The sequence below is a fragment of the Molothrus ater genome, chromosome 13, assembly GCF_012460135.2.
Source record: "Molothrus ater isolate BHLD 08-10-18 breed brown headed cowbird chromosome 13, BPBGC_Mater_1.1, whole genome shotgun sequence".
NCBI lineage: Eukaryota > Metazoa > Chordata > Aves > Passeriformes > Icteridae > Molothrus > Molothrus ater.
This window is the reverse complement of record NC_050490.2, coordinates 7915831-8060009: the sequence shown is the minus strand read 5'-3', so window position 1 is coordinate 8060009 and position 144179 is coordinate 7915831. Positions and strand designations below refer to the sequence as shown.

Here is a 144179-nt window from a genome sequence, read left to right as displayed (position 1 = left end):
TCCTACAATAGTTTTAGGAACAAGCCTGAGCCATGACATAGTCAAACTCATTCACAATTTCTCTTTAAGCTTCCTTTCCACTCTTAAAATCAGTTTTTATGGAAGAATTTTTGTTTGAAAGTTTCTCACCACTCATTGTACGTCTCCCCCTAAAGCTTTCGAAAGCTTGGCCCAGCAGCTGAACTCCCCCTTCAATCTCAAAGGCTAAAAAAATAATTTATAGACTTTAAGACAGCGTGGTGCAAGTTAGCAGTTCACTGCCATGAGGTAACACTCTCTTTGCCACAGGAACAACCTCAGATTCACTGTCGGAGATCATCTCCATGTTCTGAGAACTGCCAGGATCTCTGTACCATAATTCTGAATAGTAGGCAGAGATATTCTGTACCAACCTTATGCTAAAATGTGAACCCTGATACCTTCTGGGATACCTCATCCACCTCCTCCTGCTCAGCCTGGAAGCCACCCTCTGCCCTGTTCTAGCCCACAGAACAGGAGGGATCACAAGAGGTGCTCCTTGCAGATGGGGAAGCTTCTCATATTTATACAGCTAAACCAGCACCCAGGGAGCACAATTCTGTTTCCCCAGTCCTCTCTCACTCTGCATATTTGGCAAATTATTACTTATTTGGGAAGAAAAGCCCTTAACAGTCAAAAATTTGAATATCAAAGTTATCGAAGTGTGAAAGGCAATACTGAGAGCCTGTGCTCAATCATTGGATACACATATGGTCTGCAAATACACATGTGGTATAGGGTGATAACACTTCACTGCTATGTAGTTTTCTGGTAAACTACATTTTCTGATAAAATGGTAATTTTAAAACATTCCATCAGATCTAGTAACTTAAGTGTAATATAGTAAGACAGGGTGTCACCTGTACCTAGAAAAAAAAAATGCAGAGTACTAGCTCTTGGATCAGATCTAAAAAGAGAGTCCAGCTCATTGTCTCAACAAAGAATTCAGTCACCATTTCAGCAAAAACTTCTCCTGAAGTTATATCTCTGCAAATAAACAAAACCATCCAGAGTAGTTTTTCAGAGTATGCAGCATAAGACTCTGTAAGAACCTCAGTTACAGTAATTATGCTTCCCAGTTAATGCATCACAAAGACTTGAGAAGAGGAAGTATCTGGAGAGGCTGGATTAATAGAACCTAAAATACAATTTCAGTAGAAAGAGGAAATATTTACCAAAAATACAGTTTCAGAAAAGCATTGATTCACTTCTGACACATATGTGACCAACTTCAAAAGTGAAGCAACCATTCCAATGGTGTCTCAGGAGAAAAACCCCTCTAATCAGAACTGTGAGCCAGGATTCCCTGGGAAGACTTTGCTGTGGCCCTCTCAAGTTGGGTTATACCAGAAGGAAAAGAGCCATATATTTCTCCAGCTCTGTTAAAAATATGTCGATAACAGCAGTACTTAGCATTGCCTCAAAAAGTTTTGAGAATTCAGTGATAACAATCACTTCGGATTTCACCTTTTATTTGTTGTAATCAAAGGTTGCATAAGGTTGCTCAACATATTTTTACAGTATTCTATAGCCCTGTAGTAGTATTTTGAGTACAAAAAGAGTAAGCAGAAGTTTCCACATGAAAGCTACAAGAGGACAACACCTTTGAGGGCTCACACAAATTTGATTCACTTTGCATTTTCACAGATACAAAAAGACTCTTCAGGGATGTTGAGAGCACTAAACAAAAACAAAGAAGTCAGAATAAACACACTTATGACTAAGAAAAGAACAGAAAGGAGCCAGTGTAATCCCTGGCCCCTTACCAAGTAAGGCAGACTATCCAGACTTGAAATGAAGTAGAGAAAGAAATCATCATGAAAACCAGGTTTGCCATTTTACTCCATTTTCCCTCTCATAAGGATGGGGGAGGGTGGCAAAAACCTCTCATCTTCCCTCAGCATTTCACCTTGCCTTGGTGGTCATTCTTTCACCAAAATAGCATTCAATAACCCAGAATTTACTGCATTCCCAGCCCTGCCATGGGGCTTCCCCCTTTCCCTCTTAGGAAGATTTCCCAACCAGTGCCAGCCAGCACTACCCTGGCACCAAATCCTTCCCACTTCCTTCACCATACTTGCCAGCTCCCTACTTGCAGCTGCCTCTCTTACCTTGACAGTCTTTTAACTCCAGGCTTGGTGAGGAGTAGATGAAATTCCTCTTGCCACATACCTTCTGTTTCTCTCCTCTCCTTTATTTCAGCTTTTTTATGTCCAAGCACAAGAAGGGCTTACCCTTCTTCCTCCCCCAAAACTTCCAAAAACCTTTTTCTTTCAGCCCTTATATGTTTTGTTGGGTTTCAAACACAGTCCTCTTAGCATCCCCCCCACCCTCGAGGCCATCTGTATGGGTCAGCCTTCTCCTTTTGTTTTTCTCACAGAAAAAGACAAGGTGGCTTTTACCAAATATTAATTCTAACACTTCTCAGGTACTATGATGCTTTTAGCTCAAGAGGTAAAATTATGAGTATCAAACATAGAAATCTTTGTATTACTGCTAATTCTGTAAAACTTCTGCCATAGTTTTATATTTTACACTGACAGTAACCATTTCCTCAAAACCCCGTATGTCCACAACAAAGATCCTTTTTCTTGCAGCTGAAGTAATAACAGATTGCCTGGAAAAGGACTATTTGTTATAAAATGCTAAACCAAATGACCCAGGTTTGCCTTACAAGTCCGACTTGTGCAGTCTTAGTCAAACAGGTAACAACCTGCAGGCCACACAGTGCTTCTCAATACCATGCAGCCAGTGCTAGACATGTACCAAACAAATTCAGAGCTAATAGGTCACAGAAAAAAGGGTAAATTGGAGATCTCTAAAGAGCTGGGAGCTTGTCAAAGTTAACTTTATCCTTGCAATGATGTTCAGAGCACAAAACCAACCCAAGCCTTGCTCTACCTGTTTCCAGAGGCAGAGTTTCACTGTTTCCAAGGTCTTCCTCACCCCTTCAAACCACATTTATGCATATACTTTTTGTATCCCTTCTCATTTGTCAAAAACATTAATAGGATTTAGAGCCTGTAAGCTTTTCTTAATCATTACTCGTGTTAATCTGCACACTTCCTAATTCTTCATCTGTTAGCCTTAAACATCTGATGCAGTCTAAGTAAATCTCCACCATCTTCATTTGTAAAACCAGATGAAAAACAGTTAATAACTCTGCTGTTTAATATCTTATCCCTTAATCTGTGCTATAGCATCAACCCCTAAGAAGATCAGGTTTTTTAATATTTGTCTCCTGACTTACAGCAAACAAGAAATCTAGCAACAGGTGAAATGCCTTGCTTTAATTACACTCCATCGCTTCCGAATTCCTGAGCCTTTACTTTTCATAAGAAACATCCAAGAACACAAAATGAAGAAACCAAAGCAGGAAAAGGGTACTGCAGCCAGGGATGTGGCAACACAGTCCTGTTCCCTATATTTCCCCGACATTCTCTGTAGTCTTAAATATTTTCTGTCATCAATTGCCTCACTCTTTTTCATCATGGAGCTGCACACTCCTTCAGTCCAGGAGGATTCAATTATATGAACCAAATCAGGGGTGAGCACCCACAGCACCCAACAGATCTCTTACCTGTGTCTCAGCCACTCTCCTCAGACAGCCCAGCAGGCACTGCACATCACTCTGCCTTTCAAGTATCCTTATGCAGTCTGCCATGGAAAGCCATATGATGCCTTTTATCCATCCTCCTTTGTCAGTACAGCTCCTTGAAGTATTTCTTTTTCTGTCCCAGAGTCATTATGGCCACTAAGCTCATAAGCTACACAGAGAGAGCTCTGCCTGGGGAATGGAGGAGACAAGAGGCTGCTGCTCACTTCAGTCATGATGGCCTTGGAGTCAAATGAAGAGCCTCAGCCATGGTGCAGCCCCATGGCCTAGCACAAACAGCCAGGAAAAGCTGGGCTTGTGCAGCTCTCCTCAGCAAAACCTTTGTCTTCTTCATGCCAGGGTACAGCAGCCACCCCTCACTCTGGGACCCACCGAGGCCAGCCCCACACAGCTGCAGCAGCCCTGTCACGTGAGGTTCTGTGTGCTGCACACACAAACCATTCCTCCAGAGCACAAGTGTGGCAGCAGCTCTCTGACCACAGAGAGCAACACAGAGCTTTCCCAGGCATTGTCCTGGGGAAAGCTGTGAGAAGACCAGAGAAAAGAATGATAAGCAATTCTTATCTTCACTTGCTGCATCTGTTGTGAACAGGTGGAATGTGTTATGGAGATTTGTTTACCAAAGGGTGGTTCTTGATTGGCCAGTGGTGATGGTGTTTAGATTGAAGGACTAATTGGGTCCACCTGAATCCAATTGGGTCCACCTGAATCCAATTGGTCCTTCAATTTAAACACCATCACCAGTGGCCAATTAAAAAAACCATCCTTTGGTGAACAAATCTTCATAACACATTCCACCTGTTCACAACAACAGATGCAGCAAGTGAAGATAAGAATTATTTATCAATTCTTATTGACTGTCTCTAAGGGTGATGGGTTTCTTAATAAGTATAGTATAATAAAGTGATTGATCAGCCTTCTGAGAATCATGGAGTCAATGCTAATTCATACCTGGCTGGGGGCCTGCAGTGACACACAAGCTCTAAGCAAGTAGAAAAGAATATTAGCATTGTCTGAAATTGTCAAAAAACATGAAGATTCTTGACATGAGAAGTAGTCTAATAGAGATATACATATATATCCTCACAGAAAAATGTCATCAATTCCTGACAGAGGAAAGGAAATATTAATACCATTAGTAAAAAAATAGCTTCTCAGAGTTTTTATAGATGTAGAAGTGACCTAGTAACTTTTTTTCCCTATTGAAAAGTGTTTTCATCTGATCTCATATTTTGGACACAAGATGCTTGCACTGGGGAAAAAACCTAGCAATAATGTCCCATGGCACTGATGTATCTGCATAAAACCTCATTTTATGGAGAAGTAGAGCATTCAATTCATCAAATCACAAACAGTTGACCAGTCTAAACAGTGGCAATCATACAGCCAAACAGCCAGAAATTAAACACCCCCAAGCAAGTCAACATGAGTAAGATGTATTACTTATATCAGTGCTTTCTCTCAGTGTGAACTATTTTCTTTCATTAGCTTTAGCCATGATTTCCTGTATTTCACAACTGTGGAAGATTTTATAGAGTATTTAATGAAACCAGAAGCAGTGGAACTGCTGTCCCATGCCCACACTTATTCTGGGTGGGGAGGGAGGTTTTGATGAACCTGGAATGATGGGAGGAGGCTGTGACCACTCCTTCACAGCAGTCCTTCCCGACTTTAGATTCTGGTCACAAGCAGCCCCTCAAGGGTGCCAGCAAGGGATGTTTTGCTTGCACTTACTGAACCTCCATTATTTTCTTGTGACCACAGTGATAAAGCTGTGATCACTGTCATCATGGTATAATTACAAATGACATGATACTTGCTATGGCATGCCTAGTATTTGCAGAAGTAAAAAAAGGGGGTTTTTGAGATGACCAGATAGGCTAAAACCAGTCAGGTATTTTTTTTTTCTTTCCTTGCAACTTCAATAAAAACAGAGCCAATGGGATTCAAAAACTAAATTTTGTAATGTGTCCCAACTGAACGAGTAAAGGTCATTTTCAGTAACAAAGGTCAATGTGATTGAGTTGCTGGCCTATGGCCACCTGGGCAGGAAAGGAGCTGTGGTCAAGGACCATGACCACAGTGCAAATGTGAGTGTAAACCTTGAGATTTGGGAAAATGGCCAGGCAGTTTCAAGACTGTGCCCATCCATGGTCAGAAAATGCCATAACCTGCTAAATTCAGCCAGCCTACAGAGGAGTGGTACTTGCTGAGATATGAGGATAATCTTTTACACATATCTGACTTCTAGGCAAAGCCTCACACTACATGTTTCACCTAACAAATTCCCAGTCACAGTTTCCCAATTAGGGATTTAGATAGAAAATTTAGTAAGTCAGTGGAGGGAGAAGCCATTCTCTCGCAGGTTTTGGTAGCAGGATGGGAGGTGACTGGATGTATGAATGTCAGGACTCAGAAAGCAATTTCTTTTCATATGCACTAAACCAGATAGGAAAACCCTCTAGGGGACTAAGCAAGCAGAATTGTACTCCTCACATTGAGTGATGAGGAGTCTACAACACCTTGGAAAGCAAAACAGGTATGCCACCTCCTGATCATCACTCAGTCTCATAAACAAACTGCCTCAGACAGGCAAGAGACAAGCCACAGCACAACGGTCACTAACAGAGAAAGGGAAAGAGGAGCTTATCACAGCGAGGGCACAGCAAAGATCTTCACAGGCTGTGGCTGAAACCAGGGTGTATATAACCCCACCCAGCTTCCACTCAGCTATTTGTCAAACAGATACTTTGTTAGCTTAAACAGTGATTTCTCAGAAAGTTTTTGATAGGGCAAACTCTCCAAAAGAAGTAAACAGAAAAGTGAAGATATGAAGAAGCAAGGATTCATGCCAAGCTCTATTAAATGAGCTGAATAAAAGCTGGATAAAATTCTGTCACCTAAAAGAATAATTCCTACCCTTCATTACTCCTGTATTATCTAAGCATTTCTACATTGTAACTTGAAGTAGGAAAAAGGAACTCCCTGTGCTCTATAGGTTTATTAATTCCCAGTCCTCAGGAGTAAGTTGTGACAGAGCCAGCATTCACATCAAGGTTTGCTTAGCTCCCAGGAAATGGCTTCTTCTCAAGCTTGTGTTTCTAGTGCCAGTGAAGGAAGCAAACCTGATACTTATCTTCTGGTCTCCCTCTGCTTTGCAACCTTCTTTGAGAGTTTGCATTTCTCATGTAATCATATCAGTTGCACAGTAGCTTGCATTTTGTACAGCAGGGAGTGATTCAAACTTTCCACAGTGCTGGCCATCTGCTAGTGAAGCTGCCTCTCTGAGTCAGAACCCCTGACCATGGGATGTTTGCTGCTGCTGAGATGCTCTTCTCCTCACAACTAGATCCATGAGGAAGGTGAGAGAGATCCTTGGATTGTATAGTCAGTAATGTGAAAGAAGCCTTAGATGCAGGAGTTCATGGATTAGTTTTTATGTAGAGCTCATACATCTGGAATACCAAGGTGTTTAATAACACATTATTATGTTTCTCCTGAGTAAATAACACAGGAAAGAGATGAGGTATACCTTCCCCTCCATGAGGTGTATCTTCCACCTACACTCCATTTAACATTTTCCAAACACATTCAAAGGGGCCTGGTACTCCTGTTTATACATGGTTCCCCACTTTAATATTTGTCACTTGACTATTCACAGTGGGGATTTTGATACAAATAGCGATGCTAAACAACACATGTGTTTTAAATAGAGACGTGCTCCCAACAGAGTTGCAGCTAGGAAACTGCAGAGAACATGTCAACTGAATTTTTATAAGCACATAGCTCAACAAAAACATAAGGTCAGTCATCTACTGTTTCTGAATGTCCTCAGTCTTCAAGTTAGCCACTTACTGTTCAGATCACAAATGCAGTGGCAGCATCTGTATGCACCAGAGCTCTCTCTCTCCTCGTGGATCAGACTTCAGCACACTGTTTCTCAGCCAACTACATTTTTTCACATGAAAGCAGACTAAACATTCTAATAAAAATATTCTTCCTGCCAAATATATGAGAAGCATTTAAAGAATTTATAATAATTATAGCAAATGAATTGGAAATAAAATAATTTTTGTAAAAATGAAAATGCTAAAACCCCTTAAAGCCAATTGCTTCAGTTTAGACCAAAAGAGCAATCTTCTTCATGCAGAAAAGTGTCAAAACCCTCTAAATCTCTTGAATATAATCTGCTTCCTCATTTTGACCAAAAAATGCCATGTCCAAACCAGGATAACTTTTTCATCCCAATCATTGTTTGGTGTCTCCAATCTGCAGTGATATAATGCTTCAGTGTACAGCTCAGGCCTGGGCCTCGCCTAATAGGAACTGCCAAATATGCCAAATAGTGGCAATTACCTGATGGCTTTGTGATGTGGACCATTGCCCATTAGGGACTCCTCTTTGACAACCAAACTGATTTAATTTAGAATCTGAGGATGGATTATACAAAGCTTCCAAACACAAAGGTCTCTGCTGTTAACACAGTTTGATTTCTGACACAAACATAAATGCAGGCTTAAAATTATATTTTCTTATGGTTGATATGCAGGATGCAAAATATCTTGAATATGATGTCTATTGGCTTAAACTTGCAAAAACCCCCAAATGATATTTAATGTTAACATTTTTTTATATTTACTATCTAATGGAAAAAAATATAAATTGGGTAAGATATTTACTACTTGCTCTCTTTATTCAATGTGTTATTTAGCTAAAGACATATTATCTCCTCACTTGCAGAACCCCTGAACATCCCAGCACTCAGCCATGGACTTCTAAGGATGATGTTCCTCACAGAATGCACCCTGGGTTTTCTAGTTGTCGCATATGTTTAATTTAATTACAATTAATGAGTTACAATTTACCCTAAGGGAAAACTAGCTTTTGTTGACAAAGAGGTGTTTAGTAAATGGCATTCAAATTCTTGACCTAGACCTCAAATTAACAGGCTGTCCATTAAGAATGCATGAGTAGCTTTAAAGACTGCATTTATCTGTCATAGTCCTTTAAGTCCTCTGTGATGTCTTAAAAAAAGACAATTGTGCAGCACTACTAAAAAAGATTCAAACTTTACTTTTGATGGTACTTTTTTCACTGCAAAGCATTATTGAGTTCTACTAGATTACAGTCCATAAAGACACCACAATGAATTAAGTTCTGACTTTTAAATCCTGTTCTGTTTCTATTGCTGCACATCTAAATACTGATGCCACTTTCCTTCATGCAAGAAAGAAAATACAAGGACTCCAGTGAAGCAAATTATCAGCCACACTCTTGCCTATTACCTAAGCAGTGGGGAACTGCACTGATGTGTTTTGAAGAGGAAGTGTGGGCTCAAGTGCAATAAAAAGGTGGGTCAAATTTCACAGCTAAGTTAAGCAAACAATTAAAATTACTATCCTCAGAGATTCTCATTCTAACTATGGTAGCACAAAACTATTTCCAAATCTATTTTTTAAGATGTTAACTGAGTATAAAAGTTAAGAATACCAATTCCAAATGAAAGGGAAAAATGTGGTTTTTTCATGGCATTTCAGAAATCTATGTGGTCAAATAACAATGTTTAGGAGTCTTTATGTGATGTAGCTTACATTTAGCTAAACAATGCCTGTTTCATTCATGTATTATTTTCTTATTTCAGGGTGAAACAATAAGTAGGATCACATTCAGTCTAAGGAAGTCACACATAGATGAAGGTACCCTAAAACTGTGTAGATAACTTTGCAAAATCCTTTGGATTAAAGTGTAGTAAACACTAGATTAAGGCACTAAAACATAGATCTATGAGATTTAAGTTACTGCAAAATCAGTGCAAAACAGCTCCCTATGGCCGATTGGTTTTTTTGTCTCCCTAGACTGTCTAGGGCTACCATAAAACATTAAGTTTCTCAGAAGCATGTGTTCCTGATTTTTTAAAAAAATAGTTTATTAGGTCATGCTATTAAGTGGATTCTCAAAGCCATAACTTCTGACACATTTCTCCTTCATTTTGTCTCTTTCTGCTCACTCAAACACACTAAATCATTAATCCAACACAAATATGTATGTAGATTCAAGCTGCTAATGTGCTATGGGAAATTAATATTTCAGTGGTGCTGAATTTGACAAAATTTGCCTGGATTTCCTTGAAATAATATTCCGTATCTTGCTGGTGTGGTTTTCTGTTATTTGATTATTGGGAAACTAGAAATTTAAATATTGTAATGAGTAAGGTTTCCAGGGAACAGCCATGGACCATTATCAACACAATTGGGAAGTGCCCCTTTGTTAGAATGCTACAGAACTGCCATGAGAACAGTTCCTACCTGGACAAATTGAGAAAGGCTTTGCATTTTGTTTCAGCTCTCTCAGAGGATTCAGGTCTATCTGGTGCTGGTACTTGTGTGGGAGCTGGCAAGGACAGGTGTGTGCATAGGTGAGGGCAGGAGGAATTATCAGGAGGTGTGTGCTGACCTCATGTCCCTCAGAGTGGGGTTCTGGACGCACACAACTCATCATCTGGACAGAGATTATCACAGAGGCTTGGCAGTCTGGATCACAGGTGCTTCCACAATTCAGTGGCAGCAGATGTACACACAAAATCAGCTTGATTTTGCCAGATATAAAGTTGATCCTAAATTTTCAGAAAAGAAAAAAATGTTTTGGGAAGAAGATGGATCTTTTCACTAGTAGTGAGATTCCTTTCAACCTGAACAATTTCAAAGGTTTTACAATTTAGAAAGTTATCATGCAACTCAGATATATTCAAGTCAAATCTTCCAAAGAATTAAAGCTGAGATGCTTTTATAGCAAGTGCTCAGCATACGGTATTTTTGCCCCAATATTTATTCACAAGTATCCATATTTTTCCTTTATTTTGAAATTACTGTAAGTTAACAATATTAACTCTAAGTTTGTTTTTGGTGGTAGAAATTGGGCCAATGATGGATGAAAGTAGGAATCCAGACACTTGAAGAAGTTGGCAAAGTATAAATATTTACCAGTAGAGTACAGATCTTCTACCAATATGTAGATCTTCAAGTACTCTGTTAAGGCTGTGTGAATGGAAAGCAATAATAATGCAGGAAAATGAACTGAAAAGAGCCAGACAAAAAAACCAGAGTAATTTGTGATGTACAGCATGCAGGACTGTATGTTCCTCAGACTCCTGTATCCATAAGATATGTCACATCTTTCCCACATTTTTTTGACTGGAAATTACCTAATTTTTCATTGGCTTGTTAAAATACATAATTTAATTTGGATATTGCAGAGTATTTGGTAAGAGAGATCTAGGGAACAAAATTCCATCAGTTCACCCCTATTTCCTACACAGTCTTGCTTAGAGCACTACAGATTAAAAAGGAAGTTCAGGAATTGTTCGGTGTGAATTTACCAATCTGTGAGAGTGCATTGTGTTTTAAGCTTACACACATATAAAGCTGCTGTCTATATTGGGGAACCATTCTGAGAAAGCTCAGGTTAACTGCTCTCTCAAGATATCCACTAAGAATCTCTAAGTGTCTGAATGGGAGCCCTTTGCTATTTAGATAGTGAGAGATAAGATTTCTTCTTTAAATATTAGCTGTCAAACTGTGTTATGTCTTATTATGTTTCATCAGATTGGCATTCAGTATGATGAGGCTTAACAGCACATGCTGATAACGCACAAATAGTGTAATATAACTTAGGAATAAAATTAAAGGGCAGAAGACTATTTTCAGCTCAGACACCTGCTTATCCATGTTTCAAGAGAGAACACAATTCAACCACAATAGAAAATTTAATTCATGTTCACAAAACTGGCAAGTTCTTCTTTCTCACCAGCCAGCTAATTTTGAACAGCACCCATGCAGAGTATACTGGGGTTTGTGAATATTTTCAATCAGCACAGTATTTGCACAGTATTGTCAAGGTGTGTATGTTCTGTAGCTCCCAGAAGAAAATACTGCCACCTGAGATGGATTTTTTAGTCACATGTTTTGGGTGAGTACATAAGGGACGTGTTCTGTGTCCAGTACAAATAACAACAGTTTGAGAAGAAGTCAAGAGAAGTTTCTAAACAGTTCAAACAGCCTACGCAATCTCTCTTTTATTCTCCATTCCCCACAGATCATACAGCTATAAATCCTTCTCATCAAGAAGGAAGGTTAGCAGTCCACAGACATAACCTTTGAAAGTTAAAGAGACAGACTGCTAATTTTAATAGGTTACTCAAGTCTGTAGTCAAATTCTTCTCTTAAACCTTGTTCCAGAGTTGTAAGAACTCAGTTGGGTAAGAAACTGTAAGAACTCAATTTTTACTACACTACTTCCATGCTAAATTTTATTTTCTTCTAGTTTTGACTGCTAATTCATTAATGTCAGATATTTTTTTATCGCCCTCCCTTTCTCCCCTAAACCTCAATTACAGGTTGCATTCCAAAAGATGAATATTTGTGCATGGTTGGGAATTAAAACGCTGACCTTCGGTGTACTTTTTTTCCCTCAGTGTTTTTCCGAGTATCTGCTCTGTACCTGACAAATGAGGCAGTGAGGACCCTCCATATTCTGTTTGGGGTCTATTGGCTGAGGAACTCTTGGTCATCCTACCTGCCTGACGTCTAGGATCATGATGAATTGTCTCCAACTCCAGCCTCAGATTGTTTTTTAACATTTAATTTAGTTTCTTCCTGTGCTTGGATGAACATGGCCATGTTATGGATTTCTGCTCTAATGTACACCAGCAGGTTGGAAGAACAAGCCTCAGCAAGCTGTGGAAATAAGAGAGGCTGGATCAATAGTCAAGGTCACGACCCTGGCTCTGATTCTGTACACTGTCCTGAGATTTTCTCCCCTTAAAAGCCTCTGACTGCTTCTAATGTGGATCCAAGTGCATATTGAAAGAGAAATTCTTAAAAATCAACCCCCCAAAAGGGTAGGTGTAGCAGGATCCTCTTGCCTTCTGTATCTTAGACACAGAGCTGACAAGGAGTGTGTCTCTCTGAATTTGGTCTAAAAATAATGCCTCATTTGAAATATCTTCCCATACAATCATTTTGATAAAGAGATTTGCAAATTTTGTCATCTGATGCTGTAAAAACATTCATTTATTCATTCATTCATGGAGTGATTCTGATCCTACTAGAAACAATTTCAGATAGATATTAATGATAATATGACATTTCAATGCAGATGCATAAATATTATATAAAATAAAAAGCAAGAATAATTATTTAACAAATGTACCTTGACTCCTACCAAGTAGAAAATACTGGCATAAAGTGTTGTGATAAAGGACCAAAGATGCTAAGTCATTTGTTGAGCCTGCCTTTGTGCTGCAGATAGAGCTTTGAGTCTTCAAATATACAACCATAATGCAGCAAGGCACATTTCTGAATGGTAGTAATTTTCCACTGCAGGATATAGTCATGCTGAGATTTAGTGCTTAGAGAAAAAAAGAGAGAGAGAAAGAAAGATAGAAAGAAAAAAAGAGATTGCAAAGGTATTTAATGTATCACAACAGCACCCCACCCCCCCGTCCTTGATACAGATAAATTGTCATATCTGTTAAAACCCAGCCCACAATAATGGGCAGTCAATACAATAAACAATTCAGTCTCTAGTAGAGATGAGCAAGAGAATTTCTCATCTACAGAAGCAACCTTTTTGTTGCTTCTGCAAAAGAGTGAAAAGAATTACATTTCAGTTGGCCCCTGTTGCTGACTTTCAGTTAGAACAGAAAGCTGTATTTCTCCACGGAGGGGGAAGGCTGAAGGTCAGTCAAGAAATTCAGCTTGTTGCATCACACTGCCCTGGTTGAATCTGATCCGCATGCTCAGCAGCAGGGTGACTGCAGAGAACTGCAACCAATATTCCAAAAAAAACCAAAAAAAAACCCAAAAAAACAAAAGAAGAAAGCATTGCTTACAAAGGTTTCCCATAATGACTGGAAATTCTTTACATGTAAACTTTGCATTCTAATCAAGGGAACAGGAATTCATAATGATTTACATAGTAAAAATCAGGAGTTTGCTCAATGTGAGGAAAGAGGAAGATAAGTGATTTATGAATTGGCACAGTAAGGTTGTCCAGAGGTATTTAGGTGTCTCATGGGATTTTCAGTCAATGTAAATTAGATGTGTAATGGTTTTGAAAAATCTCACTCTATGCCTATTGCATGTTGAAGTGCCAAATCACTTCTAATAATAGTCAGTGAGGCCTGTTACCCATTAAAAAGGAAAGGTAGAGGACTCTGCTTGAGCTTTGGAATTGTCTCTTTGGTTCCAACATCCAACTGTGAATCTAGGAATTTCTCTTCTAATGTGTTGAAGAGTAAGTAACCAGACTTGTCTCTTGAATGAGACTTTGAACCTACATGCCTGATGGTGGGACCACCAGTCTGTGCTCCTTAAGCAATAATTTGACATTTTACTTGCCCCAATTGCTCCATCTCTATCTGCAGTCTATAGTATAGGTATGCAGTAATATTTCACCAAATCTCATGTTACAGGATTATGAGATGTATCTGGATGAGGTGACTGAGGAGAAACATGGAGAAATCTATTAAAAATCATGAAAGAAATAAGGCCTTATTCTTATAAAAGGTACCAAATTCTGCACTATTTAAAATAGATAAAGAAGAAAGAGTATAGAGTCTGCAATATTCGAGTAGGATACAAAGACAGCTATAACCTTATTACTGCTATGGAGTTCAAGTGTCTCCTCCACTATGTCCCAATTACACTGCTCCATCAGCAGACAGGGCTTAGTAACCTTAGTAACAGATATGGTAAGAAACCATTTACATGGATTTTACATGGATGAGAAATGCCAGTTCTTCACTGGACCTGTGTCACAGACGGAGCACCCTGCTGCAGCAAAGGACATCCCTGGAAGTGATCTGGAATAAACTTTGTTCCAGTCATTCAAATGTTTTCTGAGGTGTCTCTTGATTCTTACCTTGGCTGTGCCAACCACCTCCCCACCACTGTTCAGGGCAGCTCTTGTCTGCCTCATGATTTGTTTCTCATTTGCCAATGTATCTTGTTTCCCTGATTCACTTGGCTGCTAAGAGAAAGATGTTTTGGTAACATTATCCCATACTGGCAAACTGCCCACTAGGAAATACATCTGGAAGAGCTGAGCATCAAATAGGAACAGTTTTGTTCCTTGATTCTGGCTTGGATGATCTATATTTTAGCCAGACTCAAATTTTCATAAGCAACCCTGTTGGGTGGGTCTTAGTTTTGCATATTCTTTGTTTGATTTCCAGGACTTAATTTTCTACCATTTTTGAAAACCTGAAAATATCTGCAGATGTTAGTAAGGCAGCATCATCCATGTCTCCTCATGGGATTCTCAAATTATCACCATGTAGGTGTGGATTTGATCCTTAAGAAATAGCATTCCTGATGATGGAAAAAGTATCTGAGAGAAAAAAGTAGGATCTAACAAATTCTAAATCTGTAGAGATCCAGGGAAATAGAAAGGAAAGGAAAAGGAAGGACAAATAACCCTAGTCTAATAGAAACAATCAATGATTAGAGAATGCAGATTCCTTAAGGAAAATAACAGGGAAATCCTAAGGATGACAATGGCAAATATTTTTACCTTCCTTTACAGACATGGTATAGAATGTGCACTCAAGTATAGTAAAGCAGCACTTTCACAAGAATTTTTTGCATGACCATGTATCGTTTTCCAGAATGTCAGTTTCTTACCCTTTCAATTCAGACTTTCTTTTCAATGCATTTTGTTCCACTTTGACTATGAATACCAGTTATTTACATCTCAGTTTTATTCAAAGAAACAATGCCTTTTGAAAAACATTTGCTACTTGAAATTTTCCTCCTGTAAGAGCTGTTGGAATTTGGTCAGACAAACCTAGAATCCAGGTGATTTAAGGTGCTAAATTTCACAATTAGGAATATGCAATGGTAGTGTTATTTTTTATTAAGGTACATATTCATCAGGTTTTTTTCTTTACAATCTGCCTGCTGGGTGAAACTGAGTAGTCTCCAGTGCTCCAAGGAACCCTGAAGAGTTGCACTTTAACAACTGCATTTCCTGTCTTTTTGAAAAATCTTGAAGAAATTGTTTCATGTGGAAATGTCCTGTTAAAGAGCCAGACACCAACTGGATCACAAACATGTTTATTGATTTGCATACCCAAGATGGTGCAGGTTCCTTTCTCAGTTACTGGTGGGTGAGCTCTCTGAACAGAATTGCTCAGATGCAGCTCCTGGTAGAACTTGCTCGACTCAGTTCTGAGAACAACTGCACAATGCTACATACTGCCCCAAAATGGTTTTGCATTTACACAGCAATACAAGATGCTGAGGAGCCTCCCTTGAGAAGTTCTGGGAACAGGAGCACAGGGAGTGTGTATGATGCACAACCACCTACCCTAAGATTTCCAAGCACATCTAGCTCCCATGTACTTTATTCCTTGTAATTTCAGCATCCCAGCACACACAGCTCCTCTTTGCTATCCCATTTCCCATCATCCACTCTCAGCTGTAGTGGATGATGGCTCCCAGTGCTACATAAACCCCAATTCCCAATTCCAAACACTTAACAAAGGTTTGAAAAACACAGTGCATGTAAAACATGGTTGGTTGTCAGTCTCCAAGATCAAACCAGGTATTGACTATCCAGAAATTTAAGTGTGTTTGAGTTCCTCCTTCCTCTGAAAGAGGACGGCAAAAGGCACCAATAATGTCACTCCTGGTATCAATGTCTCCTCAGAGCTAAACTTTTTCATTCTTATACTATTTTCTGAATTAATATTAAAGACAAGAGCACAAAAGTGTGACTATTCTAGGAGGAAAAAGAAAAGCCCCATTCTAGCATCTGTTTCTGTCTCTCAAGTTCTTTTTATGCTACAGAGCTGGTTCTATCTGATGAGACATAATGTCATAATAAATCTGTCTACCTCTCACTCACTCCACCAGAAAGTAGATCTTGCTTTTTATTGTGTATGTTCTTTCCACTTTTCTGGCTGACTTTTTTCCTACACTTCTAAGCAAAGTGCAGTAGTCCTTTTGTTCTCAAGATGTACTTCCCTTGACACTAGTTCTGCTTGTGAATATCATGCACAGGGGAACTTCTGTACTGTGCTGCACCTCAATAAAAAAAACCCAAAACTCAGCAGCAACCTCAGAAAACTTTTTCCAATCTATTCTCTCATATACCATGCAGAGAACACAAAATGCAAAGTAACTAAGCCCTTCCAACACCAGCTGTGCAAAAAGCATGGCCTTCTTTTTGCTACAATCTAATCCACGGAGATTAAAAATAAATATTAGAATGGTTTTATAATTATAGTACTAATAAAAAAATACCTTCCAAGTAAAAAGGGAAGAATTACCTTTCTTGGCTTTGGGAAAATTACTGTCTCAGAAAAAGCTCTTGTGATTTTTTTTCAACATTATCCTTGTTTCATGACTTACTGCCTCCTGTTTATGTCCCTGGTGGAACAATCAGAACCCAGGCATCTGAACTGACCTCCATCTCTCTTCTCTCTTGAGTACAGATGAAATAAGCAAAGAGATCACAAGATTAACTCTTCTGTCAAATGCACATCTTCTGTGAACAATATGTTGTGAACAATATATACATAACATGCAAGGCACTTTTAAATCACCACTCTCTTTTGCTGTTAACATCATCTCAGCATCTTAATAAAACTTTGCACTCCCATATTCTTTAAGTGCTGAGTTCCTGCAACATTTTCCTTACTTATAAGCAAAGAAAAGTCAGGAAAAAAGCTACATATGAAGAAATGCAGCCAAGGAAAAACCATCAAGCCATCAAACTGAGTAAACTCTGTCTTACTTCTATGAAACTAAGAGAAAACTTCTTACTTACCTGACACTGTACTTCTGTCAAAATAACAGCTATTCTTTATGTCTGTCTTCAGGTACCAGACTTAGATCAGACTCTTAGGGAAAAAACTCTTCATGCTTTGTCTCTAGCTCCTTGTCTCCTTCACTGTAAATTCTCGAAACACAACTTTGATTGGGCACAATTCCCTGGCCACTCCACAAACCAAACTGAGATGAGGCCAATTATGGGAGTCTTTCATCTTGTAGAAGTGAGATATCAAAGAGTGTAGTTTGATAGAGGCAAAAACTTCTAGTGAGACATTATCACATGTATTACACTCACACATGGGACTATGGACATAAAAGATCAATGCAGAAAAGTACCAAAAGGTCAGTTTTCAAGATTTCCTGAATATTCAAGGATTCAGCATAGATTTCTTTCTGACTATTGAACAAAACCAATTTAAATGAAAAACTTTGCTTGTGGATTGCTTGGTCAACTTCCCAGACCTTCCATACTTGCTATCGTAGAGAGTCAAACAAAACAAACATTTAAAAAATGTCTATTATATATTTAAATAATTTTCAAACAGAAGAATAAGTATTAAGTAGATTTTCTCATTAGCCAATAGTTTCTATATTTTCCCTGAAGTGGTAATTTAATAAACATAGCTACAGGATTGTTTAAGGCTAAAAGAGATCCTCTTTCAAAAAAAAACCAAAAAACACCAAAACAAAAACCAACAAAACAAAAAACCCCCCAAAACAAAAAAAAAAAAACAACCCCAAAACTCCTAAAAAACCCAAAAAACCAAAGAAACAAAAAAACACAAAAGAGATCCTTCTTTAAGGGCAAAAAAAAGCTTATTTACTTTTTTTTTGGGGGGGGGGGTCTACTGTGATTATAGACTCTTAAGAAATGCAACTTTTTGTAATTTTAATTATATAAATAATTCTCAAATTTTTTCCTCTATTTTTCAAGCTCACACAAGAAAATCAGGCAGTCATACATAGAAACAGGTGATTGTGAAGTGTGGTTTTACCTAGAGTAATTTTTGAAAAGGAGAATCCTGACTGAAAGCTAAAGGTAGAGTCCTAAATTTTCACTGAGAAAACAAACAGTTGTGGCCAGGAAGAATTTGTAGATTTGCAGAACTTAAAGCAACTTCAGTCTTTCCAAAAGCTGCTTTTTGCCTCCTTTCTCTCTCTTTTTCTCTCTTTTTCTTCCCCAGAAACACACATACGCACATAGCAGACAGGAGATGTTTGTGAAAACTGCAGTTTCCGCAATCAAAAGTACAACATTTACTATGGCTTTTATCAAAGATTTCAATTCCCTCATCTTAAGGAAAATGACCCTTTTATTTTGTTGTGGACATAAAATTATGGCTCAGGGAAAATTGGAAGCATTTCTGTTGAGGGAAATCAATTTTCTCACTGCCATATATGATCAACATGTCACAGCCATCACCTAGATAATAATAGTAAAGTACAAGTAAAATGGCTGGTAATACTGGCTTCAGGGAAAAAAAAAAAAGAGCCAGATAACACCTTTTTTCCCCCCAACATGTTTTCAATAAAAAAAAATAAGAAAGAACTCAAAGGTTTCTCCTGTGATCATAGCCTTTCAGAATAAGAATGAGGTTTTTTTGTTTATTGATAGTCTGAAGTGTTGATGAAGCTGATGAGAAATTTGGTCTTCCTGGAAAATAGTCAGCGCTTTGTGTAAGCTGTGCTGGGCCCTTTTCAATCACTTGTTAATGGGTGGCTAATGGTGAGGAGAAGTGACCAGCCTGAGATTACCCAGGAGTATGTTTATGTAGAGGCAACACTCAGAGCAGAGAAGCATCTTCTTAATTTGGATACTACAAACAAAGGAAACATCAAATTTGACCTTGCTGGGGAAATGTTAATGGCTTCTGCTCATCCTCCTTCTGCCACTTAGCATCTCTTGTGCCCCACCTTGGGAAGCTTCCCGGCAGAAGTGTGCATTAGCAGAACTCTACCCTTACAAAACACTGGCCCAGGCAAGGAAAAAAACATTACAAGTGATTAAATGGTCTTTTGATGTTCACTTCAACAGATGTAACAGGTCACCACAGTTAAGCACATCTTCAGTGATGCCATAATAGTATATACAAGGTAAATCAGAACTCTGTAAACAAAAGGAAATAGTTTTATGTTTCAGGTCGAATTTTCAATGTTGCCAAGTAAAAATCAAGAAACTACAGCTGCAAAGGTTAAGGACTGCAATGCTGGAAATGAGAATACATACCAACACTAATTTTAATTCATTAAAGAAATGTAAATGTGACAGAATCCTTCAAACCCCAGTGGTAACTGAGAGTAAATAATTTCTAGAACATGAAATAATAATCACCTCTGCACTTCCATCTCTGTTGCACTTTGAACTTCACAAAATTTAAAGAGAGATGATGCCATTTATATCATGCTTCACAAATGGCAGTGGGCTTACAGAACAAGCAGAAAAATTAGTGTGATAAGGTTTGTCTTAAGACAGAAAGGGAACAAAGAAGAAAATTAGGGCTAATCAGTCTCCCATAGTTTTTGTTGATGATTCTGGACTTTGTTACTGTTCCTACTGCTAAATCCTGAAAGAACATTTCTACTACCCAGTCACCTTACCCTCTGCAGCTGGATGAACCTGGTTTTTACTTTGGTATGCATTCCTAGGAACTTATGTGGGATCCAAGAGCAAAATCACTGACATCAGATCATCAAATGAGTTAGGGTCCTTGAAGAAAGGTATCAGCGAACTGGACTCTAGGTGTTTAGCATCAGTTAAGCACTGTTTGGTAGAGTGCACAGATGAATAATTAGAAGTGATTTTCCTTGGTTGTGCTTGACCCATCCCCTCAAATGACTCCTTCCAAATATGTCCCAAGTAGTATGATTTTGTAGGGTGGTGTAAACTGGGATGATTATATAAGGATATGAAAAAGAAATGACAGCACCAGATTGAGGTCACTTTAAAGTATAGCTTTTCCTGACATACCTTTGCCAATAGTGTCTTTTAGAGAAGCCCCTGTTTCCACTCAACTCAAGTGAAACTGGTGCTTTGGCTCATGGCTTTCTCCCATGAGAATTCTTGTAAGAGGTATTCAGAGAAAGGACCTAATTTGTGTTCTTATTAATGACAAAAGTGTGGAAGAGACTTTCTACTTGGCTTTTCAGACAGCAAAAATATCTAATTTAAACATTCTGGTGGTTACATTCTTCACTAAACTGCATAAAACAAAGCATATATTTATATTTTCTGAAGGACTTATTGTGAATTGCATGAAAGTCCACTATGTCCTTGATTTGACAAAATGTTTAAGAATAAAACTAGTGTGACTCCTAAATGCTTAAAATCAAGCATCTGCTTACTTAGGTGAGGAGCTGTGTGTAATAATTGATGAAGGTTAAACATTAAATCTTCCAAGTCTATGATCATTCTAAGAATGTGCAATGTCATGACATGCTTCAAATTTAAATACAGTCTGGAAGTGTGTGTCTAAGGAGTAAAAAGTATAACTGAAATGTGCTAAAAATACGGTGAAGACCTTTCAAATCCTTTTTTAGCCTTTAATCCATTATTTAGCACTTCATTCTTTAAAAGAAACCTGCAGAGCTATATCCTCAGAAGCACAACCTTGAAACAAAGTGTTTTTAGACATGCACAGAAAGCATTAGCAGCTTTCATTGCAAAATGACACCTGTGTGCCCGTATGTCCTGATCCCTGAAGTCATACTTCACAGTATAGACTTTTTCATTCAAAAACACTTCATCTGATTTATATCAAAGTACCTGCTCCTGTCTACACAGACTAAGTAAATGTCCAGCTCAGACAGCAAACATTACTGTCTTGAAATCTTTCATTCTGGTGTATTATCATACATTTATCATTATGGTGTTTCATACCCACGTACCCATAAATATTTGGTTTTGGTTGTAGGCAGACCTGAGTGTCATGGAAAGCTGACCTGCAAGTAAGTAGAGAAAAATCTTATCTGTGGCCTTGGAGAAAGGGAGATAAAAATGAAGGGAAAGTTTGAGCAGTGTGGGCAAAACTTTTTTTAAAGGTAAATTAAGTAAATGTCCCGTAGTCAGTTATTAACTTCACATGGTTAATACTGCTGTTTGGTCTAGGAAGGTTATCTGCTGTAACATTTCTTAACATTTTCATAATGTTATCAAGAATTAAAAAGGTAACATTTATCAAACATTCACAGTGTCTGTGAGTCAGAACAAAGAGCAGCCACACAGTTGTGATAACGTCCGGCTGTCAGTTAGAAGCGAGTCCAAATACCTTGGAGATATTTGCTTTTGGATGATGCATTCTCTGTCATGTAAAAATGTAACTTTTCAAAGTACACGTGTTACTGATTAAGTTAAAGTCAGAAAATCTTATTTCCTTCTAATTACTTCTAAAGCCATATGCAAAAGGCATATGGAGAAGGAGAAGGATAATCAACAGGATGATCCAGATAAAGGAGCCTTAACATGAAGAGAAATCAAAGGGCCCAATCCTCCAAATCCTTCTATGATTAGTCTTTAATCTGCAGTGAGATTGCTCATGTGAAACAGAAGTTGCAGGACCAGATCTTAAGTCTCCCAACTGCATCTTCCTAAGAAAAGAGGTGGATTAAAATCCAGACCTAATGTCTCTTTGCGTCTGGCAGAATCAGAGAAACAATGGTAGCAGCCATTGAGTCTAAAAAGACTTGTACCATTCCAGCAGGCTTTGATTTGGACTGTTAGGACTAATCCTCGATGTTGAGAAGGGAAAATTTTGATTACAGCACTTTGTGTTAAAACCCTTGCCAAGAAGCAATTGAACCCATGCAAGTGATCATGCCAAAGGCAGCCAAAAAGCTGGGACTGACAAACCTTTTCACTACAGCAGAGCATAATCTCTGATTGAAAAGCTTACTATCATTTCAAAAGAAGTGAAAGGAAAAAAAAAAAGTTAGGTACTCTACCTTCTTTTTCTAACATTTCCATCAGTGGCTATCATTGCTGCCAGAGTGCTGGAAGTGTCTTGGGGCTGAGACTATGACACTGTGTGCTGATTTACATTTCATGTTGACAATCATACATGTGGGGGTTATTCCAAGAGACAGCAACGTGCAAATTAGGGAATGGAGAGGCTTGAAAACATGGAACTGAACAGCCTTGACTACAATTCAGATCTGTTTTAGGTTCACCTCCAACCATTCATTCCCCTGTTCAGGTCTGGGCAGATCTGATCCTGGCTCTTCTGTACTAACAGCTCTCATCCAGACCTATTTCTGGTCAATAATGAATAACTTGGGAAGAGTAAATAGGTGAATAGAATTGCTAGTTACAATCTCTAACAAATTAAAAGGCATCAAATCAATATAATGTTTCAGCAGAACTCCACACTTTCCAATTCACTCGATACTTCCTAAAATTATAATTTCACTAGTTAATCAGGGATTATTTAAATTATGTGTTAACAGTGGCTTTTCTGTCAGTGTGCCTCCCAATATGCCCAGTAAATCCTGCAGCAGGAAGTGGGACTAGAAGATGCACCTGCTGGTGCTCCTCAGTGTGTAGGTACACACAAAGGCTGGATTCTTCACATCTCTCTTTGGCTGGCAGCCCCTCTTATGGCAGGAGCCAGCAAACAGGTTGGCTCTGCTTCTACCTTGGTAGGACAGGGGACATGGACAAAGGGAGCAGCATAGGACAGCTCCTACTACTTCCAGGTGTAAAGCTCCCTAGGACCCACAAATGCCTTCACTTCTTGGGAAGGAGAATGTACTTCTGCTCTACATTTTCCTTATTTCCCAGATTTGCTAATATTTTAATGTAAAATACATCAAAATTTTAGATGGCTCAGTGTCTTCTTTCAACATGTTACCAAAGGCTTCCTGATGTCCTGACCCCTCTGTGGAATATAACAAGTCTTAGAATAAACCTATTATTCAGACCTCTAGATATTACCAAGTCTGGTTCCATTCCTGATAGGCATGACACAAAATCCCTGCTCAAAATACATTCTGGGTTTTGTAGCAAAATGCAAAAGTAGTAGAACAATCTTGTGAATTTATTGGGTTTTCTAACTATGGAATTGATAATATTTGTTATTTTATTTAATATTTGGTATTAATTACATCCATCTATATTCTCCTTTGAGAGGTGCTAGTCTAGGATGAACAACCAATTCCAGGCCAAATTCTGATCCAGTTTATAACCAGCAAGTACAGGATGATATTTTGATTTCAGTGACATTGCTCTAGATTTACTCTAATCTAACCAAGATCATTACCAGGCTTTCTTTAAAGACATTGCTCTCTCAGATGCCTTTCCAGATTAATTGGCACAATTACGTCCTTCTTTCTCTCTTCCCCCTCAGGTCGATCCGTATGTCAGAGGGCTACAAGCTCTGTTGATTCAGAGCTGAATGAGTCCTGTAGGGAAACGAGTTACAATGATCCTCCTCATCTCTAAAGGCCCAAAGTCCTTTGGTTTTGATATAGTAGTCACAAAAATACAGTAATCTTTCATTCACTCAGACTTCCTTTTCTTCACTTGAAGTGTAAGAGACACTTCCAGGATGTGATGGGCTGTCTCTTCACATGTGAAGCACTTCATGAAACCCTACATGCTCTTACTACTTCAGCTTCCAGAGTAAAAAGACTATTGGCATTTACAGTCAGAAAGTAATTTTTCAATGGGAGAATTGCTAGGCCAGAGGGGATAGCTTAGTGATCTGAACATCGAGGATCAAATTAAGCCTTGGTGCAAGAGAAAGCAACTCATCTGACTTCAATGGAACTGAGCACATTTACATCAGAGGTGAATTTGTCCCAAGAGTCTGCATGGGAGCAGAGACTCAAATCCCAGCAGCCACAGATAAGAGAGGACTGTATTGTCAACTCAGCAATATGAGAGAAGATTTCTTGTGAATGCTGGCTTAGGAATGGCTTCTGTGAATAGAAGTGGAATCTTTTTGTGAAAGATACAGCACACCCAGCAATGAAGAAGGCTTGGCTTGGAAATGTTTACAAATCCATGGCATATCACACAGGAAAAAATCCCTCCCCCTTTCCTTTCAAAATTTCTCATTACTTTATTTCCTTCAAATATTATTTGAAGATATCAAGATATTTTTCAAAAATTTTTATCAAGACATCTTACCAAAACGTATTAAAACAGGGGTTTCCCTTATTTAAAAAGTTAATTTATCTAGTAAAAAGCCTCAACAAAAAAGCAACATGAAATATAAAGAGACATTTACAGTTTGCCATGTGTTTATCTAAGTCTAAATAACAGCAACCAGAAAGATACTGCTGTTAACTTTTCCTGAAATTTGTGATAATAGTAGTTTTTCCTCTTCTATTTTATCATTCAAACTCATTGGCTAAATAGCTGACAAATTTTCATCAGAAGAGAATCTGCTAGATGCATTTCATTAAATAAGCATTTCTGAATATCTTCCACTGTTCTGCACAATTTTTCTGCTATTGTTTCCATTATGATAAAAAATTAAATAAAATCTTCTTTTATACCACAAGGGAGCAACTAATACTCCTTTTTTTTTCACTGCCCTTTGACTATATTCATTATTTCACCAAGGCTAAGTAATCAATATTTTAATTTAAAAATAAACACAAAAATCTTTTTGTTAAGAACATAAATGCCAGTTTCAGACCTGCTGTATCAGACATTCTTAGGGAAAGCAGGAGAAATCAACGACAGCTCCTATTCTCTCCTCTGCTGTTTAAATTTCCAGGGGAAAAGGCTGTGGGTTAGTAGCATTCAAAGACAATGTTCCAATATTAGAAATCTCCCAACCAGAAAGTTGTATTTTGGGCTCGTGTTTCCCAGACCTCTGCAGCAGCAAAATCCCTCATTGCTCTCGGATGGCAATTACACTTTAAGCAAAAAGATATTGCAGATCATTGATTCCTGCAAATCTCTTCCCCTTTGAAGTAGCAGCACTTGCTTATGAATGAAGATACACACACTTTCACCTTGAAATCACATCAGCCTATTTTCTCCATTTAGTCCTGGAAGCACATGAATTAGATGTGCCAAATTGGATACATCTCATCAGAAGAAAAGAGGTTTGGTCCTGAGAGCCTCCCTTTAAGAAGGTAAGATACTTGCCTGAGGAGTCTTAGCAGTGTGACTGACACTACCTGTGGGAGTAAGAATTACAAACAAGAATCTTGTCTTGGGCCTGAACACTCACAGCCCCACTCAGGTGAGGAAGATCCAAGTCCTGCTGCAGCTTTGTGTCTGAATGTGTGCGTGTGCAAGGATTCCTTGCAGGAGGAAGGCTTGCACAACTCCACTGTGTGAAACTACGCAGCTGATTGACAGAGAAAAAATAGTTGAATTAAGCTCTTCTTTGATTTTACGGAACATTGACTTCTGCAAATGTGACCTTAAATTCAAATTGATTTGATCTTAAATGCAGGAGATTTCATCTACCTTCCAGGCAAATATGCTCCATATGTTAAATACCAGTAAATATAGTTAAGTTCTCCATTGTCTATGAATGGAATACAAAACAGCTTTTCTGTAAAGACCAGATTCTCCCTTAGCAGCAGAAGATTTAAAAGGTCAGAACTCGTAATGATCAGCTGAAAACAAGGGCTTGCCTGAAAGCTGTTAGAGTTTGCATTTCCAGTAGGTCCTAAAACCCAGTGCTTGACAGTCCTTATAGAAAAATTCAGGTGAAATGGCACCTTGTGGTTTTGGGTTTTTTTTGTCCTCATGATGATTCTTTCTTCTTTACTTTTTGATGGTGAACAAGAAAACTTAAATGCTGTTTTTAGGGCATATCATCAAAATTCAGGTATCTCCTCTCAGAAACTGCCACAGGTTCATTATTTAAACTGACTACTACTGTAAGGGGTAAGAAAGTAACTTTTAATTAGTTGTCTCCTAATTGCTTCCTGTAAGGTTTTGTAATTTTTCTTAAGGGTATTGTACGGCTTGACACCTGAAGAAGATTTTTTCAACAATTTTGGCTACTTATTTGATATGCAGCCCTCTGATATTGTTCTGGATAGCCTCTATTTTTAGCTCTTGGATCATACATCCTGGGGAAGGAAAGTGATTCTATTCTCTATCCCAAAGATAGATTGCCCCTGAGTGCCAATGGAAAAAAAACAAAAACAGCAGCAAAGTGCTCATGGCAGAAGGCTTGATGGAAGCTTTAGGGGACTAATTCTGATATGTTTACTTTATTTTCTTTTTAATGGGTTGTCAGCTGAGGAGAACAAACAGCTCTTCCTGCATCCAGAAGCATAAGCATTTATTGGTCCAGATAAAGCACAGAGAAGAAAAATTGTTCAGGGTGTACTATAAGTCATCACCATGTCTCTTCAGGTAAAAAAGCCAAAGTATTTCTGCTGTACAGTTTTCACTGTGCTGCTCTGTGCAGCACAGACTGGAACCAGAAAGTACCATGGCCATGGGAACAATGCAGAGTTGAATATTGAATATAACCTCTGAATCTCACCCTGCAAGAGCCAGTCAGGTGAAAACATTGCTGATATCATTAACAGAAAAAGCAGTTCCCTTGGGAATGGTATTAAAGTATGTACTTTCAGGAGAAGGGTACACACTCCTATGCACATTCAGCGCCCTCCTAGAGCTGGGAGGGGTTTGGGAAGCTTTGAAGAGTCAAGGATTTCAGTGTCCCAACTCTGACAGACCTGTACTGGGAAGTCCTACTTAATGCTGTTAAACCAGTCCTTCCTGTGCAAAAGGAACTTGCTATATTTTCCTCTTCACAATCCATATCACCAGTAAAGCCTTAATTTTTTACACCGGCATCGGATCAAGCAAAGGGTATGCATGGAAATCACTTTCCTAACTTTTCTGGATAAGGACCTTAGTAAAAACATAGGGGATTGTTTTCAAAATGCCTGTGAAAGAAAATCACATTGATACTGTTTAGCTGTGTTTCAGAATGTTGTCAGTAAAAGTGCAAAATTACATTTCCCCATGCCTACACTGGAAGTGTCTGGTAAATGTACTGCTGAGCTGACATTCAGTGTCCTTGTAATGAATCAAGTCCATGTCTTTACAGAACCTGGGGTTTACAGCAGTGCTCCGAGTTTATAGCTGAGGGTAGTCTTAAAGATCCATGTTTCCTTTATGTATTTCAAATTGATTTGAACCACAAGCCTTTCTTTGCAAAAAATTCTCTAGAAAGTAACCCTACTAACCACCTTGTATATTCTGGACTAGGACCTCAGCTCCTTCAATAGGTTACATCACAATTGCACCTGTGTTGCTGTGTGAAACTGCCCAGAGGGAGACCAGAATGGCAAATAAATCTCATTGCCCAAATGACTGTTATTCTGGTCAGCTTTGGTGTGGTTCTCTTGAACTGGCCAGTCTTGAAACATGTGGACACTGGTTCTTTTTATGACCACCAGTATTGTACATGTCCATGAGTCAAACAGTCTGAGCGGCCTTTAGCTGTCTGATGGGCCTTTGTGGTGACTATGACATTACCCTCAAAGGCAACCCAAGGACATTCCCAGACTGAGCAAACAAGTTTTGGTGGTGGCCTAAACACACACTGGTGCCAGGTTCTCAAAAGGAGCAATGGAGATGCATACAGGGAATCCAGGGAATTGCTGGAACCCTGTCAGATGCAGGGAGAATATGGCCACCAGGGATCAGCAAAACCAAGAACTGGCTGGGTAGCTCTTGAATTCCACTGTTTTAGGGATATGAGAAAGGTATGGTTGCCATTTTATCAACAGCATGTCCAATAATTCTGGTCCCAATTTCTGCTCAGGCATAATCATTCATCTATATCTGTTAATGACAATTTAATTGCATATCCTTATCTCACAAATACAGAAATATCTGTGTATAGTAATATGTGCTAAAGAACACATTGAACTTCACTTTGCCATCAATTTCAGTTTGCTATTTATATACAGCATATGGATTTCAAGTTTTCCCTTGACACTGGCATTGTTGAAACAACCACTTGATCTATTAAATTTTTTGAGTAGCTCTTTAAATTATAAATAGTGCCCAGTTGTTTATTTCAAGTGCTTTCAATACTCCAAATGTGGTTTAATTGTATTTGAAAACTGCCAAATATCAATGGAGATCAATCCCGTCCCATTGATCTGTTTATGCAGTTAAACATGTAGAATATCAGATTCAGGCTCTAACATATTTAAATACTCCTCTATTGATCAGCTGCTGCCATGATCCAGCACAGATGATGGCATAGATGATTACAGGAAACTGCCTGCTCTGGTTTGCTCAAGTGATACCTCCATCTTTCAAAAGGCATCATGGAAAAACTGACCCACACCTCAAAACCAGAGGGTGAGTCAGATGGGCACATGACCTTGCCATATAAAACTGTTTAATGTCCATGGAAAGATTTTAGCATCTGATGTGGGGAAAAAAAACCACATACTGAAAAGTAGAATACATAAAAATCCTGACCGTTCTGCCTTAATGGGACAAGAGATTAATTAGGGACATCAAATAATCTTTGTTCCTTCCCAAAAGCAGATAAATACCCTCCAGGGCTGCTTGTCCAGCTACAAGATAAAGGTCTAAACTTATGATGCAGAACTGTCCTCTTTAGAACATATGGCAGAAAAATGCAGTAATGCCAGATCTGGCAATGATGGTACTTCAGTGATTTGGATGAGTATGTGATCCTGATTAAAGAGCTCTACAAGCAAGGGAAAAACCTTTGCTTCAACCCAAAACACTTACGAAAAGATTTTCTAGAGCTAAGTAAAGGTCCCTTTTATTTGTTCGCTATTTTATTATCCATGAAAAGGCTGACCAGGAAACACTGACCTTTGCACTTGTTGTTCAGAACTAACAGTGAATGGGTAAGGACAAAGAATTAGTTCCCAATACTATGTACTGATCAGGGCCAGGTATCAGAGGAAAATCACTCTCTGGCCAGTGGTGAGGCTTCAATGGAGCAGTCAGCTCTGTGTTGGTATCTCTCAGTCAGCAGAGGGGAAAGACCTTTGCATATCTCTCAGACATCCAGAGAGCTAAATGAAAGCTGCAAAAGGCAGAGGAACACAAGGGTTTAGATCTTGGGAAAAGAAGGAGAGTGGGATGGATTAAAGAGCAAAATTGCTTTAAGGGATTTACAGAGCCTTTCTAGGTAAGAAGAAGAAAGGAATCTCATTTATAGTTTCATAAAGTACCCCATGCATGTGACAATATTTGAGAGAGTGGAGTGATGCAAGGAAGTGTCAGGAGAGTGGTCCTCCCATTCCTAAGCACAAGGCCTCAGAAGAAAACCAGCAGTGCTGTGGATGAATGAGCAGAGTTCAGGCAGTTCAATAGCTCTTTCTGAGACCCAAATGCTTTATTTCTTGGGTTTCTTTTGAAATTTCAGCTGGCTGTGTAATACTAAGGTGAGAGCAAAAAACAAATACATATAAATTGCTCTGTGCTGTTTCAGGTGAGTGAAATGCTTGGAATGCAACCACCCATCATTATTATTATTATTATTGTGCTTTGTCTGGGAGTTAAGGTAAGTAAGAAATCGTCCTTGTCAAGTTTTCTTCAAAACTGATCCTTGCTTCAGGCCTTAAGTAAACAGCCTTCTCTGGGAAAACTGCACATGGTACTGTCGCTATCAGATAGGTACTTTTTCCTGAATTATACACAAGACAGTGTTTGAACAAAGTCTAAATGTTTTTCAACTTCTCTTCATAGCACAAAATAAGACTAAATCTAGTTTAAGGTAACTTACATACCCATTATGACATCCTATAAACTTGTCCTGAAGCAAATTCATATGGTCTCAGATAGGAATTAAAATACTTTTTCATTATTAAAGAGAACTATTGTTTTGTTTAAACAAGTTTTCAGGACACTACTGCATCTGCTTTAGACACAGGACTCCACAGCTGATGACTGTCTTTGGCAGGATTTAAATATTTCAGCAACTGCTGAAAATTAATTTTATCACAGATACAACACCAAAAGTATTTTGCACATTAAAATATGAAAAAAGGAAAAGTAAGATTGTGTTGAGCTCAGAAGACTTCCTTCTTATCAGGAGTCAAGAATTGCAGGCAATACACTGCTGGTAGCAACAACTTGAACCAGCACTCATCAATATTTCTAAATTACTAAGAAGAGTCTAGTTAATAATTTGTTTCTTTACACCTTCTGGCAACTTGCAGAGATTGCTATGAGTTAATATAAATCCCATAAAGTTCAAAAATGTCCTCTGACTACTGGAACTTTGTGGGAAACACTAATAACCAACCCAGGGGTTACACTGCAGAACGTTTGTTGAAGGTACCTCGGTATCTGCTGTGACTGACAGGGTGATGAATGATGATTGCTGGGCTGGCTTTGAACAAGCGTTCTTCCTCCAGAAAAGTCAAACAGACCTTGCAGAGGAAGTTACAGAATTTGCTTGCTGTTAAGGCAACTCAGAGATTAAAAATCCATATGCCAAAACTTGCAAACTTGGAACCCAGCTTCAGGAGTGGATGACTCTTCTCGAAAGAATCTCCCTGGAGCTCTCTTGTCACTGCTGTAATAGACCCTGATACCCCTGTGCTCACCAGCAGAGACGTCGCCAGCAGAGCCTAGCACAGCATTCAGAGGAGAGATGCTGCCCTATCCTGTCTGCCAGGCAAATGCAAAATACCTGCTCAGGATTGGTATAAATAATATTTGACTCTGTGTGCTCAGCAGATTTGTTGTTGAGAGCTTCAAAGTGGGCATAGAGAACAGTAATTGTTGCCTTTGTATGTGTGAATTTGAAAGCCTCAGTTAAAATTCACCATTTATGTTTAAAGGCTTAACATTCACATGATCCCTCTTCCTAACACAGCCAATACACATCATAGCATTCATTCATAAATGCAAGCAGACAGTCACACAAACTGAAAAAAATAAGGATAGAAGAGGGTAAAATATGCAGGAAGCTATCCTATCCCCCTATGGCCTGAAATTTGCTCAGGGTATAATACATGTGATTAGCAACTGTCTGTCAACGAAAGGAAAAAACTTGGGAAATTTAAGGAGGATATGGCTTTTACTGAGGATGCAGTAGCAAAATAATAATGAAATATAAAAGGCAGCATTGTAAATTTCAGCCTGAAAGGTGCAGTCTTTGAAGACAGAGAAAACAAGTGGTAAGATTCCTCTATCTTTTGTTTATTGGCATGTTTACTAAGACTAGCCTCATAATAGGTTAACATTTCAAATGTAAAGCCAAGTCTATCATTTGTATTGTTGCAGTCTGATCGTCAGGACCAAAATGAGACACGTTTATCTTTAAAATAGCTCTAAGAGTACCTCTAAAATACCTCTAAACATATGTGTGTATATAAAAGTATAGAAGAGTTTGATGAGGCAATAGTATTGATTATAAATGGACATGGGCTAATACACATAAAGATTGGTGCACAATACATACATGCAGAGGGAAGAGTTAAGCATTGCCACAACCATTCTCTTTGCAGTCCTAGAGCTGACATTTCCTGATATAACTGCAATCTTCACATTCACTATTAAAATAGGTGTAAATATGGAATATACAGTAGTGGATACAAATAAATACCTACAAACATACTTGCTGTACATGTACACAAGGCTTGACTGAAAATACTTTGGAATCAGTACATTTGTTTTAGTGGGGCCACAGCAGATAAATGTGATGTTCTTAATATAAATGTGCAACTTTGAATTTTAATGTATTTTAAAAACCTAGTAAAAATTTTAATTTAGCATCTCTAATAGGAGGTATTTTACACCTTCACATTTAAGTTTCATAAACAAGATATTCATCATAAGCATGTATAATTTTGTCTCTCTAGTCACAGGATTTTCTGGATTTATGGTGGGATAAACTCTTATAGTCTATTCACACCCTGCATTCTTAAGATGCCTCTCAGAATATCTCATAGAGGATTCACAGTTATTGCTGTTTCTTTAGGCTTCACTCCACAGTTTATTTCAAAAGTACAATGAAACTTCTTAGAAGGAAAATTACATTTAATCTCTTAATATAATGACCAGGTATATGAATCTGTTTACCTGCATTTGTTCCATTAAAGAAATATAACAGCTTAATTTGAAAAGGTCAGTGACTTCTGCAACACTCTTGATTCTCTTTCCTGTAGCCAAGAAAGAGCAGAGACCACTCTATTCTCAGCAGTGAAGTGGTTCTGTCTACTTAGCTAATTTCCCCCCACACTTTGTAGTTCACTTGTGACATATGTCCAATGCTTACCCAGGTCTTAAAGAAAAGGAACTCACATTTTGCCAAAGAAAAGCCAAGACCACAGAGGAGATGAAATATAAGATAAAGTAGTAACACTGCAGTGGAGTGAACCCAAATGGGACCTTGATTTTTTTAAAGTGACATATTACAGACATAAACCCGAGTTGGAGAGATCAAATCTATATCAACAGCAAGAGCTAAGCTCTCCAAAATTTAGCAGGGCTCAGATCTACTGGCTGGCTTTCTCCCATCCTTCTGTGAGATGAAAATGTAATAGGAAACTCTAGGAAGAACATGTATTTTCAGCTCCATTATTTGATTAATATTGGTAGAGCACTTTCAAGATTATTCATATTGCATAGCATGCATTTCTCTTGAAGAGGATCCAATCCACTTTTATCACATTCAGAAATGCACAAACACTATGTTTTACATACATTCCATCATCCTGTGCATATCCTTTGTACATCTGTAATGGCAATGTTCTTCAGTTAGTTTTCTGGCAATAAAGCCAACTGCCATTAGAACTGAAAGTAATTTTGAGTGAGAAATTATTTTACCTCCCAGAAAAGCATGGGCATGGTCAAACACTTCCTATCAGGCACGGTCATCAGGAGTTTTTGTAGGTCAAGAGAATGGATACTGTTCCATCATTTTATAAATTTTTGTAATTTTCCATGCCTGAGAACGTTACCTCACTCTAATTTACCAGCACAGATACAGCATCTGTTTCTACAGTCACCTTACAGTGAGTCATACCTGCTCGTATAAATAAATACATAGCTATAGTACTAAAACCATGGAAAACAACATAAATACCTCATAAGGAAGATTAGTACTTAATTTCACAGTGTTGGGCTCAATAGACCAAGGTAGTCAGAGAAGCACAGTTATGGATTAGTTACGCTCATTTTTGTCCTATAAAAGTTTAAGCATTTTATTTTCATTATTACTTACTTTCTAAGGATAACTCCAGACAGCCAGGTTTACTAATGTGATTTCATTAGTAGAATTGCATTTGTTGGTAGCATTTCACCTGAAAGGTCTGAGACCAGAAAGAAAATAGAAGTGCTCTTGCTGGGAAGAAAGTGTCTGAGGGCAGAGGAGGGTCTGCTGTGTTTTTCTCTGGATACCATTGCAAAGTTTTAGCCATGGATTGCCACTGAGGACCTTATGATAGCTTTCACAAGAACAGTTCAATGCATTTCACTTAGTTGTCACTTTTTTCAAAAACACCGTTGTGCAATGGCAGTGGTGTGGAATAGAAGTTGAATTTCACTGTAGAGATAGCTACATTTCAGTAGTGGGTGAAGTGATCCCAGCAGACTTTGTAAAGCACTTTGGGATTCTTACAGATGAAAGGTGCTATATAAATGTCAGGTATTGTTATACACCACTTAGGAAAAATGTTCCCATTTATTCCTCTGGATTTACTGTTGAGCATTTAGAGATAATCGTCATTGCTGATAATAACAGTAAGAACAGTATCTTGAACGCTGCAGACTGTGCAGATCGTTCTGTATTCTGCTTGTCTGTAGCGGGAGGTCGCCTACTGATAAGAAGGAGGAATTTTTGGACAATGTGATTATAGAGAACAAGCTATTTTTTCATATTATATGGTCAAAGTGCAACTGTCAGAGTTATTTACATGGCTGCATCATTTACAGCCCAGGATTATTGAAAAGACTCAGCTGAAAGGTAAGCTGCTTTCATGACGATATTCAAAACAGCATAGTACAACAGCTCCCTGTAGTAGGGCCATTTGTTTTACTGTATTACCTCTCTATACTTGTCTAAGTTCTACTCATTCATTTTATTAATAGAATTTATTTAAATGCATGACAGATGTTTCTAACAATGCTTACCCAAGCACTGATTAGAATGTGTTAGAAGGATTCCAGTGTTTATCCTAACATGAGCACCTTTGGATTTTGGTGTTTTGTTTATGGTTGGTGGGGGGCTCTTCTTTTTAGCATAATAGAGTTTCAAATGGAGTTCAGTATTGATTTTAACAGGAGTGTAAAAGGCAGACGGCTTTTGCCAGGTAGATGAGTAATTTCAGCAGTGCACTAACAGATCAAATGGTCTTTATAGTACTGGAAAACAATCCTGCCCCAGCAATTCTCTCAAGTGAGTAACACCTGAATATAAAGAAACTCACATTTCCCCTTCCTCTTCTGCTTCCCAGTCTCTCCTCTCAGATTTCTGTCTTCCAGTTGGGGTATATCATTAACCTGCAGGCTCTATCCCTGCCTCATTATCTTCTCCTGAACATCTGAGGGAGGCAGAAGTGAGGCTGTATTAACCCACTGATTGCTGCCGACCGAGTGATGCCCCTGAGCCCTTTTGGAAGCAGCTTTGGCTGAATAAAAGCTGCTGGAGGATGTGGTCCAGGAGTGACTACTGGATACGTATAGGAGTAATCTACAGTGGGGATTCCTTTTATTAAAACCTTGGCAAAACCTTTGTGTGGAAGGGATCTGAGTCTATCTCTGAGGAAGGCGTGCAAGCTTCCTTGCTATTCCCAATGTCTTTTACTACAGAAGTTGTAAAAGCATTAAAATGTACAGAACTACCTCCTCTCCTTTCTGCTAGCAGCAAGGGCACTTTCCCAGCTAATCCAGAAAAATTAACCCCTGGAGAAAGACTAAATGCTAAAGAAAATTTATTGTTGCTGTGATTCCTTTTACAGTCCCATACCCCTATCAAAAATGCCACATGAGAGCTCAGTCCCCATCAGCATGGGAACTGAACCCAATACCTGCAGGATTGTAGTTATGGCTCTATGTATCCTATGCAAATTCCCAGAAATTTCCAGTCTTCCTAGAGTATTGACATTTACACCCACCTTCAGAGCACTGCTCAGAATTATCATAAAAGATCAGAGTGCAGCTTGGAGGCCAGTGTAATCATAATTTGACCATGCTGGTATATTTACTCTAGATAATAGAGTTTATTTCCTCTTATTTTTCCTTTTTGCTGCTTTTACGTTGGTCTCTCCCTGTGAAAGTTTAACCACTGACTATCATTAGAGGAAGAAAAAACTCAAAATTCTGGAAAAAGTGTGATAGATTTTTCCCACACACGAAGGAAAACAAGCCAAATGCTAGGAACAGAGATTAGCATCTATAGATTAGGGGGATAACACAGGATGCTACATGTTCCATGGGCTAAGCAAAAATTTAACACCAATTATATGTGCTTAAAAGACTTACATAAGAGAAGGCATTTTTAAATGAAAAATTTAGAAGGAAACCTGTGAAGTACTTATGCTGTTAGTCATATATGAGTCAAGATATGAGGAAAGACATTTCTAAAATCTCATATAAAAAAACCCACACAAAGCTTAAGGTTTAATCCAACAGTATCATCAATTCTCCTCACACACAGGGTTAGTACAGAAGAAACCAAAGAATGGAGTGTCTTTCAAATTTTGACTCTTTTCAAGTGAAGGAATATTCTCAAGTATTTAGCCAAATAAACATGGACACAGACTAGGACACATGCTCATCATATGAGAGGTGGCAGATCCATATAACTCTTCCCAGAAATTTCTTTATGGAAACCACCAAAGAACCTCTGTAATTTAATCACTGGCTGCTGGAACTGGCTGCCTGCCTGTTAATTGCTTGGACAATACCCAAATTGTCAGACCAAAAGACCACCTAGTGATTCATTGGGCTGTCACTTCATATAACCAAAGCAACAAATATAAGAAAGAGTGCCTGAAATGAGTCTTTGCTTGTGATGTTTTCTCTGATACTTTCTCAGTATCCAATCCATTACAATTGTTCATCACCTTCTTTAAAAGCTTGAAATGTTATTGCTGCAAATCTCAAGTTCCTAAGGAGAAGTTATACTTCAAAGTGATTCTGCAAAAACATCTCTAAGGAAAGCCTGTTTGGTAGTTCTAAGAGTTTCAATGTTGTATTACTCAGGTGATTTTGCTGCTTAAGCCTAGTAAGTTTGGGCAGGGATAACAAAAATCTACCAACATTTTTATTATGGAATTTTGCTTTTGTATTAACTTGCAAAACACCATGACCATCTTTTATATATCCTTAAAAAACTGCTCCAATGTGCTACACAGAGATAACACTAATGTGGTGACAGTAATTTCAAGTTCCTAGGAGCTTTTAAAATATATTTTCATTATAGGTCATGAATAATCAGCACTAATAAGAATTCTAAATGTGTGCTTGGTTGCAATGCATAGAACTCTCCCATAACTACACTGAGTATATTACCAGTGAGGTAGATGGAAGGTGAAAAGATATTTTTTATTACTTAAGCAGTGGCATAATTTTGAAAATACAGGGAAAATAGTGGATTTGGGAGACATTGAAGCAGCTTTTTGACAAATATCTGCTCAATGAAATGAAATCTAAGGTTGATTTAATGGATGCTATGAAGTGAGAAGTAAAACCCATCAAATCTTCAAACGATATCCCAAAAGCAGCAAAAATATATTTGCTCTCAGCATGCATTAGTGTGGAAGACATTTAAGAAGAGCAGTGCTTTTCCTGTTACTGATGTCCAAGGCACTGTACTCCTCAACAAGTGTAGGAGAAACAAAAGCTGTCTACCCCAGTGCTTTGATGCAACACGTGTCCAGTTGCTGCTCTTTTCTCATCACTCATCCACTTTTACTGTTGTCACACATTTTATCAGCCAAGAATTTCTGCTTTCCCTTTGTAAATCCTTTGCCTGAAGCAGTAGTTAAGGAGTGCTGTCACTCCAGGATATGTATCACGACACCTGTACCATGTTTTTGGTCACAGACATTAGAGGATTGTTTGGTCAGAGCCCATCCACTGAGTGCAGTGTGAAGCTGTGACAGACCCTCCCATGTGGAATCCTGGCCTCTGCAGACTGCCTGACAAACAGCTGGGTGATCTCCTGTGCCAAGAGTTTCTATTTCACGCCACACAGTGAGGGCATAGAGGGATATCAGTTCCCATTTCTCTCCCAGCTTCTGCCGAGGGTTTGAACAGACCTGCCCAAATCTGCAGCTGTGGCAGTTGGATGAGGATGGCTCAGTGCCACAGTCTGCCCACTTTCCCAGTTACTTTAGCTGATTCCACAGTCAGTGTGGCTTAAACCTCCACCCAATGCATTCTCAGACAGGATCCTGTGGAATGACATATGCTGTCCATTGGATATTTCATCTCCCTCTTCAACTGCTACTGGTTTAGAACTATTGAGGGAGCTAGTGCTGATCCGCTTTGTATGACAGCTCGCTGTAACACTACTGTTTGCCCCCAGCATTTAAACAGTATTTTCTAGTTCAAGGCACTGAGATCATTATGCTTTCTTGTGCTGGTTTTCCCTCTGTGCACAGTTACACATATAACACCTGCTTTTATCTCTGAGGGCCTGGAGATGATCCCACAAAGTCTCCCTGAGGTTTCAGCTGACACTGCAGAGACTAAGACTACTAGACAGCTTTGATTCTGGGTCTCAGTTTTGTTGCTTCTCTTTCAAAATCTCTCTACATAGCCAAAGTAAATATCAGTGCAGACAGTTCTACACTACACAAAGATATTTGGACCTTCAAAATGTTTTTTTTTTTCCCAGATAATTCATGATACTTTCTATAAAACACTGCAATTAGTAGAGTCCACAGCACAAAATCCTACACTGTGTATCCCACTACCTTTATCTGTGGTTCCTCTTTGTATCTTTGACCAGGATGCCCACAGTCATCAGCTTTCCTGCCAGGGCTGCTGCTCATTCTGCAGGGAAATAAAATTTTGAACTTTCAAAAACATCCTGTGTGTCTTGCAACCTAGTGCAAAAGGAAGAATTCTAGAAATTTAATACTCAGGGAAAAAAGTCAAAATGTAGAAAAAAGTAACAGTGGCAATTATTTTAATACAGGCAGATATGACTTACTGTCTTTTAAACACTCATATTATGAAGTTAAAAGCTTCTTTAGAGGCACATGTTACTAAACGAATATCCATCTTTAAAATAATCAGGCTTTCAGTTCAGTCTCAGCAATAATATTCCTAAACATGTTTTTTTCTAACAAACTCAAGAAAAAGCTGGAGTGAATTTGAAGGCTTGAGTGCTGCTGCCATCTACATGGCAGGAAGACTATAAACCAAAACAAACAACAAAATCTGTATGTTACATTTACTGGTCAGAGCTGTAAGTCTGCAGATCAGTGTGATGACAGAAAATACAGTTCTGAAACTGAACAGAATCTTTTACTACCCTGAGTTTCTGTGTGGAAACTTCATGATGATTTAGGGTAGGATTTCCCTACATCCTTATTTTTGAAAAGATCATACATTATTTAGATAAAATTTAAGAATAAATAAGGAAAGTATCACTATTTTACTAGTTTTGGATATTGTTAATATTTTTCTGATGAGTATTATGTTTTCAAATCCCCCCCAAAAAAGAAAGAAAATCTGCCAGTTGATGTAAAACTGGAGGGACTAATGTACTTAATGAAACAACATGTACTTACATATACTGCTTACTCCAGTAAGGCTATTTTTCACAACTGTCTTATTGAGAGTATTGCAGAGTAAGAAAACCAGTTTTTATTGCTGTATTTGCATGGCACAATGCAAATTCAGGCAGCACAACTCTGCATTCTGAAGATAAACATACATGAAAGAAAAAGATAAATGTAATTAAATTTGTACCGCTAAGAAATTTTGTCAAGTGCACAGTCTGCTCTAAAAAAAACTTTGCAGATGTTTACTAAGTCTCATAATCTTTGTCATTGTTTAGCAACTCACACTGCTTCACCTTGGCAGCTCTGTTTGTACTCACCCATCACATCCATCAGAAGACAGGGAAGGTGTTCTTGTGACGTGCCTCCATCCCACAGCACAGCTCTCAGACACACTTTAGACCTTCCAGCAGGTGTCATTCAAAAAACAAACTCCCATGGGCCCCAAGAAGACAATCTCAGGTTACTGTGTGAATTTTATGTTGCAGCTGAGTTCTGAACTACTTCTCCAAAAGTAAAATTGATGAATTTTCAGTTTGGGGATCTATGAATTCAAATGATACCCTAACTCAAATGTTAACAGTAATGCTAAGATCTTTGTCTAGCAGTTCAGACTACATATTCAATGAGGAGGAAAAAAAGCCGAAGATTGGTCCTTGAAATTCCTTTGCATCCTTTCTCATCCAAGAAATATGGCCTGCAAAATCCAGTAGAAATTTCCATTACATGAAGGGATCTTTGTCTTCACAGATGCCCCATCACGGATGTGGGTGCAATGCTGTTCAGCACTGGGGCAATGACTCTGGGATTTGTGCTGGAGCTCACTGTCCTGTCTGCCTTCAGAGAACTTGTTCTTTCAAAAGAAGTAAAATCCTGGGCAAAGGTAATGCTGCTCACTGAACTGTCTCCTTCTTTTCTGAATTTTCAAGACTTCAGCTCAGTCAGATTTGCAAAATCATTTCCCTTGCTAAAATGCTGCTGTTTGGAGCTTGTAGTCCCATTGCATAGTGCTTCTTTTAAAGGATCTCTTTATTTCAAACACTGAATCTCATCAAGTCCCATGCCAATGTGCTTTGAATACATCTTTCATTGGGTTAGGGAAGGGGATTGCACCACAAAATACAGCCCCAAAATGGAAGCAGTTTATTACAAAGATCAAATTCAAAATATATGAACGGCACAAGAGATTTCAAAATAGAATGTTTGGATTTGGAGACATAAATGAACCGTTCAAACTTTAGGGAGGTTTCCACACAGGAATCTAAGTCAGTGACCATTCAGTATGACCAGTCAGACCAAGAATGAATTATTTGGAAAACTCAAAATCCCACAAATAAAAGAGATGCTGAAGAGTTTTGATTTTGTCTTATACTAAAAGCAGTAAGTGTCCTTTAATTTTTTAAAAAGAATATAATGAACTATGCATGCAATGTAAAAAATGCTTATAGGATTTGAAAGCCAAAAGTCTATGTTTAAGTAAGACCCCTGCACATAGCACTCTAAACTTCAATTTCATGCTCATTTTTGTGTGAACTGTACCACATTTCCACTGTGGATTGCTTGTTCCTCCTCTGGTCTTTGCACTGAGGCCAGTGCTTGCCTTGGCACAGCCTGGGCACACAAGCAGTAGTGCAAACATAAGTGAGGAGAACGCAGAAGACTGAGGCTGGGGTGAGGAGAAATCCCTCTGACTGTGAAATCACATCTTGAGCCGTACAGATCATTGTATCCTGTGACTTGTGAATGGAAAAATCCAAGCCAAACCAAAACACCACATTCCTTAAGCAGTTTAGGTATTCATGAATTTTCCATCCCATATTTAAAATTTAAACAACTACTCAAAATATTAGCATACTATTCCTTTTGATAGGATTCCTTCAGAGTAACACAATAGAAAAATATATTCATAATTGCCTTGGGACTTTGTTGTAAACTCCATCTCCAAAAGCGCGAATGCAGTGGTACATCAGACCACACTCATAGAAAATGCTTCTTCAGTTTGACTTACAAGAAACTGTTGCAGGAAGTTCATCTGTATTTGTGTATTCAGCTCTGAAATTGCCACTTTGTTGCAAAAAGATTTTTCTGAGTGAGTTCACTGCAAGCACATATTATAAAGTTGGTTGTTTGAAAGACATCCAGAAGACAAGGGGAATATATTTGCTTTACTGGGAAATAAATGTACCTAATAAAAAAGTTCCTGCCTTACCTTACTGATCCTGTAATGATAATTAGCAGGAAGCACGCACAAGCATGTGCCAAACACCGATCATCACTGCACAAACCCTTCTAGAGGGCTGGCTCTATCGGCAGGCTGCTGATGTGCACTGCTTTGCAGAATTAACGACAAGCAATCAAATATCATGTTGCACAAATGTAATTGCTACAACAGCAGTACTGGGTGTTACGGGCAATGCCAATTCCTTGAGCTATGAGACCTTCTTGAACACATCCACTTTTGAAATATCTAGATGAAAGAGTTTTCAAAAGATTTGTTATCCTGGCCCAAGTGAGCACACGCTGATGTAAAGCAGTGAGTCTTGTTGTGAACAGCCTTTTTCATGTCCATGGAAGAGACTGCTGCAACAACTCAATATGGTTGTTCATATGGAACAGGAGCAAAGGAGGGAGATGGGTCCATCCTTTGTTTGCAATTTGTTCTACTCACTGCAAGGTTCCTGTAGGGCTAACTAAGTTCTGTAGGTGTATTTACAATTTTATTTTTACCTCCTTGATGTTTGCAACTCTCATTCAGCCACAAAAGTTAAGAGGAGGATATATGTTAGCTAAAGACATGTTCTGCTCTCAGTTGTGTTGTGCAAGTATAAATGCATCAATGATATTATTCCACACATCCAGCACAAGTAATGCAAGAATGAAGCCATAGCACTGAATATTCAGTCATCATAATTCAAACACAACCACATCTGAACCAAAGATACATTTTAGAGAGGAAAATGCCTGCCATGAACATGGAAAGTTGTTTCTGAAAAATACCAAATGTGTTAAAACCATTGACTTTTCTGCCCAAAGATGCCATTTTTCTGCAAGGTATTCACAGTCACAAAAAATAACATTAATTATCTTTATCTTCTCTGGATTACAGCCAATTTGATTTATATATTCTTTAGTTAAATAAAAACTGGGATACTCCTTCTCACAATGCCCTTTCACCACCCAGCAGGTCAGAATACCATACACTGCACTGAGGGACATGGACTTACAGGATATAAAAACCGGAGGGAAGAAGCTTTCATGTCTGCTTCATTCAAACCATATTGTGGCAACAGAAACCAGGTTTTATCATGCAGCCATGACAACTCCCCACAAGGAAAAAAGAGATTCATTGCCAGAGAATCTTTCCACACTGAAGAAATCTCCACTCTCCCAGTTAAGGGATCTTATGGCTAATGTGACAATTGGAAGGGATAAATCAGGATTTCCACCATGAGGTACAGATCCATAAGGCACATCCTCAAGATCCTTTGCCTTCAGTAGCACTCCAGCTATAGGCAACAAAAAGAGTGAGCTTACTGCTCTGAGCAGCCATTATTTGTCAAACCAGCTTAAGTCCCACAGAATATCAGGTGATAAATGAGCCTAATAAGCTGTATTTATTCTACAAATATAAGTGTAGTTTTTTAGGAAAAAAAGTAAAAAAGGCATAGCTGTTTTTCCCAATGAGCACAAATTGATATTCAATGAAGTATATAATTTCAGAAGAGGACCCAACGGGCTTCTCCAGTTCCATACCTGTACTACATTTCTACAGATTATGGTAATGGCAGTATTTAGAGAAAATTTACATCCTAGACATGACCAGATTTGTTATCAAGTTTCCATTCTCTCAGAATGGGAAATTGATAACAAATGCACAGAAAAATAACAATTGAAATTGATAACAAGTGCACAGAATACTCTTTGTTTTTTAGTTAGTTCTAAATATTCCATCTTTAATTCAAACTGTGAATTTCTATTTTCAGTAAAAGTAAGTTTTCTAATTATTTGAAATGCATTTGGTTTTGCTCAGTGTTAAAATGCTATTGATAAGAAAAGTTATAAGGAAAGAGAGAAAAATTTATATTTTATGTATGTAAAACAATACTAAAATTGATATAATTATTTAATGGCAATCAAAGTTCTAAAGATCAATATATAAACAAGTGAATGATATCCAGCAATGAAGACTTGATATTTTCTATATCAAAACTACTCAAATTTAGTTGAATATATGTAAATCTATTAGCAATGGAAGTGTGAATTGAAGCCAATAAATCAGCCAAAAGAAGCTGATCTTATGGAAGGTATTTCTTCTGAAAATTAATTGTTAAAGGTACCATAATAAATACAAAAAGCCATTTCATGTCCACTTCACCATATAGGTCCTATTTCTTGGCTGTCCTTCTACATCTTCCAATTCTTTTGTCTCAGTGTTTTTTTCTAACACACTTTACAGGAGCAGACCTTAGATATCCAGGGATGTTGCTTCATGTCATCTGGAAAAGAAATGCAAAATTTCATAATGATTTACAATTTGAGGCTTAATGAATTTACAATATACAGGTAATAGCTGAGACTTTGTTTCTTTGTTACTAAAATATATGTTATTTTACAGTCTTTTTATAGAGTAACAAGCTGTATAATTTTTGTAATGGAATAAAAACTTTCAGCACCCTAATATTAGCATTAAAAGGTACAGAAATCTACCTCCAGAAGACTGTTCACATTATATGTGATATACCACAGAAAGCAATATGGAACCTGAAACAGCTCAAGAGAATGTATGGCATTCCTCAAAACTCTTCTTCTGCACAGACTTCTGCTTCTTCCTTTTGTTTTAAAGGAAAGTGCTCCAGTGGATCAGCAGAAAGACAACTTCTATTTTAAATTAATAGAATTTTATGTTTTCTCTGCAAAAATAATTGTCAAATTATATATATATTTCTCTTAGGAGAAATAATCCTACAATAGCTGTAAACAGAAGTTATGTTATATTATATTTTAAACCTGTCAAGGTAATTCAGAATTCAACAGAAAAGCTTTCAATCACCAATTTTTATCTTCATAATTTCTTTTAATTTGAGGTATGTTGCGACCTGAATTTTAAATATTACTTGCATTAGAAGCACTGCTCAAACAGGTACCACCACACCTCTCATGATTATATGAACACTGAGAAAGCAGCACACATTACTTTATTCCTATCTAATGAATACCTTGTAAATTTATCATATTATCTATGACCTTTCTATCTGTATTATAGACACAGAGACATAGGCCTTTTTCTGATGACTATTATGCAGTTTTCTGAGTCTACAGTTAAATTTGCTATGAAAAAAACAAAACTGAAAGCAAAGAAAAAAATCACAAATCAAACCAAAACATATGAGTCATGATTTTGGTAACCCAGAACACTGATAGGACATGACACTACATCTGCTGCAGTGAAATGATGATGAATTCACCCATGCCTACCCTGGAAATTCCAGAACTTCTTTCTGGAATAACTCCTGGGCACTGACATTTTATACACAGTCCCTGAGCCAGCTGTGCCTGTGACCAGTGGGCTGCCCCTACATTGCATCTTCCTCCTGCTCCAGCATCCTCATCAGCAACTGCCTCCAGCACCCCATTCCTAGGTCAGTCCTCATTTACTGCCTCCTGCTTTTCATGAGCATGCAAACACAGAAAATCATGTCTGTGTGCTTTGTACCTGGAAATTTACTGAATATTTACTTTTACATTCTGCCTGTGTTCTGATCAACGGCCATAGAGGTGACAAAATGCTGATTTTAAAAACACTCTTCAGTGGATGGAACTTGGAGCTGGTATGTGAATATTTGATGCAGTAATTATAACTTGCCAGATAACAAGATAGTCACACTTTTAGTGCTACATTTTTAAGCACAGTGTGGCTAATAATACATTTTTATTTCTATTTGCTGCAGTTCTGCCTCTCACACACTATTTCAAGGACAGTCAGAGACCTTTCCCATTTCTGTGCCAAGGTCTCTAAATAGCACAAGCAATTAAGCAAGACTGTGAAAACTGCTTGGATTTTCCCTATTATCTGTTATGCACTCAGAATTACATTTTGTCCTGAAAAGTGAAAAATTGAAGAGAGAAAATTTAATATGTGGAATGGTTTTGGAATGCAGGGATGGGAGAGATCATGAGCTGCAGAAGGTATCAGGCAGAGACTGTCTGATACTAAAGGCCATAAGCATACATGGGTTTTACTATTTACATGGTTTCTATCCAAAAGATGGAAAACACTATGCTTTCCATCTACAGCTTCCAATTCAATCTTCCATTAGTGAGGCTCATTTTCCCTCTATTACCAAGTGAAGTAATAGTCTATTTCCTACTCTACTGCAATGTGTCTTTTGGGGAAAATAAGAGGGAAGAGGCATCTGTGTCTACATGGTTTCTTGTGACTTCAGCTCAAATCTATTCCTTCTCCCCACAGGAGCTGCACTTGCAGAACTGTCCTTAGTGGGACTGCTCCACACATGAAAGCTAAGACACCTCAAACTGTGTTAAGTCCTGCTACATTCCTCTTAGATTTTGACTAACAAAATTCAGAGCATTTTCAATCCCCTCAGGGACCATTTCAAGCAACTCCCTTTGGACAATATGATCTACATCTGGGGTGTAAATTTTCCACCACTGTTTGTACAAGAAAATTCAGGTGAATAGCTCAGACCTAGAAGTCTGACTGATACATCCACGGACACTCACTTTCAGCTTCTTTTTGAGTTTCCTTAAATATGGAAAATTTATCTCATAAAATGGAAAACTGCTGGGAATATTTATTTAAAGAAAGAAGCACTTTAAGGGGTAGTGAATTCTTTAGGGGAGACTGATATGACTAAAAGTCAAGTTCTACAGAAAACTGTTGCAATTCTTATCTGATTATTACTTTCAAGGCCAGAGCAGAGACAAATTTGAAAAGCCAAGGCTTTGCATGTCAAACAGGAGTAGTCCTCAGCATGTGGGGAAAAATGGCAGTGATAAACCTACTATTAGGCATCTGGGAGAGAAGCCCAGCATCTCCTCTGTGTGGGGTCTAAAATAGACAGGAGCCACTATCACAGATAATGGCAGCCTGTAGCCACATGAAGGGAGAAACTAAAATCCATTTCACTTAGACAAGAAACTGCAGTCTGATATTTACCTGTGTCCATCACTTGTGAAAAGTGTTTACTGTGAATTATCCAAGAGAAAAGTGCAGGTTGAGGGGTTTCATTACCTATCTGAGAGTAGTTCAGATCACACATTAAACACAAGAAATCACAGGTAAATCTCGGATTGGTGTCTTGGGTAGTCAAATGGATTCCTGCTATTCATCTGAGTATCTGCCTCCTACAATTGCTGGAGGCCAATGCGCAGAGCAGTGAAAACATGTGCAGACAAAGAAAATGTGAAAGTAAAACAAACAGAGCAAGTTTCATGTTATTTTTGAAAACAAAGATCACTTTAAAAATAAAGCTCATTCTAATGTCAAGGAAAGAGACTGCACCTCTCACCACCAAAAACCACAATGTACAGATAGATGTGTTAATGGCTGCTCTACAGCCTTCCTGAAGGCTGGTAGAAGTAGTAACAAAGAACCCTTTCTAGCAATAGTTGGAATTCCTTCCAGGTATATTGTCATATTTTCACCTTTTCCTCATCAGAAGAGATAATAAAATAAATATATTTCTTAACATCACTTTTGCATCTATGACAACATCTTGTAAGTGAAGCACAAGAGACTCTTCATAGATTTAGTAATAAAAACTTCTAAGTTTGTAAGTTTGCCCAGACTTTGAATATGTGTGAGAGATTCTTAAGTCACAGGTTTCACCAAATGAAACGCTGACCTCCCAAGCACTCTCAGGTTCCATGATTCAAAGTTAAAGCACCTGAGAAAATCATAGCCAACTGAATGTCATATTATTGTTTCAATGTTTGCTACTAAAAGTAAATGGTAACCTTTAAGTAAATGTATTGTGTTACCAAATCTTTCCTTTCAAACAAGCACTTCTGTCAGATGTGTCTTAATTTCTTATCACAGAATTTCATCCGCACAAGGAGCAATAAATAATTCATGTTCCTAGCTCTTTGTTGTGTGTCCCTGAACTGCACAGAGCTGGAAGGCTGACAGCTGTGTCAGGACAAGCACCAAAGATCTGACATGACAAGTGACTAACAAGTTTCTTTCAGTCTATAGTGAAAGAAGACAATGGCATAAAGTGCAAAAACGAAATCCTGAAACAAAATGAAACTGTTTCTTTCTCTTTACCTAAGTGTTTGCTATGAGCTTATTTCCGACCCATAACCTCTGGTCATTTTATAGTACTGCCCAACCCCCTTTACTCCTCACATTCGCCTGGCCATTTACGCCTGTCCACGGATCAATATGAGCAATTCTTGGAGAAATACGATGTCTCCATGACAACCAAGCCACAAATTCTCAGTGGAAAGCAGTGAGACCAGTAGTGAAATCTCCTGAGGTTTTCAGACCTATAAGACAAGATGTCTTAAAATGCAGGAATGGACAGAAACAAAAGCCAGAGTAATTCATTGTTTATTACTAGTTTAATGATGTCAGATGGACCGATTGGAACTCAGTTTTTAAGTTTGGATGCTTTATCAACATGTATTTTTGCCAGTCAATATTCACCTCCTGAAAGGCTTTTATTCTTTCCATTACTTCATATAGATATGCAGAGTGAGGAACTGGATTTGTAAGTTCCCATCCAAACAGGTACACTTTGCCAGAGAGAATTAATTTAAGGTTAAAATTAGTGTTATCTTTAAGGTACATTAATTCTCCCCTGAACACTGTAGTGCCATCTTGCTTTAATCCTTTCTCACTTCAAAACTGATCAAATCTTGGACAATCCATATTTCGGCCCATAATTGTTGTTGAAATGACTACAGATGGTTTCTTAAGGAGATACTAAACACCACAGATTGTCAAACCTGGCTCCTTTCAGAGTAGATTACCTATTTCTTTCTTAATCTCATGCTGGTTTCTGCTGGACAACGCTGAGTCCAAGTCTATGTGGTTTTAAAATGAATAGAGATTTACAATTCATTGGTTTCAATTATTGTAACATATACTGGTGTTCATTTCTCTGGAAAAGATGAAAAGAGAATGTAGTTCAAATCAGGTATATGACAGTAGTTGAACTCCCAAGGAATCTTGGAAGAGTGGAGTGTGCTGAAATATAATCCCCTAGACATGGGTCCTATCCGGGTTCTGAGATGACTTAGGGGACCTGACATGGATTTCAGACTGCACCCTTTGACTGAAAATTAAATCTCAGCAGTGTTCCTTGGGGAAGGATCAGGGGACTGTTGGCAGCTGCCCCCTGTCAGCACAGGCTGCAAGATTTGGAAATCTCTTAACTAAGCTGACAGGCCGCAGAGACGATGAATCAAAAATATGATACACGGATCAGCACACAAAGATGCAGGAGGGTACAGAGAAACCAGATAAAACAGGAAGGAAAATACCAAGTGAAGAAAGATGTTTAACTCTTTCACTAATGAGGACTGTGTGCAGGTTATGTGTGTGCTGTATATGGGTCAAGCTCACAGTTTGCTTAAAAGATCTTGGTATTTAGTCGCACAGAATGTTTTTAATCAGCTGTGACTCGATACAATTTATATTTAATTGTTTCCTTTTGGGATTCATTAATAAATTTTGTAGATGTTCCATAACGAGAAAGATAATGAAACTACATGAAGATAAATCTTTCGGTTGCCAAAAAGGATGCACTTTATGGATGTTCCTGTATTTAGCTGAATCAATGTTAAGAGTCATTAAAATGAAATGATTGTGAGCTGATTTAAAGGAAAGAATCAAGCTATTTAATGCCACCAATTTGCTTTCCTCCAGAGATGCAGTGTTTGAGTGTCCACTGCTGCATTCAGCTGCAGTATATACAGTACTTCTAATTTTTCATAATCTCACACTACCTTCAAAGGGTCAGACATTGTACATATATTAAGCAAGCAGTGTAGTCCAAAAGTAATTATAATGAACTAGTAGTGTCAGCTTTCTTTTTGGTCATAAAGCCTTTATCCTTTTTCAGACCTGAACTCCTGATGAAAGAGGAAAGGATAACAGCTCCACACTGTGACCCCTGGAGGTGACCATTAATTTGACATTGCAGCTGCTAAAAAGGAAACAGCATTACAATCTGCTTTTTTTACAGACCCAAAAGCTGTGTCAGATTTATCACTTGATACTTGGTGGTTGTCTTTAAATGCCTCTCACCTGGACTCTCAGACTCTTCCAAGACACATCTGTCAGACGTATCCTCCACATCTTGGAAGTTTGCCGACTTGGAGCTCTTGTCATGCTTCAGCACACTGACTGCAGCAATAAGAATAAAACACAGGGAGAAATGTAATGTATGCAGAAATCAGCACTTACTGCTTTTTTGCAGAGCCTTCAATGCTGAAGACATAATTTGTAAACACAAATAATAAATTGAAAAAAAACCCCAGAAACACAAACTACTTATACGCAACCACAAGACAGTTGAAAAATCTAGAGACAAGAATGTGTGCAGGGTGATGTTTGAGGCATCAGGTTAAATGAGGTCCCTTTGAAGTAGTAAACCACTTTTTTCTTACAGAATCTTAAAATAATAAAATAATTAAGAAGTCATAAACAATGCTTGTCTGTTTCACCAAAGAAGCCAGTAAACAACAAAAAAGATCAATCAGATGGTTTTGTAATTAGTGGAGTCATTTAGCAGGGAGAAATGGTGTATGTTTTAAAATGAAAATATGCTGTATACAACAAGCTGGAATGTGTAAGAAAATTACTCAAAATTCCAAAATGCAGTTAAACCCAGACTGAATTGGAGTTTAAGGATTACCAAATTTGGTTATATGTTTTACTTAACTGCTAAAAACATATCCATTTCTGGGCATTCAAATATTTTCAGGGCAATAATTACCAGTCTATATATGACTTTTTAATTCACTTGGCTTTTGAACAGAATACCACATAACTTTTCTTGAGGAGAAGAGAGTTGCTTCCCTTGTCAAAGTCCATTTCCCTCTCTTCTGCTTAATATCACTACATGGAGCCACAACTACAGCTTGAAGATGAAGTACAATTATAAGTAGTATATTATAGAATAATAGAACAGTAAAGACTAGATCTCGATTTTTCTGTCCTCTTAAAACTCCTAGCTGATCCTATTTCCTAAGATAATAGCAGTGGCTAGAAAACACTTCTTTTTTTTTGTAATATCTAGAAAACTAAGCAAAATTCCAAACTTCAGGGGCATGGGGATATGAATGGCTATGCACAATCTCCATGTTCTTCTGTCTTCTTTTCAAAAGAGAAATTCCTTCCCTTATAAATGTTGATGGATTTTTTTTTTTGGACAAATGAATATTTGCTGAAGGATTAAGTAATTCGAACACCTATTTAAATTTTCCAGGATTATGAGTGAATCAACAAGGCCTCAGGGCAGTATGCAGACATGGGAAACTCAAAAGACACATATTCCACTTCAGTGCTCTGTGCTTTCCATGGGTTTGCAGCTATTGATCCCAGGTCACCAAAAGGTTCCATCATTCTTGACTTTTGAAACTACACAGAGTCTGTTTGAGGCAATCAGGGCTTCAATACTATTGTGGAATTAGAACCTTGAAAATGTAATATTAAAACATAATATATAATAAAATCTATGATAGGGACGCCATGCATTTCACCTGAAAAAAACAAAAAACCAGTAAATTTTGCTTAAAAGGTTTGCCTTGGATAGCAACAAATCAGTATGTAAAACTCTGCTCAGGTAAAGCATGAAGGGTTGACATGATAATCTGCATGGAGTGAGTTGACACTGAAGAACAATTACAATAACAAATGACAAATGTTCTTTTTCACACATAAAAAACCCTATCATAAGTAAAGGAAGAAATATCTTTAAAGATAGCTGTCCTTTTCTCTTTTTACAACATTTAAATAATTTTCAAATACACTAAGTGAATATTCACCCTTCAAAAGAAAAATTGGAATATACAAGTATTGATACTATATTTAAAAACAAAATAATTTTATGCCAAATTTTTAGGACACTTTTTTCTAAAACAGTTCTTCATACAGTGGAGTCAGCTGCAGTGTGCTGAGTGACAGATTGAGTCATTACAGCTGCATGAATTTAAAAGTCAGAGCTACTCTGAAGTAGAACAATAGAAAAATTTTCAACAGAGTACCCTGTGATGAGAGAGAAAAAACAAAAAGTACAGCTATACTTTTGGAGGGAAAGCAAAAAATCGCAAGATCTGTCTGTTTTGGTCTAATAGTAGTCACCAAAAATTCAGAATCAGCCTTTCAAAATGAATTGTGTATTTTTACCCAGTCAAGAGCTCTCATAGTGAACCAAAGAGGGAAGACACTTCCACAGCACCAGAATCAATCCCAAGTAGGAGCTGGCAGAGACTTCCCTTACTGGAACTCTGTGCTGCAACTGCCTTGCATGGGACTAAAACAAACCTGCTCAAGCACTCTGCTCCTTCCCAGGCCATGTCAGCACAAGTCAGATCATTTCAACTGACCAGCTGGACTTTACAACACAGTACTGAACAGTGTTCTTAGTGAAGATACCAGATTCAGCTGAGAACTCATAGCATAATAAATAAAACTCAACTAAAAGCAGTTCCATACACAGATGAGGTAGCTCACAAGGAAGCTGAAAAATGCCAAAAAGCATGAAACACTTGCAGAAATAGCTGGTCATTAGGAACAGTTTAAAGGGAATGGAAAGCAGCAGTGGAAAGGGTTTTCATGAGGACAAAGAGACAGAACTCTGGACAACCTGTGCAAAAACAGCTGCCAAAGAAGGCAGTTCAGCAAGTGTGAGTGAAAAGAGGGAAGTGCTTGTTTCAGAAAGCCAGAACACAGGCTGGGATGGGGTCACTGGTGCAAGTAAGGGAAGTCTCCCTCAGCCCTGTCACCTGCTCAGAAGTACACACACCTCCCTAGGCAAAACCAGGCAAATAAACTTCACAAGACCCTGGTTTATAAAGTTACATAATAAGTGCACGTAGTGAGCAAGAAAGGGACCAAGGCAGAGACCTTCAGATCTTTCTTTTCTGAAACATCATGTTATATGCTCAACTGGAAAAAAAGGTTTCTTAAAAATATCGTAGAAGAACAAAGGGAATTGAGAAGTTAAAAATAAGGAAAGTACAGTCTGGCCCAAATAAAGAGTGAAAGTAAAAATGGCATTATATAATAAAGGAAAAATATGAAAAAAAAATCTCAGCACTAACACCTATTTTTCTGCATGTTCTCTTAGGGGAATAGGACTTTATGTACAAATATCAGTCAGAGAAAGAGTGTTCTGAACTGCTTATACTGAAGATGCTAATGGAATTTAAGTTATTTAAACATAAACAGTGTCATCTTTATTCAGAAGACACTCTGTCCTACTTTGGGTTTAAATAGACCTTAAAATTACTTTTGCTTCCCTCTGAAAGGTAATCTCTGTAGTCAAAGTGACATAAATAGAGTATAAATGAGCCCCAAATCTACGAGTCCTAAGCAAGTTAAAGACTATATCTGATAACTCCAATAACATTTTCTTTCTATTCAGTGCAGTTCATTTCCATTGTTACATGGACAGTAGAGATTACCTTTGTTAGCATGGAAATAAGGTAAAAGCACATATTTCATTGAAGCAAATGACCTTGAACTTAGCATATAAAGATGACATAAATCTTCATTGCACAGGATCTATCTTGAGAATTGTAGTATTTTTTTTCTGATGCTTCTTATTGAGCTCTTAAGATTTGTTTACTGAACTTGATACCCATTTTCTTACATTATTGAAATAGAAAAAGTCATTAATATAGGTATGGGATTTAGAATAGTAATGTCATAAGATAGTAGCATTTAATGAAATATATAATGTATCTAGTTTCAAAATATTTAAAACAATTCCACACAATAAAAGCAAATAATTTCCAAAAAGATACTGGTGATCAGTCTTTAAAGAACAGCCTCTGAACAAACTGTTGAAGCTGTTCTTTGTGAACACAGCCTAATCACAAAATACAGCAACAACTCACCATGGTCATTTATTTCTACACGTTTGGTTGAAACTCTGAAAAGCCTTGTTCCACTCCGTAAATATCCTGCACTAAAGTTTAAAAAACATGCTCTGCATAGCAATTTTTAGAGGGCAGACACACTGGAGAAAGAAGTTTGCATAACTCAGGCAAATAAAACATTTAGCATTTTCTGATAAGATGCCTGTGTTATTGATAAGGTGGATTAGTGACTTAAAGACAGTCTGTCTGTAGGGAAAACAAGATATTATTTGTCATTCAAAATGACTGGATAGGGGAACAAAAATGATTTTTCATTTGAAGATGTTAGGCAAGAGAAGATTCAGGTGATAAATATATTTAATGTTCAATATGGAATACAAAGCAACTTGAATCTAAATAAAACTGCATGGAAAAAAAAGCTGTAAAAGGGAAACAAAATGGTGGCATTTTAAATTTTTGTAAATGGATAAAACAATTGTGCTGCAATGTGACTTCTGAGCTGTTTGGCTTGTAAAGGCACTTACTGTATTATACTTAAGAAGCTTGATGGAGCAATAAATGCTTTGAGTACTATTTTAAAAGCACACTTCATAGATATCATAAAAATATAATGAAAAGTTTAAGAACAGCCATATTTGCTGAGACTAAAAACTAGCAGTTTAAGAGTCCAACGACCATAAAAAAATAATTCATCAGAAATTTCTCCTAAAGTCCAATCTGAAACTCAAAGAATTACAAATTTTTCCCCTCCTGTAATACCTCACAATAGATACCTGTTCCACAAATTTCTTCAGTTTTTCCTTAAATGTGCAATTTTTGCATCCTTTACATCCTACATCCTAACTCACTTTGAAATGGCAAACTCCATAGTTTTCTCACACATGAGGGCACCTCATTTTGTCTGTCTGCTTATTCCCTGTTGGCTTAATGTGCAACTTCTTGTTTGAGAAAAGGCACAGGTATGAGCCCAGCACACTTTCTCCATGACCCCTGTGGCTGAAATCTTTAATTTTCTCTCTTTTCAAGACTGACGGTTCCTAATCCACTTTGCTTTCTCCGTGTACTTCCAGCCAAACTAAAAGGGTAAGATTATTTCACAAATATTTCAAGAAAAGCAGAACACATTCATGAGCTGCCAAGAGAACTATCAGCAGAAGCTCTGCAGTCCCAGAGGCACAGGAGAGGCAGACACGGAGGTGACACAGCTCAGACGGAGCTCCCAGCCCACCCAGCAGGCTCCCAGCAGGCAGGAGTCTGCCCGGGTGGGGCTGTGCCCCTGGTGCCACCAGTGCTGAGCACAGCTCAAGGATCACTCACAGGTTTTCCAGGTGACACTCCCCAGTGTGATGCTTGCCTTTGTGCAACACCAGGAATGCTGTTGACTCATGCTCAGCTTGTGATTCAGATTCTTTCCTGAGAAATTGTTATCTTGCTTTTTCTTCCCCATCCTGTCTCTTTGCAGAAGATTAATCCTACCTCAATCTAGATCCCTGTCCTCATCCTTATTGAATTGAACCATATTTTCTTCCTAGGCCATTTCTCAGGCTCTACAAACCAAAAATTCATTTCACTGACAGAAGACATCAGATGCTGGTCATTTCATAAATTTTAGTGTAATTTGAAAAAATCTGCACAGATATATGTAGTTGTCATTTAATTGAGAATGGCTGGTTTTTATCTTCTGATGATTAAATATCACATTGGCCCAATTTCCATTATATTTTAATTTAAAAAAAAAGAATATATTTACCTAGAGAAAGGTATTATTATTCTGAAGTGCATGCTGCAGTACATGGCAGTTGAAATAAGCCAGTATGGTACCAGCCAAACTGGAAGGTCCTGGACTTGAATCCATCACAATGAATGCAGAAGTAGGACCTGATGGCAGAGCTCAGTTTGCAGAACAATCAACCCACATGCCTGGGAAGTCTGAGCTGGCTCTTGCGCTTCAAAGGCACCTGCAAACAAAGCTCGTGCCACTCGCCAAGTGAATTGCAACTAAAGAACATTTTTCCTTCTGTATGTGAGAAAGGTTTTAATATATCAAAAAAACCCTCAAAAGTCCATTTTCCTCTCTCCCTATGTCTGTGAGGGCAGCGTTCCTCCAAACAGAAAAATTGAGATTTTCAGCGATTCTTTTCCCAATATACCTTGAAGTTTTATTCACCCAGAGGGACTTCTCTACTTCTCTCAACTAAAATATAATGGCATGTAACAAATTATGCTCTCAAAGGACATCCCATTTTTGTTTCATTAGTGCAATGAAACATTCACTCAATTTTAAAGCAGTTGTCTTGATCTTAGTTGTGATTTATAGCAGATTCTGTCCATGTATTCTGTGTAGTATATATTATAAAACACCTAACTAGTTAAATTTGTCTCTGTGGGTTCTACTGCAAGAAATAAAATACTTTCCCATAAAATTCCACACAGCATCTACTGCACAGCTCTGAAGCACAAGCTTCTGGAAAACTTGGAGGATTTTAAAAAGGAAAATGCAACCCCAAACTGCCTTTTATTAATTCTTCTATTGTTATATACTGTTTCTTCTTCTCAATGTCCTCTCTGGAAAGAAATCCTAAAATTCTCTTTTCCAATTTCCCTAAGTGTGTCATTTAATCAAACATGATGTAAGACTGAATTATTTGATTAACATTGTTTATCCCTCTCTCATTTTTTTTTCCAACCAGTAATTGGGAGACAATAGGGAAGAAAAATTTGATTACAGAATCAGTAAAGAAAGCCAAAACCTGCTAGTTACTAGATAATCAGTCTCCTTTTTAATTAAGGTATATAGCATTTCCTCACCTATCCAAATTTCTAAAAATATCAGAGAATATGCTGAGATGGAAGGGACCCACAAGGGTCATCAAGTCCAACTCCTGGCCCTGCACAGCACCATGCCCAAGAATCCCACCCTGTGCCTGAGAGCATTATTCAAAATCTTCTTGAGCTGTTTGGTGCACTGCCCACTTCCCTGAGGAATCTGTTCCAGTGCCTGGCCACCAGCCACCAAGGATGAAGAACCTTTTCCTACAGAAATACAGCAAAATTCCCCCTGGTTTCTGTACTTTAGACCAATAGTGCTGCAGAGCACACAGTGCAGATGTGAATCCTAGCACTGTGTCAGTAGCACCTACAAAACCAACAAAGAAATACTTCCTATTTTTAAAATTGCATACTTGACAGCATTGATATTATTCTTTTCATGATAGTAGATTGATTTGGTATTCAAATATAAAATCATAAATCAGGAAGCTTGCAGAGGATTCTGGTTTAGTTCCTTTCTACAGAGAAATTCTTGCTATAGATTGCATCAATTTGCTTTTAAAACCAAAACTAAATGAATGTGTGCAGCACAGTTATGACACTGACACATCCCTGTGCATAATATGAGTGTTACAGCTTTTATAGTTTTTCCATCTCTCGATCAAAGCTGTCCAAATAGCTTAATCCATGGAAAAAAAAATACACAGAGCCTCTTTATTAACCTCTTCTGGCCAGATTATTGTTATTCTTTTGCATTATGGTCTTGGAGATGTATTACTGATAGGGAGGTAAAGCCAACTGCAGCACAGCATGACTCTGCTGAATGGCTGCTGTAGAAAGTGGAAGTACTTATTTCCAAGACATTTCTGTGATGCTCCCTACTGTTAAAATGTTATCTGACTTTAAAAGATTTTCAGTTCAATTGTAAGCAATAAGTAAACTCAAGCAGTACAGAACCGTCTACTGAAGAGTTTCACTAGCTGGTCAAACAGGCATTATTCCGAGACACTAATGTTGTATAGGACTGCTTCCTGGTGGCTGAGACCTCTGATTGGCAAAAGACAGTGGACTTTTCAGTCAGCAAGCTCGTTACCCATGGATGTGGCTCAAGGCTGACACACAGATTGACTGGTTCACACTAATTTACTTCACACAGATTCCATTTATCTCCTAGAAGATCCCCTGGCAGCAGCTTATAATGGCATATCCTAGGATGCCTGCCTGCATGAGTTTTTAAAGCGGCAGAGCTTGATGAATCTAAGTCCAGAAAACAGTTCACAGATTGAGGACTAGGTGCAATCAAAAAACATCAAGTAGCACAGCTGGGACTTGCTAGCTTGCTTGACTGGTTTGAGCAGCTGAGCATTAACTACGCTTGCTTTCCTGCTGGCAGCCCTGTGTCACTAGGACAAATCGGAGCACTACCCGACAGAGGAGCAGAAAAGAGATGGAAAAAAAAGAGAAGGAAAGGAAAGGAAAGGAAAGGAAAGGAAAGGAAAGGAAAGGAAAGGAAAGGAAAGGAAAGGAAAGGAAAGGAAAGGAAAGGAAAGGAAAGGAAAGGAAAGGAAAGGAAAGGAAAGGAAAGGAAAGGAAAGGAAAGGAGAAAGGAGCACAGATTATTGCATTGAATGGCTACTATTTACAGATGCAGAAATAACTCATTAGAAGATTTAATATCTTTCCAACCCTAGGATTATTAATGTAAATAATGTACTGTTACAAAATAATGGATGTTTTGAGGCAGTAAATTTGGAAAATTTTGTTTTGGTAATCGTGACAGTTCCTAGGAAAAAGACCTGAATGAAACTAAAGTTGTTCTCATTTCTTTCTTATTGAAAACAAAACATATTCAATGTAAAAATCATGTACATTGAAAAATAGTTACCAATATAGTTGATTATTCATTACAGCAATGTGAGCTATATGTCAATGCATTGCCTTGCCCTGATAGAGAACAATAGACTTCAATAAATGCAAGTTTGTAAGCAGTATTTTTAAAAGGACTAAAAATAAAAGGACTGAAAATACAGTGTTACACTCTAGCTCTCCAAACTCAGATGGATAGAGACTATTCTAAAAAGTACTTTTTAGAAAGGAAGCAAAAATTAATATTATCAGAGAATAACATTTGATAGTAAATGTATTGTGAGAGATCCAAAGCACATTTAGTACTTAGAAGGTTAAAGACTCAGCTGTAGTGCTAGTTGATGAAAAAGTAGGATTAAGGCTTTAGTATGAGTCTTGACATGATCATGTTGTCTGCCTGCTGTCTTAAGCTTTGAAAAACAGCTGGGATCATCTTCTTATAAGCTCCAACTCAAAGATGTTTAAGCAGTTCCAAATCCAATTAAACAGAGGTAAATATAAGGAAGGGCCCTACTGAGCCAAATAATCTTATTTTTTTAATGAAAACCAGCATAATTGCAGGTTACACAACTCCTTAATCTCACTTTAAACCTAACAGACTGCTGCCTTACAGTGCACATGGCAAGTCCAGTTAACCCAAGCATTCTGTATTGGTGTGCTTAATTTTTGATCATTATCCTTTATTATGTTACTTGTAATCCTAAAAGCCTATGATTGTGTCCAGATATTTGGCAAGGATTGTACCTGGATATACAGGGCTTCCTCTTCTAAGAGTAATGGATTAATTGGATAGCACTGTATAACTAGTAGATGGTTTGCAGTGAAACTGCTGCGCAGTTTTTAATTTGTGAACTCCACTTCCTTCTCCTTCTGTGCCCATCCTTTAAACAAATTGCCTTTTTGAACATTAGCAGTGTTGTGGGAGTAGCCTATCTATTCTCACCCCTAAGGTGACAATGGATTAGCAATAACACTGCCCTTTGGAGTGGGCTGCTTACTAAAACCTCTTCATAAAAATTAATGGAAGATATGGAAATGTTTTTGGAAATTGTATTTTTCACAGGGAATTGCATATTCAATTTAAAAGTAGCTACCTTTTGAACATGACCCAATCAGAGTATGATTACTTAAAGGCTTAGAGCATTAGACCCTTTATTTTCCATTGAGTCAAAAGATTTTTGAAATGATCATACTGTACCAAGGTATGTATTTCTTACATTAATACATTTAATACCCTAAAAGCAAAAAACACACATAGGTAATCCTTCTACTTTGTCCTATAAATATGTACAAGGACATTCTCCAAGGATGAAAAGGCAAAATCTCATCAGGGACTACTTCAAATACAAGCTCCTCATGTCGGTAAGAGCAAGAAGGAAATTTAAATGATCAGGAGCGGACTGTTTGCAGTAGTTGTGTTACATTATGCATGATTCTTGGCTACACAGGATTTAATTAATGATTTCCAGTTACATGGCTAAGATTTGTAGTGAATTAGTGTTTAGGGCAGCAAACTAACATCTCACACCATAATTTAGTGATTTTTCCCAAACAGCAGTTACTAGGGGTTGCTGTCCCCTTTGTTATTTTGTAGCTGAAAATCAGTTTTGTATATATGGGCAATAATTGTGAGCTCTGTTACAGAAGCATGAGTTTAGATTAATTTCAAAGCAGTTATTCTCCTGATGCAACTTATAACAAAATCTGGACTTTGCTATTCTCTGAATTAAGGAGCAATATCTGTTGCTATGTGTAAATATCAGAAAGGTGCTTGTTGAACTGTCAGATGATACACAGTTATATTGGTAATGAATGTGGATCATCTGCTGCAGTTACCACAAAGCAGACAGGTTTGGGAAACAGGCTGTCCACTTTAAGCAGCACTGGATGTATCTCCAGAAAATGAATATGGCAGTCCCTCAAATGAATAGATAGCAAGACTCTGTGAAGTACTTAATGGGTAAAAGATGACTGCTGCCAAATACTGCACCTTCACCTACACTCAGCCCTATTCTTCAGGCCATCAGCAAGACAAGCTGTAAGTGAACAGAGCCTGGAGCCTCCCCTTTGAGACAGGAAATAAAGAGGCAAAACAGACACCACAGGCACTTCCAAGAAGCTGGACATCTAAGGAGGTGACTGACAACTGTCTCTGTGCTCCCGAGGCTATGTGAGACCACATGTACAAAGAACTAAAGAGTATTGGGTCTAAAAAGGGCAGCTGATCTGCCTTGCCACGTAAGACTTTGTACAAGATCACATTCTTATTGGAGTTAAGGACCATAGTGGGATAAAGAGCCAAGGCGTAACACAAGTGCGAGCTTTTCCATGAGCTCTTTGATGCATTCAAGCGTCATGTATATATGAGGCAGAAATCATCTAGATGGAGAAGTGGCAGGATATCTTAAATATTTTAAAATGTCAAACTCACTGCACTTTGCTTAAATAAGGTTGGTCTAATATAACAGGAAGATGCTGCTCAATGCTGCCAAACTAAAAAGTCTGTAATCAGTTTTGGTATTGCTCACTTTCAGCGTAGGACTCGAGCCTCCAGAGGTATTAGGTTAAAAAAAAAAAAAAAAAGACAAGAAGAAGAAAAGTTTTCTTTAGGTTCTGTTTTCACTTGTTTTTTAAGTGTTAGCCTTTCTGGGTGTTGAGCCTTTATTCCTCAGGAAGAAAAATTTCCCTATAGCAATAATTGCATACTATCACTTCGTCATACAAATTGGGACTTTTGGGAAAGAAACACACAAGATACCATAAGATTTACCATAAAATTATGAGGGTTGGTGAAACATTACATTCACTGGCTGCATTATATTACCATAGTAGCCAAATCACTAATTAGAATTTATTTTTTCATTAATGTCTGATCATTAGTTTCTTATTAGTTCTGAAAATAAACATTGCTATTGCTTTTTTTTTAATTACACCTTGTCAAAAGTATCTGGAATATCTTTATTTAGGTGTTCTGGAACTTAAGTCTACTAGGGTGTTGTTTATTTGTGCACATCTATATTCCAATCACACATAGAAAAGGTAGGTATACACTGACTATTGGGAAATTATCCAGTCCTCCCCAAGAAATTCCATATGGAAGTGTCCTACCAATCTGCTGCAGATACTTCAAATTGTATTGCTGGAATTCTTCTCTTTTACTGGTTGATTTGTTTCTGTTTCTATTTCCTTTCAACTACCAACTTGTCTGCACATTCAGAGGTGAATCTAGGGACAGTCATATATATCCTTGTTCATATGGAAGGATAAAAACAAATTTAGTGTTTCAGGACACATAACTGCCAGTTCAGGAGATCACTGAAGGTTGCACTCCAGCTTGTAAGATGAGTGAAGTGGAAATGCCAAAAGGGCTCCTGCACAAAAAAGGTACAAATGTGCAGCAGGACCTTGACTGCAGTTTCAAAAGCACTGTGCAATGGCTGTAGCATAATTAACAGAAAGCAGTCTTGTAAAATAAATCACAGAATGCTCACTCCCTTCTTCACCTCTGTGTTGACTAGGTGCACTTTTATAAAAAGCAATAGAGCTGCTCTTGATTTAGCACAATCTGAGTTTGGCCAAGGTGACCGAGATGAAGCAAGCAGTGTAGAAATTCCAATGGATATGTGAAAAGGACAAAAACAGATACTGTAAGTGTAAGATGACTTTTCCTAAGTACATTCAGAAGAACAGAAGACAAGTTCACTTATAACTGGCTGCTTAAGGAATCTGCCTTATCATTTCCAAAACAACCCAAGTAAATTCTGAGCTTCAAAACAGAGCTTCAGACTTCTTATTCCATTGATTTGAGACTGCACAGCTGTAGCACCACAGTGTAACTGCTTTCAATCGTTAATTAAATCCACAGAACCCACTGAAACTCACAGGCACCCCAGTCTTTGCACATCTTTTATCACAAATGACAAATGCAGGTGAACCTCTAGCCATAAACTGCTCCCACAACCCAAAGCTTTTTCCAAAGGAGAATAGCCTACCTCTGGCAAGAGAGCTCCACATTTTTACATTGCTACAGAATTGCAAGAACTCTTGTGGCAGTCTGTGAAAAAACACCTAAAGTGCATGTGGCCTGTTGGACTTCAAGAGGGTGCAAACAGATCTACAGCTGTGTAAGACATCAGTACCTAGAGTATTAACTTACTTACAGACACTATTTTTCCTAGAAAATATGAAAGGCTAAAAACAGATTTAAATAATTCTTACAATGGGAAATAGTAAATTCAGTATTAAAAAATTGGGATCAGCAGTATTTACCATACTGTATTGTTATAAAAAACATTACCTTTATCTACCTGTCACTTTTATAGTTGCATACACCTGCTGCCACCTCAGGTTCCATTCCCAGGGTATTGCTCATTCAGAGGTAAAGGAAAGTGAAAATGTGGTTTAGAAGAACAAATTACTTGATTTGTTTCAGCTCATGAAGACAGCTACAGAGTGTAAATGAATAGGTAGGGCTCACTTTCCTTCTTGTCTTATTTTTTATTCTAATAATGTCACCTCCTAAAAAGCAGATTTTTTTATTGGTTTATTTTAGACTACACCCTCTTTTGGATACTACACCTTTTAGACTACACCCTCTTTTGGATGTATGTTCTGCATGATATTAAAAGGCTGGAGTAGGATCCAGGGTTAACTCACATTTGGCAGCACATGGCCATGTTTCTAGACAATTCAGAGGGAACGCTGAGAACTCTCCACACAGCTCACCTGTACTAAAACTAGGTTACTTGTTTGGGACCACAGTGTGTAGGTAGAAGCAAACAAATACGATATATAAAATTACAGAATACCTGCAAGATACAGACATTACTCATGAACAAGAGAAACTCTGCACTTCAAACAGTCACAGGGCAAAATCCTGCATTTCATTAATACAAAATGGCCTTAACTTACAGTTTAAAACAACCCAACCACAAAAACCCTAAATGTGCCATCAAAACTGCAATGAGTACAAGACTGTTCTTAAAGCTAAGGAATTTGTTAAAAGGACTCCTGCACTCTGTTACAACTTTCCCTACAACAAGCAGTCTTTCAGCTTACCGTAATTAGAAGAAAACACTTCATTCCAACCAAATGTTATGCACACCTTGACATCTTACTAGTATAAATTTTTTCTCTCCTACAAGAAATATCAAAAGAGGAGGGCTGATAACCTTACTGAATACTAATGAGTGACAGAGCTGTATTTACAAAGGTGATTGACTACAGGTATTTGAAACACCAGAAATGCAGTATTTGCAACAATTCGAGTATCTACACAAATACAGATGTTCAGGGGTTTTTTAATGTAATTTTATCACTACTTTTTCATAGCAATTTTCTTCATTTATATGCATATGATTGGTCATATTTAAGATAGGTACAAATACTATTATTTAAAAATTTATTTTACAGCAACACTTAAGAAACCATAAATCTATGGCAGTATTACTAGAGGAAATCCATTTCTATGAAAGCTGTATATTTGCAATACATTGTTGAAGTATATATTGCATTAATACTTCACTGCGTTAATATAGGTTATTTGTTTATTACTACGTCAAGGTTATTCATCATATGCAGTGTCAGAAAGCACAAGCTGACATCTCATATTGTCTGCTTCAAGGGCAAGACCAATGTGACCTTTGGCTCCTTCTTTTAAAAAGGATGAAATCATTCCAGAGGGATAATGCTGAACTGCACAGCTCCCTTTAAGAATCAATCTGCCATTTATGGTTTCCAATTTTCCATACTGTAGTATGGCTTGTTAAGATCTCATGGCTAATTTTCTCTTCAAAGTTTAGTGTTCTAAAATTCCCCAAATATGTTTCTTACTGCAATGTCACTTATGCTTCCTACTTTAATCATCACAGAATTAAAATTGCAGATCATCAATTCTTTTTAATTTTGCTAAGGTGCTTCTGGATTCTGTCTGGACTAAAATCATGCTGGCCAGTGACTTCCTAGATCTAGATCACACCTTGAATCAAAAACTATTTTAGACTCAATGTTTTTTCTTTCCAGATTCTGTTAAAATCTCCAAGAAAAAGTCTTCATATTTATTGACTTTTCTTGCTTTACCATGCTTCTAAGCTCTCCTGTATTCAACTGACACAGGTGTGCAACTGATGGCAGAAGATACAGTTACCAGTGAAAATACATCAGAAACAGAAATAGTTAATAGGTAACAGTGCAAAAATATGGGAGTGATAAAAATGAGAGGTCATCTGTTAACTATGGAGCTCTGCCTTCAGCTGCCTCTGTACCACGCCAGGGGAAAGCAGATGCACAATCAAATCATGAGCTAGATGTGAAGCTACGTGTGTTATTTCACAAGGATGACAAGGTGCCTCGAGGATCTTGAAACATATTTGTACAGGCAACTCTTCCAACTACATCAACCTCAAAGTGAGTACATTTTTGGAGAGAGAGGGATGAGATTAACACGTATTGGTAATTTTATTATCTGTGCGTGATACTGATTTCACTATAAAATTCAACCAAGGAGAATGCAGCATTCTTTGACCTAGCTGATAAAAGGTCAGAAAGCAATTTTGAATAATAAATGAGACCTGCTGACCTCATGACCCAAGTCTGGCAGGGTCAGCAGCAGCCCTCTCACCAGATGCTGATGGCAGATATACAAACGCAGACAGCTCAACTAATGAGCTTCCCGATAAAGGTTTTAGATCCAGTGACATTTAAGTGCTATGCAGTATATAAAATAAACTTACAAATAATCTGTGCCATAAAAAATTAAAGTGATATTTACAGTGAGGTGCAATATGACATACTTTGTAATCTTCACTACAATGATTATTTTACTGCTTCTCCTAGGTGGCCATTAACCAGAAAATATAATACCTGACTAACATTTCCTCTAAGGTCTTTTCATGCTTATATGGTTCCCATTCAGTGGATGTACTTTGAAAAGACAGACTTTGATAGTACATTTTCTTGGCACCTCATTCAATAAAAGTCAACAAAAATTACTTTTAAGACAAGTTTGAATTTATTTTATTTAAATTCAAACCAACATATTTCCTCCTAGCGAGTGAAAGACAGGCTTAGGGTATTGTAAGACCAAGAACTATTTTCTTCTCATTGCTTCATGAACACTTCCACAGAGAAATGAGTTACACAGTACATGGTTCATGGAGAGGGAAGTGTGCTAAAATTCATTCTCTCCTCTACCTTATATTTCACTCTGCAAATGTCTTATTCCATTCCAGACCTCAGAAACTCTGAGTTTCAACATCACCCTGGATGCTGGGTCTGAGTTCCACAAGCTATCATCTCATTCCTCAGGTATATAACCACTGCTTGTTTGAATTTGTAGGAATATAACTATATATTTATGTTCTGCATGAATTAGCAGTATAAGGCCAGGCCAAATTTCTAAATATCATTTTTGAGAACCGATTTGTAAGGAAAAAGAATTGATTAGGTTCTTTTCATCTGCAAATAATTCACCATGAACACAATTAACTACAGCAACCACAAAAATTAGCTTTTCTGTCTTTTAAAGTCACTATTATTAATTCTATGGAAGATGTCTTTTAGCCACTTACTGAAGTCTAGAGACTACATAAAAAATGTTACAGAAAAATTATTGTGCTCTACTCAATTCTGTGTTCCTTTGTATAACTAATTTTAACTTATAAACCAACTGGTGCTTAAGAACTCAGAAAAATTAAAATACTAGCTGGAGATGGAGGAAAATACTGTCCCATTTCATTGAAGGGGAATCTGAGACATTAGGTTACATGAAGAAATATTTTCTTTTAAACTTTAGAAAGTTTCAGCCTTTCAATTTAATTGCATTCCTGCATGGTCTTGAATTGTGAAAAAGGATAAAAAATGATTAGTTGATTTAATTTTGTTAAACAATATGTATACTTCTACAATATTATTTCCCATTTAACTCCTCTTTCAGCTAACCAGCTTTTAAAATTACATTTATATTGTTAATTTTTCTTGCCTATCTCTAAGGTGTCCTCTATTTAGGCCATAGCTTTTCAGAGTCAGCAAAAAAGATCATGACCTCTCCAAAAGGCCTCCCAATCAATGTACACAATAAATTTGTAATATTTGCAGTGTTATTTACATTCTCTTATATCTTCACAGTACATCAGCTCTTCTGAGTGCCACTGTACAACTTTTGACTGAAATGTTACCCCTGACATTTATAGATGGAATTTACCTACCCAGTGGTGACTGGCATACCACTAGGGAGAGTGCATCTGTATCCTTCTGATCCAGGGACTGCCAGGAGCCATTTAGATCTTTTTAATCAGTGCTGATTAAGGCAAGTCAGATGACTACCCTCAAATTTATCACTGCTTCTAAAGACTTTGTAGCTGCCAGTAGCTTGGGTAGCTCAGGCAAGGGATTGTCTTGGCCACTCGCCTTCCCTCTGCACTTGTGAGGACTTTGCAAGGGGAATTACACACTGTCTCTACATAATCTATCCCAATTTTTCACTGAGTCAAGTGTGTGCCCAGAATACAATTTTGGGACTTCAGCACTGTGTGTAGATACCAATTAAACTCATTGTTAGTGAACCCAGCTTCTAAATCTTAGTGCATTCATTTAGGGAACCAGTAATAGTAACCAGCTCCTGTACTCTCAGCCTGCATGCAATTGAAATAGAATTTGATTATAAACATATTAAATTATAAAAGTTGCTCAAAAATCTGCCTGTAGCTTTGCCTCATGTATTTAAAACAGCAGTAGCTTCCACTACCAAGAAAGATTTTCTTACTGCATCTAGTGCATCAGTGAAATGCACTCAGTCTTGATGCTTTGGTTTCTGTCTTGCCACTAGACAATTATGTGTATTGTAAGCCTGCTAGATTTCCTTAAAATATTACATTCAATCTGCCTTTAAATGGCTTCTCCATTTCATCGCTATGAGAGTACAAGGAATTTTGGAAGTCAAGAGTTGTTCACAGTAGCTTCATACCAATTTTCCCAGAAGAAGACACTACAAAGCTGTGCATCAGCAGAACCTTCCGCCTAGCAGAGTAAATCTTTCATTACATAATTATGTTAATTATTTACTGGTGAAATAGTGCAAAGCAGAACAGTGGAATCTGGAATAAGATTCAGGGTTTGGAGATACATCTCTTAATGAACGCACCTGAAAATGTAATCAAAGAGAGAGAGGAGGACTCATGAGATCCATCCAGTGGGATCACCTATGAGCAGAAATTCCATTTAGCTTTGCTCAGCAAAAGAAAACAAATGCAAATAAGAGAGTTGATCTAACTACAGGCTTGCAAGAATATATGTATGGAAAGGAGAATCAGAAAAATTACTGTACCCAACTGGTACTGTAATAACAGGAAACTGTTCTCTTACAGAAAACCATCCTAGATAGGTAATATACACTAAAATTGTTAAACAAATCTAGCTGTGTTTTGATGTACCCTCTGCCCCTGCACCATTGTAGTGACAGCTAATGCATGATGGGCTGCTCTTTTCCACTGCTTGTCCTGCTTTTCATGCAATACAACACCACCATCCCATTTCATTTTTTATTCTGCACATTTATGCTGTGACTACATCCACCAAAGGATCCATTTTACCTCTGTACTCTAAATGAAGAATGTGTAAATTAGTTCTGTTCACTAAAAATCAACACACTTTTCAGAGTGTACAATATTTATTCTTCTTAACCTGGAATAGCTTATTCCCAAAAGCAATTAACATGCCTTATGCTCTTTCCTCTCCTCCTCCTAAAATCACTACAAAGAAAACTAGAAATTAGATTTTCATCTTGGTATGTTTTATCCAAATACAGGCCAAAAATCAAAGCTCTGATTGCCAGAGTTCTAGCAAAATTATGCTTGAGAGGAGCCACGTTCACATATACCAGAACAGCTTCTGCCGTGGCTTTAATTTTCTTTTACTAATTACATATGTCACTTTTCCTTGAAAAGATTGTTTTCTTCTGATTCTGAATGTGTACTACAGTTTTGCAACTTGAATGAACTAATCAGTTGTGAATTTTCAAAGCAGAACTTGTACATTATCACAGTAATAAGCATACTGTAATAATTTTTCTTTTTTTAATTTCAAAGAAACAGTTTCTCTGCATATAAGTTCCAAGATGTCTAACGACCCAAAATGTAAAGCTTTTACTTGTATTCTTGTTAAGGACATTAATTATTATGACAGATTTTATAAACATTTTGTCATATGTCATCATATTTTCTCAATCTTTAAACTACACTTAATTTTTAGTCTTCTCTTTTGAATTTCACTTAGGACTGACTCACATACATACTGGTCTTCATACATCTAAAAAAGTATTAGAGATTTATACTTCTTGTTCATACAGATTCCCTTTAATTTTATTCTTTATACTAGGCAGCTTATTCACTGAGTAAAACCTAGTTTTCTAGGAGTCCATTGTATGTAGGGAAGCTTTCAAATATTACCATGGCCATAGGATAATTGAAAAAAAAAAAAGATAATCAGAGCCTCTGGAATAATAATGAGTAAAAAAAATGTTTCTGATGAAAACAATTAGTTACAAGCACTACGAGTTGAAATTCAGTTCAGCGTTAAAGAGACAGTTTAGAAGCACATGGTACATTTATCACAGCTCCACAGACAAGTTATTGAGCTGTCTGTGAAAAACAGAGCCAAACAGGAAAGCTTTCAGCAGAAAGCAGTGGTTGAGGTCCTTGATTGATAGAGTTAGATGATGCAAAGCTGTCTGATGGCCTTTCTGCAAAATAAAGTGAAGGAACTCAAGGTCTTTCATGACGATCTCTGACCACAGATGAACAGCTACTTTATTACAGCACAGATTGAGGTTGCACCTTAGTCCATATTCTGCCACTTTTGGATGCACACAGTTAACTTTACCAACAATCCACTGTGTTTAACATAAGTGTCTGCCATCTTTATACCATTTTAAAAGGGCAGCAGATTGCAGTAGTTAGAAGCTTAACCTCTTTTCTTTTTAATTGTGGTGATTGAAAAAATATAATCAGTTTTATCACAGGGTTCTTATTGCAGTGATAGGGCTGATTGTTCAGGGGAAGTGCCTCATCTAAAAGATACAGATAAATCCCTGCTATGTGTAAGAGCCAAAATCTACTGGTGCTTCCTCCCTCAGAAAGGAACTAATTTACTTTTTCCAAAATGTAAATCCTGTCTTCCTAATGACTTGGGGGTGATTCCAATCTTCACTGATGTGATGCTACAGATATCATAAAATACATCTTTGCAAAGCCTGAGAACAATTATAGCACATTTGCTTTCAGCAGAAATTGAATACTTATCTCCATGATTGTGATGTTTAACAAAAAATGTTTAGGAAAAGATACTACACTACCTGACCAATATAAAGTACTTACAGTCACTCAAACAACCCTGACTTGGGGGGCACAGTTCAGACAAGAGCAGTGACTTCTATTCACAGTTCAAATTGAGGATATTTTGTCTGGGGTTCTCACAGCTGCCTGTGATTCACACTGGCTAAGGCTGCACTGCCTCTTTCATTTCGAAGTACAACCTGGAGACAAATACTATGACCCAGTCACTTCTACACTTACCACATTGACTGATACTTTTGATTTTAGAAAAGCAAAAAATTCCACAAAGAATTTTTGAGTACATGAGTTTGACTCTGGGCTATATTTTAGTTAAAGTTTCTATTAGCTTAATTAGCTAATGGGGTCGCTAAAGCAACTGTCCAGAAGTTACTCTCATTCACTCTCTTCAAATGTCCTTTGAAAAAAAATATGTTTTCACATATTTAAAGTCCTTTCTCCTTAATTATAGGTCTCTTTCCCTCATTGACAAGGCCAAAGTAGTGTCCTGGACGAAACAATTGCTGTAGGCTTCTTCCAAATGAACTATTCCAGTCTAGTGCAATTTATATTTGAAATGCTTGAATTAATCCTTGCATTCATTTGTAACTTTGTTCTGGGTTTACTCTCTCAGCTCTAGTGCTCCACTGTGAGCATCCTCAGAGCAGAACAAGTTACAGTAAAGCAGTAAACATCTCTCCCCAGGAAGTGTCTCAGTAAAGAACAAAGTGTCATTGATGGCAAAAACCTCCGTTCTAACAAGGACAGGTTCATATATTCAGACATCAGCTACAAGAATTATTCAGCTTTTTAACATTTTCTGTCCTGCAGTGATGAGTCTTGCTAATACCAACACATCTACTCCCCATGTCTTTGACATCCTTGGTTTTAAAGTCAGTGTTAATCATTACTCCCCAAACTCTTTTCCTCAGAATAGCTTTTTTTCCCATTACCTTAGTTTAATATTTACTTTAGAGGCTGGTGCCTAAATTGTCTGGATATGGAATTCAGTGTGTCATCTATCAAAGGACTGACAAGAGGAAGTCTGCCCTGAAATTCTGACTTTTGAATTCACAGAACTGCCTAGCTCCTTTTTCATGGTTGAAGTGGCATACAGATACTATGACCCATGTACTCAGGTTTCAACTCAGTTATTTACCATTTTTACAATACCATACACCAGTAGTAGTTTTAAATTATAACATTTTAAACACCTCACTTGATGTTATTTGGTTGAATCTATTCTGAGTGCTGAAACAAATGCTGCAAGTCTTACAGGATTTTTATGCAAAGTGAGAGAGTATTATCCAGGCTTTTCCTCCTGTATCATATAAAAGACTCTTGAGCACAGTGCCACCTAAAACTTCTTAAAAAGGAAGATGCTCTCAATTTCCTAGGTTTGGTGCTGGTCCAACAGAGTTGAGGAAAATAAAAACAACACCAAGTGCTGTCAGTAGAGACAGGCACTGGGAAATAAAAAAATATTTCAGTCTGAAAGTTTAAATTGATATGCGTTTCTACCCACAAAACTGTAAACAATTTCTAAAGCATTTAAGATGATCTCAGAGTAGTCTTTCTCTCTGTTTAACGTTAAACACAATGTTTTTACATAACAGAGGCTGAACTATGAAAAGGAATGCTTTATTACACCTTGGTTGCATAAGTTCAATCTTGAAATAAAAAAACCCTTTAAAAACAAAACACCATGTCTGGTTCATATAAATAAAGGTGTTTTAAAAACATGTATTGACTTTTCCATGTTATTAAGCTTTTTAGATGAATCCAGTTGTTAAATGGTTGTTCTAGTAACTGGCCTGTCATCTGGAAATGTTCTTAGATTGTTTTTTTTGACACAATGTCCCTGCAGAAAGTTGGGCAGTGTGACACAGAGAGCACAGGTTTGCCTATCACACTGATTACTTGATGTAATAGTAAGCAAGCTTAAGTGAACTGTGTGTCTTCAATCTTTCCAATCACTTAGGGATGGGCACCAGAGGATACCATCCATCATCCATGGCCTGAAACATATGGTGCATCAGCAATCTTAGGCTGACCTAAATGATAGTAAAAGCTGCTATGCTGTTCACAATAAGGAATTGTTGTCCACTGAATTACAGGATTGTGATTAGATTGCTAACATGGCCAACTTGATGTATAAGTGAAGTGTCCAGGAAAGATATTCCCTAGGATCCTTTGAAGATTAATTTATACCCTTGAAATGTGTACCAATCACAGAATGAAAAAATATGTCAAGGTATTTTTCTTGTGAACAAAAAAAGCACTGCAGTGGTAACAGCTATTAATTTATTTTTGGCAGTTTTAGCCAACAGAATTCAATAAACAAGGTTCTTAAAGGTTTCTGTTTTGTTGCAAGGTTTTTACTGCTTGACTCCTAAAAGCACAGAGTTCTACAACAATATCTTCTATAAGGGGGTCAGTTCCCCTCACATTCTATTCTAAAATCTCATAAAGAATTGTAAGCGTTACACAAAGGCAGCAAGAAAAAGACTGAAAATTCTTCATTTTGTATTATTGTATTACTATGTAATGGGCACGTAAATACAGTGCAATATTATGCACCTATTTTTAAGATAAAAAACATACACACTTGACCACTGATCCCAAAATTATCAATTTTTTTCTCTCCATAAATTAGATTATGCTTGTCATGTTACTCATTCGTCAATTTAGGAAAAAATAACCCACATCACAGAGCTAAGGCTTCAACTGCAATATCAACTTTGGTGTGACTTGGGGCAGGGGGCAACAAGGAAAGGGGGAGTTATTATTCTAGAGTAGCTCTATCCCTTAAATCCTCTTTAGGTAGTAACACAGAGATAGTGAAAAGCACATTTTAGGAAGCACAGGTAAAGAGTGAAAAAGAACAGTATCTTATAACAGCTCTGAACTGTATTAGAACATCACTAAAACCAGCATACATTTGTGCTGACTATCCAAGACCATTCAAAACCAGCTTAGACCAGGCTGAAGTAAATTACTCCCTTATAAGATATGGAACTTTAAAGAAATTGTTTTGCAAATATGTCTACTATATGCAATTATCATGAGAAGACTGGAAAAAATGTTCTTTTCTGTCCTATCTTCCAGTCTATTTTTTTTTTTGGTGATTTGCTTTGCTTTTCCTGGAACGTGTGAGGCAGATGTGCCTGCCGTGCCTGTTAGCTCAGACCCTCTGCTGGTGCTTTTACTTTATTTCTAATGTGCTTGTAAACAGTGTAAGTCCTTAACCATGTACAAGTTCTATTTTAAAACCTTCCTAACCACACAACTAAACCATTAAATTTCATTACATAAAAGCACAGGTTTAAAGTCATGGACTTTTTTTTTTACTATTCCCCAATATAATCTGCTGACAGAAGTGTAATTCATATAATACACTATATATCACACCTTGACACAGATAACAATGGTCACTAGTGAAAGGGGGCCCTATTGAACCTTTCAAGGGGACATACTAATTAAATAATAAATTCCTTCCTGTGCATTGAGAATGGCCTTAATCTGCTAAAAATATCTGAGACACACCTATTAGAACAATTTGCCTAAAATACCAAAATGCTACTTTTTACTGAAAACACAAGCTAGGACCAGTGTCTGCTTAACTTACATTAAAAAAAAATTGTCTTTTCAGTCAAGACAAAGACTTATGCTCATTGTCAGCATTAAACTTGACAGTTTGGTGAGATGCAAAACCCTGACAGCACTTAATGTCCAAATGAAACAGAATAATTTTTAGCATTACCATATTATTAGTACAGTAAATTGAGCTTGCATGCTTTAATTATGTCAGATTGCTTCTCTCTTTTTACACTTCTGAAGAGAAAACAGAAAAAAGAAATCCAAAACCTATTCAGATAAATGAATAGTAGAGAGGAAAGAATACACAGACAAGATACTAATTATACTACAGGAAATACTTCCTGGATTCAGGTTCCTACTTCACCCTCTTCACTAGGCTATCTGAGCATCTCCTAGTAGTGCAGCAGGTGATGTGACTAACATCCATCATAGGAGAACAATACTGGCACCCGGTCTTTAGGGAATTAGTGATATATATCTTCAGTGTGATATGAGTTGGATTTTTCCAAGAGTAGGGAGAAAAAATTCTTCTGCTGAAATACTTGGAATTTGACAAAAATTTCCTCAGATACATCAGAAAGCTTTCTGTATTCTTTAACTCTTACTTCATTTGAATAGTCATCTTTACCAGCAATGGAATTGAAGAACTAAAACATGATGCTGAAGCAAGATAGGATACTTGGTGGACATAACTTTGGTACTTAAAATAAAGCATACAGGGAAACATTAAATATGAACCAGCCATGAGAGAATACTGAACAACTTAAGTTTCAAAATCTGGAAGTCATTATGTGCTGATTGGTTCCGTGCACCATGCAAATATGAAATACTATTTCTCTTAATGATGTTCACTTGCTTTGAAACAACACTGAGTTTACTTTTATATAACAAAGAGAAACAGATTCTATCCACATGAGACTGGAAATAAAAAGAGATGCATTAAGCCTTCTAAAAATGTGTACAGGTGCAGAAGTGCACCCAGAGATGAACACATGGTCCATCCTGAAATTTAACAGCTCTGTTGAGATACATTCTAGTGGTGATGGATATGCGTACCTCCAACTGGTTCAATGTTTTCTTGATAAAGAATACTTTTCTTGGTAGGAAATTATTTTTTATTTTTTTATTTTGAGCTATTTCCATTTTTTGTTTGCTGAGACAGATGCCTTGATCTCATTATTAGAGACAAGCACTGTTCAGTTGTGTCAATCTGCTGTGTGTTAGCTGCAAATCTCTACTTCCATACTAATAATGACTTGTATAAATAAAGTAGTTTTACCTTTCAGCATGTTTTTCACAAAACACATAATGAAAAATTTCCATCTTACTGAAAACTATTAGGAGCAGCTTGAAGTAATTTCTCTTTCTGCAAGGTTTTTTTTAAACAAAAAAAACTCTTAAAACATTTAACTTGTCTTACTGCCAGACAATATTAGTAATTCTGTTGGTTCAATATTTGCATGATTAATTTTATAATTTCATTCCAAATAAGGTCTGTTATTCTGGAATTCCAGGACAGAAACATTTCAAATATATGTAGTTATAGACCAAGTTCAGGAACTCATTCTGTATCTCCTAAAAGTCTAAAAAATATAAGATGCAAAATTCAAAGGCACCTTGCTTCATATATCATTAAAAAGAATCCCTTCAATAAATTGTATTCCAATTACATGACAGAAAACTAACTAAAGCATGACAAAAATTGTTAACTGCACACTGCAGATTGTTCTGCCTTCACTACTGCCCAGTAGAAGCCATAGGTACCTGCAGTCAAAATGTCTCAGAAAGATTTTATTCCCCATGATAAGGAAAATTCAGACAACAGAACCTGAAGAAAACGTTGCCAAACTCTTGCAAACATTTTTTAAGCATGGCAGCCATATAATCACATATTGTTGAGAACTTCTGCCTGAGGGTCATCCCTTTAGTCATGCTGTTCTGAACCACTCCTCTCTCAGAAAGCATCTGGCTCTACAATCTTTCAAGGTTAGAACCTATTCAAGTCTTTCCTGCCCTATGTGGTCCTATAGTATCCTACATGAATATCGAACAGCAAAGAAATTAATAAAAATAGTATCAGGAGATTACAAAACATCAATACAGCACAGAAAAACTCTAGATGGTGTCTTATAAATATGAACAAGGTATTCTAATACTGTGCTACCTATGGCTGTTAGCACAGAGCTCAGTTTCAGTGTTAATTATGGACTATACACAGTACTACTTTTTCTCCCACCTCAGCCTGCCTCTCATATTAGACCCATCTAGAAAATCCCCAGCTTTGCAAGAACGATTTGCACAAAAAATTCTAGGGGAAGTGCTAGAATTTAAGTAATCTATTTTTGCTATTTTATTCACAAGATTTTACAGAGGCTGGGTGAGCAAAAAAGCACAGAGAAATAGGGAAACATCACTAAGGCCATCACTCTGTCCTCTTATTGTCTACACTCCTTAACAGTGTAGACAATAAAGAGAACAGAGTCTGAGCAGTTAGAGATTGATTATTACAAATTAAAATAGGAAAAGGACAAACTTCAAAATATAAACTAACCAAGGTGAAAACCTCCAGGTTTTGTTCTTTCTACCTTTGTGACTAAAATTAACACTGTGTTATACAGACACAAATGGATTAAAAAGGAGAGTATGACACACAAGAAATGAAAACATTACTTGGTAACTTATACACTTATTTCTTATGCTATGTTCAGATGTCTTCCAGTTGTAAGGGTTTATTTGACCCATGGCTCTGTGACAAGAAATCCAAGGCTCCAACAAGGATTTCAGGTTATATACTCTCAGCAAGTCTGAACACTGTGTTCCACTAAGAGCAACAATATAGGCAAGAGACATTCAGACTAAGGAAACAAGACGTGACAAAGAGTGGCTCCTCAAAAAAAAAAAAAAAACCAAACTAAAAAAACCCAAACCCAACAAAAGAAGAAAAACAAACCAAAAACAACCAGTAGAAGACAGTCTTAGAGGAGACTAAGTAACAAGGAGTATTTGCAGCTCCTTCACATGCTATTTTGAAGCCCCAAGTCAGAACTGTGAAATCTAAGATGAGCGTTGCACTTTACCTCACCAAATGAAGTTCTAAATAAACAGAGAGACTAAAAATGAACCAATGATAATTTTATATGTCTGCATTAACAGCTCCTCCCCTCCCAAAGTATTTACCTTTAAAGATTTAAATAGAGCATTAGAGATTCTTTGCATTCAGTAAGCACGGAAAAAGCACATAAAAACCAAAACTGACTAAAGTTTATTACGCATTTGAATTTAGAATATATGTGATCCTTATACCTCCTTGACCAGTGAATCCTATCTATCCTAATGTTTTGTAGGAGTCTGAGATGGCGCCTTTTGAATTTGATTTTGTGTAAAAATACACACCAAATCTGATTTCTGCTACATTAAGGAGTCCTCTGGTAAAATATATGACGCATGGAATGAAATAAGCTGTAGTTCTAGAATGAGTCTTTAAGCTTACTTCCTTTAGTACTTGACCACTAATATTAAAGACTACTGGATCAAACTACAGTTTTAATTGGATATATAGGACATGATACAGTGGTATAGTTAAACTGCAAGTTAGATGCTAAAATATAGCATTGATTTGTATTCTTTTACTGGAAATATTTGTAATATGAAACTAGGATACAATATACTCATTTTTAATGCCTATTCTGTACAGAGGAAAGCTACTGCTGTCACCAGGTTATGCCCAAAGTACATTCTTCAAATAAATGTTAGATTAATTGGTTTGCTGTTTCTCAGTCTAAAATGAGATTACAGATTAATCTAATTCACATTAATAGTGATGAAATGTTGATTACAGAATTCCTACACTGCTTATTGCTAACGCACACACACAAAACTTGCCTGCCACATCATTTTTTAAAATCGCCTGATGTCTAATAATTTAATGAATTGTTGCATATAGGAACTTGCCCAAGAGCACAAAATACCAGCTCCACCTAAAACCTTTGTTTTATTGGACAAAATGTTTGTGCTAATAAGACGACCAGATTGGATAAAGAAATTTCATTTTTGAGATAATTTACTGATTCCTCAGGTTCTGTTGAAGTTTTCCGGACATTTAGTATCTCACCACAACACAAGCAATATAAATTATATAAATGTGTTTATAGTTAAACTGTGTCAATGCATTTATCCCCCAAAAAGTTACTTCCCCAGCAGCCAGGCAACAGAAGTTTTCATTGAAATCTTGTATAACTTTTGTTGGCATCAGTGATCCAAAAGGGCTAATGCTCCAAGTCAGGATTATCTTTCGGGTCTTTGATTGTTCAAATACAGAGTCAGAATGCAAATCTGACTAATATGAAAAGGAAGTAGGTTATAACAAGATGACAATGTGAAAGAATATATCAGAGATAGAGCAACCCTCCTCTTTGGCTGCACTTCCTTGACAAGACCTTCAGACAGCGAGCAGGCAAGGAGTTTCATTTGCTATGTAGAAAGACAGACACAGAATTATTTCCTAAGAGCTGACATAAAAAAAGTCATCTGCGACTGGACAGGTTCCTGAAAGGCTGACAATGGCAGCGTTTAAAGCCCTGTGCCGCAGGTCACTATTCCTCTCTAGTGAGCAGGAGCTGTTATATCCCGCCCTGCATTGATTTACCATTACTGAACAGATTCCTCATTTTAACAAAACATATCGTTAGATTCTAGGTAAGTCTTTGACAATTCTTTACACTGGCCTATGGAATTCAATTGCCACCATTAATTTCACTCTGGTATTTATCAGCAGAAGCTTTTTTCCTGCATGAACCAATTTATTTAATTGAATAGTTTAAAGGGCTCCAAAACCACATACAAAAGATGAGGTTATAGCTAACAGCTTTCAAATATACTTAAAAGCTTGAATCATTAGCAGTTGCTTAAACTAGGAATTTTTAAGTGCAAGCCAGAATTTATTGCAAACTAGTCTCAGTGTTGCGATTTTTTCACATTTCATTTTTTCACAAATACAGCAGGCAGTTAAAATATTATGCTGTATTTAGGAATAAAGCCTATACTTTGCTGTCCTTCCACTTTTCCAGTTTTTTGCATTCCTGGAATATCCCATGCATCATTTCCTCAATTTATTACCTGAGTATTAAGTTCTTAAACACATTTATCCCCACAATTTTTTTTAAATGGTAAATAAATCCAGTTCCTCAAATTTCACAAAAAACTGAGGCACTCAATTCCAGAAGAACTGGAATGCTGTAATGCTGTTCCAGATAAGAAATTTTTGGCTCCCTATGTATTAGAAGAAACAGGTATCAAAGGATGGCACATGGGAAACTGCTTCAGTGCAGTAGCTATTGGGAAATTGCAGTCCTACACACAAAATGCACCTAGAGGTGAGAGAATCTCATTTCTAGCTATTAACTGTGCAAATATTTTGATATTTCCACAAAAAAGGGAAAATAAATCTGTAGATGGCTAATTGCTGAATGCCCTGAAGATAAGCAATGAGTTACCACTGAGAAAGATACAGGTTCAGATATACTCCAGGAGGGAATATCCAATTTCTATGTGTCCAATCAGTGGGCTAGGGAATGACAACAGTGGTTTTATCCCCACACTTCCTCTGATCAAAGAAGTTCTGCACGTGACTTGGTATGGATTAGGTATGTATGTCATAAGATCAAACACTACAAATGAAAAATGAATGCCAGCATAGTTCCCCTTAGCTTTATGCTATGTGGATATAAAAGTGGATAAATAAATTTTCAAGACCTGAAAATCACTGCCTGTGACTCACATGAGAGTAGAAAACAACCATACTGACAACCTGTTAAATGGTACTATTAACCTGAGATTATTGCTGTGTAGAAAAAGGCATGAAGGGATAAAGTCCAATATACTTTTTCAGAATTATGATGAATGTCAAAAAAATTAGGGAAAACCTAAGCTTCTTTGAAGAACTGAAGAAAAACCTCCAGAAATCAATAGTAAGATTGCTATCAATATGTTTGGAACAGGTCCAAAATTATTATCTCTGACATTAACATAAAGAAATTGCAGCTGTTTGCATTTATAATTCCTTTTAGCAACAATGGAAGAATGTACTAGGACAGAATAGAGTTAACCCTTTCTCTGGCATGCTTTGCACGCACAGTTTAGGTTTTTTTAAATTCCTTATCTTGGTTTCTGGAGAAATATGAGTTTTGTGACTTGGGTTTTTTCTTTTGTTGTCGTTTTTGTTTGCTTGGAGTTTTTTATTCAAATAAGCAATTCTGTCTTTATGGAACTACAGAAAAATATGGCATTTTAAATTATTCATCAAGTGAAGCTGTTGTCTACATTTTATCACCCTTAACCATGAAGTAAGGATGCAGGAGCTTCAAAGGAATAAGTACCTTTCTGAAAAAAAAGCCCCAATTATATAATATACTATGAACTTCAAAGATTAAAACAGAATGGCAAATTCTGAAATTTGTATTTTAAAAAAACAAAAAAACTTCTATTCACTTCAGTGGAAATTTTTTGAGTTAAATAAGATTAGACTTCTCTAGATCTAACTTATTAATTCCAAGTAAAGAAAAATGCAATGCAATACAAAACAGTCATGACGGCAGCCAACATTCAGATTCTTTTACTTTGGATCAGAGGGCACAAAGTCAGCCTTAAACTATAACTTAAAAACCCAAAACAATATTTAATCTTTACCTTGATATTGCACAAGACGCCAAATACTGTACAGACCATAAATACAGAGTATTTAATAAATTATGACATACCTATTAGATAAATTACTAAATCCACATATAATTACTTGTCTGAACAATTACACTGGTCGTGGACCTACTCCTGAAATTTCTGCATATCATTTCAAGACACAAATAGTTATACTCTTTCATATATTAGAAATCATAAAATTATTTGTTCAATTCCCTATGAACTCATCAAGTTTTACAATACATATGACAAAACCCGACAAGCCAAAACAAGAATACTTCTGCTATTACATATTGTGATAAATAATGAAACAAACATAAGTGGAAATGAGAACAAAAAGAAATCTAATATAATATTAAATACAGTTCAAAATCTCTTTTCCAATCATTCTGTATATTTTCTGCCTCTTTCAGACTACACTAAATTCTGAGTATGTAAAAACATCCACTCTTCTTTGCAGCATGTATTTATGTAGTTCAGATCATGGAGCATGAAAAATTCATAGCCAGTACAAATGCTTATGCATGGTGTTCTCCTAGCAAAGCAACTTTCTAGATGTTTTTTGAACAACCATCAAATAATTGGGTTAAGAACAAAATGACAGTAGAAACTATTTGTTACTAGACATACAAAAAATCCCCCTTTCAGAGAGTGGAAGTAACTCCTCTGAATTCATAACTTGTTTGAGACTTGATTAGAATTAAACATCAATTGACTACTAGAATCATACCAGCACTCTTTATGTAACAGAAATGCTTTTTTCATCTAGTACAGAAAGTTTTGAAATAAACCCAAAGATCTAAACACATTTGGAGTTTGAAGACACCTGCATTTGCAACTTTCAATGGAGAAATTAGTTCCATTTTAGCTGTAAATCTCTGTCAAAATACTTCATTGAAATATGCCCTGAAAATTCAGGAAATTGGAAATTAGGTCCATACATGAACTTTACAGCTGGGGCTGCTTTAGTTTCAATGCAGGTTGAGCCAAACCATATAAACAAAATTATTTGAAACAATATTAAATGTAAGCAAAGTATAAACTCATATATGACAATCACTGAAAGTGTTTTTCATTTCAAAATTATAGAGACACCTCTTTGTATTGTGGCCTGAAGCAAGTATCACTGATCATTTTTAGTATGCTGGAACAAGGATATTGGTAACAAATTTTCATGACAGACACACACACTCAATGAGATAATAAATTAGTTTCCCAAGTGAAGGCTCACTAATAAGATTGGATCTAAAATTTAGGTCACTTAATTTTAAGACTCAGCTAATGGGCTAAAAAAAAAAAAAAGAGTATAACTTCATAACATAAATTCAGGTTCAATCTTTTTTACCATAAACATTAGCACCATTGTAAAGTTGCAAAGAGTAAGCTTCTTGTAAAATGAAATGATCTAATTGTAAAATGCATTTGATATCTCCTTGCATGGAGGTTATTTCTAAAAGAAAAGTAAAATATTCTGTATTACATTATCAAGTTATAAAATTTAAGCAATTAATTTTTAGTGCTGTGTAAGGTCTGATGTCACTGAAAAGATAAATTTGTAAAACTTCTTTCCAATATGATTTATTGATTCTATTTCAAATACAGTGCTTCTTTTATTTGCAAATACCAGACCTATTATACAATCAAAGAAACGTTACCTTTTCTTATTTAGTATTTAGAGGTGACGAGAGAGTGTGAAAGTCCTTTAACTCCTTGAAAATCATATGAGAAAACTCCTAGCCTGATCAAGTCAGAAATAGGCCATTTGGCTTGTCTCACATAGAAAGTACTGTGAGCTCTACTCCCAGCTTGCTCTGATTTCTAGAGGAAGTTCTTTTAAAATTATATAGCAACAAATTTTCTACTTACAAAGAAAATTTTCTGGGAGGGACATTTTACAAGGTTCTGTAGTATAGAAAAAGGGGCAATGTATTTGAAATGAAAGAGGATAGATTTAGCTTAAACATGAGGAAGAAATTTTTTATTGTAAAGGTATGAGGCACTGGAGCAGGTTGCCTGAAATTGTGGATGTCCCATCCTTGGGAATGTTCAAGGCCAGGCTGAACAAAGCCTTAAGCATCCTGGTCAAGTGGAAGGTGGCCCTGGCCATGGCAGGCAGTTGGAACTGGATGATTTCTAAGGTCCTTTCCAACCCAAACCACTCTATTATTTTTAATGTATTGCAAATCCCTCTCCCTCAGTCTTTGAGAGTGTCCAAAACTTACCATTTCCATTCTCTACTATGGCCAATGGCTCTCTGCAAATTGCTGTCTTTCTCAAGGGATTAATAGTCCTCTGAACTTCTGCCAGCAGCACTGCTTGCATTGCTTCAACAATCTGTCATAAATGCAAATTATTATTGGATGATATCAGTACCTCAATTATTTATCAAAGTATTTGACAATTTTTACCAACTTGCACAAACTGGAGACTGTCCTGGTGAATGTCATTAGAAAAATAAGTCTTTCAGACAGTGATAATCATGTGTCTCTACATGCACACTGAGGAAAAAAAAGGTTAACTAGATGGCAATAAAATAGGGTAAGTTGTCAGTCAGGACTGCTTCCCAATAAAAATTCATTTTCTTTAATGTGAAATCTCGAATCAGTCACCTACTGCCTCCTTGATTTCAAGGATGAACAATTACTAACAAAGTATGCTAGTAAAACACAAGGTGCTAACAGCGAATAAGCATCTTCATTCTTTTTTTCTGATGTGTGCAAAAGTGCTTGATAGACTGAATAATGACCTTGTTATCTTGGGGTGACTTGGTTTTGACTATTTTAGAATTTCTGGCATCTAATGTCTCTGATAAAATTAAAGAACATTTTGTTGTTAGGAGTGATGCTCTATTCCTCTAGCTCAAACATAATACCCCTAAATTTTTTATCTAACACAGAGAGAAATATCATTGCTCAAACCCCTCTTATGGAAAAGAAGCATCCACTGGAGTTGTGAGCAGCCTGTAAATGGCACTTGCAGTAGCTGATGTACCTCATGTGGGCATTAGGACAATGCAGTGTGGACACTGTCTGACAGAGTTAATACTTCCCTTCATTTTAGCAAAAGGGTGCCATAAGAACTAAGGACATTTTAAGACGTAAAGACACTTAAATAGCACATGAAGACCTTAGACAAAAGACTGCAAACCTTTGTAATTCTTAGTCTAAATTTCAGCATGGTGTACCTTCTCTGCATTTGGTATTTCCTTCAGAAAAGGAATACAATTTTTCCCATTTAGGAAGGTATTAATTCTCAAGTACAAGAAATTTCCTGAAAAACAGGGTGAATCTAAGATTTCAACCTCAAATTAAATACGAATTTAAATGAAATACAAAAAAAATTAAGTTTAATATATGTTATTATAAACATTTTAAGCTTATATGTATTTTAAGCTTATTTATATTATTAAAAAGCTATTAAAATTGTTTAAGTTTCATATGGCTAAAAGTTGATGTGCAGGATCTTTCAAACTGCCTGGAAGAGAGATTGTTTCAACTCACTAATCAAGTACTTGTCCTCAAAAATACCTATAAATGCCCTTGTAAATTCAAATCATTAAGTGGAACAAAGGCTGTGGGTGTCCTTTGTGGCAAAATCCTTTATTGTAGACAAATATACCATAGTCAGGTCCACAATGTAAAAGTTCACTGCAAGTGAACCCAGCCCTATGTGATTCAATATAGCACAATCCTTCAGCTTGTTATAATAGAACTTTATTTTACAGGGGACATCAAAGGCAGTTTCCAGTTCCTCACATCTATACAGCCCTGAGCTTTGGGGATTACAGATCCTGACTTTGCAGCAGACTCTTACAATATATCTATAATAATTAAGAAAGAGAAAGAAACACGGACACATTTTCATTGTCCTGGGGAAATTTTTGATGAAACAATTCTTACAGAGGTACACAAAAGATATCTGCTAAGAACCTGTCACTAATCTGGATCAGATGCTCTTTACTTCTATCACTGCTGTGCATGCCAGGCAGTATGTTAAAGCAAAAAACTGTAACAAAGGGCACAACACGAAAGAGGCACCTGTAGATGTCTCTGCACGTTACTTGACTGTGTCTGTACCTGCATTTCCACACTGCTTGGTGTGGTTTCATGTTTAGTTTTGTCTTCCCATGGAATCTTACTCCAAAAATTTATATACCTCATCTACCCTTATCACCAAGTTCAACGATCTCCAGCAGTTTTTCCTGTTTCTAACATGTAACAAATCTACATCAGCACCTTTCATTTTCTCTGATCACTTCCACTTTAGTGTCCTTCTAGATATAAATTAGCTACCTTATTGACTGCATATGCTTTCGTTTTTTCCCCTACAATTGTAATTGCTGTTGAAGATACAATGTGTTTCTTTAGTTTGGATTGTTAAACGTGACAAATTATGCTGCTTCTTTGACTGAGGAGGTATAAATAATGTATGTTGACCTATAAATACTGATATTAAAAGTGAAAGATAATTGTTCAACTCTGAAGCAGCAATAATACAGAATAATTCAAAAAGACAAGTGAACAAAAGTTGAGATAAGTAGTACTGTTGCATCCATACTAAGTTATCTTCGCTTTCCTTTCTACACTTTGTCAATTACTTCCAAGGAATAATATTCTCCTTCTGATGAGTGTGTTTAAGAAGAGAAGTCAGTCGATATCACTCCTGGTTATTGCTCAGGCCATAACCTCTACAGGTGTGAGCCTTGCAGAAACTGCCTCCCAAGTGCCTCCATTACAGTCACATCATGGGGCAAAAATACACATCAAAACTGGAATGATCCAGTCTGCTTCACTCTGATTCTGCACAGTAATTGTCAGGACAGTTGTCTAGATACTTCTACTGAACGATATATTTTTCTCCATATACCCCTCTGGAAACATGAACACACAAGTCATTTCTGGGTGGGATGGGAATGTGGCAAGGAATGGCTATATTTTGTCTGAAAGAGCAACAAAACAGATGAAGATGACCTTTCCTCTCAAAACATCTGGGGAAAAGAAAATACTAAGAAAATATTTAAAAAACATACACATTTTTAAAATCTTAGTCAGAAAATTACCTCCCTACAGCCTTCAACTTCAAAAGTCAGTAGACCCTAGATAAAAAATTAGCAGCAGGTTTTTTCAGTTCCTTTCTTTGCACAGAATCTGTTACAGTGCTGTAAGGAGATGAGGAACCAATAATTGGTAACTCCTTTGTGTCATGCTTGAGAGTCAGTATCCTTCACAGAAGATCACAGTAGAAGTTTTTAAAAACAGCCTAAATAGTGATGTTTTTGGTAAATGGACATGAGTGCTTAATCAGGCTGCTCAGGATTAATAAAATAAAACTGGGCATTAAACTGTGATTACACAAATAAGGTTTCAACAAAACCATCTTAATGTCAACAAAAACTATAGTTTCATATAAACTAGTGGTCATTAAATATCATACATACGGCCAACAATTTTTTTTTTTGAATCTTAAAAGTTTTATGGCACTTTGGTAGCAAGCCATCTAAAATCTGTGCTACTAAGTGGGTTATCAAAGCTTAGTACAGCTACAATGCTGTACCTGAGTAATGTTAAAATTTGAGAAGCATTAAGAGTGTGATATTTGCAGTACTTGACAATTTCAGTGTCTTACATTTAAAGTCTTTTCAGGTGAAAAATTGTGAAGCAGCTTATTCCATACCCTATCTTTCAGCACACTAACCTCCTGTACTAGATGAGACCAGTATCATTGTATACACTGGTCATTTGCTAAATGCACTCAAAAACATAAATACATAGATCTCACATAATCAGTTATGCTACAAAAACAACTTCATAAATATATTAACTACTCTCTGAAGAGTTCCAGTGCCTGACCAGGTCAGCAAGAGATTTTATGCATTCCACATGACAATTGCAATTATTGAGGTTTGAAAAGGAAAGGGAAAAACTCTTTTTGTAAGAGAAAGGGGAGAGAAAAAGAATTCAGAAGTAATATGGAAGATGTGCAGACAGCAGGAATATAATAAACAACTGATAAGCTCAAGATGAAATGCTGGAATCAATTGAATGTGAATATGTGCAGAAACTATTTTTGTCTAACAGAACAGAGGACTATTACTGGAGCACCCCTGCAAAACTCAGCTTCGGAAAATATTCTTTGCATTTGAAGTAGCAGAGAGTTGCATTCAATTTCAAAAGTAATATCATAAACTAGATTTGTAGCAGGTATTTTCCCTTTCTGGAATAAAATCCAATTGTTGTCAGAGTATAACATCTTGAGTTTTGTATCCCTGAATATTAACTCCCTCAAACAACAACACAACTTTATTAAAATGCATATTTCTAAAATGAAAAATGGTCTCTAGATTTCACTGCTTAGATTGTTTCACTGCAGCCTGTCAACTCTCAAAAAGTTATTTATCTCTCAAGAGTTCAGATTCTTCACTAATAATAGGGATGAGCATCATCTGACCTGAAGAACTCATAATTACATCACTTGCAAGTTGTTCTTAAAGACTGTTGTAAGAATTAAAGACTCAGGATTTTTGCTCTTCACTAGGGCATTTTCAGTCTCTTCTATAATAATACATTAATAAACGACACTGTTCTTATTTTGGCCTTTTGTTTTCCTGGAGCCAAAACCAGCATTTTTGATGTAAGTTACATGTGGTTGTTAGGAAAAAAACCTCATTCCTTAAATAAATGGTATGAATAGGAGCACTTAGATGAAAGATTAGTAAGAGAGTTACTTTGTCACATCTAAACATTTACTTTAAGGCATACTTCATACTGTAATACTAATCTGCTTTCCACAGACCTGAATGGCATGACTTATGTAATAGTTTCCCCATAAATTATAACTATTAGGTCACATTACTGATTCCAAATACTAAATTACAGCAAATGGCACTTAAGGATAACATTGCTACAACTGACACAGGCTATTTCCTACCTTTACAGATTGGTCGTTCCAACAACAAATGACTTTCAGCAATGAAATGCTCCCAAAGTCTGGGGGATGATATCTACTCTTACCTGAAAAACACAGATAGTTTATGAACTGACAACATATAGAGAAGCACACAAACAGAAAAATACTTTAACATCTTTAAATTTTCAGCAAGATCCCTGAAAAGATCTGAAAAAATGTGATTTCTTAGAACACGCTCTCATCCAATATAATGAACACAGAGTGTTCAGACAATCTATTGCTTTAACATTTATTCTCATCCCAAATTAAATTAGTGTTGGGTCTTGGGTGGATTTTTTCCTGGGTTTTTTTGTTTGTTTGTTTATTTGGTTTTGGGTGGGTTTTGGGTTTTTTTTTGTGGTCTTTTTTTGGTTTTTTGCTGGTTTTTTTTCTTAAGCAGAACTGATATCCCATGGAGTATTCTTTCACCACAACTTCCTAAATACATTAAGAATACTTCTGTTTTGGACTACTTACCTATGCATTCCCTGTTCTGCTGTCCAGTCTGTCCTTGATGCTAAAGAACAGCTTGTTCCTAGAATCTCTGCTATGTGCAAGTCTCAGATCAGATTTTAATTTGTAAATCTGAACAACTGTATGAACTAGGAGATATGGCATATAAATTAGATTACCTTAGAATTTTTAGATCACTCAGTAAATCTATTTTTATGTTAATTAACATTTTAGTCACCATTTCCATGCATTTCCCCTACTTATTTTCTATTGTCATTTGATTTTATGTTCCATCTCTTTTTTCCAATAGATATTTCTGCGGTCATTGTAAGTTCTAGAGTTGGGGTGCATATAAGACTCAGAGAAGGAAAGGTAACTAATTTTTGATGAAGATATTAAGGTTTACCTACACAGCACAGCATCAAGGTTTGATGTAAAAGAATTTGTGTTTTCAGTCTAGACATAGCTTATTCTGTAAGAGAACCACTATATTTTTCAGGTAATATGTACTGAAAAATGTCCATATTCTGATTAGGTTTTTATTTAAATGTTCTTTCGTTATTTACATACTGCAAACAAGCCAAGGCTGGCTTGCAAAGCCAAGATTGACGAGCAATGGCCTGTGGGACATTAACAGGAACAGATTACTTTATTCTGCCCTGAGCCAGAAGTCTCAAGGCATTATTGAACAGTCAGGATGGCTCTTGTATTACTAAGGCAACAGTTTGCTTGGAGGGCTGTATATATTATTGGGTGGGCACATAATGGTGATGAGGGAGATGGGGGAAGGGGGTGAGGGCAGTGTTTGTCTTATTACATTGCTGTTTTTCTGATTGCTGGAAAGAGTCTTTAGAAACTCAACTAAACGTCTTGTCGTAACAGGAAAAATATCATTGATTCCAGTTAACACTTTGTTTACACATTTTTCATGATATTCACAAAAGAAACAGTAATTCAGTTTCTCTGTTCGCAGATTGGACAGCATAAAGAGCAGCATTTTTTATCATTATTGAAATTCAATTCCATATTTTAGCAACAAAAAGCATGCAAAACCAGAACACTTAAAAGTTAATACTGCCAATTCACATACTTACTGCTTGGTAATTCCGCATAAAAATTAGGGCACGAAAGTGTTATGGCTTCTACATTTCGCCATTTGTCATGTACAGATTCTGGTTTCTGCGGACTTAAAGAATATGAAACTATTAAACAAAACCTGAACACACATACAAGAAACCTTATGTATTAAGGTAGGGTTGGGGTTTTTTTACAGTAGGTACTCTGATGTCAATTACTATCAACCCCAATTAAGTTTCTCCTCAGAAGCCACTCACATTCTTTTGTCTACAACTTGGCATTGAAACATTCACAAATATACAACACTGAAAAGTCCCATCCAAATGCAGGAACTTAAACCTAATAAACTTTGAGCCAAATGTGATGCTTTATTTTGCAATAAAGAAACAAATTCATATGTAAAGAACTGAATTAAAACACCATTTTCACAAAAGAATTTGTCTGGGTTTTTTTCCTAATACACAGGAAAAAAGTTCAAGGGAAACTAAAAGCCTTTTTTTATAGGTTTCCCTTTTTTCCCACAGTGGTAAATAATTTAGAGTATCATTACAATACTTGGGATTTCAGTGAATGCCTACAATTTAGGAGACTAGCATGTACATATGCTTACTCTTTCTGAGTCACTAACTCAGCAACCTAACCCTTGAAAACAAAGGATATGGATGGCGGAGAAAGTAAAAACCACACTCAAAATCCTTGCACAATTTAGAACTATTTCTTTTAAAAAAATCACTATTGGTAACCTGCATAAACTACATTTATGTGTCATTTTAAAAATAATATATTTGCCTTTCAAATTCACTACAATGAACAGTGAGTTGTAACATTTCAAAAGACTTTACAATACCAAACCACTCTGAAAGCTTTCAGCTTGAGAGCTGTAAGTTTGAGACACAAATGTTAAAAAGCAGAAGAAAACAAATTCATTGAAGATCTTTTCTTCCCAGCTTCTTCCTGTCTCTGTCCCACTTTTATGATCTGACACATTTTGCTGCAGGTTCCTTTATTTTCACAGGCTGTGTCAAGTTGCAAAAAACCAACAGATAGACAAACACCATCCAAGCTGTGAGAGCTGTCCTACTAACTGCTTCTGCAAATACTGTGGTGAATTAGAATTCAGTATCTAGGTTTCTTTTCCCTTGAGGATACTGCAGTTTTGGATAAAGCAACTGTCCAAAGAGATTTGGCTGCATACTGTACTTTTTGAAGGAAAACCCACCAAAATAACATTTGTTAAAGATGGTAGGGGCTTACATCTTAACATATCCTAGAGAAAACTTAAAAGTATATAGCATTACTTGGGCGGGGGGAGGCTTTTTTTTTCTTTGCAGAAACTTTAATACTTATTTACAGGATTTATGTCCCAAAGCCAGGATGTCCATGTCTGGCAAAAATGCTTGATTTTGGTATGTTGATTCATTTCAATTACACAATGTCTTTCCAAAAGAATACTTTCCAAAAAGCAAGCATAAAGTACTTTTTTGCATGGAAAGGAATTCATGTTCAAGCTGGAATCCTGAAACAAGTATTTGTGTAGGTGTTCGTATTCCAGATGGACCAATAGGCAACACGATTAGCAGCAAAAGTAAATGAGAAATGTGCTTTTGTCCTGCAGGATGGTGCACATGTCTTGAGAGAGGCTGAGTGCCTGGAGCTTTGTGGGAGATGCAGATATTTGCTGCAAGATCAATATTTTCTGTCCCCCCCTTCTTGCCTTGGGGCACAGCATCACCGACACTGAAGTTAATTGTCCCTAAAAAACTAAATACAGACCAACACTATGTTTGCCAAACAACAAAAAATTCATGGATAATATCCATTGCCTGATTAGCATGCTCTATTTGGCTTGGTGAAATAATGTTGAGCATGTTATTTTTCCTTTAATGCTGAAAAAGCATTTAGTCAATACATTTGCTTTGAGTAACATAAATGCTATTTGAGATGGTTTTCACAACATAAGGGCTGATGAGGCATTCATTCCCAGGAGCTGCCATCATTACTGGGGGCATTGTACTTCAGATAGTATAACTAGGGCAGACTATTCTTCTCTCTTATGTTTTATTTATCTGTGAAGTCAAGGGTTCTATGGCAAAGGAAGTATATTGCTTATAGGGAGTGGAAGTTTAAACAGCACAAATGTGCTTAATGCACATCTCACTATGTGCCTAAAGAGACCTCATTATTCTACTTAGTTTGAACTGTAAGGAAAAGAGTGATGTCTGAAAAAACTGGGTGTGAAGCCAGATAATTCAAGTTCTTGCTCTTATGAAAAAAAAAATCTTGCATCAGTTTTCATCTGTTAAACAGAAAAATGTAAAAATTACATCCTGATCTTCTTTTCTTCAAAGAACATCTGTCAAAGAGCTCCAGAGAAAGAACACAAGCTCCATTAAAGAAGTACATATTTAAGAAAAGTTTGTTTCATTTTTCATCACTACAAAGGAAGAGAAGACTCAGACTATTCTTAGCTGTAAGGGACCAAGAAGGATCACCAAGCCCACCTCTTAAGTGAATGGCCTATAGAGAGATTGGACCCACAACCTCAATGATATTAGCACTATACTCTAACCAACAGAGCTAATCTCAAAGTCCTAAAGAAGGAGTGCAGAAGCTGAAAGTATGGAGACTTACTTGTTGAAGATCCTCTTCCCAAAAAGTATGTGACTGTGTGTGTTACCTAATAAGCTTTTCAGAGAGAAGGTTTGGGGTAGGAATAATACCAATTCAATAATTTATGCTTAGAGATTACTCTGCTGTGTTTGATTACTCTGTGGTTTTGGGACAGAAAAGTATAACCAAGTGAACTAGTGTGACTAGGAGGAATTAGATTTGGATGCAGAGGCATTAGAAAATATAATCCACTCATAATGAAGAAGTTCTTACCTTTCAATTTCATCTGTAACTGCTGAAGGTGTGTTAATTATCCTGTAGATTAAAGCTATTCTGCTAAATAAGAAAAATACTGTTTCCAAGTCCCTTGTTCCATAATCATTATTCCCATGTCCATCCTTCTGTCCAAATTGTCCTTCAGTTGCAGCAAGGTAGTTGTTCGATAAATCAAGGACTCTTTTTGAAAACAAATTGAAAACTCCATGCTCTGCTAGCACACCACAATCAGTACATTTCCATCCTGGCAACATCAGTGAGAGGTGGCTTTCATCTGACACAAGTCCAAAAGAAACAGGACACTGAAGCCTCAAGATGTTCAGGTGTCTTGCACAGAGATTGTCTATTTCTTTATCTACACCCCATGGTAGGAGACATGACAAAAGCAGTTTGGCCGTATCAGTTGCCATGTTCACATCAATGTTTCCTGATGGCTGCATTCTGATCTTTCTTGAACTCTTCATTTTTTTCCATCTTTTTATGCCACCACCTTCTTCCATAGGCCTAGCTGCATTATTATCCCTGTGAACTTGGTCTGAACAAACAGTCTCTGCCTGCCCATCTACTTGAGGTACAAAGGCAGCAGTTTTATTTCTTTTTAACGTCAGTGCCCTTTTCTCAGTAGTACTTTTAGCTCTTTCTAGAGTGTATTGGTTGTGGAATGACTTTGATGACTTTAATCCATTGAGTTGAGATGAGAGAAGTTCCTCAAGTTTTTCCAGGTCAAATAAGAGAATATGAAAGTTTGCATTGTTCCATTTTGTCTTAGCTGGTAAAATAGTAAAGGGCTGTTGGATGCAGCTGGTATCAGTCAACTAAAAGAAAAATATTAAATGTCTAAACAGTTCTTTGTGATTTTCAAGATATCAGCATAGAATTGCCTATGGAATAGAGAATCTATTAACTCCATTAAGTTCAATTAAATTATATTTATTCAGTTTTGATTAAGTACAAAAAAATTTGCTTCCAAATAGGTTAAGACACCCAGAGACATCTGTGTACAAATACTATAAAACAGGCTCCTTCAATTACACACCCATACTGTAGGTAGCACATATCTTTGCAAAAACTCCAGGCTGGTATTTCTTCCACTAAGTCTCATTTCAAGTTAAAAGGATTTTTGGAAAATTTTAAAGCATGAAACCATTTTTTTTCAAAATAAATCTAGAGAAGCAAATACTACAATGCTGCAAGATTTTTGCAAACCCTGAGCGTCTGTATGCCTTTTTATAATTTGCTACATATATATATAGAGATAGAGAGAGAGGATTTTTACGGGATAAAGACTACGCCTTTTGCTATTTCAAAACATGCAAAGCTACCTCCTTCTGAGATAAGTCACAGAGCAAGAACACTAACGAACCTAGGTAAATAAATCTACACACAATTAATTCACCTTAGCTCCTTAGCTACAAATAATTAAGAGAAAAAGCTTAATAAAATGTTTGTGAACATCTGACTTTATCTTGTGCCACCCTATTTCCTACCTGCATCTTTTCTAGAATTCTCCATACTTTTCCCCCAACTTTGAAGCCCATTCACAGCAATGGCAATTCATAAAGAATAATTTCAATTCTACATACTAACATAATAAACACACATGGGTAATTGCTGTTGTTAATAAATGACTAAAGAACATAGTTTTTGAAACCAGAAGATTTGAGAAGAGCTACAGCTTCACTCAACTTTAGTATCACATGTTAAACTGTAGAAGTAACTTGATGATGATGAACTGTCAGCTGAACATAAGGAAATGTTCAAAATCATCTTCACAAAAAAAATTAAAACTTATTCCATTTTAGCCTTGCAGTTTCATTATTTAAATGATAAATTGCCATTAAGAAGAACACTTTACATCTTTTCTTTTACCAGTGCCCTTGGCACAAGGTGAACATCATGCTGTGATAAACTCCAGTGGAAGGGATGTCTCCAGGCACTTTGAAAATGACCTGATGAGTCCACAGAGTGACACAACATCTTATAATCCTGCAGCATCTACCAAAGTATGTTTTACCTTCAGGGAAACACCAGAAGTGAGGGAATATAAACTCCTTGTTGACACTTCTGCCTTTTTCTTTAAGCATTTATGACTGGTATGTTTTTATTGTCCTGCACAAGCTTATACTCTCAGCACCATGCTCAACCTATTTCACCTTCACAAACAGAAAGACACATCAAGAAGCAACTTTTCATCTCAGTAATACTTCTGCAAACCATCACGCCAGCTTCCACATCACAAATGACACAGAATTTTCCAGATCACTCTTAGTTTTAATTTTCTTCTGATAATTTGAAGCATTCTACTAATGCAAAGAACTTTCTGTTGAACATAGTTAAATCTCAAAATAAATCATCACATGTTAGTAAACAGAGCAGCAACCAGCTCTAGCTGGAATGCAATGTTCTTTACCTCATCTTTCTCATGACCATCTTACCCAACTTCTTTTACATTACCAACTATGATTTTATAGGATTAGCTATTTTTAAACTGTTAATATTTTAGTACAAATAACACAAGGAAAAAATTGACTGCATGAACTCTATGACATGACTATTTAGTTTTGGGCAATAATATAATTTGGCTTTTTGTTATTTAGGGAATGATGCTCCCGACCAGATGAGAATGTACTCTACATACATAATCTCATTTAAAGATCTCTATAGGGAGTCATAAGTAAAAGATTATAAGTGCTTTTTCAGTTTTTTTTTATCCCTTTCCTTTTTTAAAAAATAATACATTGCAGTTAAGTACTAGGATTATTTTAATCTTTAATTATGCTGTTTCCTAATAGATAGGGAGCACCCCATGGAATGTAAATACTGGAACTCACAGGCTAGATTTGATATTAATTGACGCTATTATTATTTAGCCTGTCATTTTCTTCTACACACTTACAGTTTGCTTTCTTCTACACACTTATATAATTTGCTTGATTAACATTTAGAAACCTTTTGTGAATCAGCATCCAGACAAAGGAAAACACAGTGACAATGGCAATCCATTGAGACATCTGGTGATGCTACTACATGTGAAGTCACAATAAACATTGATGTTTTATTGGCGATATGAAAGTTTATTGACATTGATCCTAAAACTGTCTGCCAAGTTATCTTAGCTCTCTGCCACAGGCATTACATTCCAGTGCAAGAAGGTGGGCATCCAAAGCTTTAGACATAAAATGCCCTTTAGGACATATAGGCAAGCTATTCTCTGTAATAGAAGATTACAGAAAATGGAAAGACACCCATAAACCTAAATGCAAACCAGAGAGCTGGAAACTGCATTTTTTGAATACTGAAAATCAGATCAACAGATATTTGCATTATATATTGTACCTTTCCTTTTCTAGTTTAACCATTTCTAGTTTTTAAGTTTATTTTTGACATGGACAGCCTAGTGTTGGCTTTAAAGAAGCAAAAAGGCTGACTACAGACTAAAATTATATCCTGAGACTTGTGAATCTCTTGTACGTCGCTGACCCACAGCAGAAAATGCTTTCTATATCCAGGAAAGAGCAAGATTCAGGGAGGCTTTGAAAAGCCAAGCTATTTTCCATGCATGGCCATCTCCTAACATCTCTCCAGCTTGCCACTAAAGATGTTGGAGCCAGGATCAGACAAGAGCTAGAATAAACTACTTCAGTTGGAAGGGAACTACAAGGATCATTTAGTCCAACTAGGCTCTCCAAATGCCCCTTAAACACTCACTGGCTTGGGGCATTGTACACATCTCTCAGAAGCTTGCTCCAGTTTTTTGGCATGCAATTCATCACTGCTCCAAAAGTTACAACCCTGTTCCTCTGCATCTTTTCCCCTTTACTCATTCTTAGCACCCAAGGAAAAGTTTTCCTGTCACTAAGGGGAGGGGGCAGCAGGGGGCTGTGCTTACTGTGGCCCCCAAATGCATCAAGACATGCCATTATCTTTAACAGATTTAGGACAGACATATCACATAAAAATTTCATGGGAAGTACAATTCAAGTGTTATTTTACCTAGCTGCCTTCTCATCTCTAAAGGCCTTTTTCCACTGGGATCCAGCTTGTTCTGGGAATGGTATTCCACTTAAAATATACACTTCCATTAGCTGACAGGGATTCCCATACTTTTTCAGCTCCTTGTACGTATGCACTTTCTCCACATATCTGCTTTCTTTACCAGAAGTATTCTATTGTGGGTTTTGTACTGAAAGCAGATTTGACAGGAATGATCTTGACATTCATTTTACATAAAGGAAACAAAGTGGTAAAAAAATCACAAGGTAGAAATTTTAGAAGGCAAAATACCAGCAACAGCATTCAAAATATACTTAGAAGCTGCTTTAATATCACTGAATAGCAGTTGCTCAGTTCTCACAGCACTAGTAGTACCAACTCCCATGCCAACTAAGTCCTGAAGTATTAAATGTGACTTTTCTTCTAGACTTACAGAGTTCTTTATTCATTGCACTCCCACTTTATCCCAAAACCTAACAGGATAGAAGTGGCAGAAAATTGGTCCCAAAGTTCCCAGTACCTGCAGAAGGAATCATGATGTACAAATCCTAAGTGGGAGCTATCCTGTTGATAGCTCATATGCTGATTCTAAATAAGACTTTTTAAATTATGTAATATTTAAGAGGTTTAATTCTGTTCCTTTAAACTTTCCCCTTTGAAAGAACATATTTTGATTCATAAACATGGAACAGGTTCAATCCCTCCTTTACCCATTGCTTGCCACCTGCAAAGGCTCAGGAAAATATTAGAAGTTGACAACTTTAATGAGAATTTTTAGGTAGATTAGGCAGGGGGAGACTGGAGTGATGTGTGGAGCTTACATGAAATAATGCCAAAGAGACTGGAAGGTTGTTTCATTCACAGAAGGTGCACCGCTGTTTTATTTTTCTTGGGGCCAGGGATTTTCTACTTCTGATTTGCTTGAGAGATTTTTTTTTTTAAGATATATAACCTTTATATTTTGACAGCAATTAGGCCATTGGCTTTTAATACAGATACAATACAATAGCTCACTGAAGGACATGATAAAAGAGTATGTCTTACCCAATGGACTTTTAAAGAGTGTTTCATTATTAAATATACTCACTACCAATAAATTAATGCAAACTTAATCATTAAAATACCAGCACCCAATTGTTTGCTCAGTGGAGCTATTCTGTGAATATCCAATTGTGTGAATGCCAAATTGACATATTTTCAAACAAGATTTTTTAAACAAAGTCCAACATAGAATCATGAAAACTACCATATCTCATAGGCTCTAGGAAGTTTTTTGACACGATAATTTTGGAAATATCACAATGATGTTTGATAATACCAATATGCTTATTTCAATGACATTAACAATTGTTTTTGTTATCTGTCTTCACTGTGGTCTTTTTATGACACTAAAAAGAAAATAGAACTGTAAAGACATATAATGTCTGAATCAGTCTTCATTAACAGTACACATTTTGCTTTTAAGAAACTGAATTAAGGAGAACCCGCTATAGAAATAAAAGAGAAGGGTAGTAGAATTTGTCAAACAAAATTTATTGATGGGTGAGAATTTTTTGTGTCTTGATCAAGCCAGTCACTGGATTGTCAACAGTTCAGAGGTCATAACTTCTCAGAATCACATCTCATCACTGATTGGGCTCTGGGCTCACAAAAAATAAGTACAATCACACATCTGCTTGTAAAAGCTATTTAGGTACTCCTACCCTCTGTTACATTTGCACTTTGTGGAGATTGAAGAACTGTTAACTGAAGCACAGTTACCACACCTAAGGGTGTTATACATTATATTGCCAATGACAGCTCTATTTTATTCTACATAATGTTTTATCCTTGATGGTGGGAAGGAATGTGTGTTAGTTTTTGTTGGATTTGAATTTGCATTTTTCATCTGTTTTTAACTACTGAATGGGTTAAAAATCATCTTTTCTTGCAAAAAAAAATTTCTCTTCAATCTTTTTAATGGACATAGTAGCATAAGAGTACCTGCAAATGTGTCCCCAAAACATAAATCTATCTCAAGCATTCTTTTGCAAAATAGGAAACTTGTAACTGTCTCTTGAATTGTCACAGAAAACAAATACATAAACAGCGCACAAAATGGCTGGCACAGTGTAAATTAAAGCATTAAATTTATTTCTAAATCCTCTGAGCCCTCAGTTGCTAGAGATGGTAGTCGATAGGAATAAAAAAAATTGCCTCCTTGAAATGTGCTTGGTGAACAGCAGCTTGATGATTGGCAGCACAAATAGAAGACAAACGAGAAAGCCTTCAATCTGCAGCTGATGCACAGGAAGAACATGGGGAGCTGAGTTTACAATAGAGAAAACATTACCAAGCTAATGGCACAGGCAATCGTTTGACCACCATGCATCTCTGATAGCAGCAGGGCATCCATTTTCAGTTAAGTGTTAGAGTACCTTTTTGCTTTCTCTGACCACTGCAGGGGTAAAACAACCCAGTGCGTGAAACCCACTGACTGGTAATAAATTACTATATTGGATACTTTTTGTTTTCTTTCAGCAATGACTTGACTGTGTATTCTTGCTATCATTACCAATTAAAGTGGAGCCCACGTTAGCAAGCTGTATCTAACTGTATATCAGTTCTACGCTCCAATTGCTTTGGCAAGAACCACGGGGTCAAGAGGCTCCTTTGACCTTTATCAGCTACCTCTCTCTGACCACTCACTATTTGAAGCAATCTCAGCTGAACAGATGGACACTTTTGCAGACTCTATAAAGCTTAGAATATAAAGATAAATGAAATTGTGTTTGGGGCTTCAAACTGGTTTATGAGCATAAAATATAGTTAGCAAGTTCCACAAAAACCTCAGATTTCAAATAGCACATCTTAAACCTACGCCATGAATGGAACACCTCTTTATCTACTGGGAAATTGTATCTTTTGGATGTGTCTTCTACATAAAAAATGAAAAGCTTGATGTAACTTATGTGTCTACTTAGCATTAAGTCACTTCCAAATTTCAGAAGACTAATTTACTTTGATCACTAAAAGACAAGCAAGAAGAAAAGCTACTATAACCTTTTCCCATGACAGCACAGCATACAGCACATGATCAAACATCATTCAGTGGAACAGTACTAAGAGAGTGAACACCACTCATCTATTTTATGACTAGAATTTTGATGCAATAATTTAAAAAACAAGTTCCTTAAGAAATGTAAGATAGAGAAATCTGAAATGGGGGTCAAAGTTTTCCCTAAAAGAAACTTCAAATTCTCAAGGTCATGCTTGAAGAACTGTTAACAATTAGATAGAAATATGGTCTTTCAATCCTATTTAGGTATTTGTAACTTAAAAATAATCTAAGCATTGAATGATGTCTTATTTCAGGTAAATCCCATTAGAAGACCTGCTTTCTTGAGTTCATAACCTTTTTGCAAATACACAGCTATCTTATTTTCTTGCTCTGCTGAAAGGGCAAGCAGTCTAGGATATGTGCAAAGATGCATTTACTCAAAAATAGTTTGCAAGCAGCAGGTATATAATTGAAATAGCACTTAAACACACACCATACACCATCTCTAAAATAACCTGCTGAGGAAGAAAGGATGCAAATTATTGGCTACACTTTCATCTTCCCATAAAAACCATATGCACTTCCTAATCCAATATTAGCTCCTATCAGCAGCCTGCATATCACACCCCGGTCTAACCCTGACCACATCCCAAGCTTCAGATTTAGGGAGCACGTGATGAGTTTGTCACTGAGAGTATCAATGGTCTCCCAAAGGGTACAAAGAGGCCAGCCTACCTTCCAGAAAGCAACGCTGGCCTCTTGCACAGGCTGAGCATCACACACAGTGTCACTATCCCAAAGGCATTTATTTTCCTTACCTTAAGACACCTTACCTAGTCATAGGACAGAGGATCCTTTGATGGGGGCATTCAGAACTTTTTTCTTATTCATTTACCCTTTAATAGCTCAGTACTCAGATATAAAGGACTATCTGTAAAAAGCCTGGAGTCAGTAGTAGTGCCCCAGTTTGCTTTCACATGCAATTTATGCTTGACCTGAGGCTTCATCATTTGGACAATGCAGTCTTGAACAAATGTGTCAATTCATGATGAATTTTCCTATATGAACTAGTATAACAAGCTGTTTTGAACTTGCCTTGCATTACTTTTATTATGGTATTCATTACAACTCTGTTCTTATTACTGAGGATGCCCAGATCCTCCTAATAATCCACCTCCCATGAAGAAAAAGCTACAGTATTTTTTGAGTTTGCACCAGTGTTTATCTATCAACTTAATTGCAACATAAGCAGAGTCACCCTCTTTCCTCCCAACTCTGTAATCTTTCTTTTTTCTTTTGTTAAGTCCCAGTGGAAGGCTTTACTATCCTCACAGCACTTTGAACAGTAACTGTAGCATCACTGCTGATGCATCTGTGGCACAATGTAAGTAATTAAGCCAAGGAGTCTTCAAATTCAAGCTGTGTGATGAATAGTCTAAGCAACTGAATAAACCCTCTTTTTATCATGTATGGAAGGCCACTGTCAGGCAGATTGTAGTCCAGATGGATCTACTGGGCACAAAAATTGCAATTGTTCAGGAAGAATTGCTAACACATCTATTGAATTGCTCAATGTGGAAGTCTGGTATCAAAATTTAGTGTTTCGCACATTTTGTTTTCAAGCTAACACCCTCTCTCTCTGCAACACTCAGAGTTTTCTATTGGATTAAATTAAAGTGTACATATAAAAGTAATTCTGGAGACAAATCTTTAAAACATATCAAAGAATAACAGGCAAGTAAAATTAATATCCTGAATATACTTCACAACTTTTCAACACTAGGAAACAAGTCTATCCTTTATTTTTCAGAAAAATATTTGAAGAAATGTATGACTTTTTTACAGACAACTATTGCTTTGCTCTGGAATTCATATCTCTGGCTGTCTGGGCACACTATCAGGCAATTCTAAACATAAGACTTTTGACAAAATCTTGTCTAATAATTTTATCATAGAAAGAATATAAAAGTGAACTGTAAATCCAGTCATCTTTAACATCCATTTCTGACATGAACAGTCTTGGCTGTGAAAAGTTTAGATAGAATGAAGGAATAAGATGGTGTTTAAAATTAAGTATTATTTATACACTCAGTATTCAAATACTCTGCCTACATCTTAATATATTCATTATTTTGAATGTCAAAGTAAATTTTCTAACCATATCTTTAGAAATATTTACAGCTCAGTGCTGTGTGGTAGTGAAAAATTTCTGTCCTCTCTCAGCACTTTAGAAAAAAGATGGAACATATCCAAAGTTTTCTTGATCATCAACTGGACAAGAAATGCTACAGCAATCCAAAGCCACAGACTGCTGGCTCAAGATTTAGGAATTATCATATTGAACAATTTACTGGATGAATGAACATCCTAATATCTGTGAGATATAATGCTGAACATAGAGATACTGCCAACAGGACCTTTGCAGGAGCTTGAGAATATTGCTTTGTCCTAAGAAGGACTGATGTATATAAAAATTAAGTTAGCATATGTCTGAGTGCTGACTCCAACTGAAATAACATATTTTCCCCAGGCTGTTCTGAGTGCATTTCCCATCTTGAATTATAAGAGTCCCACCCAGAAAATTTACCTACATAAAAGTTCTAGGTCAATTCATAAGCAAGTGACTTTCTACTAAAGAAAAAGAACCAAAACGCAAAAAATCCTGTGTATTCTAGAAAGTGCCATTCTTGAGATTTTAAGAATAGGCAAGCTGGACTTTTCTCAGATCCTATAGCATTCTGAGATGTATCAGAATAGCAGCTAAGTTTCTGCATCCAATGATTTCATACTGTTCTTTCCTAGCAAGATGTTCAGTCTTACTGCGGAGGCTTCCAAAAGGACAAGTTTTGGAAACAAACATTCTCAGGTGTCTGCTTGGATGATTCATCCTTTCCTTAAGTATTGCAAGAACCAAACCTGACTACTGGAACAAATAAAGGTTGAGTATTAATATACAAAAATAGATATCAAGAGAATGAATTTACAACCACTGCAGTTGCTTTGTTTGTTTGAAATCAAACCAAAGGTTAGCCAAGGATTTTATTTCTGCTCTATAACTGAGACGAGTTTCAATTAGCTATCAGAAGGAAGCTTAGCAGATAACAAGTCTTTCTTTTGCGTGTAAGGTTTGTTTGCTGCAATTCCTGTTTCTAAGTTGCATGTAAGATGATGATGTGCTTCTGAAAAAGTCAATGCATTTTTTTAAATAGATGTGTGAGCCAGAAATCTAGGAAAAAGTCTCACACTGAATTCACTCTGAATTCTTGCTAATATTTTTCTTCACTAAAACAATACTAATTAAACTATAAGAGGCCAGGGAATAAACGTTTAGAATAGAAAAGTGATTATCAGACCTGCAAAGATTCTACCATATCACTATAACAAATAGTGAAGAATTTAAAGCACACTATTGAACAACATGAAAATATAAAGGTTAAAACAAAGATCATGTGATTTATTCTAGAATTAGGCAGAGCACTTGGAAGGGAAATCAGTCAGGCTGATCTACAGAACAAGTCATACCTTCTAGACTACAAAAGTAGTAAAGGTAAAATCTAAGATAGGAAAACTCTAACTGTGCCCAGCTCCACAACCAGACCTAAAAGAAACAGTCCTAAGTGGCAAATATGATATCATGAACACCACTTCCATTAGAGAGAAACTGTAGGTTTTTAACTGTAAGTATAAATCCCTAACCAAAATGCAAACTTTGCGAAAGATTCCAAGGGACAGAAGGGAATTGTAGCATGACAGAGGGATGGGAAAAGACAAAGACAACAATAGCTAGGTTAGCTTCAATAAATCATCCTTCAACATGAAATATTTCACAAGGACTGTTGATATTGACCTTAGATTTATTTCTAGTAGGATACTATAGCAGCCTCTTTAGCTTTATCACATAGTCCAATTAGCTGTCTAGGAAAGGAAAGAAGTTTTAAGTCAATCACCTCCAGTATAGTCACAGAGTAGAAAAGAATCAGTGTCAGAAGTGCTGAAATAAGTAGTTAAGACTTATTATTAGATTTCTGACACCCTGTGTTAATTGCTATCCGCATGTGTAAGATTAAAATGTGCTACAATATCACAAAGGCAATGTTTTGGTTTCATTTTGCTTTGAGGCAATCAATGAAGAAAACACAAATCATCAAATTCTTGACTTGGTGTGCCAATTCAAAAACTACACTAACTTCCATAAAGATGGCATTTGGTCAAAGCTATCAATGTCCCTCAGGATCATGGTTCTTTTTAACTGCTCCCAATTTAATCTCCTAACTCCCAAGTTACTACTTCACTGTAGATATGTTGCTACCTTGGTCCCTTAATAAAATACTTAATTGTAAAATTTTACAGGAAATGTAGTACTAAAATGTTTTGCAACTGAATTACAGAGAAAAAAAAAACAACCCTGCATATATTGAGCCCTTTTTCTTCACTCATTTTCCTATTACACTTAATAAACTACTAAATATGGCTACAGAACACTAGTTCCAGGAAAAAAAACAACAAACCCTTGCAGCAGCAATGTGACATTACCAACTTTAAGGAGAAATACTCTACTACTTTCTATTTTGCTTTGTCCTTAATAATCCACTTTACATAAATCACCAAGATCTGTAATTCCCCATAATAATGCTCTAAATATTATAAAAGGAAAGAAATTAAAGGAATCCATGTCTGTGACACCATTGTTTATGGTACCACTCCTGATTTCCTATTTGCTAAGTATTATTTTGTATTCGTGCTTGTATCTTATTTCCATTTTTCTATCAATTTTTCCATCAGTAAGATTTAACTAGCAGTGATTTTCCAGACTTGCAATAACAATTTAATTTTCAAATTGCTTCCCTTGCTATACTAAAACAAATAGCTGCTATTATCCTACAGTCTTCATTTGCCTCTTACCTATTCTGTGCAGCAAAGTAGATCTTTCTTTTATTATTTACAACTTCTGGACATTCTTCCCTTTACATATTTTTGCTCAGAACAGAATATGTATACTAGTATGTAAGTGAATATCAAGTTCTAAAGGACTCCTATTACAACAGATTTTAAAAAATTGCTGAGTTAATATATCAAAAAATACATATAAAAAGTCCACATATAAATGAATGTTTCTCTCCCCCATCTTTGTCTTGTCTTATATACACAGTAAAAAAATCTCTTCTCTGATCTAGATTTTCAGTAGTATAATTTAAGAGTTCAAGCTTCAGCAACCATTGCACAGATTTTATAACCTTCCCTCCAATGTTTTTACCCAGACCATTCTGATTACTGAAATCACTAGAAACATTAGTGCATGATAAACACAGGCTTACATCCAAAATATTGAAGCTGAAAAGGTAGGAAACTTTCGAACATGAAGGGTTTCTGGAACATCAGGAAAACAATCCCCAGACACATCCAGCTTTTTATGTGCATCAATGAAATCTTCATATGATGCACTGGAGCATTTCAATTCTTTTTTTTTTAAATCAGTTTTTCACAGAGCTTCAATTTTCAAACAGAACTATGACTTAAAGCTATAATGAGAGCTAGTTCCATATGAACACCATGAGCACAGTCTAGTGTGTATTCTATTGTAATTAAGAGCAGTGATTCAATACCTATTGCTACTGGCTGGGTATCATAGCAACCTTGTGTCACTGAATACTGCTGGAAAACTGTTCAGCACTAGCAAGACCATGCTTCAGGAAAATCTACAATGGCACTACAGATTGTCAACATCTGTGGGGGTTGTTAAAGGGAGAGCAACAAAGAAACCTGCTTTAAAAAAACCCTATACTTAGAAAATTGACAGGGATTCTACAGTAGTACTAGAAAAAGAAAAAAACACAGAGGAAGGAAAGAATATTTTTTGTCATTAGTTACACAACTTATGCACCCACATCCTAACATCTACCCCTATAAATAGAGTTGCAATAATGCTGCATCATCACATCATTTATGTATATCCACAAAGCACTGCCTTTTACTTTTTAACTAAACACAAGCGTCATTTGCCACCATTAATCTGGAAATAAAACAGCCTCACTTTCAAAATAATGTTTAAACTTTCACAAATGAACTCTAGATAGTCTTGTATAAATCTGCAAAAAAAAAAAAAGAAAACAGGTTACTATGAACAAGAACCCAATATTGATTTTTCTGCGGTGCAGTAAAGCATCTCCATTCTATTTGGCTGCTGTCAAAGCCACTCTTTAACAGCTGGAGTCAAATTGCACTATTTACAGCAAGAGCCCTTGTCAAGTGGACCATAAGTATTCTAACAATACACTATTCAAATGGCACTTTGCCACACAAATTGCTGACTTGATGAATACCCTATGTCAATGACTAAGGCCAATATAAAAGTTTCATTTTTATGAGAGGTTTTACATTCACATATTAAGTAAAGCTTTCTTGAAGAACTATTAAGCTATATATTTTGGGTCTTTTGACATTAAAAATAATTAAAATCTGTTTAAATATATCAAGGGGATTTGACAACATTAATATGGATCTTGTGTTAACTGCATTTGTCACAGTCATCTGTTATTGGTACTCCCACTGGCACGTGCAGCACAATAAAAGAATTATAATGGTCAACACACCATGAAATCAAAACATTCTGCTCTTGTATCCATGATTTACATGATGGCAAAAGTTTTGAAAGAAAGCCTTTGGAGCTGGACTACTATGTGAGAATATTTATCTTTTTTAGGATGGAGGAAAGAGACCATTATTTTGAAAACATTCTTTCATCTTAACTATAATAGGAAGGGTAAAACAATTTAAATATGGTAAGAGCAAATGCTGAATTTTACTTGCAATCTTCATGTGGATCATTCATTGGACAAAAGGATCATTCTCATTTACAATACCAACAGGAGACAATATCCACTCATTTTTCCTGTCAGATAAATTTTCTGAAATTCAATTCCTTAACATATACTAAAATTGATGATGGGTTTTTTTGATAGAAAAGTTATTAAAAATTTAGTATGTTGTTAAATTTCTAATACACAATGTATTCCTTCTTTGCCAAAGAAGGAAATTGATAACAAAACACTCATTCTATATTAAAACCCTCTGATAATCTAAAAGTTTTGTGATATTTTTATGTGTGTAGTAATTATATGCTTTAATTAATAGGGGATGGAATGTTCAAGTCTGATAGATACAGTCCTCTCACTAATTAAATGGGATCTGAATTTCTAGACTATTTCAAGATGCTAAAATACAATGATGCAAAAGAGTCAATAGAGCACTTTTTGAAAAACGTAATAAAAATTTTTCTACACAAAACTTAAGAAAAAAAACAGACTTCATAACAAGCCTTCAATTTAGCAATAACAGACCAGTGCTAAAAAAGCTGCAGAGTTCCACGCTCCTTTTGTGTAGCCAGCACTGGGCTTCTGCAATAGCAATAAGGGGGCTTCCATTGTTATGTTTTCCCCTGGTTCAGCTACACTAAATACATTTAGGCTCCAACATCTCCCACACCAATCTACAGAACCCTTTCCAATGCAGATGCAAGTGGGAAGAATCTCTGAATGTACTGGATGACACATGCTTGATGAAAGAAAATTGCTTTCCCAAATACAAAACCTAATTTATTATGAATTTAGACAAACCTAACAGGTCTGTAGTGACAAAAAGAACATGAAACAAAAAAAAGGAGATTTTAACATGAAAATTCTAAGAGACATCAATAGTATTCTTAATAAATTTGCATTTGGACAAGGCAACTAATGAGAAATATTTAAACACGACAAGAGAATATTATTTTGCTAAATCACAGCAGACAAGATGTATATCAAATTAAAAAAAAAGGACTACAAATTACTACATTTCCAGTTTCCTGTTGTGATATTTCTCCGAATTTAAGATGATAATTCCCAAAGCATGTTAAACTCCACATTTTAAAGTCTACAAAAAAACTCTTCTCCCATATTCCATAATCAGCATATTTTCATTCCTCCCACCTTGTTAAATCCATGCAATTTTCAATTTAATAGACATACCTAAAACTACTTACCGAAGAACTACCAAAACTTTTTTTTCTTTTGTTCCTATTTAAGAAGGCAAGAAGAAACTATTCCTTTTAACAAACTAACAGGGAGATCAGATTCTGTGTCAATGGCCAACTAGTGCACCATCTGCCCCACAACATGCTCAGCAGGATTACGCGCTAATAAGACTTTTCAGAAAATGGGATCAAAAAGAACTTTAGAAATCAGACTAAGGTTAGTAAAAGGTCAAAGAAAAATATTAAGAGTTAAACTACAATCATTAGAAACTCAATGTTATATGTAAATTTGATGATACAATGAAGAAAACTTAAAATTCCAGAGTGAGGACTTGGATCAAGCTGTACTTTATCAGTTTTGTAATACCTGCTACTTCATTTCCTATAATTAATAAAGCTGCAATAAAGGCCAGGGACCATTCTGAAGGCTTTTTCTATGTGTGATTGAGGGAAAGCATTTTTTACTCTCAATACTTGTGATAAAACACCTTCTATGTACACCAAGGGTTGAGGAATAGCGGATATGACTTCTGTTTATTACAGAGAACAGAATTTCCAAAACCCATTAATTACAAAGTGGTAAACAAGAAAAAACATCATAAAAGCCCTATTCTTAAGATACACTCTAATCAAGGGTTCAGAGAATATACTACCTCCTGATGCATATAGAGGGTTTAAGAAAATAGGTTTGGACCATTTTTTTTCCTACATGAAAAAGGCAATATCCATCTCACTGAATTTGAGGTTGCATTAAATTAGTGACAGTTATAATAATCAGTTTTAAAATTAGCAAATACTAAATTAATTTTTAAATATCTACAAATAACTGATAAAAGTATAGATTTATCTAGGCCACAAGAAAATAGAGTGACTATTACATTTTCAATCTTCTCATGATTTGATGCCTCAGTACTCATTTTCTCAGTTTTAACATCACATTAACACTACTTCAAGCATATTATTTCCTTCTATTACTTATTCAAAACAAAAGGGAGGGGCACTTCTCCATCAGTCTCAATTAGTTGGTTTAATCATTTTGGTAGGAAAGTATTTCTAGATAAACCTAAACACAAGTCTCTCCCTGGCCAAATCTTTCCTGAAGATGATCATATCCATTTGCAGCCCAGTACCTCACACAAACACTAATTTAATCACAGTAATAAAAACATAAGGCACTTACAGTGTATTCTGTGATGATGCTAAGAGAAAACACACCCAATAAAAACTAACTCTGAATGACAAGAGAGATCTGTGGTCTCATTAGAAGAGCAACATGAGAAAGACCAACAGCATGGGATCTCTATGTGCTTGTTCTCAGGACATACACATTTGAACGGGTGCAAGGTGTATTCAGCTGTTCTCAGGGTACTACTGACAGGTGCTGTCACAAGCTAGAGGCATGAGGAAATAGGATCTAACTACAGGTAATAAGGTCTGAGAAAATCCTTTCGAGATTAGCTACTAATGACCTTGCATAAGGCCCTCTGCCAATTTTTCTCATTTATCTATGAAATGCGGTTGAAGGCGTAAAAGCTGGGCCAGCCAGAGGAAGCCTTTATCAACTTAAAACCAAGCCACTATCCCATTTACTCATCAGCAGGTGATAGGGTAAAGAATTGGAATCACCACTAATTGCACAGGAAAAATGCTCTACTCTTCACTCTTACCTTATCTGAAGATTTCTCTGTATGAGCAGGAAAAGGGCCCATGCCATGCTTATATGAGCTGGAGTGTTTGTATCCAGAATTCTTGTTCTGTTTTGACTCCTGAGACACAGAAAGTAGAGCACCTGCCACTAAATATTCTGAATCTTCAATGGCAGCAAGAATTGCTCTTGCGGTGTCACCCGTTTCATGTCGTTCCAGTGTGCCTAGAGAAACACAACAGAAGTAACTTTTTCAATGAGCTATCACTATAATATCATAGCATTAATATAGTACACTACATGTAAGCAAATAAATCACAGACTATTTACAGATGAGACAAATAACGCCTCTTTTTAAAACTAAAAATGTATTATACACTATTACTACTACAAAAAAATAAAGCTTAATTTCTAAAGAAATTACTGCAGCAAATAACTTTGTATCAGACTACAGACAGCTCCAGATGTTTTACACATTTGGAGTGAGATGCAGTTTTCAAAGGGAGCCAAAGATATTCTCAAAAAATATCGCCTGCCCTAACTGTTCAAAACAAATTTGCTTTCTCCTCACAAACCCCTCCCAGAGCACCTATATCATTAACAGTGTAAACAACAACACATTTATGTAATATTTTAGTGCTGTCCTCTAGTGTTCTGGAATACAAATAGCAAGAGATAGCTCATTTTTTTTTTTGTTCCATTCCTAAAAACTGTCAGACACTAAGAAGGTTTATACTTGAATATACATGTAGCTTAGTCATCAGGGATACAAATGTGATGTTTCAGAGACTATATCATCACTTGTGTGACTCTCTGGAATCTAAATCCTGAGATGCTATAGCCAGTTATATTACTTTAGTAAAAATTTTATCTCGTAATAATTTTAGAAATAGTATTTTAATTATAACTAACATTCAAAACATCAAAACTGAGCTTATATGTATTTGAAATGAGCTACTATTACATACTACACATTTCCTATAGGAATTAAAAGAAATTGCTGAAATAGCATGTTTCCTATAAATATCAGGGATAAAATACATCTGAAGGGTTTTTCAAGTATTAAATATCAGCTATAAAATGAAATGTTTTTCCCTTAAGTTTGAATTCTTTCTACCCTCAAGTAATACAACATGAATTTTCCCTTTCACTGCTACAAGAAAAAAATGTGTAACACTGAAGTTCTATCAGTAACACCTGCTAAAAATATTGGACTGGGATTGAGGGATCTCATACAATAAATGTTTGTGTGTATATGTGTGTATAAAATCTCTTTATCTGAAATTATTTCTCTGAAACCCATCCATTTCTTTTCACTGCAGTATCACCTCTACTACTCATATGACAAAGTCTTTGAAATCAGAGCAGAAGAAAACAGGGCACCTGATTTTTTGTCCCCTAATAAAAATCAGTTAAACACCACAGATGACTGTAATATTACACTGAAAGAAATAAGAATCAGACCAAACAGTTTTTAATGTGCCATTTTCTTAATTCCTCCCCAGGACTTGCAGCCAGTGCCATACAGAGCAGGATGGTTACTGAAAGGAAAGTAAGTTGCCCAGAAGGTCTTCATAGTTAGACTGTCTACAGAGCTCCCAAGCACTGACACATTCCAGGAACATAGAGACCATGTTTATAGATGCCTACAAGGGATGATTGTACAGTTCATGCTGGACATGAGCAAACATTCTTAAAAGTACTACAGCATTGGCAAAGTGAAGAAGTTTGGAAATAATACAGTCACTCAGCTAATGTTATTTTGTTTTATAGATACTTTATATATGTAAAGTAGCTTTTCAAGCTATAAACATGCCACAGAACTGTGTGGATTATTCAAAGTTCAATATGAACAAAATTCAAATAAATCATTGTTCTTCTTACTTTTAAGTGTAGGGGCTGAAGCTTTCTCTATATCCTTCTGTGGCAAATGTGCTACACAGTGAATATTTGTATGCATTTATACACATACATTTGTCAAACCTTGTTTTCTGTAACACTTTCTTCACTGCAATTCACTGCTGGAGTCCTCAAGACTATTATAATATCTCTGTGAAACTACCAGGCCTCATGTTCCTTTTAAGAGAAATTACAGTAAGTTTTTAATAAATCCAGGACTTCTGGGGGCATGCTATTAAATTTCAACAACCTGACTATGTATAGTCTTTGGTATTAGACAGAACTTCCAAACGTGTCTCAGTAGCACCAGATGCATATGAGTGCTTCAGCAGCAGTCATCCCCCAGAGTCAGACTATCCTGTGGGATAATCTAGTGGATATATAATAGAATATAATTTAGTTAATGCTATCATACTACAGACAGACTTGGGTTATTTTCCATATATCAGAGCTTTTCTCCGGCAACAGCTTCAGAGCCAATTTTTCAACCTCTGGTTGAAGAAAAAGATTTTAGTTGACAGAAAAAGAAACATAGCAGAAGTAGTGAAAGGTACAGAAAATCTGACAACAGAATTTAACCTTGGAAGGCAACAGCCTGAAGAGAATATACAGGTACTCTCAATGTACATTAAAGCAAATTCATGTTTTATATATTTAACACACATCTTATTTCAAACAGATGCGATATGCTTCTATATATTATAGACTTAGCAGATGCCAAGTGAGAAGGTACCAACAGGGTGTTGGGTTACTGAACACTTGCTGCTGCTAACAAACTCTTCTCTAAGTGCATCAGAACAATGTCATTGCAAGTATATAATTTTTGAGTAGTTTGGAGAAGAGAAAATTAACATATTATCAACTGAACAAAGCTCTTCTGGGTTTACACTAAGCAAGAAACAGGGCTTGGCTTCTCACATAGAGAACTTATAATTGGTTTTTTAATTTTCTTTTTTAATGTACATTTATAGAGAGGAACATTGAATAGCAAATGCCCTGGACAACCAGCTTATTTTCTTACTAACAGAACATTATGACACCCTAAAATCAATTTGAAAAACTCCTGTTATACCTTTAAATCATTTATATATCTCTCATAACAGCTATCTGAAACGCCTTTTCAGTAGCATCTTCCAGAAGATGTCTAGTTTCTTTAAAAAACCCCATCCTTTCTTGCATATACTGCCCAATCATGTTCCCCATTATGAAAATCTGTATATACAAGTTTGTGTGTACAGCTGGAGCCTCAATAAAATGGCACAAAGTGCATAGGAAAATGTCTGATCATGAAAGTGGTTTTTATATTCTAAGCTTAACTTTACTCTTCTGAATAGCCCAAAATAGTCATTTACAGAGCAAATAGTTGGCAGAGATAAAATAAACGATGAGATCTATATTCTGTGATGCCTGAATACATCTGAGAAACAAACAGGGAGGAGGAGAGGAACAGATTTAGAAACCTGTATATATGACAAAGACTTTCTCACAACTGCAAGCAGGCAAAATAATACTAGGGCAGGGTGCTTATTGTTCATAAACTGTTATTTGTTAGGAATATGCTTAAAAGAAAATAAAAATAAAGAGTAAGAAAACACAAAGGTTGTAGATGAGAGTACAGGAAAGAGGACAGAATCAAAATTCACTCTCAAACCTGAAGTATTTAAATACAAATAAGTCTAAAGGGTTTTGATTGAAGAGCATAAAATAACAATGGATGAACAGGAAGAGATAGGGGTGTCTACACAGCAGCAACACCACTGCTATGACCCCCTACTATACATACAAAATACAGGAAAAGAAAGTCTTTATCTCTCTAAAGCTGTGACCATGGCAACCAAGTCTCAGGAACAGACAAGAGTGGAGTATTTCACTCTCCTGGGCAGCTCTGGACCACCAGATGTGACTGGCTAGAGACTGCTACAACATCTTATTCTTCCTGTGGACCAAGTACTGCAAATTGTGTCTCTTGGTGTTAGCGCTGTCCACAGAGTTCTCTGGGTTCTGCATACTGAAGGATGCATTTTTACTGGAGAGGTCACACAAATCTTCCTGCCTCGAGATGAGGCATTCACTGCCATCACATGACCTGTCATATCATCAGGCTCCAGTGCTCTCTGTGTTTGCTGTCACAGCTAAAGTAAGGAAAATCCTCAATATTGCACTGCTGCTGTGACCTACTAACTCAGATGACTCTTACAGCATAACAGTGCTCTGTGAAAGAGAAATTATTTCAGAATTGATTGTATTTAAAAACAGCATGTGGTTGAGAACAAATCCTTTTCTTTACTAGTAGTCAGAACAGAAAACTCAGCATTCAGAACAAGTACCATCTGTAACATATGTTGGTTTATTTTCTGTTAAGATCATCTCCTCTATAAATACCAATTTTACCTGAAAAAACCTCTCCCAACACACTTTCTTCTATGATGGAAGAGTAAGGCATACAGAAATGTTACGCTCCTTGCTACAAAAATGCTTGAATTTTACAATACTACAATCTTGCTCCAAGACAGTTGGCAAGCACTTTGTTTGAAAAATTTCTCCTTATTGCTAGTGCTACCATTCCAGTATCAATTGGCCCAAAACAGATGGAACAAACGTTGCATTAAGAACATATATTCTAAACAATACCAAGACAAAAGTAAATGCCATCTAGCAAATAGAAATGGGATAGACTACACAAAATCCAGCCTCTTAGAGTACTCCAATAATATCTTAAAAGCTATTTTACTTTAAGGATGAGATAAAAAATGGAGATGCCCTGTGATGTGTCTTTGCAGACCCTTCTTACTCATTTGTGCATTTGAAAGATTTCTGTCATGTCCAACTCTGTGTGTTATTGACATTCTTCAGAACACACACTTTCAGAAGAGCATTAGCAAACTACTGTCAATATCCTTTGGCTGAAAAAAAGCAATGAACATCAACACAAAGAAAACCACTGAAATGTAATTTGTAATGTTAGTTTATATTTGTGGGTAAAAAGAGCAATTCCACAACACAGCCAGTCCTTACATCAGGACTTCTGATGCAGGCACAAGACCCCAAAAGAAAGGACACTCCCCTGCTCTCTCCCTGACTCCATCTAAACTATTCCAAACAGTAAAGGACAATAATACCTTGAATGAATTGTTAAGACATAATAAATGTACTAAACTGGGCTGAATGGAAGAAGTTACCAGCTCTGAACTTTGAAGATATGCACGTAGTTTCTACCTACTTCTTTATCACAAACTGAAAGATGGGATGAGAATCTGTCCCTTAGTGTCTGGAATGAAACCCCTCCCTGGCATGCACTCTTGTGACTGCACTGGATCACAGCAGTTTTCAGTTACACTATATATATGTATATACATATACACACATGCAGAAAAAAAAATCTTATTAAGAATAAAGATCAATTGCCAACTGGAAGGAATAGATACATACAGCTAAATTCCACACATGTTCCCCCAAGTATACACAAAGTACATAAACATACATGTTGCATAGATGTATGCATCATAGTACATGTGTATGCATAGATAATATAAAGGTACACTCTTGTATACTGGCAAGAGTGAGGTATCCTCAGCTTCTGAAAACTAGGCAGAAGATGACACTGTCTTTTTTTTTTTACCCTGAGACACACTTTCCCAAGCTCCACTACCTTTTATTATTCTACATCAATAAGTATTTACTGAACAATGACTCAAATTTAGAGAGCTATGAAATATTCAAGTACAAGCTACAGACTGACCTGAGGCTTACACATATAAAATATAAGATGCAATAAAAAAAGGCAAAACATTAGTTAAGTTTTACCTTAAGACTGACAAATTAAAACAAATGGAAAAAAGCCCCAAACCCAAATGCTAAGTTCCACAAGGCATATATATTCCTTTTTAAATCTTATTTTGAGATTTGCAGATCTTGAGGCTATGCAAAACTCAAAAAAGAAACAAGAAGGTAGTGACTGCTATGACTTTGACCCTACATCATGGCCTCCAGCAGATGAAACACAACCATGGGATATATCAGTTAGGCCACAATCACCCACTCAGATCTAATTCTGACCAATGACCTGAAGAGAAAAAGAGAACAATGGAGGGACAGGGAAAATGAAAAAGAAATCAAAAGAGACTGTAAATCACTAAATTTTACAAGGACAAAAAGTGACAAAAAACATAATTATTCTTGGTTCTACAATTATCTAGGCATAAATCTTAAAGTAATGACCAAATTTACTGAGTTCAAAGTTTCATTAAAACTATACAACTTATTTTCTCACAGCCATCTAATGACATCTAAGCCTTAACTTTCTAAACAGTTTAATCCCTAATTTCTGTGTGGGATGAGAAAAGTTGTCAAATGCATTAAATAAAGGCCTACTTAGAAAGAAAAAAAAAGCCAGCCAAACAACCCAAACCCTGCCCTCACATTCTTTAACTCATGTGATACTTGCTGTTTACTACAGGTTTAGAAGTCTCACTGTTGGCACCAATTATAAAAATATTGGAGCATATATAACTACATAAAAATATCGTTAAACAGTGTTTGAAAACCTTCCAGCATGTTTGACCATCAATATGATCAAAGGCTTGATCCATAACATCACTATCTGCAGAGTAATTTCATTTTCTCTATGGCAGGTGCACTTCTGAAACAGCAGAGGTTTTATGCAACATTTAAGTTTATCGATGTGGAGTTAAACACAACAAGAATTACTCTTATTTCTGAACTCTCTTCTATTTTTCATAAGGTTTTTTATGATCATACAGATGGATTTGACTAATTTTAGACACTGCATATTTTATTAGGGCTGAAAAACTCATTAAAAGGCTGCTTTTTTTTATTGATACCTCTGTAGCTTTTAAACATGGAGGTAAAATTTTCTATGACTGACAGCTATCTTAAGGTGGTATGATTTTTTTTCATTCTCAGCAGAAGTGTCTCAAGCCATTAATCATTCTTGCTAAAGTCATGAAACACAAGTGTTTCAGAAAAGCTTCATGCCTTCAAGTATGGACTCAAAGCTGAACATACACCTTTTGTGAACTGAGTCTCCAAGCTAACACCTTGCTCCCACCACAGCGCAGCACTACTTGAAGCACTGCTGCTTTTCCTCCTTGCTCAAGCAGGAGAGGTCCATACAGACCATTCCACATGGTGACAAAACATTCCTTTACAGTGAATGGACTTACCTCCACCAAAAACCTTGAGATAAATACATCAGTATCACCCTGATGCTACATTTGCAAAAACAGGTGGAAATAGCAAAGAAACCTCTGAGTTGAGGTAGCACTGCTTCTATGTACGCTCTCTGGTATACTCAATAATCAAAAAAATGAGGGGTTTAAAACTACATACCAGCTAGAGTGTTCTCAGAGTAATTCTGTAAATAACTGTCATTCTTAGGATTTCTGTTTTGTTTAGATGCAGACAGTAGAAGCCAAGACAACTGTAACACTTCTGCACTTATAAAGAAAATGGCAGAACTATTGTTACTAAGTACTCAGATACTGTGATAATAAATGTGTCAAAATACAAGGAAAAGTATTCTATTCAGAAAAGGATTCAGGTAGAGCACAAATAGGGAAAGTGATACACAAATAGTGTGGATAAAACAAAATACTGTATATTTAGTTATTGTCTAACATTTATTGATGATTTTTGACCTTTTCTAGCACAGATTGTAAGCAGTGTTAATTTTGACTATTCAGGAGATCTGACCTCAAATATATTTTTTGGCACATGTTTCAATTTTTTTTTTAAGTTGGAGCTAGTAGCATGTAAGATAGCTCTGAAAATTTGCACTCCCTGGGGGAGTATGAAAAAACCACAACATAGCCAGTGTAAAGTTAAATATGTAGTATGAGAACAGAACAATAAATTGAAGTTTTATTAAGTGATGTTATTCTATCTTTAAACCCAAACTAAACATATCCTTAAACAGAGCAAGGCTCGCAAGGCAAAATAAAGTAACAGGAAATTAGTAAATGATTCATTCTGCAAGTATTATGAACTTCGAGGAATAAATTCACTTTAAACTCATACTAATTGAAAAACAATTTATCACTGAAAAATGAAGATTATTAACTCTGAGCAAGGAATATTGCTATTTAAAGCCCACCCATTCATTCCTCACTCTAAATACACATTGGATCTAAAGGCAGCTTGGTAGACATGTTGCCATATGCTGTACACAGTAAGCAAAAATCCTTTGATCCTTTTATTACTGTATCTTATTGTAATGATATTTACTTTTCTGAAAAAGCAAAGATACCAAATGGTTAGGAAAATGTAAAAGCAATACAGATAACAGCTAATTTCCTTATTGAGGGAGTTTTCAAGTGGTGGCTATTGGAAGAAATATTCTGCACTTTAATTAGAATAAAATTTGTTATTGATTTTCATATTTGTCTTCTAGAACACAAGTTTGGAGAATATCCTGTACACATAGTGTATTAATATTCCAAATGTATGATTAGATCAATATTCATTGTCATGGAAAGATATTCCACTGTAATGGAAAGTTGCCGTATCCATATATTAAAATTTAGGTAAAATGCATTAAACTACCCAGATGATATTTCATGGCCTCTGTATTGTTTTCTATATCACTATCCACATGCAGAGGCAGTATCAACATTTAAACTTCAAATAATTTCACTTTGCTCTGTAAATCAAGGGAATAAAGGATTTAAATGAATGTATCTAATTCTAGACCTGTAAGAGCAACAGGAAGTTATCTTTTTCCTTTTTATCCCCCACCTTTTTTAGACTTGGTTTGTAGTCAGTGGAGAAGAGATACAGACTTAAATTACACTTGAAGTCAACCATACTCCTAGTATTTAACATTTCAGCATAAGCTATGCTAAAAATCCTATTTATTTAGAAAATATGTAGACAATTGTACTCAGAAAACTTTCCAGTGATCAGATAAAATAAGGCCATCTTTGCAAATCTCATGGAAAGAGTACAAGTTGTATACGAAGTACCACTGGTTTAGACTTTAATCTAGAACACAAAGTTTCCTCCGCCTCATAAAGCGATAATTACAAAAGCCTCTTGAGACAAACATTTTTAGGTCTTTTGGAATGCTTTCTGTACAAGTGTGTCAACCTGTCACTGGAAACTGGACAATGAAATCCATAACAAAATCTTCCATCTGCTCTAGGGGTCACCCTACTAATTACCTGATGGAAGAACCATTCTAGAGTCAAGGTGGTACTAATTCTCTAAACTTTTAAAAAGTCACCTGTCAAAATCAACCAAATTATTGCTGACTCTACAACAGTGTAAATACTGAAATATTCATAGAAATTTCTTAATCCACAGCCTGGAATTCTAAAAAGACTGGCTGTTTTCCCAGCTATCCATTACCTTTTGCACAGGAACACTGTTCGGATCCATTTTTTTTAACTGCAAACAGTGATATATGAGTCTGGCACAATACTGCACTGACTTTAACTTAAAGGCAAAGCCTAAGTCATAAGCTAACTGCATAGCCAGAAGAAATACAAACACTTTTTGACTGCAGAAGCAATAAAAGCTATCTTATGTCCCTTCCCATAACAGATTTCAAGCACAAGGCTACCACTCAGATTTTATCCTATTTAACTGAGTCAGGGAACATGTTCAGAGGAAACTCTGTAGGCAAGCGGGACTATGTGTGGTTGCCCATTTATTTGCCAACAGATGAAATCCTAATGAAAGGTGCTGTGCTCCTGCAGAGGTGCCTCAGGGATGCTGTGGCATCTCTGTCACACATCTGAACAATGCTTTGTCTGCTGGAGTGCCACTGAAGTATCTACATAGCTCTTGATCTAGGTCAGGCCAATTTCAAGGATCAACGCCATGACCTCTTGTGTTCTGCTGCAATACAGATGTAATTCAACATTAAAGCAGCTACAATATATCCTACTAGGCTTTCTCAGGTATTGACCCTAGATGGCACCTTTTAGTCAGCAATGCATAACAGGAGCAACAACAAAAAAGATTTGTTAATTTCTACTGCAGAGCAAATAAAAGCATCTCTTCCTGTGTGAGGTGGTGACTGTGGCCCTCATGCTTCCATGATACTCATAAAGACACACTTTTAGCCATATCTACCCTGTCTGAATATGTAATATGCATGAGCAGTGGTATCAATTTTATTTCCTCTTTAATCTTGAAACAAGCAATGGTTTTATGGGTAAAGGAGGGACAGTTCAAATATATTCTGAGTTTTCCTGTTTTGTCTAAAGCAAACAGTGTAGATAGCATGTTGTAATAATCTGTAAAATAAATTGTGATCTCAGGGGTCAGTTAGTAAAATTGCATTTTGATATAGTTTTAACATGCTGTGCATTTCAGTGACTCTGGACTCAATGCACCTCCCTCCTTTCAAGACACACAGCTCTGAATTGCCTGGACACTCATAGTGTCTAATGCCATTATAACCCCTGATAGTCTTGTCTGTCCAAGCTCAAATAAGTACATTTATTACCCATATGAATCAGCATTGCATTCTCAAATCACCTGGGAATCTACAGTTAAACCTGAAAACACTTACCTTTAGTTTTGCTGTCTACACAGTTATAAGCTTTGCAATTATGTTCCACTATTAAGTGATCATCAATTAAACCAAAAGATCTCAGATCATGAATTTTTGGAAGAAAGCATAACTCTGTGCTCCAACGTGGGTCAGTTTAGACTGAAAACATCACACTTTTTAATAAGTTTAGTTTTTATTTATAGCTCCCAGGAGTATTCTACTCAATTCACTACCACATCAGCTAAACTTCTGATTATCAGGATGAGACTTAAGCCATGCTATTTTACTAGTGGCACACCTTGAACTGTAAGAAAATAATCTATTTTTCTTGCTGATATAAACATGGAAAGTCTCCCATTCATATAATCAATGTGTTGGCATTTCTACTAATGTTTTGGCCTTCTATGACTAACATCATGGGACAGAAAAACCTTCAGGAAAGTGACTAAAACAACAAAAGAAATAGGATGACTCCTTTGTGTTATTACCTGTTTCAATTTCCCAAATATAAACTGAATTGTCTTCACAGCCAACAATTAGCACATTCTCAAGAGGGTCAAATTTTATCTTCTTCACAGGAAACAGATGCTTTCTAGCATGTAAGAGACATTGTCTCTTCTGGAGGTGTAGAATTGCTACTGAGTGGTCACTGCACACACAGCACACTATACTCTGGTCTTTTAACTGCAAAACAGAAAACTCCAGTTTCAACACGGTAACCACTATAATTCATAACCACAACATTTAAAAGGAATACTAGGAAGAGTATTCCAGTGATTTTCTTCCCAGAACATACTCATTTTACAAAATTATGTTTTATACCAGCCAACATCTTCAACTTGTTTTCAGCAGGCTGGGTACACAACTAATTTCCTGACAGGAAAGCATACCTTCATCTTTGTTTTTCCAGCATTTTAACTATAATAATTTAAATTCCATATATTCACAATACTTAGCATATCAAAGCAGTGATTATATAACCAACTATACAGTAGTAGTTTCCCTAGAAGAGAAAGTAGTAAAAAAGTTATCTTAAACCAAATGGGTGTTCATGTGATGTAAAATTATGTCAGGTCTAAAAAGCCAAGAGTAATGTATCTCTAAGAAAAAAATGAAGTTACAAATTCCTTTCATACTGTATGGATCTGATACTGCAAAACCTTCCCTTCCTGCAAGTAATTTTTGGTGACACACAGAGGATCAGAATTCAGTTCTTAAGCAAGACTGAAACACGAGCCAGGCAGGCATTAAATCCTATTCAGTTTTCAGAATAAAGATGAAAAGGAGCCTTACAAATATTAAAAATTTTGTTATTGCAAACCAATTTTTTGCCTCTTTATTCTGGCATGTAAGTTAACTGTGAGTCATTCATAAGTATCCAATCTGTCTATGCAGGCTTTGTAAGAGGAAAAATGGAAATCCCAGCCGCACAGAATACATAGTTCAAAAGTTACATAGAACATTCAGTACAGTACATTTTCACCTAAATTTAACTTCAAAATTTAATTAATTAGAACACAATTTTAATTATTCTAAATATTAAAAAATGCAAAAACATACACACAAAAGACCAAAAAGATATATCAGGAACCAAAATGAAGTATATATTTTGGACCAACTGAGAAGATTAAAATACTATGTTCAAGCTCCTAGCCTCACTAAGTAAGTTTTTTAAATTTCAGGAGGAGTTAATCAGATTGACATATAAGTCAATAATCATGATAATAAAAATGGTGAATAGAATGTTAAGAGCTTCAATTTAATATGTTTCAAACAGAAAAACTCAACTCCCTGCAATTAAAAGCAAATTTCAAAGACAACAATTAAGTGAAGGTAAACTAAGCATAAAGTAGGGTGGGCTAAAGTACTGCCAGATAGTGTTTTATTTTCTCTTGTATATAAATATATACACACAGATGGGTATACAGAGGGTTTTTTGAAACACCATTTTTTATGCTTTTACTTACTCTGTAGTGTTCTGGGGATCGCAAGAGCTCTGTCACTGCACCAGACTGCAGATTAAACTGCTGCAGGATGCCTCCAGTAAATATATCCCAGCAGATCACAACAGAATCCTGGCCCCCTGATAACAGCCAGCTGGGATCAAATCTTACTGATTTGTCATGTGGATAAAGTAAGCAAGTGACTCTGCTACTGTGACCATTCAGAACCTTATAAGGTAGATTATCTGAAACAAGATGACACATTATTTTTGTTCTTTAGGAATAGGAGTTCCATATTTTACAGCACATTTCCTGAAAGTCAGGACAAATATAACCTGCCTTTACATGGTGTCAAAGAATTTTGGATCTGTTCCTAAAAGGGAGAACAAAGGTCTGCACTCTGAGCTTCACTACTGAGATGCACCCTTTATGTTCCCTTCAAGTGGAATGATATTTTAGAGAGCAAATGAAATAGAAAACTGCCAAAACAGTGACATGCCATATATCACACTTCTAGGGGCTATCCAGTCCCAGAGCCATTCCCAGATTCCTACTGCTTGCAAGCACCTTGGTAGTACTAAGCTGTGATCCAATAGATCAGCTGTGGAAGAAGAAAGATCATCATAACCTTCCATTTTCCTCATTCCATTCCTGACTGCCAGCCCTACTTTTCAGAGAATTTTTACAAGGATCATTGGAAGTGATGCCGGAATAATGAAGTCTTCTGTGTTTGAGAGGACTCTGAACAAATTGTTAAAACTTACCTTTAAGAAAAGATATGTTTTCTAAAAGTCTTGCTCTTGCAGTTTCTAAACCTAATGTTACAAAAATTTTTCCATTTTCACATCCACATACAAGCTTATCAAGACCAGGTATGTACACAGAGGAACTGACAACTGCACTTCCAAATCCATCTTCAGATCCACAAAGTTGATCAATAATGCCCTCTGACATGGAATGATGTTTATCAAAATTATCCTGAAGAGTCCACATGGTTGTAATTGGGATCTCTAGAGGGTAGGGCAAGAGAGGATTTTTTTATTTATGCAAAACAAAATATAAAAAAAGTCAAACTAAAGAAAGTACACCTCTTCATCTCTTGATCACTTTCCTTAACTTATCCTTTCTGCAGTCTAGGGTTGCAAAGTCAGCAGTTGCTCAGCAGTTGCTACACCTCCTAACTTCAAGCAATCACTACACAATGAATAAATGAGCATCACTTTCTAGTGTAAAAAGTTTTTTATGAGAATTTTGATTTTCATGAAAATTGACTCCAAGACATAATGAAATAGATGGTAGTAAGGTGCCAGAAGTGCCAAACCTTTTGGAGAACCATCAAATGTTGACACAGGAACATCAGGAATGTGCCACAAAGTGATCCGTCCTGAAACTTCACCAGAAAAAAGAACCTTGTAGAAAGGCTCCTTTCTTTCATTCATGAAGCCCATGACAGAAGGCAGACTCTGTCAAAAACAACAGTAACTCCATATTTGGAAAGAAAACAGATAAAATAATGTAATAATTTGTAAATGTGAAGGGGGTTTCTTTCATCAAAAGCTGTAAAAATACAGAACAAATCACAACTGATTGCTTATCTGCCACTAAATCCTGCTCAGACCAAGTCTACTCTGCCTGGTACAAACCCCTCAAGGATCACCCCTGCTTTGTAAGTACCCTTGGCTAAACCCATGGAAACCTAAATGGAAAAGTACACTGGGAGGTCTCTCCGGGTTTATAGTTTCACCAGCATAAGGATTAAGGACAGGCTGAAAAAACAATGCAGTGAAATATTGATAATCTTTGCATCAAAACAAATTCAGTAAAGCTTCAGTCATCACAGCTTGCATGACTACAAATAATGAAAGGTAAGAATTATGCTTTTACACAGGTAATAGCCTATAACACTATCATTCAGTCATCAGGTGGTGGAGCATTTCCAAAGAGCAATGAAATTGCTGAAGGGTGTGGAGCACAATCCTGATGGGGAGCAGCTGGGGGAGCTGAGGTTGTTCACTCTAGAAAAAAAGGCTCAGGAGAAAGCCTATCGCTCTCTACAATTACCTCATGTTGATAAACTTATTTACAGTTTTACAGATTTACTTTTTTACAGATTTTTAATAATCAGTTCCAAAATAATTAACTGCCCTGTAAAATAGTTCAGTTTATAGACTCAAAATGGAGTTCAAAACAGATCACACAGGTGATTTGGTTGTCTCACAAATCTGCTATAAAAACTACTCAGGCAGTAAGACAAGTATTAAAGCAGAAATATTAAAAAAGAGCATGTCATTATTTTTTAAAAAGCATATATTTGGGGGAAAGCATATGTGAACTTTGTACCACCACCATAACCCTATTATTTGCTAAGCCATGTGTTTTGGCTGCTCCTTTTCCCTCACCTTTCCTGACCTTTTGGCATCCTTCAGCAGTTATCCTATCTGATTTTTAGATCACAGCATTTGGGGAAAAGCTGAATGGCTTATGCTATTTCCCTGCAACTGAAAATTAAATCTGTCAGGCTTCATAGGATTATGCAACAAGCATGCTTTCTAAAAGCCTACATTTATCAACAGAAAATGCTAGAAAACCTCACACAGGTATATATTTAGCAATGTTTCTAGTCAGCTACAAATAAAAATCTGTTTCTGTTGCATATTTTCAGAAACTGCTTAACAACCTGCTTGAGCTGTCACACAAACACTCTAAAGCAATTTCAGGCAGGAATTAAACCCACATCTTCCAGCAACTGCAACTTCATTAACAGCATTAGCAATCAGCATTAGCAAAAAAAACCCCAACAAAACATAACCAAAGCTACACAGAATAATCTGTTCTATTTGCTATGGATCATTTATTGCCCAAGTAAGAAGGCCTCCCACGTATCTTTCCTGCCCCCCATTTTCCAGCTTCCTAATTATAGTGAATTTTCTTCTTCAAATCATCAGGGTTTCCTTATTTATTTGTGATCACACAAAACACAACATAAAAAAGTGAGTGAGGATGTAGGTTTTCCAACACAGCTGTGTCCGTTTGAGATACTTGTCTACATAGTTACTTCAAATTTGAAATTGGTGTGACATGCTCTGCTAAATATAAATTCTCAAACAAAAGTGTAGAGATCAGCTACTTTTTCATCTTCCTCTTTTCTTAACATTAGTCTTCTTCAAGCCAAGGCCATATGAAGAGACTCATATGTGTGTCATTTTATGCACTCTGGGTACATCAGTCTGCTCACAGTGCAAGAAAGTTCTGCATGTGATTATGCCTCTGAAGGCTGCAGCCAGCAGTATTCTGGATAAAATGCCAGATTCAGACCCCTTCAATTTCAGGTGGATACACAACCTATTTATGTAGTTACATTGAACCATGCATACATTCCTTAATAAAACAAGAACTAAGTAACTTGCTCATATTTGCTCATGGGTTACCTGTTTTGATTTTGGTTTTATGGCATAGTTGTATTTGTTGGGAATTTTATTTATTTTATTTTTATTTTTTTACAGATTTGAAAGTAGAAGCTTCTAAAAATATTTTAGACCACATCTTTGTTAAGAAATGTTTTTCTCTTTGCCAAAATTAAAGAAAAGAAACAAGAACCAGTCTATATAGAGTCAAAGATAAAGGCATTTTTCCACTGTGAAAAAAACCTAAATATAGCCAAAAATCAGGCAACATATGTTATGAGCCTCTTCAAGTTTGTAAGAAACAATTTTTATATGAAGGAATAAATATTATTCCTTGTTTTTATGGAACAATTAAATCTGTTGATGAATTCATAAGTTCCTTTGGGATTATTCAGGTTATTGCAACCAGACAAATAAACTTTCAAACCCTTATGAATTTACCTTATTTTCCTTCATACCAGTAAAGCTGAGTAAATGAGGATAAACTGTTTCCTTGAGCGCCTTCCCATCAGCAGGGTACATGCTTTTAGAAAGGCCACTGTATAATTAAACAAGAAATTTTAAACACACAAGCTTTAGAAAGTCATTTTTTTAGGAAGCAGAACAGTAACACCCAAGATTCACAAGTTCAATTAAAGGTAACCAAATAAGTAATTACAGGAGACTTTTTGAAATCACAGCACCAGCTGCCCAAGTTCTACATGGCTAATCTTATTCCTATGTCCCCTGCTGTGTCAAACAAAGACTGAGGGCTGTCAAACTCAGGGTAAATCTTTGAGTGCCAAAGTGGTTTTGTTCTGGTTTTTGATCATTTGCAACATGCAGAGATTTTCCATAGTAACCCTCCCAAAGTTCATCTTGTACCTGAACTTTTTGTGTGAATTTCCCATCTGAGCCCACCTGTTTAGCAGCTGGTAGATGTAACTGTGGCCATCTTCTGTCCAGATGATAAGTCTGTAAGCTGCCAGCACTTCACCACCAGCAAAGCACTGACCACTCTTACAGAACTCAGTACAAAGCAAGGAGAAATCACAATAATCATAGACCTAAGTTCAGGAAAACAACAAAATATAAACAAATAGTATTAGCAAATTCATTTTAACCTAAACCGGGTTTGGGCAGCGAATCAGGAAGTAGAACATGAGTTCAACTCTTCATAAATGAATAACTATTTTTAAAGCCTAACATGTTTTGATAAACTACTGCAAAGTCAGAGTCAAACCATACAGTTCAAAGTTAAAGAAACTGACAGGTAAAAAAACCAAAAAGTAGCATTAGGGTCTTATAGTCTCATTATAGAAATTAATAGAAATCAATGGATGCTACAGATATTTTTCCATAAAAAGTGAAAAATCCATTCTACACATGAACTTTCTCTATAAATGCTTTTGTATAGAATTTAAGTAGCCCAAGAGAAATCTCAAGGATAGTCTACAAGTACATTATCTGAAGTTGACCCAGATATATGTGAAATTTTTTGACTCATTCCTGTCCCCACAGAGATGTTGGAATCAGGTATACATGTTGAAATAATGTGATTAATGCAAGTGTGATTAATGCAAGAGAAATTTTAGCACTAGAAAACAAAAATACAGATTTTTTTACAATAAGTTTCAGTTGAAATATATTACGTTTTCTCTAAAACTGTTATTACTTTTTTTTTTCATTTTAGTTACTTTATTATAGCTTCAAGAAAAAGCAATATAGCCTGGGGTCTCTAGTTTTGCTGCTGCTATCAACAAACAAAGGTCCCAGACTACTGAGGACTTGCCAACTGTGAGTACTTCTGTCATACTTAAACAGGGATTTTTATTCTTTGTCTCCCTTTCAAATGCACTGTGGAGGGGACAATAACGCACTCAGTGCTCTAAAACTGTCTAATACTTAAATCCCCCTTCTATCCAGCCAATTTGGAGTTAAACTTTTAAAGCAGAAATACATTCATAAAAAATAAAAGCTTCATCTCTTTCACACAGTTAAGATAAGCCAAGAAGTGTTGCAGGCATCATCATATTTGACAATTTGTGAATGGTTTCTTTAACCTAAGAAGAAGAACAACAATCTGCATTTAAAAATCATATTAGCCTTTCAAAATCAACAACATTAGCAAGAAAGTGTAATCGTTAATGTACCTGCCAGCACATGGAGGACACAACAAGAAGGAGCCTTTCTGTGTAAGTACAAAATCTTACTGCTTGACAGTTTATGCAGTCCAGAGATTTTGATTCCTTCTCGCACACACTTTGTTTCTCCTTTACAGCACAGAGGGGGGAAAAAAAGCTATAAAATTTGTTTCAGATATCTGAGCTTTTAGTACAGAAACAACCCACTGAAAATAATTTTCTCTTAAGAGACTTTCAAAATTCAAAGCAAGGGGTACTTCTCAATTAACAATAGAAAGACAACAGGTTCACAACTAACATGCAAACAGAAGAATGTAAACATTCGGTGTGGCTCAGACTGTGATCTCACTTAAAGAAATTATAATGAACGTGGAGAAGGACCAAAAGCAGGCCATAAATAGAAACTGCTGCAATGAGTATCTGCCAGGTATTCTTCAGTCAAAAAATAGCTACAACACCTATAAAACAGGATCAAATTCAGAAAAGCTGATGTACATTTTACTTTCCCACTCGTTCTCATTGCAGCCAGGACAGTCTGAGATGCTGGTGTTGCCATATGTCCTGTTTGCTCTTAACACCTCTAAAGGCAGTGTAAAAGTAATTCAGTTTCTTAACTTTGTATTGCTTAATGTACTGTTAAAAACAATGTATGTGTTTTCACACTTTTTGTGGGAATATCAGACATATTAAAGTCATCACACTCAAAATTATTCTACTGGCATTATATTTATTAATTGTTGATTAAATCACTTAAAATGGATGTTTTCTGTTTTTTAAGATACCAACAGTCTCAAAACCTCTCAGAGAAGGGCTACATATGCTTGGAATCATGGCTATAAAACCAAAAGCCATTTTCTTATGGCATCTTGCAGCTTCAGTTAATTCCAAGTAAATCCAACAATATTTATTAAAATACTGCTCTTTAGAATTTAGCTGGATTGTGACGAACTCTGCAGCAGTCCCTCCACAAAAGGTGCCCCCAGGCAGTAAAAAGACTGCACCACACCATATGTTCCTCTGACATCTGTAATCAGTTGTTAGAATCCTCAGAATTTTTACAACACAGCAGTGGGGTTTGCTCTAGGAATGTTGAAAAGATGCACCCCAAAACACCACAGATAAATCAAAACCACCAGGATGGTATCAAACTTGACAGACTCTCCTCAGGGGCTTGATTTGACCTATAAACAAGTAGTGCTGCCCACACCCTGCAGTTTGTCCAGGCAGTGGGTGAGTTACCAACATTCAGAGAAGTCTATTAATATTTTGCCATTTCTGTCTCACTGTAGAAGCCTCTTTGTGAATCTAGCTTTTAGAGTATAACTAGAACACAAAAATTGCATCCCAATTCTAGCACTTGTTCATGGAAGGTGACAGCTGCTGAGAATATTAACCCAAAAAAGAGCAAGTTTGAAGGTAGAAAAATAGGACACTTGACACAACAAGAGTCATTTCCAAGTGAAGACAGCATTGTGAAAAGCAGACTGAGGAAAACAAAGTCTAAAGGACCATTTTGAAGAGAGTAACAAGGGTGAAGAGGGAGTACAAAGGCCAATATTGAAGAGCTTTGAGTGTAAAGGACAGAGTGAAGGGGTTCAAAGACATTATCAGGATAGCAGGAAAGCATTGCAACTTAAGTATCCTGGAATATGAAAAGACAAGAAGCCTGGCCAAAAGACAGTACAGTTGTCAAGGCAAGAGCTGTCCAATGGGCCAATTTTAAATAATGCTATGAAGATGTGTTTTCAGAATTTTCTAACAAAAGTAATAAAATCTATTTAATACACATCCAGAAGATGGAAATTTATTCATATTCTGTTTCAATGTAGCCTTTACTTGAGAACATTCATGTTAACACTGACCTGAATGCTATTCAGAGATGAAGACAGGTCCCATACTTTGAGAACTCCAGCTACAGACACTGCAACTAAAGAGTCCTCTGTGAAAAGTTAACGTGAGACAGTCAACTTGAAGCCAAGTTCAAACAGCCCCTATCTGTTCAGCACTAAAACAAGGATTCAGCAGGATACTGCTTAGATGAAATATCAATTTTAGACAAAAAAAGTAAATTATATACAGAAATACAAAAGATGTAAGCAAGCAGTGAATAATGTATTAACAGAAGGCACAGAACTGTGGTACTGTGCCTTTAATTTCTCTGATATTACAGAACTTATTTATACTTAAATCCAAGAACTGCGCTGCTTACAGCCATTATAGAAGGTGTTTTTTCTCTAAAAGCATATTAAATAAAACAGGACCAATATTAGGAGCCTTAAAAACACCTCTTGTGCTATCAATGAAACCTTAACATCTTCCATATAACAGCTCTGTGAAACAATTTGATATTAAATCAAGCAGGAATATACCATCTATACATAAATATTTTATCACAATTTAATTAACCTACATAAATACATGTAAAACATATACCTTGAATTCTTGCAGAGTGTACAATACACATACATTTTATCCAATCAGAAGACTGAGATGATGATAAAGTGTGAAGAACACCCAAAGTTTTAGCATCAATAATAAGAACATCTTGATATTCTCCACAACAAAGAAGCCAGCCTTCACCTGTCATTCTGAATGAGCAATGGTAATACTGTCCAAGTGGAAAGCAGAGAGTCAGCACACATATATACAAATGGCATGAAGATTTTAACACTGAACATGTCATAATCAACACTTGTAGCATCACTAAAAAAATCTAAGGCATGTGTGAAACTATACCCAATATTACTAGTAACACTTGAAAGGCACACTGCTTAGTAAAAGGTGCTTCAGACTGAAAGCAGCATCTGTCCTTCCTAAATATTAGGATTTTTCTAATTTTTGGAAGAAAGTCAGGTGTTAATTTTCCCTATAAATTGCTCAAGAGTTTGAGACTTGTTTCTCTGAAACACCCCTCTCCAAACATTTCATAAACCTCCTGTCATCAACTGTTGTATGAAAAGAATCAGATGCAAAATATTCATAATTAAATTTTTCATAATTACTGATTACTTTCCAGGAAGGATTTCTACTCTATAGGATATTCTTTATTCTGACATTAAACACCCTAGTGCCCAGAATCTTCTGAACACTATTCTCAGCAATCACAAAGGGAAAAAAAACAACAGACAAAGCAAAGGGACAGAGTGCAGAGTGACTATGAGCATTTTTTTTTTTTTTGCTAGGTGTTCTATATGTGCAAGGACATCTGCATTGCATGTCTAGCTGTAATTGTAAACAATTTCCATAAATGCATAAGCAGCCACCTCAAAGCAGATTTACATTTATTACTAACCTTAAAGGGAACAATCATCTAGTCAGACAAAAATATCAGACAACCCAAAAAACTGTACCTCATTTACCAATTTTCTGGACAGTTTTGGTTATATAATAATTCTTGGTTTTTTTCAGTAAACTAACTGGAATAATAAAAATAACCGGAAATAGGATAAATAGTAATACAGATATTATGAATAAACATAGGCAGAAATGGTTAGAATTTACAATTACTGTTACCATTAAATTAGGCTTGAAATAGAGGATTTGTATAGTCAGTAATTCCTCTGAGAAAATTCCACACTGGTTAAGAGCCACAAATGTTTAAGTGTTGACCCTGGTGTTGAATTTCATTTCAAATGGCAAATATTCAGTTTGCACTACTTGACATCTGCCATTCATAGTTAAATCACCTACACTGAACAAAAGGAACCTACTAGAGCAGATAGGTTAGTAGTTCAATTAAAACCAAACATTAACTACAGCACAAGCAACCGTTCCCCATGGAACAACAAGGAAAAAATCTACTACAAAACACAACAGAAAATCTACAACAGAAAACCACAATTTATTACAGTTATCAGAAGGCTGCATTTTAAGAATAGTTTCCCCTCCCAGCAACACCTTCTTTCCCTAAGCTTTCCTGTTAGATGTTCCTGTTTTCTATCGTGCCCAAGTTATTAAACAAATATAATTATTAGCCACAATTAGGTTTAGCACATTTCTAATAGAGAGGAACTACCAATTTTCTGCAAGTATTTGCTACACCTACTTGAAGGGTAAGAATGAATATTCTCCCTCTGATCCCCACAAAAAAATGTACAGATTGTCAGCTAGGCCAGATTTGCCTACTTCCCTGCAGAACTTATCTGTAACTTCATCTATTGAAATCTAATTAAGCATTAGAACATAGCAGGTCAAATTATAATTTGAGGAGCAATGGAAGTATTTTTTGTTTGTGTACATACATCCATTTAATGAATATAAACACTTAAAGCATGTGCACAAATTAAAGTGTAGAATAATTCTTAACTTATACAGTTTTTATACACATACATATATGTAAAAAAAAAGTTCATCTTCCATAATTTTTGTTGGCAATATATCCAAGCTTTTTCCTCCTCCCTTTACAATGAACAACTATTTGAAAAACTATTTTGTATTTGAACTCCTCATATCAACCAAAGCAGTGTCAAGAAAAACATTTTCTTCTGGAAGGGTTAAAAATCGTGGATTCCAAATTGGCTGTGCTTTGGAGTTACATGAAGGCTCAGATACTCATCATTTGGAGCCTTAGTTCCACCTTAGACTTCCTCACTGAAGAAAACCAGAATTTTAACTAACACAGGAACCCTGAGCTTCTCCTCTACTAACATATCCAGAAATAAGCAATGTCCCAGAATCAAACCCATAGATGCTGGGGCCCTCAATCTCACTCGCATGTGTATTTCAAATTCTCCCACACTCCAAAATCTAGACACTTATTTTACCTGGATACAGTTTCAACCAGAGAAACCAAATTATCTGAAGCAATATTGAAAGTCTCTGAAAAGAAGGGATTTGTCCTAAGTTCTGCAGTGAATCAAAGTGTATTTTTGAAAACAGGGTGAACTCTTTTGGAGGTCAGGAGGTTCAGCACCAAAAACATTCAAAAGCTTAAAAATAAGTCTTTCAGCAGATTGTCTCACAATGTTTGGTCAGATTACTTGTACTTTTAAAATGTCAAGAAAAAGCCAACATCAGACTTGAAGCTTCCATGCAATTGTAACAAGACAAGAGCAAAGATTAAGACCATTTCACTTGGCTACCTGATGCACAAACAGTAAGTTAATCAATACTGCATTTCAAATATTTGCAGCTCAAAAGTAATCAGTCTGATTTGATTAAGGAATGCAGAGGAACGTAAAAGTTTCAATTCTTTTCTTAGAAGAAAAAAACTGAAAAAGATAAAAAATACTTATTTTATGACAGGGTCTTTTTTTCCTACATTACAAGCTATACATTTAAAACTGTTTCTGAAAAAGATCATGTTAATAAAGCAAAACTCTTGTAATGAACAGAGACCCCATGAAAAGCTGCTATACTTACATGGATTGCTGTATGCCTATAAGGAAGCTTTGCGTTCTCAATGCACTGTCCACTAGTGACATTCCAAACACACATCTCCCTGCCAAAGATAACTTCATATTATTCTCTGTCATTTCCACTCAATTGGCTGGAATAATTTTGAGCCACCAAGTTTTTCTTTAGTGCTGTATTTAAGTGTAGTCTGGTCATTTATAAAGCTTTTTGTTACAGATTGCTGGGTAAGAAAATGTAGTCATTAGCAGGGGATGACATACAGTATCTGTTTCTTTTTGTTTTGGTAATTACACCCTGCTGCCTTGCAACCAACCTGACTTTAAGACCAAGTCTGGTCTACAACAAATTGTAGGTATACTGCCATTACAGCTCGTCAACATGTCACTGTAACTATCTGTCACTGGAACTACATCCTCCTGAAAATGATTCATTTCACTGAACTTAAACCAGACGTTTCAAAAAGCATCATGCATCTTCTCCCACATCAGACTTCAGTTCTTGAGAGGAACAACGTTTGTTAAGAAGAAACAGTGCCATCATGAGGCTGTTCCCAAAATCTGCTCTCAATACACTCAACCACCTGAGTACCTGTGCAACACTACAGCTACACTTGGACACACTTAAGGCTGTTTGAGGAGACTTCGGCACACGTTCCTTATCTACACATTATTCAACACGCAGTGGGACTGGATTACAAGAGAAAATCAAATTAAATGTTGCAAATGAGGCTGTATGAGATATCATAGCTCAGCAACTGAATGTTAAACTTTGATGCGTTTAGATTTTATTAAAAAAACCAAACATTACTTCCAGAACTGAAGCACTCACTTCATTATTTCTCACATTACGTTGTAAGATATTTCCTGTATCAAGACTTAAAGAACACACTCGAGACAGCATTTTATTATATAAGAAATGCTACTTAGAGATTTACATTTTAACCTACCTACATTTTAACCTACCTACTTACCCATTTGATGTTAAACTCAAAGCATTATTTCTTACTATTTTTCAGCTGAGCAATAGCAGCATCAAAGTTGGTAGATCCAAAGTCAGAAATTAAGTGAAAGCTTTATACAGTTTGTGAAACCTTTCAGAGCAATGCTTTTCTCCTTGTTTATATCAGAACTTTACTGCTTTAGCTACATTACTGTGACACATACATACCTACAAACATGCTCAAATGAGACCAGAATGTCAGAATGTAACTTCAGCTTCTGGATGATGTATTCAATTTACTGTTGTGTACTAATAAGGAGTGAGCAATATCACACATTCCACACAGTATGTGCTGTAGGACAGGTTTGTCACTCATAGGACAGCACTGAGAACTCATGAATCATTAGAGATTGCTTTATGAACTTGCATATTAGAAGCACACAAAATAACATTATAAATAGCCTCTTCTACTGGTTCAGTTCCCAAGTCTGAGCTCAGGAAGAAACAGAGAAAAACACCATGATACTCAAATGCTGTTGAACTGCTGATGCCCCCCAATAACCCATTAATTTCTCTTTGAATAGGGTTTAGTCAACCCCTTGGAATAATTTCTTTTTTCTGAATACTAAGTGGATATGTGAATCTGCCAAACCTTTCTGCTGTCCATGGGACAAGCTCTTATTTGGACCATTGTATATTAACAATGTAGTCACTACCCTAAGTAGCTGCTACCATTTTAATATCATGGAAGTGGATTGAAACATTTCTGCAAATGCATAATCTGACCTACACTTGACACACATTTCATAATTTAAGAAATGAATAATTGAATATTCAGTTACCTACCCATTTTCAGTAGCACTTACTACATATGGCTGTTTCTCAAACTCTCTTGCTTTTGCCAAACAAGTTACAGAAGCAGTATGGCCAAAGAGCATTTCTTTAGATGAAATCTAGGAGAACAATATAATGATTTATCTTGAACAATTTCTATATAAACTAAGGATATCTAAAACCAAGAGAACTTGTCAATCTATATAATTGTCAATCTGCTTCATAGTCTTATGTTCTTCCATCATGTTTCTGGAATGCAGAAAGATGTGGAAAAATTTTTATGGAGTTTGAATAAAAGCTAAGTTTTTGTATTCACTGCATTCGTCATCTGAAGAATGTATGGAACATCAAATGTTATAAAACAGGAAATGTGCAGGACATCTCTGGCTTTCAGCCTACAGCATGCACCAAAAGTGGCACAGTGAAGTAGAAACTGATAAACCAAAGCTCTTAAGCGCATGTTTCATGCCACACATTTAAATAACCTAATTATCATCACTGCATGCAAAGGTCTTAATTGGAAAAGGTAGCCTCATAAGAGGGCAAACTTTCAGACTGTGTTTGAGTCCAAATGGGGCAACTAAATATAAAAAATATAAACACAGTTCTAGAAACAAAGAAAAAACCAAACAGGAAGTGTTTTGACTCTGATCCATTGTGAGAAAAATAAAGCAATAATTGCATCTTGGTTACATCAAAAATAAAAGTTTCATCTTGCTGCTTCCATCTTAGTAGATTTAGTTTTATAAATATTTTTCTTTAAATGACAGGTCATGCTTAGCAATTGATTTACAAAAGAAAAAAATCTTCACAAGATACAAATCATGATAATTGTATATATTTACTTGCTGTCACTGCTCAGAGCACAAAGTCTCAAATTATAAACCACTGGGCATGCTTATCTGTGAAAAATTCTCCAAAGTCTGCAAATTACAGGTTGCTTATACAGGCATTTCACTTACTGCTTCATGAGTTTCCTATAACAAATATCACACTATCTTTTAAAATTCATCTAAATAACACAAGTATGGATAATCCTATTGCCAATACTAAAAGATAAAACTCCTGTCTATTTGGCAAACTAGCACAGTGGACACAAACCTGTAAGTCTGATGAAAGATCCCAGAGACATATTTGTCCTTCTTGGCTCCCTGTAACTATGGTCTGCTGGTCATCTGTGATCATCACAGCAGTGATGCTGTGAGAGGGAGCTGTTCTCCCCCACACAGCCACAGCTGGTACTGATGCCTTCATGGTCAGCACCTGAAAACAAACAAGTCATGATGATCCTAAGTAGGATTAAATAAGGAAAAAAAATCACCTAAAAAAGGGGGAATGTAATCAACATTTGGAAAGGGAAACTACAAAATATTGCTGTGAGACAATGATAAGGCATTGAAACATTTTCTTGCTCTTGCCTACATCACACTAACAATTTCAGGGACCAGTACTAAGAGAATACTGAATCATCAGCAGCAAGAGGTGTGTGCTGCCCCACACAGCCTGGCTTAGCTCTGATGGGCTCACATTGTTCTCCCCAGATGTGGCTGGTGGAATACACAACACTTCCCCTGTTCCCTCCAACCAGCAAGCAGCTCTGATCATTGGCAACAGCAGGAGCCAATTGCTGGAGCAGAGGTGGCACAAGAGCAGGGTGTCAATAAAGATGTTGTGATTTCAAGGAGGGTAAGACAAGACAAGGATAATGTGGCCAAAAGGAGAGAACTGGTGGGGGTGGGTCAGGGAGGAAGAGAAAAATGAGGCCCAAGTTGGCAAAGCTATATACCTAACTATATACCCAACCATTCTGTGGCACATCCTAGAGACAAGAACAGAAAGTAGGGTGACAGCAGAGTTGCAAGCTGAGAAACAGAGAATGAAAAGACTTTGTTGCTCAAGACATGAGTTCCTCGCCCCAAAAAAATTATCTAATAGATTTGTCCCTACTGAAAAAAATTGATTTAATGGGGTTGTCCATCTGGCTGAGAGCAGTTTTGACTCCCATCAGCTGGGCAATAGACAGACAGATTGACAACTGCTGACAAATTGAACAACATCAAAATTGTTTGTATACTTCAATCACTCAGGTGTCAGTGAACAAGAAGGGATAGATTTTAAGCTGTTTCAGATTCACCATTATCTAAGGTCACTTAAATAAACAAATTTTTAAATTTTTCTTTTCAAATACTGTATGTTACCTATGTCATCTTTCTTTTAATCCGGACAGCAATAATATGATTGAAGGCATATTTCAGAGCAACCACTTTGCAGCCACTAAGGAAAATTCACCTTTCAGAGAAGGTGTGCTCCAATTTGTCCTGGACAAAGAAGAGACACCAGAGCCCATTGCACATCCTTAGGACAGAGGTTCAAAACGAAACAATATGATTCAGTAATGCAACTGGGAGAACTCAGTCAAAAACCATGACAGTAAAGCTGAGCTTTTCTGAGGAGAGACAGGAAGTGGACAGAACAAAATCCATGACAGCCAGTGAGTCAAAGGAAGTACCACAGGAATGATGAGAAGTGACATGAAGAGCAGTTCCTGTGATAATTCAGAAAAAAACACAGGACAGAAATGGAGCACAGAAGCAGCCTTTTAAGTTATGCTTAAGGAAACTGTAACCCAGCACAACAGCAGTTGAAAGCAGGGACACAGACAAGAGGTATCTTCATGACTACTACTAAAAGCCTAAAGTGACACAGAACTAAAGGAATGATCTTGCTTCCTTACAAGAAAATGAGATAAAGGGCTCAGCTACTGAGAAAAAAAGGCTGAAAAGACTGCTATGGCAGACTATTGAGGTCCTGCCATGCAACCTTGACAGAATGCTGAGGGCAGAGGAAGAAGAATCTAAGAAAAAATTGAGGTCATGAGTTCATTAGGCTAAATCCCACTTAGTTCCATATAAAAGCTCCTTGTGGATATATAAAAATACTGAGACGTTTTATTTTTCCCAGCATTACAATCTGACTTTTCTAAAACTTTTTTTTTAAGTCACCAGTCATATGAAGCTACTGATGAACACTGAAATCCTTTTATCTTGCAATTTATGCCCTGAAATAAAAGCTGTTCTGGACAACCTTTAATGACATGGTTTTAGTTATCAGGTAAGCTAATAAAGGTTGCCATTTTCATAGGGCTTATAAAGGGATGGCTTACAAAAGAGTTTGATGAGCCAAATCCTGCATCTTAAAAATGCATTTGCTTGCATATCACATAGTCTTTTATACTTGTACCATGGGAGTGTTCAGTTAGTGTAAAACAACACAAGGAAGCACTATTCAGGTTTGTACTGCATTGAATATTGAGTCATAAATTATATTTCCTTATAAGAGAGCATAGAATCAAGCTCAATATTCTTAGCTTAAGACCTACTGCTGAGCAAGTGATTTGAGAGAACTCAAATCAACAGATGTTAAAAAGAAAAGAAGCTGATAGAATTTGCTAGTGTGGAGATGATTTATCTGCAGCATGTTTAGTTACTCATGAGTAACATGAATAAAAAACTACTGCCACTGACAAAACGCTCGTTGTAAGAGAATTAATTTAGACTGAAATGTTACAGGAATATTTTGTATGCTTTCCTTTACATTATGACTGAAGCCCAAGAGAAGGAAAGCAGAAATTATATGATTTTTTGCATTAATACAGTCCTTAACTTTTTTCTCCACTTGCTTCTTGGTTTTTTGGTTTATGATATTTTGATGCACAAGCAGTTTGAATGAAACCTTTGCTTCTTAGTGTAGCATGACTTCACTAGAAATACAGCATATCCACATGGACACATTTTGACAATACTTAGCTTTACCAAATTTTTTAGTGATACTGATGGTACCTAAAGCAAACTTTTTTGAAATAAAACCAACAGATATTTATCAGACTGTTCCTTTTAAAAAGGTAAAAGCTGTTTTCACGAAGGCAATATTGCCCAAGGCATATCAGAGCTGCATGTAGCTTATCAGCACATGTCAAATTCCTCCAGCTCTGCCCACTCAAGCATGTCTGATTTGCAGTATTAACCCATAATTCAACTAGAAATCACATTTCTCAGTCCTACTGCCCATTTCTCCCTGCTTACAGCCTAATAAGCTTATTTGTGCTGCCCTTAAAAACATACTGTCAAACAGTGTTCTCCCATTACTGAAAAGCTCTGGTTTTAGTTAAAACCATAAATAAAACCATAAATACCAGCCCATCTCACCACTAACTTGTTCCATCTCTACTAATCTGTCTCTAGTTCCTTTCACACTGAAGCCACACCACAAACTATTCTTAACTTGCAAAATCATCCAAATTCTCACAGCTTCACAGACTTTGGTTGTACAACTTTAGTAACTTTGGACCATTTGTGTAGTATTAAAGCTTAATTTGGAAAGCTGAGTACACAATCTCTTATTCTGCAGGAGCCATGAGTTATTTAAAAGTCTAATCAAAAGCTTTAAGAGGCCAGAAAGCTGAAGGTCTGACCTTGAATGCCTTACTAAGCACATATTTATGCAAGGTCTTTTCCTCATCACTCAGCTTTTTTGACTAGGACTGGTCATGAACTGATGAGAATGAAAAAGGTCAGATTACACCACAAGAGTCAGTGCCATCATAACTTAACATATACTTTCCCCATATATACTAAGTGTATCTTGACTTTGACTCCTCTACTGACCTTAAAACAAAATGAAACAATTGTTAGCTACTCTATTGGGCTCATCTCAGACCTTCCAATCACTGCTACATAATTAGTGCTTAACCTCAGGCACACATCCCTTCCCTGAGCTGCATTTCCTCAAAATAAAAATTATAACCTTGAAGCCAGAGGCCTGGGAACAGAAAGGGTTAGAAGGGCAGAGTGGCTGGGGTCTCAGGAGCGTGCACACCCATGCCCTCAGTGGTCTGAAGTGAGAAACCTGGGGTCTGTTTTGCCCCACTGAAAACTGCAGCACACGTTCCCTATTGGTTCCTTGCATTTCCAGTGCTTGCTCAAGAGCCTAAAGGAAGCTCTACTGAATGCCACATGTTCAAGATGTTAAACTATTAGCTACAGTTGTAAGAATGACATTTCTTGATAAAGAAAAATACCCTGATGTTTCAATGAATTCAGAATAACACTTCTGATAAATACATATATACACCAAGGTCCTTAAAATGAGGAGTTAAACTCCCTCCAGGGACCTAATCTCAAACAGCTCACCCTATAAAATGCTGGTTGTGACAAACTTCTTTCTCATCACTATAACCCATAAAAAACCTACCAAATGCAAATTCCTAGTTTATTTATAAAAGGAGAAAGGCTCCTCACAACACAATATCACTTTACAGGTAACAGTTAACCTGTCAAAACAATGTTTTTGAATTTATAGCCATACTCACTTCATGTTTCCTACACCTTCCAAGCCATCAATAGAAGGTCACTTTCTTAAAAGCCCAGTTAAATGTCTGGCAATCAATGCAAGCGCAAAATAAAACTGTTTTGTGCAAAACTGTGCAGAAATTTGCTTACAGTCCTGAAAATATTAAGATATTAGCAGAATTTGGCTGTTTGCATTGGATTCAATAAGCTCCCTCTATGCACACCCCATTATATTCAGCTTTGTAATAAAAGAAATCTTAGGATTTAGGTGGAGCCTAAATTTTTTAATGAGCAGTTCCTATGGTTTTTGTGCTTTTAATCTATCTCATTCTCCTGTTCCTGTCTGTTCTTTCATTTAATCTGACACACTCTTTGTTCCTACACAAGAAAATAAATATTGGTTTTAGTCTTAGTAAAAAATTAATAATTTTTCTTAAAAGCAGCTTGCAGTCTGCTGGTCCATTCTACACTGTTTTCAAACTTTCTATGTTTTGTGATGTAAATGTTGCACACCATCTCTGGTAATCCATTTATGATATGATGGGTCTTTCCTCAGGACCTGTTGGACTACACCCTAGAGGGCTGGAGTCACTGCTGAGTGACACCCACAGCTCCCTGGGGATGGGGATGTCCTGCTCCTGCAGTCTGAGGGAGCAGGGCACTGGGACCAGCAATCGATACAACCCATTTTAACTAGCAAGAAGCACCTGGTAATACCTTGTTTGTATTTCTTGAACGAGTGACACAAGAAACACTTATTTCATTCCACACAATAATTCACCACAATCAGAAGGAGCACAGTAAGGGCAACACCATCTCCCAGCTGCTGATTACATCAAAGGTTTGCAGCACAAATTCAATTTTATGATGTTAATCTCAACCTGCCACTCAGAAATTTTCTCTGAGGGATATGACTTTTTTTCTCTGGATTTCATTTTAAGAATGATTTTCTTCTTCTACAATCAATAAAGATATGTTTTCATCAAAAGACTCTATCTTGGCAGAATTCAATTGGCCATCTCAAAACCTTTTGGTGACACAATATTATTAAGATAGTTTATGTTGCACCTAAGCTGGAAAATGGGCAAGTTGAAAACACAGCAATTCAACATTTGTGCTTTTCACACTGTCATAAGATACAGTAAAGCCATCTTCACTTCCTTGAAGTTCTTTTTTTACCTCATAAACACTTACATTATATTAAGCTCCCCAGAAAAATATCACAGCATGCTTTTTTGCCAAGTAGATAAATCCAAAGCGTGTCCAAAACTATAAATTTACACTTTCTTCAATAGTCATTAAAGGGTTCAACAACATAATAGCTGTTTAAACACATTAAACAAAAATTAATGCATGTGAGCAAATTTGGTTTTAAATCCCATATATTAAGGATATAAACTAAGTTTAATAAAACATATATATATTGTGCAAATATGTGGAAAAGGTATCTTCTCTTAAAGAAAAAACCCACCACATTTACTGTCTGAAATATGGTGCCTGAATGTCCTATCAACTACAAGAATGGCTATGTCCAGGAAATGGAACCTTGCTTAGGCACTATGCAGAACCACACCCATGTGAGTTATCTGTCACTCCCAACGCACCCAGCATAGAGAAAGCATCACCTTAAGTCATCTCCAGTGGAGTTACATCCAAATCGTGAAGTGCTTTGCAGCAGCAGACTTTCCATCAGGTTTTAGGAAAAATCACACATCCATTCTTACAGGAAAGCACATGTGACAGGAGGGCCATCAGTCTTGCAGAATGTAAGCTTTGATTTCTATGAAATTGCATCTTATTCAAAGATTTCACTCTCAGTTTTATACACGTTCAGTCATGCCTGGGTTTATTAAAAAAAACAGTTTTCCCTGCAAGAAAGTGCTCCATCCTTATGCTAGTAAAGGAACAGCTCCTTACATTTTATTACTTATAAATTGTTTTTTGAACAGAAACACATTTATGCCCTTTAAAGAGTCAGTGACCTGAACATAATCCCATGTGAATCAAAGACCCTACTAAGGTAATGTCATCTTTAAGTTCATGCCTCAAACTTCAAAGGCATAGAGAGTGACAAACTTTGAGTCTGTGTCAAAATATCCCACAGATGTAAGCAAATCACTTATAAATGACAAAAGCTTTGATTGACTTGCATTTTTAATGGAATATCACAAATTATGGCTAATTCATTACAGAACAAGCCATAATGACAAAATTCATCTTTATTTATACTGTTATAACACAAAAAACATACAATCTGGTAAAGTCAAGACATAAGAAAGCTAAAACCAAAATTTACAAGGATCTCAAACTGACAGGCAAGGACTATGAACCAAAGTTTTAAGTCAAAAATTTTATCTTCCTTAAGTGACCTTGAATTCATTTAAGACAGAAAACCCTGTTGATCATAGAAAGGTGATGTTTTTGGTTCAGCTACACTGTACTGCAGGATGTTTAAATAACAAACAAAATTGGAATCAGATGGCTAAAATAAAACAACCAGAACATTTCTCCAGCCCTTGTTTTTTCAATTGTCATGTAATAATCATTAATCAGTGGTGTAAGCCATTGCATCACAGTGAGGATTTCTAAACTCTGACATGCTACTTTTTTGTCAATTTTACTCTTTGGATACCCTCAATTAACAAACAGATCTCTCGACAGTGTTCTTTGCTACGGGTCATGCAGCTGTTTAGTGTAAACAACTCTGAATAACTTGTTATAGACACAGCCTAACCTGCTCTGTAAAAAGACACTGTTTATTAGGAAGCAGGATTGAAGTCCAAAACTTACTCAATGTATTGCAATGCATGGATTACAGTTATCTTGACTGTGAATTTCAAACTCTAGCACTGAAAAGTCTTTAAACAACAAAAACCCCTTAATGTCATGCAATCAATCCTACTGACACAAATCTTTTGAGCAGACCTACCTCAACAGAACAGCCAGTTTTGCAAGGAGTAATCCCAAAAAGACCATAGTTCTGGACCAGGGACATCACTGACATTTTAAAATTTTATGATATATTAAGACAACTACTACTATTTCTAGCACCAACTAGCAAAGTAATCATCACAGAAATGCTCCAAGACTCTAAGTGAGCCATCCTAATTAATTTTTAATTGAGCAAGTCTCAAAAAAATCCCCCCCCCCCGCTTCAACCAGAACTATTTGAAAGAGAAATGAGACTGCTGGAAAAAAATTTGTACACTAATGCTTTGCATATACCCAGTAAGGAATACTCAATAACGAATCACCAAAATAGCACAAAAGCATTTTCACACTTCAAAGAGCTAGCATTTTACACTGCGTATGTTCTCACAGTACTAGTTTTCCCCAATAAATCCAGTGAAAAGATACATGCCGAGGCAACTGATGGAATCTATGAAATTCACGAAACTACCCTGAAAACAGAAGTAACTGACGTCTAACATCACATACCAGAGCTGAAAGTCACAAAACCGATGCTACACGTGCAGCAGACCAACAAAACCTCCCAGAAACAGATGAAAGTTGCCCAAGTAAGAAAAAATAAACACTGCACCGGCTAAAAAAGTTAAAACAGCTAAAACAGCTCTGGGGAACTCACTGTTGTCAAACCTGACCTGAGGAAGCAGAGCCTTACAGCCGCACAGGACACCCCCAGCGTCATGAGGGGCAGCTACCCCGGCAGGAAAGCGAGGGGACGAGGGGCCGCAGCCCCCCGGCAGGAAAGCGAGGGGACGAGGGGCCGCAGCCCCCCGGCAGGAAAGCGAGGGGACGAGGGGCCGCAGCCCCCCGGCAGGAAAGCGAGGGGACGAGGGGCCGCAGCCCCCCGGCAGGAAAGCGAGCGGACGAGGGGCCGCAGCCCCCCGGCAGGAAAGCGAGGGGACGAGGGGCCGCAGCCCCCCGGCAGGAAAGCGAGCGGACGAGGGGCCGCAGCCCCCCGGCAGGAAAGCGAGGGGACGAGGGGCCGCACCCCCCGGCAGGAAAGCGAGGGGACGAGGGGCAGCTGCCGGGAGCTGCCCTTACCTCCAGCGGCTCCCAGGCACCGCGCACGGGGCAGCGAGGGTGCTGAAGGGACGAGGAAACAGCCGGGACAGGTTTTATCCCGCTCGGGAGCGGCAACACCCGGCACGGGCCGGATCCGGCTGGCGCTACCCAGCAGCACCGCCGCCCTCAGCCCAGCGAGTGAAGGAGCTGCCACGGCTACTCCCTGCCCCGGCTGCTGGAGGTGAAACGTGGGCTGGAGAAAAAGCGCGTAGGAAACAGCCAGGCTACTGCCGCTGCGCTCCCCTCACGGGACCGCGCCCAGCGGGACGGTCAGCCCACCCCTCAAAGCTACCCTACAGAGCGATGAAGGACAGAAACCTCTCCTTTCCCCACCCTGCCTTAAATACGGTGGAAAGAATATTTCCGCTGGCAGGAGGCGGGTGGGGTTTGATTTCCCGCAGGTGTGGGACCAGCAGCAGCTGAGGGAGCTCGAGGGCCCTCACCCAGCGTGCTGCGTGCGCACCTGGTGGCGTGAGGGCTGTGCATCGGCCAGGGTGCGTCTTCTAAGTTTCTCTTCGAAAATAATTCATAAACTGCACTGAATGAATACCGTGAGAATGTGAAACGTGATGTATGTTTAGTGTTTTTCTTTTTTTCCAAAGATCCGTTCCAGAGAAGCTCAGGTCTGCAGGAGATTTTTGTGGGGAGCGGAGCTGAACGGGCTGTGTGGTGCACAGGTGAGTTCATCTTAACCACAGAATTATTTATTCACAGTCTTATCTAGGACTGCAAACAACATCATGAGAGTCATTATATTAAAAAATTCTATTCTCTAAAATCATGCCTTCCTACATTTTTTTGCCTAAAAGCCATAGGGAATTGGAAGAATGTGAGATTTAGCTATATTTTCATTGCCTGTGGCTTTCCTATTTTAATATAATAAATGTAGTAGCTGAAGTATGCAATATTTTTATTTTTGTATTATTGAATTGATTTACACCAAGACTATTTCCCCAAGATATCTGCCTTGACTTAAATAGTAATGTTGTCAAATATGCTAATGTGATTACAGTCTGCATCAATAGGTTATGTTTTATAGGTAAGTGAATGCAATAAATAAAGATAAAAGCATGTAAAGTTTGTAAATTTTTGGAACACATTTCTTGCAAACTTTTTTCCTAGCACTTCTGGAGTTTAGATTTCAAAATATTTTTAATACACTAAAATAAAAAACTTTGAAGATGAGACTTCTTAAATTGCTTCACCATATGAATCATTTATGTAGACAAGTTATAAGTTATGAAAATAGATCTTTAATGTAAAGAGTGATATTTGATTAAACTGTATTAGGCCAAGTGTTGAACACTGAAATATGGTATGCCAGTTGAAAACTTACAAAGGTACCTCTTTTTCTGGGCTTGCTTATGGAAATTTTAGTAACAATCATATTGAAAGCAAAATGAGATGATACAAGTCAACTTCCTGCACGAATCTTAATACTATTTTTCTCAGAGAAGGTGAACGCTAGCCCTTTAAAGTCAATAGTGGTAACTGGAACCTCAGCTAAAGTTTTTGTAGTTAAAAAATGCTATCAAGAAAGCAAAACAATTGTATGAGACCAAGTAACCTAATGGATAAACTAGATATTGCTTGTGCTTTTTGACACCTCATGTGAGTCATGAATTCTGCCTGTGAACCTAAATAAATTATTTTGACAGCTTCTCCTTAATCATTGATACATGGAGGTTTCCATAACACAGACTGTCACATATGTTTTAGCACAATTTGACACAAAGGGAAAGTCACACCAAAGACCTTAATTGCATCTTCTGCTCAGACAGGGTCACAAAACTGTGTGATTTCTATTTTGTCTTTCAGCATGGCAATTGTTGTCTTGGGAAAACAACTTGCTCCATAAGAACAGTACACGTTAATACCATAGAAACATATTTCATACAATCCTAAGATGGTTGGGGTTGGAAGGAGCCCTAAAGACAATCTAGTTCCAAGCCCTGTCATGGGCAAGGATGACTTTGACTAGACCAGGCTGCTCAGAGCTCCTTTCAACTGGGCCTTGAATCCTTCCAGGGATGGGGCATCCAGAGCTCCTCTGGGCAGCCTCTTCCAGTGTTTCACCACCCTCATAGAAAAGAATTCTAGTTCTTTTCTTAATTTTTAGTCTGCACACCACTTCATCTCATCTTATCCAAACATAATTCTACATAACAGAATGTGTAAAATGAAGTTTTGTGTTGGAAAAGTATTTTTCAGATTCTTTTCTTGAAGAAGTTTTATTTTGGCTTGATGTCCTACTGCTTGATTCAGAAATGCAACATT

At 36.8% G+C, this 144179-nt stretch overlaps 1 protein-coding gene across 1 annotated transcript; it reads right to left on the bottom strand.

The window, feature by feature from the left end:
• Positions 1-43482: 43482 nt before the first annotated feature.
• WDR72 (WD repeat domain 72) lies at positions 43483-133779 on the bottom strand. Its single transcript, XM_036389755.1, has 19 exons — positions 133627-133779; positions 132538-132644; positions 130759-130837; positions 127831-128005; positions 127260-127336; positions 125407-125526; positions 124175-124320; positions 123712-123812; positions 121192-121335; positions 120635-120880; positions 119895-120115; positions 118416-118611; positions 107533-107735; positions 90822-91639; positions 87956-88047; positions 86391-86473; positions 81686-81797; positions 49412-49510; positions 43483-43634 (listed from the first exon to the last, which is right to left on the bottom strand). The coding sequence occupies exons 1-19, from the start codon at positions 133777-133779 to the stop codon at positions 43579-43581; spliced, it is 3228 nt and encodes a 1075-aa protein (XP_036245648.1). The 3' UTR covers positions 43483-43578.
• Positions 133780-144179: the final 10400 nt, after the last annotated feature.

What these genes read in the sequence shown, in the direction of transcription:
- WDR72 (XM_036389755.1), bottom strand. Translation starts at nt 133,779, where the DNA reads ATGAAGGCATCAGTACCAGCTGTGGCTGTGTGGGGGAGAACAGCTCCC. An exon ending in ATTTGATGGTTCTCCAAAAG is followed by an intron (nt 120,881 to 121,191) that starts GTTTGGCACTTC and finishes CCTACCCTCTAG; the next exon opens with AGATCCCAATTACAACCATG. An exon ending in AAACATATCTTTTCTTAAAG is followed by an intron (nt 120,116 to 120,634) that starts GTAAGTTTTAAC and finishes ATCTTGTTTCAG; the next exon opens with ATAATCTACCTTATAAGGTT.